The sequence below is a fragment of the Calidris pugnax genome, unplaced genomic scaffold (assembly GCF_001431845.1).
Source record: "Calidris pugnax isolate Ruff unplaced genomic scaffold, ASM143184v1 scaffold20, whole genome shotgun sequence".
Classification (NCBI taxonomy): domain Eukaryota; kingdom Metazoa; phylum Chordata; class Aves; order Charadriiformes; family Scolopacidae; genus Calidris; species Calidris pugnax.
In genome coordinates, this window is record NW_015094510.1 from 17,799,550 (window position 1) to 17,922,492 (window position 122,943).

The following is a 122,943-nucleotide window of genomic DNA, read 5'->3' on the forward strand; positions in this document are numbered from 1 at the left end:
AAAACATGGCTTAAAAAAAGCAGCTTGGCTGGCAGCCATCTTCTCCTCTGGGAGAAACGAGGGAGAAGGGAGGGGGAGCTTTTACAGTGAAATTTCAGTGTAATATTTGAATGGTTTTTAATAGCAATCTAATGTTTTTACCCCAGCTGTGGTCCTAAGGCGGTGAGTCTGCTGTGCAGGTGGCCCTACCCATACATGAGCCCAGTGCAAGTCCCCAGAAAGCTGTATTGCCTGCTGAGGTGACCCACGGGTGGAAAGTGGCCAGGGTTTGGAGAGGCAAAATGGTCTTTTCATCAGAAAATACCAGTACGTTAAACCTGACACTTTTTAGCAAAAAAATGTCAGTGAGAGGCAGAGGAGAAGCCAGTGGGGAGAATAACCCACCTCCCTGCCCAGGGGTGGTTGGAGACCTCACTTGGCCTCTTTCAGCATTTTCCAGGTTTCCTCTGTAAAAATAGAGAGTGATCATTTGGGTGGTGTGAGTGGGCCAAGCTGTATTATTCAAGTTCAATTTTAACGAGCTGGGCCCTTGCAGTCAATAACTCCACAGCCATCCTGTAATCAAGCGTGGTTATTTTAAAAGCCGAGAGCTCCGGTGGGGCAGAGGCGGCATCAATTCAGCCACTGTACCTTCCCCAGTCCCTGCTGAGCATCCCGAGGTGGGCCGGGGATGCACTAATTAAAAGAAAATACAGCAGCCTCCAAAACCAGGATGCTGCAAAAAAGGCATTAAAGAATCCACTGCATAACCATAAATGAGTAATTTAAAAGAACAAATTCAGAGTCCTAGGGTGGAGAGAGCCAAATGTTCCTTTTCCTGTCATCAAATGTTATTTACTCTAATGTGCAAACAATGAACAGAAGCTTTTTTTTTTCCCCCCCTCCCGAACTGTGTAAATTACTGTTTAAAAGTTTTCCAGTGCTGCTGATCAAGTCCACACACAGAGTTAAAATACAGCCCACAACACTGTGGCATTTATTCCTCTTAATACCTGGAGCACTTCTTCTTTGGAGTCCACAAACTAGATTTCTTCTCGTTACTTGTCAAAGAGAGGCTTTTGTCTTCTTAGCACGCACTATCAATCTGATCATTTAAAGATTACACGCACTAGTCAATCCACCACCCTGAAAGTCTATTCAGAAGAGTTTAGCAATAGCAGTAAATACAATGTTTTGCTCAAGCTGTTAATTATATCCTGGACGGGCTGGGAAATTCTTCACAATAATCGTGAATATTAAGTGCTTGAAAAATAGCTGCTCAGGATATACTCCTGCAATTAGCACCAATGTATGTGAATGAGAATCATGTATGCCAACAGCCACCCTATTACTTGACAAATCGAGACATTAAAAATCAGCTCAGTGGGATGCAATTTTTGCTTATCTGGCTCATACTTGAGATATTATGGTGAACAGCCTGGAAATAATAATAATGAAGAATACGATCTGTTGTGTTACCACTCTGAAGGTCACTTGAAGACAGTTATTTCATGCAACATTGCCAATAGAGTGTGTTTATATTCTGTTGCAGACTCAACAATATCAAGGCTACCGTGTTTTGGACGGTGTTTTAATGGCAGCAAAGAGGTTCTTGTTTTGTAGCAGAAGCACCTTAAAACTGTGACAAAAACTTGATGACCTCTGATTTTCTTCTTGAACGTGCTGCCCCTTATAAGGTTATGTGCTGATCTCCCTGAAGTTAACAGCAAAACTCTCTGAGTTTCACAGGAAACCTTCTTCCACTTTTTTAGGGTACTCTGGGGTACCCTGGGTGTTTGTACTACATGGTACTTCCCTGAAATAGGAATTACTTTGTTACATATCCAGTCTTACATCTGATTCTGTGCATTAAACTTGTGAAAAAAGTAGTGCCTGTCTGAAGAGGGAGTTATGATGAAGATGATGATGATGATGATGAAATAAGAGGTGTGGTGGTTGCTATTACATATTTGTGAAACTGGGGTGATGGCTCTGATTTTTTTTTTTTATATACTGCAGTTCTGGAGAATTTATTTGGCTGCAGTTTAGAGCATTTAGAAACTGGTCTCCCAATTGTCCTGCCTAGAAGAATTTACAGCGTGTCATTTAATTGCATACCAGCTCCTTCATCTTGGTTCCAAGCTTGCTATAGCTTTTTCTTGAGTTTGCTCAACTTACACCGTGTTCAGAACTGTCACTGCAGCAGTACTAAATTGCCATGGCAGAATTTGTGGTCTGGCTGCAGACACGTTGCTGGAGAGGCAGAAAGGGTAAGGAGTGGGAAGGTAAAAAACGGAGCAAGCCGGAGCAGACAATGAGTATGGTAAGAGAAGAGGGAAGGTTGAGGTTGAATGGGGTAACTGAAAGAGCTGCACAACACCTCCTGAGGCAAATAGGCAGCATGTTCCCAAGAAGGAAAGCCACATGGTAAAGAGCAGAAAATAATCTTTTTAAGTTGGATTGAGAGCTTCCTATGGAAAAATCCAAGGGGGAATTTAGTCTGCTTGCCAGGGGTACCAAACGTTGACACTACTGCCAGGGTTTTAGGCTATTGTCCAGCAAGTCAGGGCTGAGTTGGAAAGGGGTCAGTGCACTTTTCTACTTTAAGCACCTGAAGAGTTCGTGGGGAGAAGCGGGTACCTCTGGAGACTTGCAATAGAAATTGGCTCTGTCCTAGTGCTGTGCTAGAGTGCAATCTGCTCTGCCTGGCTGGGTGTCCACTTTTTCCTACAGAGACTAGAGGGACATAATACCAGATCTTGAGTGCATCCATTTTCTGGAGACTCCCTTTGCACCTAAAAATGTCTCAACCTGCATTTGCATGGTGGCCTTGTGATCAGCTCACTCAGTGTGGTCCAGAGGACTCTTTCTACCAGGAGATGCCCCATCTGTGAACGGTGGGTTTTCCTGAAAAGTGACCTGGATCTCAAGCTTACTTTTCTTCCCAACTGTAGTAAACTAAATGCTGCTTTGAAGAGCCACAGAGACAGAAATTTAATCCTAATCTGATGTTTTTTCTTATTGCTTGGGTGGATACCACCTGTCAGGCATGAATGGACAGACCTAGCCAGTCAGTTTCAGTGCTAGAAACTGTTTAGTATTTGCTGCTATGGCAATAACAAAGAAATAACCAGTTGTGGATGAAATACGCTAACAGAGACAAAGAAGTCAGGAAGCATTAATCGTTTTTGACATACCCTGATGTATGGAGTTATCTTCAGCCTTACCAGACCCCTCTTAGCATTTGGGGTGAATATAGTGGTATGTAAGCCCTCTCCCTTTATCTCCTAGGGCTGAGTACTTCCCACTTTTGGCATCTGGGAAGCTTGCATCAGGATTGACAGACTAAGGAAGAGTTCTCCACTCTCCCCATGAAATATAAAGCTGTTCATTAATGATGTGCTGGCTTAATCACAGGCAGGTACTTTGCCTAAAGCTTTGGCTATGAGCAGATTAGTTGCTTCCTTTTACTGAGGTCCCTGTGAGGCCAAGGACACGTGCCAGCTCTCTGTGTGAGGGCAGATCTCATGCCTCTACTCACCTGTGCATCAGGGACCTTGGGACTGTGCTTCCTCTCACGATGCCAGCCAGAGTTAGTGCGGGTTCAAAGGCTTCACAAACCATGCTATCATCTCACAGCCCTCGCGCCCAGCCAGCGACACTCCCATGGCACAGCAAAGCTCATTATTACCTCAGTCCAAAGCAAAGGGAAAGCAGAGCACCAGGGGTGGCGGAGGTTTTGATCTCTGGAGATAGTGAGAAAGGGAGGGGAGTGAGAAGCAACGAGGAGGGAGTTGTTTGGGCCCCATCTCTTTCTTGATGCACAAAGCAGTAGAGTCAGTGCAGTGCTGAAAACATTTTGCTTTTGCAGCCCAAGGGGAAGGTAGGGCTGCTGGAGGAGGGGGAGGTGGCAGCATGCTTGGATTTTCCCATGTCTCCTCTAACATTGGCCAGAGAGGCTCTTGCCAATGAGCTGACATTGGTCAAGACTCAACAGATGCTTGAGGTGGGCTCCCTTTCAGGTTCTGGAGGCACAAGTCCTGTCTTTGGACTTGCAGCAGGATTCTCTGCTTCTTGTACTGGGCCAAAAAATATATTAACTTGTCCCTTCTGGCCAAGGACACAACTCCAAAATAGGGTCATTTGGCTGTCTCAGCCTGAAACACAGCCCTGCATGGTATAGATGGAGGAAGCCCAAACCAGGATCTTCAGGCTGAAACAGGTTTGCTTGTGTAAAACCAGTTTGGTGGCTGCTCTAGCTGCATGTGTCATGTTTTGTATTTAGTAACAAAACAGTCTGTATAGGCAAGAGGAAGAGAATTCCTGTAGGTTAGAGCTAGCCAAAGCATGGAATTCCTCTTTTAAAAAAAATAGAATGAAAAAGTGAAGTTGTTTTTCAATGCCTGTTGAGTGTCCTTTACCAGGAGAGGACACAGCACTAAGAGAAGGGAAATTCCTGCTTGATGAATTGGACATGAAACCATACTAGAGATGTGGAATGTCTTTAGTTCATGCATCTTGTATAATAAAAATAGGTTGAGGAGATGGCTCTGAAGTGTAGCAGGCACCCAGTAAAGGGTAGAACTAGGAAAGGCTCCGATGAGGTGGAGGACAGATCTGGGATAACAGTGTTTTCTGTTAGTGCTCCTGTAACTCCTTGCAGTGTGAAGGTAAGAGGATGCTGAGTCTGCCCTTGCTGTGGGAAGGAAACACTGCAGGATTCATGGGCTTTGCAGCCATGACATTTGGAAATCCTTCCACTTCTTAGCCAGGAGAAGGGACAGTCTCGCCTGACCCTGCCTGGCTTGGTCACTGGCCAAAAGCTGGATCTCAGGAAGCTGCTGCTCCTCTGAAGCTCTTCATAAAGTTTGGATGTGTCTTTCTACTCCATCTGTCATCCACGACTGAACCCAGACATGCAAGCTTAAATCTTTGTGTGCAGAGGAGACGACAGATCCTCCCTCCTGTAAACACAACAGAAATGTTTTTTCATGGGACCTGTGCCAATCTGGGCATGTCCCTCACTGAAGCCCTCTCTTGGGCTTGGCAAGGTACTTGATCCAGACTGAAAACCATGTTTTGCTTTACAGCACTTGCCTTACAGTGCTTCCTCACTTCCACACAGAAATTTTGGGATGGTTCAGATAATGCACACCTTGCAGCCACCAGAGTCCTGTACCCCAGAACAATCTAGGCACTGGAGAAGCCTCCTTTGCAGGACCTGCTGAGAGTTACTGGTGCAATGGAGTGGGCTATGGAACAGAATAGCAAGGGTTTTCCCCTAAAATATCTGTAAAAGAGAGATGTGCACTTCAGAGGTAGCAGCACCCAATGCCTGTAGGAGCTTTCCGCAGAGCCAGAGGCAATCCAGGCATTTGTCTCAGGGCCCAGCTCCTTTCTTAGTGCAGACCAAAATGAAGTTTATGGACCCCAAGTCCTTTACTCGAGCCATTTACTTTTAACGACATTATAATGATGAAACAGGCTTAGGAAGAGGAGGAAGCTTCAAACTATGAAGGAAGATTTCCCCACAGGCTTAATTTCAGCTTGGTCTCCTTTGTTACAAACTTTTTGCTTGGTAATTTATCTTATTTGGATGATGATCTTCTATATAGCTTTCAAGTTAATTCATTCTCTCTGAGATTTGCTGAATAATCTACACCACTTAATAGTTTTTAAGATTTACAAACAGAATACCCTACTGAATTTCATTTGGCAGAAGATTTTATGCACGTGGAATGAATTCACATTTCTTTAAACTATTCCTGTAGCAAGACAGTAGTTGAGGAACTGTAGGAAAATAAGATTTAGTTCTTATCTACATGGGGGAAATGACCAACATATTGCACAATGCCATTATGGTTCCCCAGGTACACATTCTCTCCTGAAATAGAAGTGATTTTATCCTGGAAAAATTCCTCCACTCTGATTCTAAAATTTAGTAGAACAGGTCAAATACTCAAGGCTAGATGCTCTTTTTTGTTCTTATATTCCTTGCACCCTCTAAGGATTTGGATGGGGAAAATTTTTTCCTATTATAATTGTAAAGAATTAGCTTGTATAAATAGCAATTAATTGGTTAGAGCTCTGCAAGCCAAAGAAAGGTTAAGCTCTCTTTCATAAAAACCTCAGCAAGATACACAAGGAATGAATGTGCATCCTCTGGTGACTGCCTGCAGTTGGCTCGCTGCTTCCTAAATGTAGTCACATGGTTCCTTGCAAGATCCTCCCAGAATGTTTAGAAATATTTTGGTCAGGGGAATGGAAGGACAGAATATATTTCAGTGATTCCCACAGGAAACAGTGGGGTGGGCTGTGTGTGGCTACAGACTTTCCTGCTCCAGGATAAATTGGCCCAATGTGCACAAAACATTCTTATCTGATGAAGAATTTGAAACAGGATTGTTTTTTAAAATGTTGGAAAGACCGTTAGGTTTTAGCTTTGCTGTTCACTGGATATTTGAAGAAGGGTTTTCTGCTCTAGTTGCACTGATTTCCCCAAATTAGAAGACCCTCTGGCCCTATTTTAATATCTCACTTCAAGCTGGAGAAGGCATTGGGGGGCAGCTTTTATGGGATCTTGTGGAAGGGCAAGGCTTCATGTGAGGTATCCTGTCCTTACTCTGACACCAAGAGCAGGAACACATCAGCAGACAGTGGGTGCAAACAAGAGGGATGTCTGGATTTGGTCCTCTGAATCTTATCCCACTGCTTGTGACACAGGGGACACTGGCATAAGGATGGTGTTTTGCTCTTCTCCTGCTGTCTCGTGCTCTTCTTCACTATGTCTGCCCCTGTGAGTAATATTTGTTGTAAAATATAGCTGTAATAAAAGGCAGGGCAAAGTCCGTAGGTTGAGATACTATCTCTTATTAGGCAAACAAACATAGCTTGAAAAAGGAGACAAGCTTTCAGGTGGGCAAGACATTTTTTCAGGGCTGGAGTTGAAGCAGCCAATTTCAGAGCTAAACAGGCATTGTGAATGATTGCCCTGAGTGTAATCAGATATTTATCAGAGCACTGGAGAGGACATTGTTGGAATCCGTGGAGTAGACATAATTTCAGTAGGGAAAAAGATGCAATGTGTATCCTCATTTATAGCCTATGAGGCAGGGAGGCTTCAGTGGGGAGAGGAGGATTATGAAAGGTTGTGAGATCAGTATCTCCACCAAATCCATGGTATTCAATATCCAGTGGAGTTATGAATCTCTGTTCCCAGGCTTAGTGGGAAGTGGGGCTTGAGGTCTGTGTAAGTCTGTTGTGAATGCAGAACAGAGTCTAGAAACAATAGTGAGCACTACCAGAAGCTTGTGCAGAAAAGGAAACCAAAATTAAATTACTTTTAAATCAGTCTTGTCTGGAAGTTCCTTATGTTAGGGATATTTTTTAAAAGGGTTGTGTGGGAACCAATTTTTTTCCATTTCAAAGGAAAGTTGATGATTCAAGAATTTTTCCTTTTAGGAACGGAACTAAAAAAGATTTTTAGAAGAATAAATTACTTAGGAGACAAAATTGAAAAGATAAAAATAATACTTCTGGTTGAATAATTTTGGGGGGACAAAAATGAGAATACTATGTTTTTCCAGGAATTAGAACACTTGAAAAATTCTTAATACGAAATAGAAAAGTTGCTTTGAAATGGAAAATCAAACTTTGTCTCACAGGCTGAAGAGGAATGTTTTTGACTGATGGCTTTTGGCCAGTTTTTAGAAAATCACTTCCATTGAAGAAAACAAAATTTTCTGCAAAAAATCTTGCCTCCATAGAACCGACATTTTCCAGCTGAGAGACATTTCACTGCAGAAGCAGATTAACTCATGAATTTTAATTCACGGCGTCCTGACTGACAGTGGCTGGTTGGAGAGCAAGCACGAGGGTCCATGCTCAGGTCTATGCTGGTGCTCAGAAGTGCAGACAAGTGTGACCAAAGCTCCGTGGCCAAATTACATTATCTCTACCGTTGGTTCGGGGAAAAGCTGGATGCAGCGTGCGGGTAGGTTATATCCCAGCCATGGCCCCGGGCTGCTCACCAGGACACACAGTCCTGGGACAAAGACCACTCGTACCCAGAGGAGGCAGAGGTAAAACTGCAATGAAGGCCCCAGATGAGTGAGTTGGGATGACAGCGATGAACTACTCAGAGACCTTTGCTCGGGCTGTCACTGTGAAACAAAGCACTCGGTTTGCCGCTGTCATTTTTTGTAAGGGGCCTTTTCATATTCAGCCTTTTCAAATGTATCGGTTAATTAATGGCCAATAAAAACAAGCAACAGCTACCGCTGGGCTGAACAATTCAGCAGCTAAGTGGTTTTCAAGCTTCTCTCCACATATTTTTGCTAATTAGAGTAACCGAATCACCTGTTCTGGCTAAGTAGTTCAATCAGTATAAACCTCCAATCATTCCCTAATTTCTGGGAATTGGTTGATTATTTTTAAAGATTATGGGAACTTGTTTTCCTGTAGACTGCTGCTGCTCTGGACTTTTTAGATATACAATAGTTGCTCTTAATGAAGTGTAATCAGTCACTCAAGTCATGCAGTAATCGTCCTATCTCTTCTTTAGAGTCAGCACTCAACTAGAAAATATACGGATACGTGTTTGACAGAAAAAATATTTCTCTGAAATAGCAATGTTTGAAAAGGTAATCTTTTAAACTCTTGAAATTCACAAGCAGGAGCTGATTCTGACATTGCTAAGCCATAAAATATCGTGGTGCCGCACTGCAAACTTGTTTCCATTACCTTTCTTTTTCACTCTTCTCTCTGTGCTCCTGCTGCCATCTGAGGCCATGATCCTCAGTTCCTCATACACTGACTTGAACTTTTTTGTATTTGTGGTTTGAGATATGAGGGAAAAGGCAGCAGGGCATCACTAAACCAATTTTCACCAATTCACAGAACAAAAGTTCATGAAGGGCTAATAAGGACAGCTTCAGTTCCCTGAGCCATGGACAGCTGGAATTTGGGAGGGTGCAGCTGAGACAGTGCCTTTGCACTTTTCCCCTTCTGCTGAGGACTTGCAGATTGCACTAACAGACAAAGGGTGCTGAGATACAAGGAGCTTTGGTTGGGGCATGTTATGGTTGAAACCTGTCTTACATCTTACATTAGAATTGTGTAGAAAGGATCTTGTCAAATCCATAGGGAACAAAACCTTTCCAAGCTAGCTAGCGCTGGATGGCCAATTTCTCTGGTAAATTCAGTGCCAAAATGAAATGCTAAACTAGACCTTGAAATTTTGGAAAATCCCCCTAATTAAGGCAACTTCGCTGCTGGGTTTTGGTAAACGTAGGGTGTTGCCCGTTCTTACTTTTTCCATAATACACATTGAGGGGGAGAGGGATGTAAAATAAAAATGCATCAGATGCAGGTTTTCCTTGGTGACAACTGGAGTGGTACTGGACCCCCAGAAGAGGTGATGAGCACCAGGAGAATCTCTCAAGCTACCAGTACCCCAGTTTTTAGCCTTCCTGCTGTCTAGCATCTGCTGGTACTAATTTAGGAATAGGGAGGTGCATAAGTAAGCAGACCACCTCCAATTTTGAACTCGGGTTCTGTGGGCCATGAGTGCCATGAAAGTGCTTCCACATTCAGGAGTCGGTGATGCTATTTTTCAGAATAACCCTAGAGACCCTTTGTCGCTGCCTGTCCCAAGGCAGAAGGCTCCCAGCCCACAGCCCTCTGGGTCCCAGGCTGCCTTTGTGGTCAGACAGACGTGCTGCAGCCTGGTCAGCATTCTTACACACACTCATTGCACTGGTATTTTACACAGCTGATACAAAATATTTATACTCCGAAGACTTTTAGAGAAGGTCATATCCGGTCGCCTTGCTGGTCATGGTGAATCTTTCTTAACTCACTGGCAGCAGCTTGTAAAATTACATTTTAATAGCTCAGCTCCTTGACACTGGAGTAGTGGATTTAACCTTTTTAGCTTTTTTTCTTAGGATTATTATGGTGAAATAAGTGTCAGGGTAACATTCTGATTTAAAAAAAGAAAAAGAAGAAGAATAAGCACAGTGATACTGAAACTGATTAGCAGAATTCTGCAAAATATCTCACTAAATTTTTCACGTTTTTTTTTTATAAAATACAAAAAATAGCCTCGTTGTATTGAAGAAATATGTATTGAACGCATCTGCCATGACACTCAGCTAGTGCAATATCTGCTTTCCAACTGCACGGTTCCCAGGGTTAGCCTCAGATTTGGTCCTCGTCCCATGTTATCCATCTAATGCAATATCTGATCCTGTGTGGTCCTGAACTCTCTTAACACCCGAGACTGAGGCCCCCAGAGATCGGAGCGATAAGACGCAGCTGAGACGACGTGCCTTCAGAGAGCAAGGCGGAAAGAAATGCAAGCTCTCGTCCAAGCGGGCTTGCTTGTCCTCCTGCGCTGAGGGTGAAAAGCAAAAGGCAGGATTCAATCGCTCACTTGGACGGAGTTCAAGTATTTCTGCTGGGAAATAAACCCGCAGCACTGTTGAAAGGTGCAAAACTGCCCTGTTACCTCAACAGCTGGGCCAGGGCGGCTAAACTGGAAATCTTGCAGTACAGTGTAGTTAATGATCTGTCTGGCTGAATGCAATTTCACTGCTAATCTTTTTGACCTCAAATGTGTTGCCTTTCTTAATCCCACTTTAAAATACACCTTTCTACCAAGACCTGGAAGGCTGCTGAGTAGCTACTGAAAAATTTGCGTGCGTATTCAGCTATATGGAAACCAAGACGCAAGGGACGCTCTATAAGCTGTGGCTGCCAATGTACAGGACAAGCCAAGTTTATTTGTCGCAGGAAAATTTCCAGTACAATTTAGGAGAAGGTTCTTGTTTCCAAATCTTTGAGATACATCTCTATTGCCATCATATTGTCTTTGGCTGTTGGAGTGTGGAAAGGATTGTTTTTATTTCTCAGCAATTTTGGCCATGATCTACTTGCACTGAAAGGACCAAAGACGTAGATGACCCCTTCTGCCTTCTGGCTGTGGTGCAAGTCAAGTCTTTAGGCACCTGGGTCTTTGTTACTGAAGTCTTCAAGCTTGTTTTAGCGTCTTGCAGGGACTTTTGTGGCTTCTGGTATGAGGAGGCTGGAGCAGATGTCCTTGTGCTTGCTTCAGGTCCAAGTGGCTTACCACAGCTGCTGGCAGTCACACCAAGTGGCCACAGCTTTCCTCCCACCCCTCCATTTCTCAGTGATGTCTAGAAATGGAAAGAATGAATGGTCAAGTAATTTTTAGAAAACAGATGCTTGTAAAAAAAAAAAAAAAAGCCAGGCACTTCCTGGGCAAAGGAAGAGCAGGAGAAGGAATTTGGTGCAACAGTTCCTCTTCAGGAGGTTAAACCCCAATGTGAGAGGAGCTGTAGTGCCATGCCAGGAGTTGGGTTGTGTCTGGGGACAGCAGGGGATGAGAAATTAGGGTCTCACTTGCCTACTGCTTACTGCTGTCCAGCCGGCTCTCACAACACCTGCTTCTCCCAGCCCTGCACAGGGGTAAACTGTCTGGCCCAGGTTGTGCAAACCCTCATCATCATCATGCAGTCCTGGCGTGCACGGCACACAGACGCCCCCGAGGCTGTCCCAGGACCAGGTTGCTCAAGCAGCAGTGGCTCTGCTGTGCAGAGACCATCAGCCTGAGAGCGACATGGTCTAAACGAAATAAAGCACCTGGATGCTTTTCCCATCCCCAATTCCCTGCCCACTTTGCAGCAGAGGCTTAGGCCAGAGAAGGGGAGTGACAAATCCACCCCTCCCACCCAGGGTCTCCCTCAGCACTTGGCTCAGTTGGGAAAATCTAGTTTGCCACAGGATGCCATCATTTTGTTTGCTTGTTTGTTTTCTTCAAAGAAGAACATTCATGAAGGGGATTTTCACCTCTATACCTGATGCAAGATTTTTCCCTCCATTACCTATGGTTGCAGGAGTTCATATATAAGGTCAAAGAGAGGGAAAATAAAAAGAAAAAAAAAAAAGAAAAAGAAAGGACACAGACATACATGGAGACAAAATGAACACCAGTTTTAAAGTCTGACAAAGAGAGACATAGACAGACTTGGTCCTGAGAACCAAATGCAAAAGATGGACACAGGCAGATTTCCCAACCTGTCAGAGTACAAAAAGATCAGATTATTAGGTGTCAACACACCCTGTATTTCCCATGGCCTGTTGCTGTCAGATTGCTGGTGTCTCTGACCCTTGATAGGTACAGAGGCATGCTCTGGTCTTGGATGGTCTGCAGTTCTTCCTGCATTTTCTGCTCTCCCATCAGGTATGACGTGGGGGTGGCGGGGGGGAGGGGGCAGGGAGTCAGATGAGCCCATAGGCTTCCCTGAGAAGAAACAAATTCCTACCAGGGTGGAGGGCAGAGTGGGAGTAAGACTTGACATTGACAACACTGCACCTTTACTATGAGGAGAAGTGTGGTGCAAGGCTGAGGGACGAGGCTGTAAGGCACCTCATGTACACCCCATGTAGCTTTTGGGATCTGAGCTGCGTTGAGATGACATTTCAGTGCACCAGAGAGGTTTCCCAGGCCAGGCTCTGCTGCACAGGGTTGACATGCGGCCAGAGAGGCCTCAGTATGGAAAAAAAATCAAATTATCTGGTAGCAGTTTGGGTCCAAGTACCTGGCAGGTGCACAGTTTGGGTTGACACATGCGTAGTCTCACTGATGTGCACGGCAGCTACGAGCGATAGCCCACAGAGGGCAATTTCAGTGAGGTGTCTCTTGACAGCATAAGAGGGTTTGGCAGGATGATCCAAGTTCAGTGGTGAATCAGGGCGTCTGAACTTAAAGGTTGAAGAAGCTGTGCTGTCACCAGAGTGGGCAGGGGTGGGGAGATAGTGTCTAACCCAAAAACACGCTCCCTCCTCACGTGTGTCTGTCATCACCCGTAGGTAGGGTGCGTGGGTGCCATCGCCCTGTCATCTCAGCAGCTCTGCCACCCTCAAGTGCATCGAGGGGGGGATGGGTAAACGAGGGGGAGAGAAGAGAGGTGGGGAGACCCAGCCTGCATCACCAGCAGCCTGGTGCAGTCCAAGTCCAACGTTATTGTGTGCTGCATCCCCCATGCAGCCCCAGCAGGAGCTCATCCCCGGCGGGCTGTCTGCAGCGTGTGCTGGAATATGATCATTGCTGCTGATCTTCTGTTATGTGTGTTTTAATCTTCCTTTTAGTAATGTATTTACTCCTGGCACACTCATATTTGAACCATAACCACTCCACAAGCAGATCATATAACACTTTTTTTTGCAGCCCAGAAGCTGATTCCCTTTTGCTAAATGAACTGCTGTAACCTCAGTGTTACCCTGGAGAGAATTCCTCTGTATTTTGCCTTGCAAATAATTCACATGGGTTGACACAAAGTTCTAGTCTGTGAGTACAGTATGTAGCATTTGGTACAGTATGTGGCTCCTTGCAAAGCATTAATCCATGTACATGGCTGGGATCAATTATTTTCATTGAAACAAGAGAAGCCGCATGATGAGTAAACCCCTAAGTATGACATTTTATTCCCACACTTGGTGGATATATGCAACAAAATATACTGCAAAAGAACACTTTAAAAGCATCCTTTAATGCCAAGCATACTGAAGTCTTATTTAGACTCAGGAAAGGAACTATGGTAGATAATAATGCCTTTCCCTCAACCCACAATACTCAAACTTTAGAGGCAAAAAAGGTCTCCCTCCAGAACAAACCCCATTCCCAAAGAGTCACTTTGTCACTGTCATTTTTTTTACTTAATATTCCAGTCAAAGTGACAGGCTCCTGCTGGAGTGGGGCCTCCATCATGCCAATCAGTGTGAGTCCACACACTAGAAAATCATCCCTACCCCCAAATTTCCACCCTAAAATGGCCTGATTCTCTGGCACTATGTCTGTTCCAAGAGAAAGGGTGCCATCACTGAGGGGGACCATCCTGCTCCCCAGAGATGTGGGTCAGGGAGCTCCCCCCTGCCTCCTGGGCCTGAGGGGACCCTGCCAAGCCACTGAGGTTTTTCTTGGCTCCCCTTGGCTGGGTGTACAAGGCACAAGCCCTAGGTGCTGTCAATAGTCTCAGCCATTCCTCTCTTTCTGGCTTGTCAGGTTGACTGGTCCAGGGTGTATTTTTGAAGCATTAAGGCTATAAGAGTTTTAAAATTACAAGGTGTTAGGATAGGGTTTGTGTACATCTAAGCCTTTGAATAGGATCAAGCTGTGTGCAAGGTACCAGCAGCCTGCCCAGGCACGTGATCCTCTCTCTGCTGCCCTCATTATTGTAACCCTCTTCATGCTGATAGTGTTGTAGTAAGTGTAATATGAATAAATAGAAAGACATGTCACTGCACCAGGGAACAAGTCTTCATCTTTATTGTATCCATGGCATCTATTAACAACTGTATCCCAGACACTCACTGAGACACATGCATGTACACCAATGCACACTTTGTAGTGCTGACCCTGAGCTCCTCACAACAAATGTCAGTCTTTTCCATACAGTCCCCAAAATCTATTTTTCACAGTAAGGAAATGGAGATGCTATGGACCAACCCTTCAATAAGATATGACCAGCTAATCCACTGCCATGAACAAAATTAAGATATGAAAACCCACTCAGCAGCCTCTCTCTGGCTCTGGGTAGCTCTAGAGCTGGCCACATTTTGAAAACATTAAACAACAAGTCAAACAAAACCAAGCTGGGATCTACAAGCTCCTCTCCTCCCCCATCTTAATAGTGAGGAGCTGGCAGGTGACCTCAGAGCAAAGTACCAGACTGATCTTTCCACAGACTGAATGATGGGCAATTTTTTTCTGTTCTCTGCCTGACATAAGCTCAACATGTATCTCCTACTGCAGAATTCAACCACCTTCACCACTTTTTGGTAGTGCAGGTTAGTGATGGACTCTCCTCAGTTAAAGTTGTTCTGCTTTCCAGACACTTAGGAAGTTGGAGGACGTGTGAGGGTGGCTCCAAGCACATGGAAGAGGCCGTGTGCCTCCTAAAAGAAAGGTACACCTGTATTTCAGTCCCCTGATTTCAGTGAGTACTAAGACACTACACAAAATGTCCCTCAGGGAGATGACTTAATGGCAGAGTCTCACTGCTCCTCATCAGATCTTCTCATGAGGAACTTTTTTTTTTCTCCCCACATCTGAACTACTTGACCATATGTGAATGGTGTTGCGCTTTCCTTTTGCTGTGTTACACAGGGCTGTGAGATGCTCACCTGGCTCCGGAGCTGTGATCCTGTGTCTTTTTAGCTGTGATCCTGCGTTACCTTTACAAATAAAGATGCAATAAGATGCTTTCTTGGCTAAGTCAGGACTACTGTGTCTTGGATGAGAGACCCATGTAAACACAAATCCTAGTACAGTGGAGAAGCTAATGTAGAGACTTACAGGGTCAAGGAGAAACTGAGAAAGCTCCACAATCAGGTGGAGGAAAGAGGAAAAGTAGTTCCTCTTAATTTTATACCTAGGAAGAATACAGAAAAGCCACCAACGTGAGGTTCAAGTGCATTGATTTTGCACCTGTGTCAGCATCCTTTGCAAATAAGACTTAAGTCAGATATTTTCAGAGAAGCCTGAAGGAGCCTGGTACCCAGTTCCTCTTGGGTTTTGACACTTTTCTCAAAAAACCCAGATAAAGCTACTATGAGTGACATTCAGAAGGACGTCATACGTATGCTTTAAAGTAGCTTTAATAAGGCAAAGGCGACAGTAGCATCCACCGCATTCCTGCAAAATTAGATCAGGGCTGACCCAGTGGGCCCAGCTGCCCATGTTGATGCTGAGATAAGGATCGCACAGGAATTCTGAGGCACAGGTTGCAGCATGGTCCTATTGCATCATTGCTCCATGGTGTCCCTGCTCGTTTTGCAATCTCAGTAAAGCAAAAGTGCTGCTGTACACATGGGCGTTCTGGACAAGGGTGTCTGGCATATACCATGGGGGCACTGTACTGAAATGGGCAGTTGTATGGCAACAAATGCATGGTGACACTGAGGTACAGCCATTGTCTTCTGTGCCATTTCAAAGAGGGAACATGCATCTGAAAGGCTGTGCGACCTGGATCTTTTTAGTCTGGAGAAGAGGAGGCTGAGGGGGGATCTGATCAATGCCTATAAATACTTAATGGATGGGTGCCAAGAGGAAGGGGACAATCTTTTTTCAGTGGTGCCCAGGGACAGGACGAGAGGTAATGAGCACAAACTTGAACATAAGAAGTTCCATCTAAACATGAGGAGGAACTTCTTTACTTTGAGGTTGGCAGAGCACTGGAACAGGCTGCCCAGAGAGGTGGTGGAGTCTCCTTCTCTGGCGACATTCAAAACTCACCTGGGCATGTTCCTGTGCAACCTGCTCTGAGTGGACCTGCTTTGGCAGGGGGGTTGGACTAGATGATCTCCTGAGGTCCCTCCTAACCCCATATCATTCTACGATTCTGTGATCCATGGGAGAAAGAAAAATTGTTATTAAAATAAGCATCAGTCTACAGAAATGTTGACTCTCATGTTTAGCTTTAGGACCAAACAGGTTGGCAAGGTTAGAGAAAAGTGGGCCTGTTGCAATAAAATCCAGAGACCAAACACATCGTGTGCTTTCCAAATAGCAGATGTATTCACTTCCCTGCGTGAAACAAAGCCTGGTGGTGGGAGGTAAGAGGGTGGGAATTAACACAGGCTGGGCTAAAGAAAAGCTTCTCAAAATAAAACTTTTTTTCTTTTTTTTAATGGCCAATCAAAGAGGTTTTTGTTTGGGTTTTGGTTTTTGCTTTTTTTTTTTCAGTTCCAGGTAATTGCAAATATCTGTCTTTCACTCATGGGATTTCAGATCTTGGGGACAGATTTCTGTGGCCACTCCACAGACACCATGCACACTGCCATCACTGCAAGAAGAGTCCCAGACGTCCACAGCAAACACAATAAGGCACAACAAGGTGCTGTCATTTACAGAGGGGGTGTCTGCACTTCTAGGGGATTGGATTTGACTGAGGGTGGTCCTGACTCTGTTTGGGGGATCTCAGAGATGTAGCCCTACAAATGAATAAACAAATACCCTCCAAGGGGTTGGCAGCATGTAGTGAGGTGCAATAGTGTTGCTCTTCAACTCTATAAACCTGTGGCTGGGCCATTCATTCAAGGGATAAGAGATGCAGCTCAAGTCTTCACTGATTTACATTTGGATTCAAAACAAATTTCCCTCTCTTTTCAATTCACCTTACCCATCTCTCTTGCAAAAGCACTCAGAAGCATACCTCTCGCACTTAAATATTTCTCAATAAAGAATAATTATCCAATATTTAAACATGAACTGAGAGATGAGGACACAAAAGCCATAGGAACGGTACTCTGGCAGCTGGGCACCACGCTCTGCTCCATTGACTGCTGAAATATTGTATATTGAGTATAATTACTTCAGGAAGAGACACCAGGATCAGCCACGGAAAGCAGTCCCCAGCTGGTGGCTGGAACATTACTCAAGGAAACAGCTAATGCAGGTTCAGTTTTTCCATCTACACAGAGGTAGTAAACTTGGAAAATCCCAAGGTGTCCTGGAGTATGACCAGAAAAGGAAATGCCAGTTTCTTGTAACTAACAGAAATGTACTAATTGCTTCATTTTGCCAAAATGGTCCCAAACACAGCATGGCTCATGAACTGATTGAGTTGAATGGTTTGACCCGACCTTAGTCTGCTTTACCAGGTCAGACTCGGTGGCCTGCATCTGTGAAAAAGCATCAGCTTTTTCAGTGAATACTGGTTCACAGAAATCTGTGGTCCTGCTGTAATCACATCGCAGGCATATTTACAAGGAACTAATAAGTACATTTCTGGCCCCTGGGGTATGGGCTGGTGTGTGATGAGCTCTACGAAGGAGAGCTTCAGAGGAGAAGGCAGGCAGCACCACCACACTGCAGCCATAAATCACACATGTGCAGGGCTTGCTCCCAAGCCTCTTAAAATTGATGGAAAAGATTGTGCCCTTATTTACTTGGTGCAGAAAGGAAGTTTGAGGCAGAGCAGTGAAGTGATTGTATACCAAGGTAAGCTGAGGTGAAGATTGCAGGAAAGTAGCCAATTACTTGCTATCCTGTCGATATGAGGGATGATTAGACATTACATCTAGTTCACTAGTTGCACTGAGACTTCATTTAAGATAATTACTTTCTTATTATAAAGCGGGATTCAGATATTACAGAGAAAATCCTCCTCATCGAGCTCGCAGCAAGGGAATGAATTCCTAAGTCTTTCAGAGTAGCTCATGCCTGACCTCAGCCATTCACTGGGCCTTCACAAAGGAGAGCTGCAGGTCATGAGCAGTGCTTCTCAGCTTCAAGTACGCTTTCCTGCCAGGACATTAGACTTTCCCAGGCCCCGGGACTGCTCCACCAGTAGTGCCCAGTCAGTGGGGTGCAGGCAGGAGAAGCAGCACCCCGGGTTGCTTTGGTCCACTTGCATCCCTGTGCCTCCACAGCACACTGCAACCATCCCCCCGGGGATGAAGAAGTTCAGCAGACCTGTGCAAAATCATGGCCAAAGTTGTTGAACAATGATGATGAAAGCAGCTTTCACAGACTATGGGCATCTTATGTCACAGTGGACTTCTTGCCCCAGCTGGGGTTGCCTTTCACTGAGACAAGATTTCATCAGGTTAATTGCACAAAACCAGGTATCTGGTGGAAAGACCAGAATCTGAAGATGTTGCTGTGTGTGCAGGTCTCCCAGTGCAGCACCAGCACGGCAGGGCAAAGCAACACCTCACATACCATGCACAAACACACAGTCCTTCTCCAGGAGGTGGCCATCCTGCATTCATCCTGCACAAAGTTTGGAGGGAAATGAGTTCATATGAGGGGAGTGGATTTTTTCCTACATTTTCTCTGATGCTCTTACATTGAATGGCTGGGCAGAAGCTCGATGTGCACTTGACTGCTCCACTGAAGTGCAGGGAGATTTCGCCTTTGATTTCAATGACCTCATGAAGTGGGCAGCTATACTGTGTGTTTGTGCTCATCAGAGAGATGAGCAGGAGAATTTTTTCTCTTTTGTACGGGTGAAGATGCATAACAGGGATTCCTCTTAGCTAACAGCATACATGCTGGTAGGCTTTTCAGTAAGCACTTTGTAGAGCCTGGATAGTTGCTGTACCATCTCCTGCTCCAACAGATAAATTAACTTTGTTTCCTAAGGTTAATACATAATCTTAGGATTATGTGTCTGTTTTATCTCCATAACTTGTGAACCCAGTGGTTTAATTCCTCACTTTTGAGGTGTATAAGATTACAGAATTCCCATGAAGGGAGATCCTCCTCATGCACCAAGTCAGGCAATGTCTGATAAACCCATTATTATCTGGACATCAGAGAATCCACGCAGACAAGCGGTGCTAGAGAATAGGTTTCACACATGTCACTGTTCAGGGAGGTCTGTTTTAGCTTCTGCTGTCCCCAGTTAATGTCTTAATAATCCAGGTTATTTCTTCCCTCTCTCTAGGCAACACTTCTGAATTTGAGATCATTTAAAATTCATAGGTCTCAAAGGTATCTTAAGCCCTAGCTGGTTGTAGGGGGTTTTATTTGGTCTTTTTCTCTGTGTAAGAGGTTTCTGTGTAACCCCGTACTACTGATGGAAATGCATACTTGAACACTTAGCAATTTAGACATTCCCATTCAGCAACAGAAGTGTGTTGGCTTCAGACAGGGCCAAGTCCCAAATGCCTTAATTTCCCCCCATTCAGTTGTGAAACAAGAGCCTCAATCTCTTCCAAAGGTTGGCAAACAGCCCCCGTCCAAAGAGCACAGCATCACATATTTACCTATGTCACCCACCACAAGCGACAGAGAGCGGGGCCCAAGGGTCAGCCTCCTGAGGGACCCTGTGGCACGCCGATGCCCATGGGGGTGCCAGGCTGGGATGATTGTTTTCCTCAGGTCCTCTGTAAAAGGGAAAACTCATGCTGAGCTGTGGCTTTGGAGGCTCTCACTTTACGGCAATTCCGTTGTGCACCCTCTGAGCCCCACAAGGAACAGACAGACCGACTGTTGCCGACTTTGTGGCTGGGAAATGACAAAACAGGTCTACGCTAGAAGCTCTGTAGGACAAGTTATGTACGTTAGAACCTCATACTGCCTTGGAAATAAAGTGCAAGATGAAGCTTTGGACCAGGCTTATCAGCGGCATGGAAGATACTTCATCCTGTTGCTTAACTTCTGCTGCTTGGCTAAACAGTACACTTTCCAAATGTCAGCTCTGAAAGACAGAGAAGGGCACCCTGGAGTCTCATAACTCGCTGGGCTCCAGCAAATTCAGGATATTATCTGTTTACATCAGCTCGAGGGGAACAGATCATGAAAATATTGCTAATACCAAAAATCCAGAATATAGAAACTCTGCCCACCTGCCTTCTGTGATCTGAAGGCCAGGAAGGAATGGGGTTGTTTTCTCTACTTGCTCTCTGAATCAGGGCATTTGCTCCATTTTACTTTTCTGATCTCTTAAATGATCAGAATAGGCGCCCTTACAACCATAAAAAGCAAGTCCCCACTTTCCCATGCTGTTGTCATCTCTAGCATTTTGTTGCTATCTATTTATTAAGGTACATCCTCTTAATAAAAACATCCAAGAAATCAGCCTTTGTTTGATGATTATACATTCAGGTATTCCAGATTTACAGCACTCATTTACCATAATTGAAGCTTATGATGAGTACAAATTTTCTGCTAAAAGAAAAAGAGAAAATTGCAAAATGGTATGGGGCAGCGTTCATGTAGAGATAAAGCAATGATTGTGTCATTTGTTTTGGAGGGTAGGTTTGCTATTAAGCTGAAGTCTAAAGTAAGGTACATTGATTTACAGGAAATTGCTCACTTACACACACACATTAGACATTTACAAACCCTACTTCAGAAGCCCCTGAATACTGATAAGCCTTTGTGATTTCAGCCAAGTATGTCATCAATAACATCAGTGTCTGTTTATAAACATTTTTTTTTCCTGATTCAGGTAGTCAAAGTTCAGGAAAATATTTGTCTTTGGTCTCTGCAAATGAATGGCTTGAAATTCAGTGACATTGCCCTCTTCAAAGGGAACCGAAGGAACCAGATCCTATTTCCTAGAAGAGCCTCAGAGAAGCAGAAGAGCCAATGTGACTTTCCAGAGAAGTGGCACCCTTCTTTTTGTTTTTGCCATTTAATGGAAAAAATAATTGTTTCCTCTTATTGTCCCCTGGCATCTTGGGAGCTTTGAAAAATATTTTTTTGATCTCCTGGATTACTTGTGGAAGAGTTATACATATATATGCTTTGAAAGAATGCATTAATAAATAAAATACCTTTCTATAATTAAGACAGAAAATTTGGACTTGGCCAGCCCCCATCTAATAGCTGGCACCGGGACTGGTTTCCTGAAAGGCTTTGGTCCCATCTGAAGGTCCTGATTTAGCAAATCACTTAAGCACATGCCGCTGTAAAACGGATGTGCTTGAGAGTTGCTGAAGTGCACCCTACATTTCACTCATCCTGCCATGTGTAAAACTGCAGAAAACAATCTGTCTTTTGTCTGTCTTGTGCGCTGAGAGAGAAAGCTTCAGCAAGCAGGTGGTGTCCCCTATAACATTTCAACACAGAAAATACACGATAATAGAACTTGGCACCAAGGCAAAACGCAAGTAAATATCATGTGGTGCATCTATCTGTTACTCTAAAGCAAACATTAGGAAATGAATAATCTAAATAATTATGTACAAGAGGGCAGAGCATGGGCCACTGTGATACGGGCTTCCTCTGCTCAGAGGCAGCCGCCGGCGCTGCGGTGTTCCCTTCAGAGCTGGCCACCCTCCATCCCTCCCTCGGATGGGTGGTGACCCAGAAGTACACATTTTCTCCATAGGCTGTAAAAGCGGCATAGGGAGACTTTTCACAGAGGGAAGCAGGGTGTTAATTTATTTGCTTTGCTGAGTTTCCACACCTGATTCCCACCCTGCTGTTCTGTGCTTCCCTTCCAAACTCTGGTGGGGTAAAGCTGCTCTCCTCCTCACCCATCCCTCTTGTGCCACTCTCAACATATTTGGCTGACACCAGTACAAAACCCAGCAGAAACGGCAGCAACCAGTGACACTTCTGTTTTGCCTGGGGACAGGTCTTGTTCCAGTTAGTGCTCCAGAGAACGTGGCTGCTCCCTAGTGCTGTGATTATGTTGGGAGTGTCTTATGGCACTGGGATCTCACCCCTCTGCGGAGAAAAATGTCAGGCTGGGGTCAACGCAGGGCTTCAGGAGCACCTGAACCACAGGCTGAAAAAAACCCCTTAGCTGCTATGTTTGCCCAGCAGCACTGGCACTTCTGGGTGGCATTACTCTGGAGAAGTTACTCTGCTGGATTTTTCCCACTGGAGGCCCTGAGATGGATGCAGGCGGAGAGAAGGACTGCTTCCACCAAAAGGATAAAGATGCATGATAGTTTCTGGAGATGGCCAGGAAGGGAGCAAAGGGGTCTCCAGAGGTCTATCAGCAGTGTGTGGGACCCCTGTGGGGCACCTCCCCACACTGCCCTGGCATCAACATTTTGTCTCCTGCAGCAGTCGCTTCAGCTGCAAGTGAAGGAAACCAGGCAGCAGAGAACTCTGCATCCCACTGAGGATGTCTCTTCTGAATGCCCATGAGTTAGGAGCTGGGTTTCCCCCTGAAGCCTGAATGCCGATATGCCTAAGCCTCTTCTCTTATCCTGCATAATTATGCATGTTCTCATTACCCATATTGCTGCTTTATCCTCGTTGAGCGGCACAAGCTATTTACCTCTTACTGCCCAAAAGCTGGCAGCGGGGGGAAGGGAAGGTAGGGGAGGATTCACTGGCTCTTAGTTTACCCTCCTGTCAATCAATCAACAATAATCCCTTCCAGATAATAAGAGAGAAATGTGTCTGTGCAGATCAGGGACTGCTCATCAGCCTGTATGAGAACCTGCTGGGACCAAGCTTGAAATCAGTGTATTGAAATACAGCATGCTGCCTGAGCTAATGAGCTGTAAGAGCAAAGGAGAAAGGGAAAAGGAGAGGGAGAGGGGGGAGGGAGGGAGGGAGGGAAATGCTTTCTTTGTATTGTTCAGTCTGCACAGTGAATTTACATGAGAATTTTATCAGCATTCTTGGTGATATGCCCGCTCTGAATGAATTCCCCACAGATGCAAATTTTTTGGACTGGCTTCTTTATCTTTCTTCTTTTGAGATACTGGCTTAAAAGGATGGATCTGCCTTTTATGTCTAGAGAATGATGCCTTGAGACTTACTTGCCATATATTTCAGACAGTCTGTCCAGCTGTTGAAAGTAAAGAACAGTTCTGCAGACAACTTTGACTTGTACTGGGGGAGGGAGGGAGGGAGGGAAAGAAAAAGGGAGAGAAGTTGGAAGATCCAGTTCCTGCTCAAGCTCCACTGGGAGGTGGGCGCTCATCTGAGCAATACCTACAGCATCGCAGCTCCAGAGCCATAAACAGAGGGAAACAGTGACAGCAGCAGAGCAGCTTTGATAGAGTAAGCAATGCTGAGAAAGGAGGAAAAGCCTTTGCACTCTCTACTGTAGCCACAGCATGCCCTCTAAAGGAGATCTTGCCTTTCCCCACTGCCTTTCCAGACGTCTTCAGGTCATCACTTCGTTTCTCAGTGTCTCACCAAAGCTCCATGCCTAAGACCATTGTGGATACATATATATATATGTAGCTGGATGTATATACACATACACACACCCCTCGGATGAGTTTGAATGGGCAGTTGTGATGCAGCTGTGACCAGCAGCTTCACACTGTCGTCAGCAGATCATTCATGTACCATTAGATGTTTGCTAAATGCGCCAACTGGGTCCCAGCAGTGGTTGCCCCTTGCAAAATGATGACAGCTCCGTAGGAGACAGAGACATCACCTGGGTGTGAGCACTGCTGTCTGTGGCTCTCTTTTATATAAGGGGGACTAATTTTTGGAGATCATCTCCCCCCTTTTGCAGGCAGCACAGGAGGAACAGGGAGTTTGTTGCTTTCTCGGCTTCACAACAAAGCTATCCAGTTCTAAAATTATCAAAGTGAAATAGAGGCTTATGAAACATGTGTGTGGGTGTTAATGGAGACAGAACCGCTCTTATAACTGCTTTAAAAGCTATTTCATAAAATAGTTTCATTGTCAGGGACTTTAAACATACACGATTAATATCTTAACTGACTGCCTCGTTTTGCATTATCTCAAAGGACAAAGTTATAAGATGATACACACTATTTAGTCTTTATAATGCTTGCATCTGTAACTGGCATGCTTTGGGAAAGCTTTACCATCATTGCTAGTTACAGAAACATATTAACTTGCCATAAACAACTAGAAGTAAATTAATCACATTCACAAATGTGTTAAGGAGTTAGCTACTATATATAAACTGCCAAAAGTAACCTGAAATCTATATGAAATGAGGTAAATATTGCTTAGGGATATTAAACAACACATGTATAAATCAGCTTAATTTAAAGCATCTTCGAAACTACCAATGTTATTTTGACTTATAACATAAGGTTGTATATTTTATAGAAATGCTTTCACTAAAAATGCTTAGATTCAAAAAATGTTGCAAATATTTTATAGATTCCTATTTCTTGAAATTTCATTTTAAAATTTGGGATAGCTTATTAGAGCATCTATCCATTTTATTAGGTATGCTCAATGGGTTAAAAAGGAAAAATAAGAAATGTTGATTATAGGATGCCTAAAAAAAAGTACTGTTTAGAAAGGTTTTGTGCCTGGTAGTTGTCTCTGCGCTTCAGTGTACTCATAGGAATCCCTCTGCTTCTCCGAGCATAACACATTCTCACAGTGTGGGAAGCTCAGGGGAAAGGAGACCGTTTCTACGAGTGGACAGGTAAAGTTGTCAGCTTCCTTAGTCTCACAAATCATCAAAGACAGAAAGGAGGTATGTTTGTTCTCTTGAATATCTTAGAGTAAAATACCAAAAAAAGCTCTTTCATCTAGTGGTAAATATTGGCATGGAAATAAATGCGTGCATGTTAAGAAGACAAGAATTGACAGCCCAGAGATCCTGTTTCTGATGTAGTGATGCTTAGGGAAGAGTATAAAATTGTATACATTTTAAGATATCCCCAAGACCCCTCAGACATTTTGAAATATTAGAGGAATCATCAAGGATATCACAAAGCTCTGTGATTAAAGAGGGAATGTGATGCCCCAGTTTTCTGGGAAAGAGAAGGCAAGCCATTCCTGTCTTCAAAGATCACTCCAGCACCAGACACATCTCTCCTCTGCCTTTTCTTGACAGCAGTTCTCCAGAGCCTCAGAGAGTCTGAAAGATCTGGGCTGTTGTGCAGAAAGTGCATCGAGATTTCTGACATCAGGAGGAGAATAAAAAGGAAGGAAGGTGTGCTCCACAGTGGGATTGATGCACATTGTATTTCCATTAACTAGATGTCCCTAGCACCCTGTACAATGCCTGGTGACACTGGATTACCTTCTGAAGGCTCCCTCTGGTCTAGATCTAGACACTGATTCCATCCCACTAAGGAGGCAGGACACCAACTTATAGACTATTGCAATGTATATGCTCGACTACTGAAAGAAACAGTCTTTGGGTTTATGGATGAAACCAAACAATCTTGTTGTGGCAGATGGCATTCCTGTCACAAGTGTCCTCCGGAAGTAACTTGGATACATTTCTGGAAGGGCTGTATAAACCTTGAGAAGAAGCCCAGACAAGCTGTGATTGCCCCATCCCTGGAAGTGTTTAAGGCCAGGCTGGATGGGGCTTTGAGCAACCTGCTCTAGTGGGAGGTGTCCCTGCCCATGGCAGGGGGGTTGGAACTTGATCTTTAAGGTCCTTTCCAACCCAAACCATTCTATGATTCTATGGTTCTAATACTGGAGAGGAAATTACTAGAAAACACAGTAGCAGCAGAATGCATGCTCTTGCTGTGGACACATCCATGCCTTAGTATCCTTTCTTGCTTTGACTCATCCCTCTGTGGAGCTCAGTCTCCTATCCCACCATTGCTGCCTTCTGCCTTCTTGCAGAGCAATCTCCAAAAGAATTTGTCCTACTGAAGTTTAGACACCAAACAAGGTAGCTGATTCACAACTGTAGGTGTACAGTCTGAAAGGGAGACACACCTCTAGAAGGAGATTTGGATGGATTTTGGAGTCTCTTTCTTCTCTTCCTTGACTGTAGGGAAAATTTTAGAGCAATTACACCCCTAATTTACATGCTACTCATGGGGTATTAATTGCTACTAGGACGACTCATGCAGTGCAAGAAAAGTGCTATCAGCTATCAATGATCTGTCAGCCTGGTGACATCTTTTATAGCTAAAATGACTTCAGGATTTATGGTCAAGGCTGTCTTTGAGCTTGGCTTGCCAAAGGCCCACTTAGAGCTCGTGTTGCCACTCTCTTATCCCCTATCTTCACTTTCAGTAAGGGCTTACCTCCACTGAGCACATTATTTTGCCTGCCAGATCTCTTCTGGACCCTAGTCCCATCCCTGTGAATGAACACCACTGCATTGGCTGGAAATTGTTTCCAAGTGCAGAACCGTCGCACTGAAGTTGTGTCAGGTCTGAGATCTTTTTCTTTTTCATACCCCGATGGCTTATTTCATCAAAGTGCTTTCCAAAGTAGCTTTTAGGTGAAGTATCACAAGTCCTCATGCCCACAGCTTTCAACCATTTGAAGGCAGTGATGGACTTGAATACATGAAGTATAGCTAAAATATCTCCTTGTAATAGTCCACATTACCTGAATCATAAAAAAAAAAAAAGTATAGAAGAAGAAGGGTATTGTTGACCTAGTCATAGCTAAGCCTTCTAATTGACCTAGTCATAGCTAAGCCTTCTAAATGCCCTCCAAATTTTAGACTTTTTATCTCTGGGTTTGCACGTATTGGTGTTGCCTAAACCTTGCTTTGAACTCGACGGCTTTCTCTTAGAGACTTTTAGAGAAAGACTGCACTTTTGCTCCATTTTTCTTGCCAGGGAAAGTCTCCTGCTCATATACACAGCCTCAGAAATCCTAGCTGTTAGTGAAGACCAGGGCAAAGTTAAAAGGTAAGCAAGCAGTTGGCACATTAATGGATATTTGAGGTTAGACACTCTGATAGTAGCAATAACCACCACAGTCTAAAAATACCTTGTAAGATTACATTAAACCCAAGTAGCCCGTGTGAGAGCTATTTTCACGTGAAAACAAGGCAGCAATGTCTGTGACTTTCAAGGCAAACCTATTTGTTGTTTTGCGAAAACCTTCATCTGGAGAATTTTTCTATCTTCTCTTGTTGCGTCCTGCTCACAACCCCCATCATGTTTTTGTTCTTTCCACTGTTTAATGCTTATCTTCCTTTGCAAAAATAAAAGTCAGATGGGAAACTCTCTTTTCTGGGCATTCCCACAGCACCTATTTGCATTTTTGAGCCGTATCTCAATACCACGGTGTTCTCCAGATAATCTGGAATCACAGAGGCTATGCAGGTAGCAATCACACTACTATGCACAACACTAAGTGACTATGCCAAGCAAGAATCAACAGCCCAGAAAGAAAACAGACTGGCTGAAAATGCAAAGGTTAGGTGGCAATTTTACCCCAACTAATATATGCAGTCCTGGCTCCTATAAACTGCAGGTTAAAGGGCAATGACATCTTGGGGTGGTGATTTCTTTCCCTGTTGTCTTACCACAATGAATTTCAGGCTATGTTTTACAGTCCTGTGTGGACCAGCAGCAGAGAGTGACATTGGTTTCCAAAAAAGCCTTTAATCTGAAGATACTTCAAAAATTTCAGAAAACCTTGATCTAGTCTGACAAATTGCAGCACCTCCAGAGGATTCATTCAACTTGAAACATTTCTTTTTTTCCTTTTTTTTTTTTTTACCTCAGTCATGATGTGAGGAGGTGATAAAAGTGGCCCCCCCATTACTGAAGTGAAAGCTATCCAGTTTCTCCAGCACTGATGTTCTGACAGCTCAAATAGTAAGCAACAAGGTTTTTAGTTGTTTTTTGTTCGTTTATTGGGGTTTTTTTATCTCCTGCATGAGGACTCAAACTACACCACCAGCTTTAGACCATAGAAGAGCTACAGAGGGGTTCACTGGTGAAGGGACTAGTTGCTGGGACCAGCCTGGCTCTCAGTGGGTCTCAAGTAACACGGGGAGATGGAAGGTTTCTGTAGGAGAGAAAGATGCTAACACAAAATTCTGTGGTAAAACAGGAGTCAAGTGTCCTCATTTTACAGCCTCTGGCTTGAATTCAGACTTTAACCTTCCCATTCCCTCCCAGTTCAGCACGCAGTGTCCAGCAACGCTGGGTTCTGACTGAGCCTTGGATGGCTTTTTTGGACAACTTCGTACGGCACCACTGATGCCAGCAAAGATCTCTGCCTCAAGGTTTTCAACTGGAACCACTCTTTCCTGGTGTCTCTGTCTTGATAAATTAGAGCTAAGCAAACAGCTGCCAAAAGAGATTTAAAGAAGCACCAATATAAACAGGAACATTTTGCTGCTGTTTTCATTTGGCAGGACCAAACGCAGCTGCCTGCTGAACTGGGTAAATAGGGAACAGGGCAGTATTACACTTCACCTCTTTATCAGGGTTCAAGGCAAAACTTTTCCTCCTTTTTTCCTATTTTGTGCATATTTTGGAGTTGTTTTTAGAAGTTAATTTTATCTTTTTTTAAGTTTCAGTCTGGGTTTCTGGAAAATGAATGAGCTGAAATTGATTGTGAAATTATTCCCTAGCAAAAGGTAAATAGGAACCATGCAGAAATGCGGAAAATAGAAAGAGGTTTTCACCAAAACAAAAAAAAATCTTTGTTTTAAAAAGACTATTCTTTGGTTACCAATTTTATGCTTACATACTTTGGCGTCCTCAGTGTTATGAATAAGCAGAAGGTGCAAATCTACCATCCTGGACCAGACTTAAGGCTGAGCTGATTCCCCTCCTGCTTACATTGGTTAGGGAGAAGGGCTAAGTAGAAGATGTCATGATTTCATGTAAAGGAGTGGCAGGGAACTTACCTTCACTCAGGGCCCCCAGCCCCATAATGGGATGGAGATAATCTAACCGTGAAGTGTAATAAGTATTACACAACATTTGTTCACCATGACAGAACTGATATTCTTGTTCACCTTATACATGCCCAATGATACTTTAAAACTTGCCAAGATACTCAGGCCAACTCTCTGTTTCTGATTTCCATGGCTTAATTGCACACAATAAGAAAACACTTCTTTTCCTCTGTTACGACTTTCCCACCTTTTAACATCAATAGAAGTCTTTGCTGGATTCCCATACTCTTGCACTGCAGCACACCCATTCAAAGGAATAACCTTTACGATAGTTTTACATACCCAATTAAGATCATGTTTTTCAGGTATGAGATACAAAGAAATGGTCCATGGCTTTAACTGCTCACAGTTTGAGCAGACAAGGCTAAAGGCTAGGAAGAAACAGATATTATTTAACAAAGTCACAGCATGGATTCAGCCTCTCCTCCCATGCCAGCTGTCCCTTCGTTATCTCTGTGGTCCTGCCTTGGACTCACTCCAGTATGTTCATGTCTCTCCTGAACTGGAGAGACCACATCTGGACACACCCTAACTCCAGATGAGCAAAGGGGAGGATCATCTCCCTCATCCTGCTGGCAAAGCTCTTCCTAATGCAGCCCAGCATACCATCCACTGCCTTTGTCACAAGGGCACATTGCTGGCTCATGTTCAACTTGGAGTGCACCAGGACCCCTAGGTCCTTCCCTGCCGAGCTGCTTCCAGCTGGTCAGCCCTAAGCTTGAACTGGTGCAGGACTTTGAACTTGATGAAGTTCCTGCCAGCCCATTTCTCCAGTTCTCTGGATGGCTGCACAACCCTCTGGTGTATCAGCCACTCCTCCCAGTTTTGTATTGTCTGCACTCAATGGGCAGAGGTTTGACCTCAAAAGAGGTGAGCAGTCCTCCTCAGACCATATCGGAAGACTGGATAAAACCAGGAATTGGCTTCAATCACAAACAACTATCCCTTATTTTTAACACACAGCAACTCTATTTGTTAATGGCTTGGTTAGAAATATCATATCTGTTTCCTTTCTGGATTATTTTTATTATCTTCGCAACCCACAGTGAGTCATGATGGGGCAAAACTATAAATCACTTGTTCCTCTCTCAAAATTTTTATCTAGCAAGATAGCTCAGTGTGGAAGGGTACCCACTGGAGTAAGGCTCCAGACTCTGAGCATCAGGTCTTCCCCCTGTCTTCTACTGCTGAGGGTCCTGGGGTCTCAGTCTTGCCTAAACCTTCTGCAATTTTTCAAACTCCCAGTAGCTCTGCCAGCCTCTGAGCATTCATCAGCTCAAAGGGTCATGCTCCTGCTCTTATTTCTCCTCTCTGAACAGCGCGAGTCCTGTTGTTTAATGATCACCAGTAATAAGCAGGAAAAACAGGAGAGTGCAGTAAATGCCTTCCCAGGTCAGATCAGTGTCCATCTGTCCTGGTGCTCTGGAGAGAGCACACAAATCTTGTGGCAATCCAGGGTCCCATTGTCCCTGTGGTGGCCCGCACAGCAGTTGTAGGATTGTATAAGGTACATCCTGGCTTCTTTTTTTTTAGGATCTGTTTATGGACCTGTTGGTCATGAGGTCTTTCTCCAGTCCTTTTGCACCTGATGGTACTGTCTGTCTGTACAACCTCTGGTGGCAACAACTCCCCAGATTTGTCTATTTGCCATGTAAAAAAATGTCTTGCTACTATCTGTTATAAATTCATTCATGTTTCACTGAAGGCCCATATTTGTGTTGCGGGATGAGGTGAATAATATCTCTGCATTCACCTTACTGTTGTCTTCATGTTTTATAGGGCTCTGTCATATCCGTCCCCAGCCTTCACCTCTCCAATTTGAAGCAATCCAGCCTTTTCAGTCTCTCTTCATAAGCAGCTTGCACCATTCTCTTCATCATTTTAATTGCTGTTCTCTATAGCTTTTTAAATTTCACTATGTCCTTCTTCAGATGCAGAGAGCAGAGCTGCACACAATACTCAAGTTCTGTGGGTGCACCAAAGTTTTAGAGCATGACTAACTCCACCAGTATGACGTGTAGTGTATATCAATAAAATAAAACCAAACCAACGTAGAGGCTACAACCAGTACAGCAGGCTGAGAGCATAAAAAACGTGTGTAGGTAAAAGCAATAGTGAACAAGAACTGGGATGGGCACTGAAAAGTGGAGAAGTTACAACCCAGTGAGAACAGGAAGAACACGATGCTCAGAGTAATCAGAGATTTGCTATTGAGGCCTTAGAGAAGAAAAAGCTGTCCCACTTGGTAAAGGTGTGGTGCAGTGTGGTAAAGAAATCACAGGCAGCTCCTGTGGGCAAGGAGCTGGAGATCAAAGAGATGGAAACAGGAGAAAGGACTTGAGCAATCGTTGGGTACAGAAGAGGGAAAACAATTAAAAACTTTCTCTCCTAGGATTCATGGCTGCTAAAAAGAATTAAAGAGTTAAACAAAAAGTATTATCACCTGGTGTAGAGAATACAACTTAGTGATCTGCAAAGTAAAGAACTTGGAGGAAAATTCACCCGGAACCTAATTTTTCACAGTAAAAAGAAACTGATTGAAAGCAGTAACAACAAACAGCAGAGCTACTTAAATTCAGATTACCACAGGGTAAAACCCCAGTGCAAATGTCTATGATTTTATGAAAGCAATCTAATTAGTCACAAGTGACTAGGACTGTGGATTAAAATCAACCACTATGGGAGAAGGCTAAAAGATACGATCTCGTTTGCAACAGAAGACAGAGCTCCTGGAAAAGAGCACAAAGGCAATGAGGCTTTACAAGGGAAGTGAGATTTAAGAGGGAAACTGCATCGGCAATGAAAAAAAGGAGTTAAGCAAGAAGATAAAGAGAGCCAGGTAGTTCTGATATAGAAAAGATAAGGCCAGAAGAAGATAAGAAAAGAGGAAAAGGATGTTTTAATGTAGAACAAATATTCAGTCTTTGGGTAAAAGATCTTAAGGATTTATGAGGACAACAAAAGTGAGGGTAAATATCAGTGTAATATGTTTCATCTGTACTCTCCACAACCTGCTTAACAATGTCTTTGTAGGGCTGACCTGCAGTACGTGGGGCTGGAGAAAGGCAACTCTTCCTCTAATGGACAAGAAACAATTCTTTCAATGTTAGACACAGCTCTCAGTGAAAGCTTTCATCTGACTAGGTGGAAAACGAAGAAATAATCTCTTTCAATAAACATGAAAAGCAGCAAAAAAATAAGCAGTGCCTTAAAACTGCAGTCACCTCAGGTGGATGTCTAGGTAGGGCCAAAGCTATGCCTCTGTTGGTGATTTTAGCACTGGAGTTGTGGTCCACAAAAGATACGTATTCAGGTTTTAGATCTAAGCTACCTTCTGTATAATTTAGAGCTAGGCTGTGCTTTTTTTCTGGCTTTAGGACCTGATCTGGCATTTAAGTATACAGCTATCCTTACTGCCTTACTGTCTCACAGTCTTCGCTAAATGGCATTTCAGATGAGGGCAGTGATCTGGCATCCGTGTAGGGCACTGCTGGAAAGGCAGAGTAAGAGGGGCAGATAAGCAGATTTAATCTGCTGCTGCAAGCGGCTGCTGGGGGCTGCAGGAGGAGGGCTAAGCACAGCCTCCTCCTTGCCGTCCTTCTGCAGGCTGCGGCCAGATAAGGGCGCAAACGGAGTGGAAAGATTCAGATTAGGCCAACAGCGTCAGGGTAGTAAAATATCTGCTTATTCAGTGCTGCGGTTTTAGGTGGGAAAACACAGCAGAGAGGCCCTTTCCTCACACACGCGTGTGTGTGTGCAGCCTCCTCTCACCCCACCAGGGTGGGCAGCTATTCTGGGCTCCGGTTGAGCTATTCACGACACCCAGAGTGGGGAAACAAGCACAGAGATTAAGTGACTTCGCCACCAGTGGTGGTGACAACCAGGAAAGAAATTCAGATTTCCTGCTTCATCGTTTTGGGATTTAACCACAAACCTTTCCACCACAGGGTCTGCAAAACTCTCCTTTGCTTATCCCCCTGCTCCAAGCAAACTGCTCCGTATCATAGAATCATAGAATTGCCCAGGCCGGAAGGGACCTCCAAAGGTCATCTAGTCCGACCTCCCCGCAGTCAGCAGGGACACCCCCAACTAGACCAGGTTGCCCAGGGCCTTGTTGAGCCTCTCCTTGAATATCTCCAGGGAAGGGGCCTCAACCACCTCCCTGGGCAACCTGTTCCAGTGCTCCACCACCCTCACAGTGAAGAACTCTCTCCTAATCTTCAGTCTAAATCTGTTCCCCTCCAGCTTGAAGCCATTTCCCCTCGTCCTGTCACTGCAGGCCTTTCTAAACAGGCTCTCCCCAGCCTTCCTGTAGGCTCCCTTCAGGTACTGGAAGGCTGCTATTAGGTCTCCCCGGAGCCTCCTCTTCTTCAGGCTGAACAACCCCAGCTCCCTCAGCCTGTTCTCGTAGCAGAGGTGCTCCATCCCCCTGATCATCCTTGGTGGCCCTCCTCTGGACCCTCTCCATCAGGTCCATGTCCTTCTTATATTGAGGGCTCCAGACCTGCACACAATCATTAGCAACCAGCTGCTGCGGGCCCTCAGGCATGGCAGTTAGTCCACTTGCCCCTCTCACCTCCCTCTCCCTTCCCACAGAGCTCACTAACTTAAGGTACCAGTGCCCAAAGCAGAAAGGATCCCACTGGCGCAGTGCATCCCTCTCCCAAGCATTCTCTGAGGTTCTCTGGAGCCTTTCCACCTTCTGCACAGGGGCAGGGCACAGGCACAGACTCCATACGTCTCCATCACCTGCTGGCTTCATCATACGGCTCATTGCACTGAAGACCATACAAGCTGCCTGGTTTTGAGGCGTATGCAAAGGTGAGGTTAACTGGTGCGTTCTAAATGAAGGGGCTTTTTTTGTGTTTGTTTGTGCCTGGCAGGTAAACCCCTGTAGCACAGTGTATTGATGTTTCTGACTTCTGATACAGAATCACAGAATCACAGAATTGTAGTGGTTGGAAGGGACCTCAGAGATCATCGAGTCCAACCACAAAAAAAACAAAACAAAACAAAACAAAACAAAACAAAACAAAAAAAAAACCACACACCACCAACCAAACAAACAACACCAGCTCCCACCACCTAAACACACAACAACAACCTCCAACCAAAAAACCATCACCCACCCACACAGCACCCCACCACAAACCAGTAATCTTGGGCACTAGAGCATGCCCTGAAGAACCATGTCTACACGTTTCTTAAATACCTTCAGGGATGGTGACTCCACCACCTCCCTGGGCAGCCCATTCCAATGCTGGATAACCCTTTCAGTAAAGAAATGTTTCCTAATATCCAACCTGAACTTCCCGTGGCGCAACTTGAAGCCGTTACCCCTTGTCCTATCATCTGTAACTTGGGAGAAGAGACCGACCCCCGTCTCTCTACACCCTCCTTTCAGGTACTTGTACAGAGCGATACAGATGGGCCCGTCTGAAATGTCATTACCTGAAACCTGAAAAGCCTTTATTCTTGCATGCCAGGGTCTATTTTTAATGCACGGCATGATGATCCTTCACTCCGGAATGATTGCTATCTCCCCATTAATTTATCCTCTCCGTTTCGTTCCTCAGAAGGACTTGCTGAGCAGCCTCTGATCCTGCCGCTACTCTCCTCCCACCTCCCCCTGCCCCCAAGACCCCAGACCATGGTAGAAGCAGCCTCCCCCTATCTGCAGAACCAGAACCACCTTGCCATCCCACCCTGCGCCCTGGCAGCCCGGGCACACTCCCTGTCCCCATCGCCCGGGCTGCAACTGCCTCCTTTATCTGCCCTTACCAGCCCTTCCTCTGTCTTCTCGCTCTGCCATCAAGGTCTGGAGCAGCTTCCTGTAATATTTTCTGTGCCACTTGTATCTTGACTTCTGCCTCGAGTAATCTCTGCCTCTGGGGAGCATTTTCCACGTCACATCTTTCTGCAGACCGTCTATCTTTCTCCGCTCCTGTCCCTCACACTTCCTGCCATCCTACTGAATCTCTTTTTTACTGACTTGTGATTTTAGGGTTTCCTGTTCTCAGGGGCCAGGATCTCCAGGCAATATAATATAAACTGCCAAACCAATTTGCTTTTGATGTTCTGATTAAAGTTTATAAGCTAACTCTTGCTCTGCTACATTCAAAGTATACCTTTGCACAGGTTGGTTTCTTCTACCTTTTTTCCTTTTCATGTTTTCAGACAAAAACCTGCTTTCAATCATTGCTGCAGTCAAGACTTTCCACAAGGATTCAGTTACAAGCAATGCATTTAAACAGCTTGACATTAAATAACAATGTCTATATAGGAGAGTCTAAAAAAAGTTTATGTCTTGAAACTAAAAAGAATGGCCATCATATAAAAAATAGAGACTTAAATTCATAGCACTCTATGTTTTTCCTTTTGCTTAGGAGAAATCAGGACAATGAGTGAAGATTATGCTTTAAATGTACAGACCATTAAAAAAGTATGTTTTGGAAAGTAGATATATGGAAAAGAACCGTAACTGAGGATTTCCGTGTTCTGTGTTCCTTTGTTTAACAAGATGCAGCATCAATATCCAAATTAACACAGTGTATTATGAAATTCACTTCTTTTTCCTTTTAGGAGGGGATAAAAAAGAATCTAATTACCAGATTAGTTTTAACTGACTTTAATGAGAAATTCTTTAGAAGTATAAATACTGGCCAATATACATGTATAAAATGTTGCTCATATTTTTAGCACACCTAAATGCAGAAAGAATTATGTTTTTCCATATGTTTTGTTAAAAACTCGATCTGTCTGTGGTCTTCTTCATGGAGAGAGCTGGATAGGGAGTTTTCTTCTAAGCACATTTGTTAGATTCAGTCCTTGACCAGAAGAATGTTATTTCTCCATCTTCAGTTGCATCCAGAAATAACTCAGATGTGATGGGGCACTCTTAGAGGATATTCCAAGCCTGTACCTCTGCTGAGAGACCGACCTGCAAGTGAGCTGCAGCCTTACACGGCCCCGTGTGGTGGAGTTCACGAGAACATACACACAGAGACACCCCCTTCCTTTGAAATCACCTGCTTAATTTGAAAAATATAAGTGCAATAGGATTACTCCTGTGCTGAAATGTGCACGTAAGTTTCTAAAGCATCGGGAATTTACTGAAGAAATGAACTACTAAAAAATCAAGCACTCCCACCCTTCGCCCTCTTCCATCCCACCCAAGTCAGAGTCACCATGACAGGGCTCTGGCTTCCACTCGGTCAACACTTTTAGCAACTCTTCTAGACCGAGAACATCATGAGTCCAGGAAATGCATCCAGGGTAAGTGTACCCGGGAGGCTAAAAACTTCTGTTTCCATAACTTACGACCCAAACAACACATTTTAAACCCACTGCATTCCTGCATCCAGCAAACCAGTAAATTCAATCTCAGAAATGCTGAGGTTGGTCTCCATTACCATTTCCCAGCAACACGTACTTACCTGGTGGGAAAATATGACTTCAGGGGATGGGAGAAATGATACCTACTAAATCCTTGTCAAGCAATCTCTGTTCAGGACTTTGGGATTTGCACTGGCTGTCAAACTCTTCAGATGGAGATGACAGTGGTAATTAGAGTGTCTCAGCGTCATTTTTTGCTATACTTAAATTGCTGTGGCTGCCATCAGTGTAAGCACCAGAGCTTCTCACGGGGCACCCATTGAACGAGGAGCATGGGGGTGCTCATGAGCAGGGCTCCACGGCTGGGACTTGCAGAGCTCAGGTCCCATGACATCCCAGACATGCCAAGAAAGATGGTGCTGAAAAAGTTCTTGGAGAGGTCACAACCTACACTTTCTGCCCAGGAAAATGCAGACATGTATGTATCTGGCTGATTAAATGCCCGTTGAATTATTTTACATCTGTTGGGACTGTGGCGTTGAAGGGTATTTTAGACCATGCTGGGATCTTGAGTTACTTAAAGTTATGCCAACCCAAGCAAACTCAGTTTCCAGGTGGTTCGTGTGGAGCCTTTCCAGGTGGTTCCGTGTGGAGCCAAGTTGGCTCAGTTTGCTTTTCTGTGATTCTGCCTTTTCCTTACTTAACTGGGGGACCGAAGCGGGACCTTCGGGGCTCAGGGACTGGATGGACCCGGTGCAGATGGCTGTCTCCAAACGGGTCCCACTGTAAGGAGAAAGATAAGCACTTTTACAACACAGTTAGTCTCCTCTGAAGCAGCTTTCTCTACCTGATCAGAAAAACTTCATTCTGAGCACCCATTCCTGTGCTGCTGACATTGCTGGGAGCTGTGCCCTCAACAAGAGCTGTCTTTGGGTCTCAGGTACCTATTGGGCTTAAAGTTAAGTACGTGTGTGTGTTCCCATGAAGTCACCAATCATAAGCTGAAAAGATTTGCAGAGATAATGCCAGAGTTCAATCATGTAGTGGGTGGTTGGACAGGAAAGTGGTAACTGCAAAGACCTGCAATGGAGAATCAGAAAAAAATTAGTTGCTCTCCATGTAACACCCTTGTATCCTCCATATAACACTCTTATTGTATATTTTTGTCTCCCTACTTAACTTACAAATCTGCCTGATAGATGAAATTTTGATTTTCAGCTGCTTCACCTGTAATGTCCCTGGCTGTTTTCTCTTCTAAAGTTAGCCTAAGTAAATATTTGACTTTGTCCCCTCAGCCACTGCATACCGTTGTGTAACCTAATAAACCCTTTTATTTCATTAGCATCAGTTTATCCAATGTTCCGGACTAATTGAGAGTGGATTTCCAAGAAGAAAAAGGAAGAACATGTTCACAACCACAGACATCTCCTCACCTGTTTACGAAAGACAGCGCGGGTTCTGCAGGACAGAAAAAATACTGGCAAAAAATACCCCATCTCACCTTTCCACAATTTTCTCAGTCCGTATCAATTCCCTGAACTAAAAGCCACATCCTCCAGTTTTTAAATACAAATAAAAGCTAAAAAGTAAGGTCGCTGTTTTCCTCCTCCCAGCAGGGATTATGGAAGCAGATTCTGCTTCCATAATCTGCTTCTGTGTGGTGATCGCCTCCTTCCTCATGCTCTGCTGTGGAAATTGGGGAGGGGGCTGGACATGTGCAGGTGGGAAGTGGTGAGCACTGTCTTATTTATAGCCCCTTGCTTCAGCAGCGTGCCACCTTCGTAAGGAAAAGAGGAATCAGGCAAAACATCATGGCAGTGACCAGCTCCCAAGCCCGTGTCCTGCTGCAATCACCCTGACCCCTGACAGCCGGACAGTTGCTGCTCTCACTGTGCCCACTGTGGTCTTGCCTCCAGCCAGATGGGCTTTGTTGCTGCTGCTCTTTAGTCTCAGTTTAGTACTCAATAGGACCTTCTGGGATGCACCAGAAAACCTTGGGAATACAATGCCTTAGAAAGATACGGAAAAAGCACAACACAGGTCCTTTTCCAAGAAGCTTTGCATCTAGGTAAGGAAAAGACATAGAATCATGGAAAGGTTCGGGTTGGAAGGGACCGTAAAGATCATCGAGTTCCAACCCCCCTGCCATGGGCAGGGACACCTCCCACTAGAGCAGGTTGCTCAAAGCCCCATCCAGCCTCATCTTGAACACCTCCAGGGAAGAGGAATTCACAACTTCCCTGGGCAATCTGTTCCAGTGTCTCACCACCCTCAAAGTAAAGAATTTCTTCCTAATATCTAATCTATATCTACCCTATTCCAGTTTAAAACCATTACCTCTCATCCTATAACTTCAGTCCCTGATAAAGAGTCCCCCTCCACCTTTCCTGTAGCCCCCTTTAGGTACTGGAAGGCTGCTGTAAGGTCTCCCCGGAGCCTTCTCTTCTCCAGGCTGAACAAGCCCAACTTGCTCAGCCTGTCTTCATAGGAGAGGTGCTCCAGCCCTCCGATCATCTTCATAGCCCTCCTCTGGACCTGCTCCAATGGGTCTAGGTTCTTCTTATGTTGGGGGCTCCAGAGCTGGACGCAGTACTCCAGGTGGGGTCTCACAAGAGTGGAGTACCTCTGGAGGCATGAGAACAACCCGAGCCAGTACAAAATCTGCTATGGCAAAATAACCCCTCCAAAACCCTGTGATTTTTCTTGAACAAAATTTGGACTGGCAGCAGGAGCTTGTACCTTGTACAGAGTTTCTCTTGGTGCAGCGACAGTGGCTCTGCCATGGTATTGGCACTCAAAAAACAGATTTGCCATTTTGAGGACCCACAACGACACCCTTCAGAGGCCTCCAGGAGCCACCTGGATCTCTCTGTGGACTCGACAAGATGCCAGGATCCACTCTGTATTGGGTGTAATTCAGTGTTTTGAATTATCCCCTGAAACACAGCTTTATGTCCAGGTGTTGCCGTACCTGGGCTGTGTATCCAAAGCCAGGTGGTCTGAAAGTCACCTGACATGTCTTCCCACTAGAAGAACAAGGACTATCTGGTAGCACTTCTCATAGTGCTCATAGGGCCAGTCCAAATTCTCATAGGGCAGACTAATTCATACACTGTTTGTGAAACAGTTTTCAGTCCTTTTGTCATTCTGGATAGAAAAAACCCAAAGGACTCTCTGAACTGATCCAATTTAAGTAAATAGCTGACATTTTTATCACCGCTGTGATATTCCTGTGTGCTGCCAGGAGGGTCTGGGCAAGGGGATCCAAAGGAATCCATCTATTTTATAAACAAACCAAACAGTGCAAGTATGTGTTCAAGTACAATTTGTTACTGACACTGAAGAGAGGACTATGTTGCTACGACACACTCAGATTCAGAGCCCTTTCCAAGTCAAAGTGCTGGCAAGTTGATCTTCTCCTGGAATTTGCCTGGGTCACTGTCCTGGAAGTCCCTGGGGCACATGGGCTTCTCCTCACAGCGTTAACAGGGCAGCTGTAAGAAGTCTGCATCCTGGCCTGTATCAGGAACAGCGTGGCGAGAAGGGCCCGAGAGGTGATTGTCCCCCTGTACTCGGCACTGGTGAGGCCTCACTTTGAGTACTGTGTCCAGTTTTGGGCCCCCTACCATAAAAAAGACATTGAGGTGCTGGAGCGGGTCCAGAGAAGGGCAACGAAGCTGGTGAGGGGTCTGGAGAATAAGTCTTATGAAGAGAGGCTGAGGGAACTGGGGTTATTCAGCCTGGAGAAGAGGAGGCTGAGGGGAGACCTTATTGCTCTCTACAAGGGTGTAGAGAGGTGGGGGTCGGTCTCTTTTCTCAAGTCACAGGTGACAGGACAAGAGGAAATGGCCTCAAGTTGCGCCAGGGGAGGTTCAGGCTGGATATTAGGAAAAATTTTTTCACTGAAAGGGGTATCAGGCATTGGAATGGGCTGCCCAGGGAGGGGGTTGAGGCACCATCCCTGGAGGTGTTCAAAAGACGGGTTGATGTAGTGCTGGGAGGGATGGTTTAGTGATGATGCTCCTTGTTTGTCGTGTGGGTGTCTATTTTTGTCAGTTAGGTTGATGGTTGGACAAGATGATCTTTAAGGTCCCTTCCAACCTAGAAGATTCTGTGATTCTGTGATTCTGTCTCACAGTTCATTCTGCTGTTGTGGACTGGAGCACCAGACCCGATGTTCAGGTTTCTGCCCGAGCTACAAGTGGGGATGGATCCTCCCAGGGATCCCCATAGTATTTAGCTATGGAGCAGCTGGGCCACCTAAGCCAAAGGCAGAATGGTCAGCCATGCCACTGAAAGTTCTGACAGCAGTTGCTGAAGTGAAATCTATATTTTATCTACACAAACCAAGCAGCTTGGCTGGTAATTTGTCTGTTTTCTTTTCAGCCAAGAAGGGGACGATGGCCCTATCCCAAGCTGTGAGCCCACCACTCTGTGCTCCAGGCAGTGGTAACAGAGGCAGCAGAAGCACTGTCCTTCTTGAACAGGGACAAATCTCCTGCTGAAGTACACAGGTATCCTCAGAGCAAAGTAAGGAAGGGCTGGAGAAGGCAGATCTGCTCCATGATCTCTTCAGTGGGGCCATGAGAGCTGGAGCATGACCAAGGCTTCTCCTTACCTCTGTGTCCAGGAGATTTGAAAACCTGTGAAACTTCAGGAGGTAATAATTCAGGATTAAAAATGTTGTATCTGGACAGTTTGTACAACAGAGGGTATAAAGGGAACCAAGGAACTGGGATGATGATGCAGAACTGATACGGACAGTAGGGACAAGACCTTTCTTTAAAGATTTCCCCATAACTTGGCCTTTCTGAGAAACATTTGATGAGCTATTTCTAAGGGAGAAGGACCTTTAAGAGTTCAGCCAGTCTTTTAAGAGTCATCTTCAGAAAATCATTCATAAATTCCTATTAAAAGTTCATGAGGCTGCTAGGCTACAAACAAGGACACCAAAAAACACTAAGGAAAAAAAAAATTTATAATAAAATATGAATAAAATATGTGTCCTCTTCTGACTCTTGCCCATTTCTGTCTCTGATCTTTCAAGGTCAACTGCAGATCCAGAGAATGAGCTCATGTCCTGCTTCTGCAGGCTGGCACTGCTGCTGGGGCCTCCGGTGGAGCCAAGACCAGGCATAGCTTCAGCCCCATGCTCTGCCCCTGAGGAACCTGCCCCTCACTCAGTAAAAGGCGTGTGGCCGGCCAGGGACTGGCGCAGGACATGCCCCCATAGCTCTGTTTTCTTCCCTTTTCGCTTTCTCTGTGACTCCTGGAATGTGTTTGGTGGAAAAAATGCAAAGGACAGGGAGGAGCAGCCAGGATGGGCGCCCTCCCTTTGAGGGCCAGCAGGCACGGTGCCTCACGCCAGCATCGCGACCCGGGGACGTCGGAGGAGCCCCCGATGCCCAGAGCAGGTGAACTGCCCAGGGATGAGCTGCATTTTTGGGGTAATCCGTTTTGGAATTACAAAAAAAAAAAAAAAGGAAAATGCACCCTCTGCACAACCTCAGTCACGCTGGCTCACAGGGAAAGAGGTGAAACCTGTTTTGATCAGAAAACTGGCTCGCAAGGAGGATAAAATATTTCACAAACTTTCGAACCCGTCTTCTCCTCTCCGTTTTCATTAACGGGCATCTTTTATCCTGTCCTAAGCAACAGTAACAAGACTAATTAGTTTAACAAGTACAACAAATGGTTTTATTGACAAAAAGAACCCTTTGAAATATACATTACAGTCACAAAGGATTAAATTACACCCTATTATCCATTTTCCATAAAATAAAGATTACTTTGATAAATCACGACTAATGTTATCTTTGGCTGATAAGAACTCTGTGCTTATTTGCGTGGCTTCTATAAATAGTGTGTTCTGAATATTTTTTTTTTTCCTAAATATAGTCAATGATAGCGTCTGCCAGGCATTTTCCTGCAATTTGACAATGGCACATCTGTGAACTAGGCTGCAAATGAAAGCTTCATTGTCTGAATACGAAACATGCAACAGTCTTCTCCTTTTTTGTCAGCTGCTCTGCCGTAATCTATCAAACACCTTTCAGCCATATCTTGCTCGATCAAGGTTTCCTTACTGCTAAAGCAAGGTAGTCAAAATAAACTTTTTTTTTTTTTTTTTAATAATTATAAGAGAAAAGCCTTTGTGGTTCAACTTTTCATTGTATGCAAAGTCTATGGGACAATTTAGCCTGAGGGAGGTCATACCCTGATTTAGGCCTTAGTGTACATAAGATATGTACATTAAGGTACATAAGATAAGGGGTAAGTGTACATTTTTAGGTGTAAAGGGCTCCTTTGCACCTTGTCTTTCCATAGCTTGGCACCAGAGGATTCTGCAGATCACTGAAGATTCACCTGCATCATCTTTGAAGGGTTGAACAGATAGTGAAGACCAAGCCAGAAGTAATGCCTTGGGTTTTCTTCATTTCTCCTCCCACCACCTCTGTATGAAGTAGCTCTTTACTTGAGGATGTAGACAGATGGGGGAGTATCAGAAGACCACCTTCGTGTGACAAGAGATTCAGGTACCTGTTGAGCATTTGGTAACCACATCTACTGGGCTAGTGGGAACATCACTGCTGGACCACCAGCCCAGCAACCTAGCTGGGCAACAAACGTCTGGTTTAGTACAGCACAGGAGCACATGCTCACCTTTCAACAACCTTTTAAAAACTTTTGAAGAACTAGTTTGATTCTGAAAAACTGAAGTTGGTTCCCTACCATGCAGTGGACAGCTGGAGAGACCTTCCCTGCCATACAAGGGGCATTTTGCCTCTCCTACTCTTCAGGAGAAATACCCAAGTTCGAGTTAGATTCATTTCCCATGCTTTGGAATTCTTTCAAGAAAGAAATTGGCTCTGAGTTCAACCACTGCTTTGTACGTCACTGGGTGACTCAAAGCATCTCATTTTACTCTGAATTACCCAAGGGTTAGAACTGTTGCAGGGTTGTCTTGAAGTTTAGTTTGCAAAGTGCTTAAGAGCAGTGGGGAAAAGACTGTAGAGGTTCTGGAAACCGTTAACAAGGAAACCCAATACACGAGGAGTTCAGTTATATGACGTACCTTTTACTTCCACTGCCAGTTTCTTCTAATCTGCATTTTGAAAAGTCTTCAAACTTTTCAAACATAACGTCAATTTAACATCAATTTATAGCATGTAACCCTACCGTGGCTCTTTTGGATCGGTGCCCTTGTCATAAGCAAGTGGCTCTTTTTCTGCATTTTTTCCCTCAGAAGCAGGTGGCAGGAGATTTCAAACAAACCCACACCCATGTCTGTGCTGCTTCTGGAGGGTGTGTTTTTCTCATGGAAATATGTCTAACCCCTTCGTTTAATTTTTAAAATTTTATAAGCTTCCCACCCCCTGGGCTGCCTGCAAAGTGACTCAGCAAGGCAAGCAAAGGGATCAAAGAACAACCAGAGTTTTTTAAATGAATGGAAAAGTTTAGCGGTTCTGAAAGTATTTTCCTCCAACACATATTTCAAAAACTTTAATAAAAATAATTACAGCTGAGTCTATCAACAGACCAAATGCAGGGCTAGAGTCATAAATCTCAGAGAATAGGGAGGAGCACTCCGAAATGCTGCAAAACAAATGCATTATCACCTTTCCAAACCTCCTTAAGCTTCTTTTTTCCTAGAACAGAAAGCAAAAAAAACCCGCTGTGTCTGGGCTGCTGTGTGCTTGCTATAATTAAAACAACTTTTATATTTTATTTTCATAGTGGAGTGCATATTTGTAAGGAGGGGAGGAGAAAATGGTACACCCAGGATCAAACACAGAGGCTTTGTCACCAGTGCAGCTCAACAACCTCGGGTCTAACCCAAACTCAACTCTGTAACTTGCTGTTTGCTGGAAAATCTGTGGGGGATGAAGTCCTGGGATCCACATTCTGTTTCAGGGACTCATGTATTGGAGGTCAAAGATAAGGCCTAACAACTGGGGGAAGATCTGGGCCTTGGAGTCCTCAGGAGAGCCCTCATGGGGCCAAACTCCTCCATGCTTATTCCATCTCATGCCTCCCATATTTTGCATTGATTTATGCACAGCTGCTAAATTCAGCAGAGAAGAAACAGACTGCTCCTTCTCGTACTACCCAACAGCCAAGGGTTTGGCTGCTCTCCAGAAAGGCGGGAGATGTCGATTCCAAACTCCTTTGGCCCGGAACCCAGCTCTCCCACTTACCACAGAAATGCTCTTTCCATCAGAAAACGGTGCAAAACGCGGCCTTTTACGCATCTGTTCTCAGGAGTGGGTTGTCAGGGTGTCCAATGTCGAGATGGGCAGCATTCAAACATCTCTTACCCCGCTTTTCACAAGCACACTGCTGCCCAGCACAGGTAAGGGACCCGCTCTTGAAGGGCATGCCCCTCCATACACAAGTGTTGAAGGACCACCAGCAGAAGCCCAGGGGGGTGAGCATCTCCTCACACACCGTGATGCTCCAGTCAGTCCTGCAGTGACTGGTCTGGATACGGACCCCATACCGACCCCCAGGGTGATTCCATTTACTGCAACACTTCTGGGCCATCCCTCAAACTCGGCAATGAGGAGCTCCACGGTTCCTGGTGTGGAAAACATGGGAATTTGTCACATTAAAAAAAAACGGTCAGAAATGCCAAGCTAGAAAAGGCAGGTCAAAATCCAATCACCCTTTCCTTCCTCCTCTTCGGAAGTCAGGCAAGAGGAAATAACAACACGGAAGACAGAAGTCAGTAAATCAAATGCTTTTATTGACATTCTTCCTCATTTGTGACCCTTTGTCATTTACTTTAATTGCACAGACCAAAATTAGTGATTGACTGTAATTTTTGTAAGTTACATCTTTTACAGCTTTTGTATTTTTATTAAGAGAAGATAAAACCACGGATAAGTCTCTCCATGGACTCAAAGACAGGAAGTAACTTTTTACTAATCCTCATGCAAACTACTGACTGATTATTGGAGACTGAGGTTGAGTGCAATTTCAGGAAAAAGTTCATTCCTATGAGTATGTTAATCTAATAACAAGCTAATTTATAATCCTTTCATAACTGATGTCATTTTCATATATTAGATAATTATTATAGGCATATTAAGCAATATTAACATTATTAAACAACACAGAACAGCCTTCTGAATGTATACTACAGTAATACAAGATCTGAGTAATTTAAAGTGCCTTACCTAGTAGAAGGGCATAATTTTCCATTACAGCTTTTCTAAGCTTCTAGAATTTTTTGTCTTACAGGTCTGGAGTTTTTAAACAGAATAAATATTCACATTCACATTTACACAAGAATTTATGCCTGATCCAAGAACTGCAGGGACACTTAAGACCTTCAAATCATTTTCTATTATACCAACAAATTATGCCCATTTGGAAAAGGACCTATTGCTTTATTGTGGTATAACCGAGGAAGCTGATTTCTGAGTGCACTGGACGTATCTTGTGCAATGAGTTTTCTGAGAGACACTAGTAAATGTATTGCTGCTGCTCTTTATTTCTTAGTCTTTTGCAAGCACACACTAAACTGCAGACATGTCTGCCACTAAATATGTATTTTATATGGGGGGAATATTATTACTGATAAAAATAAAATATGTTAAGTTATTCAATATGAATGACTGCTCATCTCCCCCTTGATGTATATAAATAAGACACATCTAATGTGAGTGTAAACTCAGGCAACTGTAATAACATTGTGGCACCCATTCAACAACATAGAGTCAAAAAACAAAGCGAAATACTTCCAACGAAACAGTTATTTTAAATTATCCTTTAGGAAAAAAACAAACAAAACACCTAATCCCCAAACACCCTGAATTCTTTTTACTAACTTTTTGTTTCTTGAAGGTTCCTCTATAACAAGGCTTTCCTAAAGTAAGAATATGTTTAAGGAATTTGCAGAAAATTATCCTAAGACCCAACAGAGAACAAGTGTCCTACTTACCTATTTTCCTTTTTTTACTGGAGGAAAAGGTCACCTAAATCGCTACGTCTCTACCTAATTAGGGTTTCTACACAGAGCAGGTTCGGTTTTGCACTGAAGGAGGAAAGAAACTAAACCTTCACTCATGGCTTTCTACGCATCAGCCTGGAACAGCTACACACCCCAGGTCTCCCACAGAATTCCCAGGACAACCAGTGGCTGCCACAGTGAGCTCCACTATTATTTTTCAGGGGCATCACTGCAGACACGTAAACCACAAAAATCTCTTGCTGGATTACTGAACAAGTAAATGCTTTTACTAGAGCAGATGGACTTTTTCTGTACTTAAAAAAACCAAAAGGCAAAATAAACCCCACGTACATGTGAAGGAGGAATGGCCATACTGCAGTGCAAACCATTTTCTAACCTACACTGTTACTGGTCCCAGCCTTACGAGATCAGCAAGTTTCAACTGATATAAGGATTCCTACAGCATGACTGCACAGAAATAAATTCCTTCCAGTGAAAAAAAATTATAGAAATAACTTAAAGCATTAAGTTCCAGGTTATGTACATGCATGTAGTTCAAATATTTCTTTTTCTTACAGAAAATACCAGAACTACCAACAGTGATAACGGATTCCAAAAAAAGCACTTAAATTTTGCTTCAAAGATTTAATCAACAGGATTTGAAAATTAGCATCAAATATTCTGAAATGATTTATAAGCTGTAGAAGTGATGTGCTTGAGACAGTCAACGTGTATCAGTTGTATTAAAATTACATTTATCAGCGTTTACTGATGATAGGCTGAGAAAAAGAGTAAAAGAATATGGAAAGAGCAAATAAAAACATTGGTGAGGTCGTGAGACACTGGTTCAACCTCTAATTGAAAGGATCATGTACAGCAAGGAAAAAGCTTCTTTCTCCTTTTTCAAAGAGACTACATATTGTCAAGGTCCATTTCCATTAGAGGAATACATTAAAATAATTTTTAATCTATATTCTATTTTCTGCCCTATAGAAGGTATTCAAAGACACAGGAGACACTAGACTTCTGCCAAGCAGATGAAACAAAAACGCATTCCTACATATTTTAGCTATACAGTTACACATCAGAATTCAAAACAGAAAAATAACTCGATGCAAATGCTCGACAAATACAGAATTATGGATTCTGATAAATCTGGGAGAGGCAAGACTATGAAAGGAGTGCCTGAACTTGATGAGGAGATCTGTGTAGGATGGTTTCCGGATCCTTATATTCATTTGATGGATCCATCACAGCTGCATATAATTCACTGTAAGCTCTGCAGACCAGTTCTGTTGACTGTTTTATTATCTGCTCTCTAAAAAACAAAAACAAAAAAAACCAAAACAAAGGCATAATTGGCAAATTGTAGTGAATATAACTGTGCTACATACAAGGAATTAAAGATAGGGACTAAAAATACACATTGAAAATCAATTACATTAAAAAGCCCTTTTACTTCACCTGTGAAAACAGCTTAAAGTTTAGAAAAAAGCTTCTTCATCTCTTTGTATCGTACACAGATTAACTCACATATATGATCTTGATAACCAAGAAATTACCTTCCTTATTTCTGCAATCATGAAAATAATAGTAGAAGGATTTAATCTGCATACATTAGTTTTTCACCTGCACTCCCCTGTATCTAAGACTGATAATCTTAGTGATCTACCTTCTACCTCCCATGGCTTCTCGCCGTCCTTTGTAAATACACATACCTTTTTTTTTCTCCCATCTGCCAGCAAATACATTCTATTTGCTTTATCTTGATAGCAACTGATTCCATAATCAGTCAAAAGGGAAGAGCTGAAAGTGATAATGGTCAGAGATCTAAAACTTCCCACAGCTTTTCACCAACAATGCTATGAAGTCTGTGTCCTGTTATTTTTCTGGGTCTAAAGCACAGAGACTTGGACGCAAAATTTAACTGGAAAGTTTAATATTTTTGGAAGACAAAGGAATATTTTTATTTTACATTGCCCGCCAAATCAGTTTACTCTAATCACCATGGTGATGTGTTTACAGTTGCAGATGCATTTTCATCTATCAGGAACAGTAGCTACAACTGTTTTGCAGCCAAACCCATGCAAGTGGAACACCAGAAGCAGCTGAGGAAACCAAGGTAACCAAGAATCCAGATTCAGCCCTGCTGCAATACACAGAAAAGGAACAAAGACACCAAAACTGCATCCACTAACATCAGGGCAGTGCTGGATATCTGCAAGTTAAAGAAATCTTCACGACCAAGTGTGTATAACTTCATCTTTTCAGAAAATATTGAGAAATGGAAGCTATGAGAAAGAAGATTAAGAGACAAAACCTGCATTTCATTCTGATGCACAGTATCCAGTTTTTCAATATACGGGATCAACTGTCAATATTACCAGGTTATTAGGAAATCTAGAAACACTATTAGAAGGGAAATACATTTAAAGTGTTCAGGTAAAAGAACTGTCTCTGATCACAGTGCTACTGTAACATGACAATCCTTTAAGAGAGTACTGCACACAGAATTCATGTAAAACAAACTGTGTCGCATCAAATAATACTAAATTTTAAAAAAAGTTCATCACAATATTCCAGAGAACTGAACAGCATCAAATGAGTCTTTCCATCACATAATGTCAGTGTCATTAATCAGTACATTAGGATTTCAGTTGCCATAACAACATGATACATTTTATCACTAACACAAATGGCAGCACTTTCTAAAAATAGTAATTCCAGCATCCAGTTTCTGTGATCCAACAGAAATGAAAAGAGCTTTTCAAGACCAACAACCATATAAATAAATAGCTTAAAACTTTTTAAATGAGCAAACGAATTTGAAAGACAAGAGCATGCACTGGCAAATGTTGGAAGGAATATTCTTCATAATTGTAAAGATTAAATGATACTGCCAGTGAGTGTATCATACGCTGGTCCCTTACCAAAAACACGTGGTCTGATTTTGAAAGCCAAAGAACTCTTGGGTTCCAGCTCAACCATTGGAACAGTGGGTCACAACTATGTGATTTCCAGGAAGGTGTTTTCAAAATTGACATCAAACCTCTGCAAAACTAACTTGAAAATTTCAACTACTATAGCCAGAGATTAAAATTATAGTACCCATTAAATGTCTTGCATGAGTTTTGAGAAACTTCTGAATTCTATTATATAAAATATTGACTATTAAGACTGTGATTCCACAAGCATGCATTCTGTAAACAGGTATCTTAACTTCAAAAGACAAGATGAATTCAGATTAAACCATGCTAAGAGAGTTTAAAAAGCTTATCAATGGGATAAGGCTAAGAATGCATACATGACCAGCTTATCCTGGTTCACCTGACAGAAGAAATTATTAAGTCAAAGTAATTTCACTGTGCCTGACTCTTTATGGTAGCGTAAAGTCTACCTCTGAAAAATTGCTTCTGTGTTAGCAGTGAAAAATTGAGGCTTTCAAAATACTTTTACTGTTATTATGATTTTTAAATAGACCTACATTAAAAAAGAATACCAAGAGCTAAAATATAGGTTTAATAGCTTGACACCTAGAATGAGAAGCTGTAATGCCTCACTGACGTTACTGCACAAGTTTCCCTGTTTCACCTACACTGGAGCAGAACAGCTCCCACACAAGAGGGTGAGCTCTGTGGGCTGAGCCTGGGAAGGGTAACTCCGGCAGAGGGACCCAACAAACTCCTGAAAAGTCCCAGCATCCCCCGTGCCAAGCCATGCACCAGGTGTATGGCATGGAACTGGAAGCCTTTGGATGAGGAGAACCAGGGCAATACAGCTGGATTAGCTGATCGTTGTAGGTTCCCTTCAACTGAACTATTCTATTCAATTTTCAACAATCGATATTTTTCCCTTGACATACATCATTTTCTAATTGCAAGTTAAAGTAATATAATCCCGCTGAGGACAGGTACTAGTAATGACACTCCAAATATTGCTACTTTACATAAAATGTGATGTACTGGTCTCAATTTCTCATATATTTGTAATCTGCAGTGTGAAAAATACTGTCAAGAAAAGTGTTTGACCAATGCAGCATATAATTCTCTGTGTTTAAGTACTACAAAATTCTTCATATGGTTCACATTTAATTGGAAAGAAATTCATGGCACTTTCCCTAGCCTTAGGGTTCAGTTATATTCAAAAAATAAGAAATAAATAATAAAAGTTCTCCATTCCATGCTTCAAAGAAGAAATCGCTAAAAAAGAAAACATATTAGGTGAAGAGTAAAGTAATCTCAGCACAATATTCAAAGAGACAGAATGCCAATACTCTACAGGAGAAGACAGCAAACTTGAAAATTCTAGACCTGACGGAGCAGCAGGGATAAAAGAAATCTTGAGTGGAGAGTTATATGTTTCATCTGTCTTTGGAATGCTTACAAAAGAGTTCTAAAACGATTTACAACTAAGTTGACAAAAAACTGCTGACACAGTGAAACATGTTCAAAATAGATGAATGTAATTCATTTTGATGGTGTCCGTTAAATCAAGAGTAACTACTTCAGAATGTTACAGATTTACATATTCCTCGCTGCCTGCTCAAAAAGAGGAGAGTCAGAACAAAATGAATTGTGACCTGAAGGACAATGCAAATACAATCACAAGCTGATAACTTGAATTCTCATCATGAGCCACTAAAACCTAATCAAATTCATCTTTGTGATCGTTATGCAGGCATAATAGGAATTCAAAGGTAAGGTACTTACTTCACAGTGGCACTCAGAAGGAAATTCAGCTGGGACATGATCAGACTATCTGGAGCAGAGAGATAGCGATCAAACTGAGCCTAGGGGCGGGAGGGAGGAACAGAGAAGATGCAATCAACATAAGAAGTTGCCGTTATATGAAAATAGGTAAAGACATAGATCTCTGAAAAGTGATCACATTAAAATGGCCCCTTCTTATTTGATAAAATTTCCTCTTTTTATATTTTTAAGCTAGAGCCCAAAATAATATACAAATGTTTAAGGTAGAACTTAATAGTCCAAAACAAATGTCTCATGAAACTGGAAGCTTTACTCTAGGACTCCATCACTGGCATATTCAGCACCTCTTCCACCGAAACTTTTTTTGACTCTGAGGGGTATGAGTGGAGGGGCAAATAATGGGAATCCGGCAAATAATGGGAATCCAGCTCCCATAATTACCCATCTAAGTTTCCTATGCAGGTGGGGCACGTATACGTGCACCACCCAAAACTGGACCTACTCTAGTCAGTGCAGAGACAATACAGGAGCCATCAGATGGAAATCTAGTCTGCCTAAATTAGACAGGCTGCACATTTCATTTTACGTGTTTCTTTTTACTTTTTGGCAGGGAATCACTGCTTAATAATCTAATGAGCACTTACATTGTGAAAAACAAGTGCAAGGGACCCTGGAAGTGTTAGAAGCCAGGTTGGATGGGGCTTTGAGCAAGCTGATCTAGTGAAAGATGTCCCTGCCTATGGCAGGGGGGATTGGACTAGATCTTTAAAGGCCCCTTCCAACTCAAACCATTTTATGATCAAATGGGTGACTATAGAGAAGATGGGAGACAGGTCTTCTCACAGCTGAAAACATGAGGAATACTGGATGCATGTTATATTAAAGAAAATCCTGATTAGATAGTAAGAGAAAAAGTTCTCACCAGGGATGTCATCAAATACTGGTTACCCAGAAAAACGGTATAATCTCCATCCTTGGAATTACTCACTCAGGCAAGGCCCTAGGATACTTTATCTAATGATGGCAACCTTCCTGAACACTCCATGAATCTTAAGTTGGTAAACCCTAAAATCCACACCCATCCAATATTTTAATGTGCAAAAAAGTGGGCACAAATGACTAACGAAGTTACTTACAGTTCTCACAAATTAACTTTTGTGGGTTATATGACCTCGTTTGGAAAGCAAGGGAGCTTTAGCTGAGTGAAAGGTTTGGACTTTACTACAACAGCATTTGCAAACACATTTGAACAATTTAAAAGGCTGGGACCTGGAAATCTTTCCAGCTAAGTTGGGAGGTAGTGCATCTGCCTGCAAGTACTCCCTCCACGTGGTTTAAATCCTGGGAAGCCAACAGACTAGACTGATAGATGTGGGTTTGATTTCACCATAGTGGGTTCCATTCTGGTTAAAGTGTGTTCACACAAGCAGACATTAAACAAAGTAATGAAGAAAATAAAACAGTTGGACTCTTAATTATTCAAGTGAAATGACTATGTACTGCTACAGACAACAGAATTACCTATACGTGTTTTAAAGAGATGGTCCCCAAGCTACAGTCTTTAAATTCCTCATTGGTCTACAATACCATGATAAACAGAAAACATTTTAAATGCAAAATGTATAAATATTTATAAGACTGCATGCTGATCTAAGTAAATCACTGAGTGCTCTGTGCCAGAGCTGTGTTCATCCAACCGGCTTGGGAATCACTGGTTTAAAACTTGAACAGAGGAAAACAGCCTACACTGACACAATTAGGAGGGATTTAATATACAATTTAAGAGAAGAAAAAAATATTTTAAAAAAATTATTTTAAAAAGACCTTTTTTTTCGTGGGGATACACATGTACTGCTGGATGAGTGGGCCTCATTTACAGTTAAACTTTCACAATAAAGCTAAACTTGGCTAAGCAAGAAGAGAGACATTATATATTACTGCCTACTGAACTGTGATATTGCTATTTCCATGCAAAATAGCCTTCATACACTCTAAGAAAAAAATATCAGCTGATAATTTGTTTTAAAATATATTGTAGCTTTCAACTTAAAAAATATAACTGTGAAATAACCTAACTTCTGAGTTTAGCTGAACTATTTGCATAAAATCAAAGCCTTAGGACTAAAATTATAAATGATAGCAGAACCTATATTTCAAAGCATTAATTAGAGCTAAGTATTTGCTTTTAGCAATTTAAGATGACTCATGGGATAGCACTCTCGTAAGGAAAGTTCTGTTTCTTAAGGCTTAGAGACTAATATTCTATTACTACCTGCTCATAAATAATTTATGTATTTATTACTTCAAGTGGTCAAAATACTACAAATGAAGAAAGTATTTCTAGACACGTAATTTAGCTGTTCTTAAAGAGTATAACTGGTTAGATGAGTATCTACTACATCACATTATTAACAGTATTCTTTCCCATGCCACAGCATCACCACGATAACATGAAATTATGAAACGCTTACCATTGCAACCTTCAGAGACATGGAATCCATACTTGGCAAATTTGAAAGAGGACCCTAAGAATCAGTAGACAAAGGGAGGGGAGGAAAAAAAAAGTCATACTAGTGAACAGAAAAAGATAAGAAATACATTCTACCAACAGTTCAGTACTAAATTACTATTTGGTCCTACTAAAGGATCTTAAATATTTGGAAACTGAACCACCGTATCAATACTGAGACACTGTAACAGTTCACTTGTATTCCACTGCTCACTTAAATTAAAAATTCAGAATACTGCCTTCTTAATATGTCCTTTTGACTCCTTTTTCTTCCTTCTTCACCATTAAATGATAAACCCCCCAAAAAGCCTTCTATGCTATATAAAGGCCTAGGATAAAAACTGAACTGCAAACTGGCCACATGCCCTTGGTGTTCCACAATTACAGAGCACAACTTCCCTCCATTCATCTGCTCCGGGACCGTGCAGAATTCAAGCCTGCTTGAATCACAGTAAATCTACTGTGCTGGTATGGATTACAATGTACACATGCTGCCTAATCCCCCAGCAAATCCTGTGACAACACCACCTCGGAAATGAAAACTGCTCCATTCTATTAAACAATCTGCCCTGGTTGATTTGAAATTGGTTTTAGAACAGGAGAGAGGCTCATTAATTGGGAATCCAAGCCGAGTTATTAATTGGATTATTTATACATTTATTTATTCATCTTTATACATAAAAGTATGTTGAGCTTGGGCACTTTATGCAAAATTATTGGCTGAAGAAACAACATAAAGCTCTCCAACAGACTTCTGCTTTCTGCAGAAAACACTGTTCTTCACCTTCACAAAGGGACATGGTCACAGCTGACAGGAAGAGGGGCTGTACTAACCTAATCTAACTAACACCCCTCATATAACCACCATGGCTCATGAGGAAGAAAGAACGTGATCTCTGAATTCCACTATACAGCTCGTTCTAAGAAAGCTGAAGTTATCACTTCTCGAATCTCACTGTCTTGGTCCATTCTAGGACCAAGCTAGAGCAATGAGTAAGGACAAAATAAGAGATTATTTCAAATTAAACTCATCTGCCAATTTTTTACAGAAGAAAAACGCAGTAATTGTCTACTGCAGGCAGGGTATCCTCTCTGGGTAGGGTGTTACAGCACACAACGGAAGAAACCCGAATGTTGCCTGCACTCTAAAGCCAGTATGTTCTTGATGTCATGGAAGTGGTATATACAGTCAGCATTTGTGTTTTAGAGCCAGTCTGACCCTGAGACACTTTTTGTTCCATACTGAACTATCTATACAGTTATTCTGAGAACGTACAGGATGTCTGTGGTGTATGGAGCCTGTTGATGGTCCACAGGCAAGTGGCACAGAAGGACTGCTGCGCACCAAACCTGCCAGGCTTGCTGAACAGACAGCAGGGGAAGGGCAGGGGAATCTGTATGTAGTTGCAAGGTGCCTTTATCTAATAGTCCCAGTCTATCAATACTTATCACTGAGCTTTTGCTTTCAGAGGAAGCCTAATTTGCAAAAACACTGGTGCCAAAATGATTCTAGTTGGCAAGTAGGCAGTACTTCCTCAGCATGTACATGATAAAGGCTTACCTGTTCTGGTTTGTGTTGCTGCAGGGAGTTATAAATGTAACTTAGACCAGCTCTTGTCAACACGTAGGAAGCTTGTTCATTTATGAGTGTATCTAAATGAGCTTCAATCTGAAATTTTAAGCATAAGGTGTTTATAAAATGGGCGTGAGAATATTAAATAGAACACGCTCTGCGGTTAAAAGGTCTAGAAATGCAAATAAGAAGAAAACCCACAAATAATAACAAGTGATCAACAAACAAGGAAAAACCACAACTATATACAGCATAATTATTTTATCCATTTACATCTCACATATTGCAAGGAACCAATAATAAAAATATAGATAAATTCTTTCTTCCTAACAGAAGAACCTAACTTTTTTTTTGTATTTCTAAATTCAACAGCACCAAAAATTAAAAATACCAAAGCTCCAATCTTATAAATTGCTACGTAATTTTATTTTGCTATAGTTCTTTGAAAATATGTGATAAAAATAATCCAACTGTTATTTAAAATATTGACAATAGCATGGTAGTTTTACAATACAAAAGAGAAAGAGACAGTCTTTCACAAGGAAAATAAAACTGAAACTAAATCATAATCAGTAATGATTTTAAATTCAATACTAATAAACATCTATTTGAAAAAAGTTAACTGAATAAACAATAGACGAGGAAATTACAGCTATCAATTTTAATTATCTTCATCATGAAAAAAGTCGTAAGTGTATTTTCCATTCTTAGTATAATCTTCATTTTGCAGAGAAACCTAATCAATAAATCCAGTCACAGCAGCAGCAATCATTTTTTAGTTTGAGTAGTCTTGGAAAGATATTTAGATATATATCAATTTTTACTTAATTTTCACAGATAACTACCTCACATTTCATTTATTTTTCTTCCAAATCTAAAGAAAAGCAAAAATTGAAAATATATCAAACCCTAGTGAAATGTAAGAATTCCATGTCTGATATTTTAAGAGTTCACCTTTTTACTCCCTAAAATTGTTTAGAAAAATGCACTTTTTTTAAATCAGGAGGGAAATCTTAATATTTCAATTTGGAGATTTTAACTGTCTCAGAGACTTCTTTTTCTATGAAAAATGTTTCTCTTATTAAATATGCCATTCTAACTCCACTTTAATAACCTACTTATGTATAATCTTAAAGATATTTTTTCAGTCTGTTCCTGTATTTGTAAAACGTTTTAAGAAAGTAAATGGTATTAAATGCATAACCTTCAGTTCGGCTGCTTATTTGAAGAATAAATCAATTGCAACATTTACTGTGAAAAAGAAACTGATAATGGAAATGAGAAATGCCCCAGACAGTTTTCTGGGGTTGTCGGTTTGTTTGTTTCGGTGCTAAAAGGTGCTAGAAATTCTAATTAGGAGTACAAAGCGAAGAAATGGCTCGCAGCCAATCTTTACTGGCATCTTCAAATAAAATGTTGTAACTTTTTCCAAGCCCCCCAGCTCCAAAAGCTCTCCTGAGATATATTGCAGAGATATTCATGTAGCAAAACTATAAATGGGCAGTGTCTATGTTTCCAAGAGTCAAGGGTTTATAAAGTACAGTTTTGTTTCAAAATGGCACCAGATAGGAACTACTATGTGAAACCAAATGAATCGCTCACTACTAGGTGAAACCAAATAAATGAGAAAAGAAAGGCTGAAAGGAGGACTGAAGTAGTAACTTCAGCTATACTACATTTTAGTATAAACTAGATGATGATCTATTATTAACTTAATGATGGAATACTGTCAGCCATTTGACTGTTAGAGCTTTCAACATCCATTTGCTTCTTCTTCAAGTTTACAGATAAATATTAGATTAATTAGGACAATGAAAATGTATACTGATATCTGTTTATCTACAACCAAACCAAACCTTCTAATAATTTTTTTTTATCTGTTTAGAATAAAAGGTGCTGTGTACCATAAGCTCTGATACCTGCTATTTCCTCTGGTCCCTGATCCCACTTCCCTGATTTAGAATTGACCCAAAGCCAACATTACAAAAGATAAAATACGTCCACATCACAACTTATAGTTTGAAAAAAATCAGTATTAAGCTCACTTTCTTTTGGGGCTGTTAAAGCTTACCTGAAACTGTAACATTTCTAGACGTTTGTCAGTAAACTCAAAGAGAGCCAAAGTAGTCTTCATCATGTAAAGCGAATTTACCATGAAGGTTGCCATATCAGCTGTGCCCAAATTACTAGCAGACATAGTACACATTTGCAACAATGGATCTAGCACACAAGACAGAACCTAAAATAGAAAACACACAGAAAAGAGGGAGGGAAGGGAGGAAATCATGTCACACAAGGCTTCTAAGCTCATTCTGTCTCTATCACGTATTTATTCCCCAAAGCAGAATAAAGAGAAATCAGAGTTTCCAACTGTGAAAGCAGTTTTCTACTGGATTTGTCAGCAGGTGATCAGCTACCATAGTGATGGGAAAAGTATAAAAACCTGAGAAGAACAGATTCTAACCTAGCAGGAGGAAGAGTAACCCAGATTAGATAATTGGTAATTGTGCAATCTTGAGAGTGTATTTACTTAATGGAGTAGTAATTGGATAACAGAATTCAGATGCTGCGTTAAGAGTAGCACTCCATACTGTACTGTAATTATCCACTTTGTTAGTCACCCTCTTGTTCACATTACAAACTTGGGCTTGGTAGAAAGCTCCAAAATGGGACCAGACAAAAAAGACCAATGTTTCACCCATCTTTTGTGTACTAACATACACATACTTTTCTTTTTTTTTTTTTTCCTTCTCTTAAGAGCAGTCAAACATTTTTCTACCTGCACAAAGTCAGCTTGACGGGCATCCAGTGGAACGACGGATGAATCGTGAGACGCCAGAACCTCCCGGAGCAAGTTAAGTGTCTGATTTAGTGCAGAACTTGGGCCAAGATCAGGAGGTGGGAGTTCAACCTGAAGAACAAGAAGATTATGTGTTTGTGGGGGTTTTTCTAATTTCATTTACAGCAAACACCAGCCAATCTGTCAGCACAAATGCAACCAGCTATTAATGAAATTACATGTACCCATGCAGAGAAGAATTTTAATTTGACACAGGACAAATCTGGCATGTTTCAGACAATAACTGCCTGCAATTTTCAGCATGACCATCCAATTCAGCAAAGCTTAATTCCTCCTTTTGTTCAGATCATGCCTATTTTGTAATCTAGAGAAACACAAACACTACTGGTTTTGGTTGTGAAAGAAAAAAAAAAATACATTAGCTATCTTAGGTGCCAAAGAGTTCTCTTTGAGCAGGACCTTCTGTAAACCCTCCAGAATGTAGTGCAGGCAGAGCTTCCTTATTAAGGATATTAGGGCCATACTGCAGCAGTTTAATAAAGTCATTTTCTTGACCAGGCTGCACAGCCCCTGTCGTGCTGAGTATGAGAGCTGTGCTCATGGAAGCAACAGTCTTAATCCCTAACAAGTTTGTACCTTAGATTACCAGGACACAAATGAACTGTGCACAAGTGAACCCAACTACATCTCCGTAAACCGCAACGATACTGCAAGAGCTGGAACGCAGGCCTACCTCAAAGATGAGAAGTAGGAATCACAGATGTTTAAAAAACGGAAAGAATAAAAGTTTGTAAGTCTTAAGAGAAAAAACCCCCACACTTTCTGAGTCAACTTATGAAAAGTTGGAGCACTGAAACACATTGACGTTTTATGCCATTTTTAACACAGGTTCACAAACTTTAGCCCTTCTTCGTAACAGGCAAATACCCACTAAATGCTTCATAAAACATTTCTGTAAGATAAAACTCAGCACATCTCTCCCAACCCAAATTCCTCAGCCTCTACTCCAAAGATAGTTGCATCTTCTTGTCTTGAGTGTTGTCTCAAACTGGCTTCCTGCTGCCTCCAGAGCCTTACTACAACCCAGGCTGCTGGCCTCCTCTCCTTCTCCCCTCCTTCCTCTGCCTCCTGCCTACCCAAGGGCAAACACAAATCCAGCTGGATCACGTGTGAGTAAGGAAACCCCCAGCAATACAGAATAACCTAAAGCTTCAAGGCATAATCTCTTTCCAGAAGGATGTAGGGAGAACTCAGTTTGTCCAGGACTGGTGTTTGGGTGCAGCAGAGCAAGGCAGCATGTGCTTCTGCATTGATCTTCAGACTCCAGCTTGACAAGAAGAGGTGGCAGCTTTGGATGGAGCCCCAAGCCACAGGCAACAGGCTCCAGACCTTCCCAAGTGAGTACTACTGATTAATAGTGTAATAATGTACATGTCTGAGTCTCCAAGGAAGAAAAAAAATAAATATCAAAGTGGCATAGGCTGATAGCTAGAGAATCCAAGAAGGAGAATGCCAACAGGCATTTTCAGAGTAGAGCATTTCAGAGCCTCCTGAAAACGAACGTGTACCTAATGAACATGCCACCACAGAAAGAAGAAACAACTCTCTCTCTTTGGAGCCAGGCCTGGCTTTCACACTCTGTGTGTTTCGGAACATTTGAGATACTGTCCATGTCCCCACACTGCTACCAGGACAGATCAAACAAAAACTTTTTTGCATCCTTCTGAATACAAAGTGTTCCTCTATTCTTGCTTTCCAAGAGATAGTATGTTGAATTCGAGGAATTAATGGAAAACTAAATCTAACAGGTTCAGAGAACGGTTGCTGTTCAGCCTAAGCAGACTTGAAAGCATAAAACAAATATTCTAGCAATGAAGTAACAGTAATTCAGAAAGAGGCACTTATTCAGTGCTGATTAGTAGTAAAGCTTACTGAAATTTATAGCACTGAGTGACTTTCTTCTTGTTTATTCTTGTTATTATTAGGAGTATTGATTGCGCCCTGAACACACTGTTCTCAGACCCGAACTGGACCGTGTTCAGGGATATTTTGGCATTAATTTGAGACTAGAGTTTGACGGGGGTTTCACTTCCAACACACACACAGAGATCATGGCAATGATAATTTCAGGCTTCTTTGCACAGAATTTTTGTCTCCTGAAGTAGCTGATGGTCAGAAGCTTTTAAATTAGGTTCATCTTTCATTTCATCTGTTCTTTAAAAGTACACCGTCTTCTAGATGGGAGCAAGGAACAACATTACAGAAGAAGAAAACATGGCAAGAAAAAAAGACTAAGAACATTGGATTCTATTAGGGTTAGCATGAAATTCCTGACTACTGCAATGCAGGCAGAATTATCACTAAGTGGAAGGAAAATTAAAGCAGTGCTATATTCATTTTGAAAAATTCTAACTTTTTGCACATGAATGTAGATCGGTGGGATTTTTTTTCCAGAATTAAAAAGGAAACGAATTCTCCTAAAAATTACAGTGGATGATAAAAGTTGTACATAAGGTTTAGTATAAAAGGCTGTATCTTCATTTAAAGTTCTGTATACCAATCAGTGGGGAAATAATTACTAAGCCAGTAATCTTCCTCCAAATAAACAACCCAGGAAATGTTTCTCTGTCTATGGGAGCAAGTAGCTCAAAGGATGCCTTGAAGGATTTAACAAACAGCAAACGAAAATACAGGAAAAAAAAAATAAGACAGAATCAACAGTCAAGAAGAGAGCTGATGTATACATGTTATGTTAATTGTTTCCTTTCCTCATTTACAAAGAAAGTTAAATGGAAAAAAAAAAGTGCAACTTTTATTCCTATTAAATACAGTGAATTCTATTAAGAAGAGCAGCTTTGTTAGAAGCTCATATGTGCACTTGCAAATACTGAAAATACTGTACAGGTAAGCAATCAAAACTATTTATATAATATCCTGCTTTAACATTTTAACAGTCCAGAAAGAAATGGACATTGTGGAGTGAGTCGAGCAAAGGGCCACAAAGTTCACGAAGGGACTGGAATATCTCCTACACAACCAGAGGCTGTGTTCAGCCTGGAGAAGAGAAGGCTCAAGGGGGATGTTACCAATATGTATAAATACCTTTCTGGGAGGGATAAAGAGGGAGACAGACTCTTCTCAGTGGTGTCCAGTAACAGGTCAAGAGGCAATGGGCACAGACTGAAAGATGGGCAAACAATTTTTTACTGTGAGGTTGGTCAAACACTGGAGGCGGTTGCACAGTGAGGTTCTGGAGTCTCCATCTTTGAAGACATTAAAAACTCAACTGAAAGCAGTCCTGGGTAACCTCCTCTAGCTGAGACTCTTTGGGCAGGATGGTTGGACTAGATGACCTCTAGAGATCCTGTTGAATTCGTCCACTCTGTAATTCTGTGATACTAGTACTAAATAAAACAAGAAGGTAATTTTAAACACAGAACTCCTCAGAGAAAGCACTGCTTAGAGTGACAAACAAAAGCTTGATGGCTTTTTTAAGGCTCTGATCAGCTTTTAATACAGTCTTTTAAAAACCTCCCTGGTAGGGGGTGGAGACAAAGCACTACAAATGTGAAACCTTGCAAAAGGTATCTGGATGTTTCATCCTGTCAATTACAACTGGTAAGTATCAACTACACAAGTTCATTCTACAAATTGAGACAATATTCACCATAGTTAAGTAGCAGTCTGAGGAACTTGAGTGCACGTCTACCAGAGAAGCTTCAGAGAAGGTGTCCTAAGCTCTTTTGAGCCCTGTTAGGACCCTACAGAGTTCACAAAGCAGAATGCCTAATGTCTTGCTTTTCCTTTCAGCTACCAAGTTGGTCTTGGAAGAAAAGAGAATACAAAGGATCTTGCCAGCTTTGCTTCATTCACATGGAGCCATTCAAAACCACAACAGCATTCAGATCGCAACATCAACCAGTCTCATTTAATCTGCCCCACATCTGGTTTCCCTGAAACCTAATAGGTTTCATTCTGACAGGAATCAAATTATGATGGAGAAGTTTACAGTTATTCCCATGAAATGTTTTAATACCTCTCCCACTGATAGATAATGCAATCACAGCATTTAATTTGAATAAATCTTCTCTAAAAAGAACAGCATTAAGGAATAACAACCCCAAAACTTGATTTGGGGTACTTTACCAATAGTCTTCTAACAGCTCAGATATTATTCCAAACTAACCTGTCATCTGCTCTGTCTTTAGTACCCTTATAACTCTCATTCCATTTAATTCAATGTTTGCAATTATTCTTTCCTTTATTAATTGTTCTGGAGCACTACTGAAGCCAGAGTAAGGACAGGTGTACTTGAAAATTCCCACTCTCTAAATATATTAGCTGGTCCAATAAAACATGCTGGCACAGGTTAGTCTGACAGGCTTTTTAAAATGCCTCACCAGTGGACTCATGATTTTAAATGACAATCCTCTCAATACGAGAGAACTGAAAGAGCAGTCCATCCACTCCAGTGCATTAGGTGCTTTGAACTTTGCTTCCAGCTTCATTGGAACAGTTTCTGTTGTTCTGATAATTACTTTCATTATTTTCTCCTACATTTATCATCGTCTGTAAAATGGTAATCTGTATCAGGTTGTTCTTAGTTAGATCCAGACCATGAGTAACACAAGTAGAATCCCAAATCTCTAAACATCTGATTTTTTAGTGCAGGGTCCAAGGAAACATATAAAAGGATACATAAAGTTTGAACCTATAATTCCAATCTGCTTTACTAGCACAGCCTGCAGACCCATGGCTGGGTCCAAGAAATCTAAAAAGAAACAAATATGAAAACAATTTTTCAGCACAGGGACACTAACATTGGCCAAAAGACATTCCGGTTAAACCAGAATATAACCAGAACACAGAAGAGAAGGCTCAGGGGAGACCTTGTAACCGCCTTCCAGTACCTGAAGGGGGCCTACAGGAGAGATGGGGAGGGACTCTTCATCAGGGAGTGCAGAGATAGGACCAGGGGTAATGGTTTTAAACTGAAAGAGGGAAGATTTAGATTAGATACTAGGAAGAAATTCTTTACTGTGAGGGTGATGAGGCACCGGAACAGGTTGCCCAGAGAAGTTGTGGATGACCCATCCCTGGAAGTGTTCAAGGCCAGGCTGGATGGGGCTTTGAGCAACCTGGTCTGGTGGGAGGTGTCCCTGCCCATGGCAGGGGGGTTGGAACTCTGATCTTTAAGGTCCCTTCCAACTCTCACCATTCTATAATTCTAGGAGAACAAACAAATTGTTACTAGAGCCAAAAAGCACTGGCAAGACTGGCCAACACTGTCTCTGAAGGGTAAGATGCAAAGGAGAGACAGCATTTGTAGTAAAAGTTGATGCACTTTAGTTACACAGGAGAGAGGTGGTCATGCATGGCTTCTATACAATGTCAGTGTTGAGCTCTATAATGATCTGAGAATCTCAAAGCTGGTGAATGGCATTTTAAATCCTGAAAACAAAGTGGTTTTGCAGTGACTCAGCTACCAAGCTTCATGTTTCAAGGAGTATCAGAGCCAAAGACACTCCCGTGTGTATTGTCTTTCTTTCATAACAATAGGCTTCCTTCAGGCACTACGCTGAGTATTTCTGTTACATAGATTTCAGATCATAAAGAGCTACCTGAGAAGTCTGAACGAGAACACCACAGAAAGGGTTTCTCCTACTGAAGAGTCTGGACTTGTGTGAACTGCTGACTACCTTATTTTTAAATTACAACCAGGATGCTTGAGATTTTCTGATGCAATGAAAAACAAAAGTTCATAGGAAAGTGCTCCTGAGCAAGCCAGTAAGTACTCTGAAGTAACCAGGGATTTCCCTGTATCATTTACACTGATGGCTTGACAACCAAAAGGGAGAATCCTGATCTAAGACTGCCTTTGATTTTCCATATATCTCTGTGCTTGTGACACTCCTTATGTAACATGGGATTCTTCTGAAAAATAGGAGTGAAGAGAAAGCTATTTCCTTGTCCTAGAAAGAACAGCCTGAAGTCTCAGTTTCCCATTATTCTTCAGAAATTAAATCCCAGGCAGTTTGAAGGCAACACTCAACTCAGCATAATCCATAACCGAGGGAATTAAATTGTCTGTGGTGATGAGGACATCAGAGTCAAATTAACCATCCTGTCATTTGTCTGCATCCAAAGGAAGGGAACTTAAGGAGTTAGCATATTTAATGAAACCTGCTTTGTCAAAAGGAAAAAAAAAAAGTTCCCAACTAGCATACTTAAGAGAAAGATTTGCCTAAACACTACTCTGGTCTACCAACTACTAGATAGACTGCAGATGTGAAAAAAGCATAAGCATATCCCAGCAAGACACAGTAACACACCAGTGTTTCTAGACAGCTCTACCCATGCCACAGCACAAGAGAATCTGCGCAGGGCTAAAGAAACTCCTGTCAAGTTACAAACTCCCTGGTAATTATGACTACGTTTTCTGGAATTGTGTAGCTACAAGCAGCAATTATGAAAATAATTAAATTCTCTTTAAATGAAATAAAAATTGTAGAACTGATTTCCATTCAGAATTTCTTGCTTACAATTTTCAGATTATCAGCAGCAACTGATGAAACTGAGAGAATGCCATCATTAAAAAGGCCTAACTCCGACAGGCTATATTCACCACTTTCCAATGATCTAAACAAAAGAGGCACTTAAGTTTACAGAAATAAAAGCATTTTTTATTTAAGAACACCTTATTAGTATTTTAATCTATTTCCAAAGTTATTTAAATTGCTTTAAGAATCCTATTTTAATAAAAGTAATGGACAGCTGATATTCTTTGAAACAGGCTTATGAATGCCGTAAGATGCAAAATGTAAGTGGAAATAAGGAACCTTGATTTTCAGACCGTCCAAGGGAAAAGTAATTTACTGATATTACAAGTGAGTATTCTCTTTGCGCATAACAGGACCAGCAACAAAGCCTTTGCAATCACAAATGTAAGCACAAAGGATCTGTATTCCAATGCTTTAATCTTCTCTGAAAATAAAAAAAATAAAAATCTGGAAGCATACATAGTTAGCAAAAAGCTGGTAAAAAGGTTGGGATGTGAAGAGAATCCTACTAATACATATACACAATTCTGGTCCGAACACACATTAATAAAAAAGGATGGTAAAAAGCAACCTTGAGTTTCCTTAAACTGTAAAAGCATTGTGACATTCACTACTAAATTAACAAAGACGTATGAAAAGGCATAAAAGCTGGTTATCTCTATATTAACACATAATGAACTAAGTAACACGAGAATTAAATTTAAGATAAAATAGGGTCTTTATCTCATGGAAACTAATGTTTCTCTGAGTGTAAATCAGCCTATTAATTTTGTATTTTTTGTGAAGTAAAACTAATTTCAGTCATGAGGAGATAAGACAGCATTCTATCAATACAGTAGTCCACTCATAAAAGGGTAATAATATAAGGTGCTTCAAAGGACTGTCTAAATCTCTCAGTAACAAGAACTCCAGATCAGTACAGTAAGATTCCTTCTCAGCCATTGACTTATCTCATTGTTAACTCCCATAACACAGAGATTAATAAATAATTGTGGATGCCTTTATTACTCATATATCTAGTCCTCCTCTGAGTCTCTTTAAGCTTCTGACCTCAATTATACTCGGAGGAAAGATCTTCATAGGGCACACATGCAATGTAAAATTGTCAACGTTTTGGATTTAATTTGTAAAATGTGTTTATGAGAAAGAGCAATATTATGATCTTTTTACGTTACATGGTAGGCTCAGTACGCCATTCATTACTTGTAATAAAACACCACTGAAGGTGTCACTGCAATCATCGGCTTCATTTAACGTCAGTAAAATCAGATTCAATTTCTTTATAAAACAATGGCAGCATCTAGACCCAGTTACATCGAGGCTGGGGGTAGAGGGAAGGGGAACTAAGAGGGCAAAGAGGATCGCTCAACCTTCCCATAGTGACAATACAAAGAACACACACTGTAAACTGGGGGATCACAATTCCTTTATCACTCCTTCTTCTACTTCTGAATTCTATGCGTCTCCAAACTGAGACCAGCAAACCACCCAAAACAAAAGTACAAAGGTTGTGGGTTACGTGAGTAGAAAAATTATGCCGGATCCTGTTTGAGTACAGATGTAAGACCCAGCAGGATAAATACAACAGAGGTGGACACTGAGCCGTCTTACAGCTTCAAGCCAAGAAAATTACTTTCCTGAAGCATTACTGCTCTTTACTTACAAAGAATGTGCAAACAAAGTCACATATTTTTGCTAACGCTCATCACTGATTTCTCTTGATAAAAGGAACAACTACACAGATATTTTATTTTAGCTTATGTATTAGGAAGTAAAAGCATTTGAGAAATTCATGCAGAGATAGCATATGCCCACAGCAAGCTGTGCACTTAATTTTTTATTTATTTTTTTGTAAATTCATATTGTCCTCATCCATTATATGTTTTATGAATGCAAGCTTTAACTGATCCTTGAAAAAGCATTAGTAGCAGAGGAACCACTATTGCGATGACACCACGTTCAAACAGAAATACCCCATGACAACCAAAAAATGTATTAAGTGGACTTTAATGTATGGGCTATGGGTAGTAGCAACTACAGAGTAACCCAATAAATGGATGAAACCACTGAAAAGAGTCACTGGGATATACGGAAGGCAAGAAGAGAAGGAACAACTGTTCCTTTGAGAAAGCCATTCCTCAGCTCTTGCAAGAAGACAGGAAATTGGGACCAGACACAAGCTGCAAAGAATGAGAGCACTACCGGGAGACCACAGAATAACACTGACCAAACTCAGAAAATCCCACTGAAGGGTCAGTGAACTACAAAGCTTTGCAAGAAGAATAGCTTCTGTAAATCTATGTATTTTTTGCATTTTTCTTGGTTAAGTACAAATAACTTAGAAGTACATTCACAGAACTTCACTGGTTGTTTTCTACTTTCAAACGTTTTTCTTTTTTTTAACTGGAGAAAACAGTAATAGGACAGCCTTGTTGAACTCTGGGGTTATGCAAAAACTAGGAACCAAGAAAGGCATCTCTCATTGGTTTTAGGGCCTAGTCAACTCATCACATCTCAGGCAGGGATGCCGGATGAAGATCAGATGTGTAGCCTAACAATTTTCTTTGACTTTGCTTAGATTTTAGAAAGGTGAGATTTAATGGGCGGATCCACCAATAGTACCACAATACACACACAGCAGTAAGAAATTACAAAATAACTGTATTTGTTACTGAACAATGGGAAGTTCAAAGCTATAAGCAGGAGAGAAAAAGATACCAGGAAATAGATGCTGTCTTAGGTACAATTTTTTGGTATAACAAATGTATTCAGCTTTTAATGGCAGCAACGTTCTTGTGGTAAAACTTATTTCATAGAGACAGAACACACAAGTTTTGTTTTTACTTAGCTTGCCATCTTGGAATATATTTCGTAACTTCAAGAAAGGAATTATGCACATGAGTAATTAACTATTGATCTGATGATGCATGAATACAAATTACCTAGCTCAATCAGCTAACGGCTCTACCGCAGTTAAGGAAATTTCCTTTTAAAAATATATAAACTGCTCTGTAGACAAATACTGCTAACAACAGTATATTAGTCATATTTTCACAACAATATAACTATTAAAAGAATTAAAACATAAATAGGAAGGTTTTTTTATGTAGTTCCATAGCTAAAATGCAGGTTAGACTAGTTGGCCTTCAAAGGTTTTTCCCAACCCAAACTATTCTATGATTCTAAAACAGAGAAACTACAAAACCTCCGTTTCAGGAAAAGTTGACATATAAAACAGCTATTCAACTAATAGTCTTACTAGACAAAAAGGGAAATGAAAGTGTGTTTTGAAATACGAAAGTTGTATGATTTTGAAACCAACCTTGTCCATTAGTTTACTTGCATGAAGACTCAGGCTATTAAAGAATATTTTCTTGCTCAACAAATGCATTTCTTCAATTGTTGTCAACAGCGTGGCTGCACTGTTGCCTACGATACCACTGAAAACAAAATTAGGATTAATTAAATAACCTAGAGGGGAGGAACATGACAGGGTCGTATACTTTAGACAACATTTCAAACACAATTATTTTCAAAGTTGAAAATTTACAACAAATAATTGCAGAGCACAGTTCTCCATGTTAGCTAAGAGATACACTCATAAGATGACTGTGAGAACAAGCTTCATCAACTATGTCTATTAACTAAATATTAACTACAGGTTTTGCACAAACTTTTTAACAGTTCTAAAGTTTACTGGATTTTCATTTTGTTATTCTATAAATCTACTTCTGTTATAGAATACAGATTACAGAAACAAAAAGGGCTTATACCTATTCTGTCATACTGTCCTTTAGGGATAGTATAATCTCTCTTGTTTCTTCATTGCACTGTTAGGCATCTCAAAATATGTAAGGATCCATGCCTTGTTATTCAAGTGCCAAGGTACTACACTTAGCACGGACACCACGTAAACCTTAAGTGGCACTACATCACTATGTTCCTCTCACAGACATATCTGATGTCTAAAGTGAAAGAACTTTTAAACTACAAAAATGGCAGTAAAAATTCATTGCATCATAATAGGACTAATTTAAACTTGTAGCTTGATTTTCAGATTATAATCTTGTTGCATTCAATAGATCATTTCTCAAACTGCATTTTCCCTTTGTTAGTCAGGTGCACTTGCTCTACTCAGGGGAAATTATTCAGCTGGCAGAAGGTACTTCAGTGGTCTTTAAACAATGTATCATTAATGAGACAGAAAGCAACCCTAAGATTGCCCAAGACCTGCCATTTTAACACCACATTTTCAATTGCACCAAGTTTTGTAACCACTGCGAAACAGTAACTTTGGAGACAGAGAAATGACAGCAAAAATCTTTCAGGTTTTTCTGACAATAAAATTATGAATAGGTCTTATCTATGTTCTACCATAGACCTGTAGTGCCATCACAATTGAGGACTTTAAATACAGTGGGAGGCGCCCAAGAACCACATATCCCAAGATCTAAACGTCTTTTCAGAATAAGCTCAACTAGTAATATTAATGATTCAATTTCTCAACACTTCAGTCCAGGGCTGTGTAAAAGATTTTTCTTCCTGCTGTTTCTAACCAACATGAAATACTGCATATGCCACAATGTATAAAATCAACAGTTCTGGCTTTTCTCCAGCTTCTGTGCTCCTGCTGGCATTGGGAATGTTGGAAGGGGATTGGGGCACCTTCAACAGTGAGATATGGAATGAGGCAAGCATCTTCCCAACAGAAAAATGCAAGGGCATAAATAAGAAATATGCTATCAAAACATAGTTAAGGAAGAAGAGAAAAACTGAAGTGCTAGAGATAATTTCATTCTAACATTTTCTCAAAGGGGGCTTGACTTTGTCATCTTAAATGTTCCGTGTAGTTTTTTTCTATTGTTCCATGCAGATACAAATAATATAAAGAAACAGTTTCTGTGGCAAATTGATACTACCTTTCAAAGCAGATTTGATATGAACTGAAGAATGACAACAGGTAAGTGGCATCTTGCTTGATATCACATTTCTCCTTTATTCCTTAGCATAAAGCAAAAACTAAGGCACAAAAATACTCTTTTTACTACATTAATCATTATACATACAATTAAAAAAAAAAATCTTTAACACACTTTGTAATTTTGCGTACCTGATAGTATGGTGGTAGAACTTGAGAAGATTAGAAATCTTGTAGAGTAAAACTGCTCCTGGCTCAGCAACAATCACCTGCTCAATTCTAACCTGCAGAATAAATAAATACAAGCATCCTTCAGGTCATACAGTTCAAAAGCCAACTTCTGTGATTTTATATGCAATATGCCTTATTTTTGAAAAATAATTTTAACCAGAATCAGAGAATTACAGAATGATATGGGGTTGGAAGGGACCTCTGGAGATCATCTAGTCCAACCATCTCTCCAGATGAGGTCCACCTAGAGCAGGTTGCACAGGAACTTGTCCAGGCAGGTTTTGAACGCTTCCAGAGACAGAGACTCCACCACCTCTCTGGGCAGCCTGTTCCAGTGCTCTGCCACCCTCAAAGTAAAGAAGTTCCTCCTCATGTTTAGATGGAACTTCTTATGTTCAAGTTTGTGCTCGTTACCTCTTGTCCTGTCACTGGGCACCACTGAAAAAATGATGCACCCCAGGATGCCACTGGCCTTCATGGCCACAAGGGCACATTGCTGGCTCATGGTCATCCTGTTGTCCACCAAGACTCCCAGGTCTGACCAGAAATAAATTTAGAATGAGACTGTTCAGTTTACTATAACATTCTGCTTGAACCAAAGCGCTTCTTGGTTGCCAAGCCTCTGGGTAGAAGAGAAGCAGGTTTATGTATTCTATAAAAAAAAAAACAACCCCAAGAAACCTAAAAAACCCCTCATTTCCCTATAGATTTTTGTTGCAACTTGTTATTGAAAATTTCAAAATAATGAGATCATTTGACGGATTAATACCAGCGCACACTGGAATTCTCCCCAGCACTGAATAGCAAGAACAGCTGCAAAGCTGCAAGATTCCTAAACTACTACAGTTGATCATTAGCACCATGCAGCAATTCAGAACATCTGATGTATTATGCATTTTACCCAAAAGACAAAATTTCACCCGGATTAATCTCTCCTTCACTTAAAGGAGAGATTATATACCTCCTACCGGTATTTATATTTATTTATAACTAATGATCAGCTATGTTGACTGTTTATCTCAACCAGGAGATACTGGCTACGCAGACCAACACAGTGCTGACTCTCTTTAGAGCTGAACAGTTGATGTCTTGTCTCCGTGGCGCACACAGTCTCAGTCCACTCACAAAAGGCTGCCCCAGGGTCAGTTTTTGGGCACTTCTGAAGCGGCCAGACAGTGACTTATCACTGCAGCGTTGTCCCATGTGCCTGCCTCTGAAAGGGCTACACACAAATCACCAGCTGCCACCCGCTGCCCCCAGTTATTCGTCTGCTGCTCCAGGGAACACGATGTGCGGCACTGCCGCCTTCCCAGAGCCAGCTGCAGGGAGAACGAACTTGAGATCGTGCTTCCTCAACCCTCTCCCTTTGCATCTAAGTCAGAGACCAAAAACTAAGAGTAATTTTTTGACTCTCAGGCGCAGTGCTCAACGCACCAAGTTAATTTCAACTTGGCTCTTCAATGCAGGTGTATATACAACGCTATATATATACACAAATACTTGTCTCCAATGATGCATAAAATGTCATTTGGGCACAGATACTGAGTAGAGTCTAGGTGTACAGCAAAAGAGAGTAAGAAAGGCAAGGGAAAAAGAGGAAAATCATAATATTAACAACAAAAAAATAGCAGTAACTAAAAAAAAAAGAATTAAGAAGTAGAAAAAGGCAGAATAGGCAGAAGGAGATAAACAAACAATAAACAACACAGAAAGGACATGGACCGGCTGGAACAGGTGCAGCGGAGGGCCACGAAGATGATCAGAGGGATGGAGCACCTCCCCTATGAGGAAAGACTGAGGGAGCTGGGATTGTTCAGCCTGGAGAAGAGAAGGCTCCGGGGAGACCTTATAGCGGCCTTTCAATATCTGAAGGGTGCCTATAGAAGAGCTGGGGAGGGACTCTTTGCCAGGAAGGGTAATGATAGGACAAGGGGAAACAGTTTTAAATTGGAAGAAAAAAGATTCAGATTAGATCTCAGAAAGAAATTTTTTACTATGAGGGTGGTGAGACACTGGAACAGGTTGCCCAGGGAAGTTGTGGATGCCTCATCCCTGGAGGTGTTCAAGGCCAGGCTGGATGTGGCCTTGAGCAACATGCTCTAGTGGGAGGTGTCCCTGCCCATGGCAGGGGGGCTGGAACTAGATGATCTTTGAGGCCCCTTCCAACTGTAACCATTCTGTGATTCTATGATTCTAAATATTTTACAGTTAGGAAGAAAAAAAGATAACTCAAAAAACAAAGCAGGAAAAGAAGCATCGCTACTTCCCACGGAGAAGTCTTCACTGCAGAAGAGAACCAAAATTTGCAAGTGACTCAACCTAACCTGCTCAGGGAAGTTCTAGACTTAGAGCTCTTACTGCTTCTTAAGCCTATGTGTCCTGTAGTCAGTTGACCACAAAAGACTGAAGTCTACATAAGGCATCAAAAACAGTTTGTTTTGGTGTCATCTTATGTGCTATGGAAAAGATGAGGACTTTAATTTAAATGCTTTTTAGGGTCCTCCAATTTCCATCTAAAATGCGAATCCTGTGAGAACAACCACTAGAGAGTACTCAAGATTCACCTGGATAGCTAAAACCAAAACCAACTACCAGTAAGAAAAGTGGACAATTTATACTACATATAAGCATAATCCTGCTTCAAAAATAAAGGAAATAGCATCATACTGTACATTCGCATGGAAAGGCATAAAGCAGTAAGAAAATTCTACATAATTCTCTAAGTATTTAAAAGTGCTTGCGGAAATTCTATGACTAGGAATTTATCAGGCTATTTTATACTTCAGCATTGACTCAAATCAAAGTGACAGCTTTGCAAACATCAGCAGAAATCCGCTAGAAAAGCAGTATACTGTGGTGCAACACAACTACAACAAAGAGTGTTTTCCCCCAAATTAATGCAGTTATTTTTCTTTTTGTGGACAATCTTCAGAAAGAACAATGTATTGTAGAAAAGACTCCTCCAAACTAAGTCTATTTTTGTTTTTCCTCTCAACACCATGGCTTGCAATTTTCTAACTGCATTGTATAAAGGCTTTTCTACTTGGGGGTTTGGGTTTTTTTCTGCTTTATTGCTAGGGAAGATTTCCCCAGGGGAAACAATAACTACTACATATTTTACATTGGGAAGTCTAGACTAGAAGTGAACTAACATAAGTTGCATTCTATTAAAATACAGAATACAATGGGAAGTATTTAATAGTTCTTTTAGGTTTATTTTTCGTTTTTATTAGCACAGTAACTACCTACCTATATTGTTTTGGGGGATATTTCTACAGATAGCAGAAGCACACAAACGTAAACAGTTTGTCAATTAAAATGAAAGATATTTTTTTACCAAACTGTACAAATCACAAGTACTCAAAGCAAGACCAAAACTCCTTCTGACTTAACAACGGTTTGATTCCATCCCTAATTACTTTGTTGGAATGCACAGAAATACTGAACTCAAACATCAGCATTCAGTATTAACTAAAACATGCACGAACACAGAAAACTTGGAAAATATCTTCAAAAAAAAAAAAAAAACCAACCCTGGGCAATTAGCTTATTTGTGTAACATGGCAGGTGTTTTTCAACAGGCCAAAACCAAAAGTCTGTGAAGAATGATCGTAATTATATGGCAAGAGGCACAAAGAGAAACACAGGAGGTTCTCTCTGAACATCAGGAAACACTTTTTTGCTGTGAGGTTGACTGACCACTGGCATAAGTTGCCCATAGAGCCTGTGGAGTCTCCACCCTTGGAGGTATTCAAAAGCCATCTGGACACAGTCCTGGGCAACTGGCTCTACGTGGCCCGGCTTGAGCAGGGAGTTTGGACCAGATGACCTCCAGAAGTCCCTGCAAACCTCAGTCCTTCTGTGATTCTGTGACGTTCCAAATGGCACTTCCTTGATTTTTACCTCTCTTCAGACCTTATCTCTTTCTTATGGGGAACTTACATACAGTATTCAGAACCTACCTCTTAACATTTGAGACTTAAGTATTTGGCAACTTGACACAGTTGTTACAGCTACAGCTGCCTAAGATAAATTCATTATAATAGTATTTAGTACAGCAGATTTTTAAAACGCTTGGATTTATACACTGCACCACCAGGCACTTATTGGTATCGGCTCCATCACCTTGATTATTTTACTCTGAGCTTATGTGAAGCACATCCAATAAAAAAAGACACTCAATCACTTGATGGATCATTATTAATGATTTCTATCAAATGGGTCCCCTAAACTGACTAAGGCTGTAGCTAGAAAAAGAGAACTGTGGAGGGATATGACAAAAATACAGCAAATCAGGGCAGCATAAAGATGGTAAGTAGGAAAACAATTTTTCATGGTCTCTTTCAATACAAGAGCTGAAGTTACTAAACAAAAACAAACAAACCTAAAAGGAACGGGCTTTCCACACTGCATACAGTTAAACTGTGCACTTCCATCCTGCAGGATATGTTGTGAATAACAACATTTTATATCAATATGACATATTCATGCAAGAAAAATCTATTGAGGTCTATTAAATACAAAGACAGTAGCTATGGCTCAGTAAGTTCTCAGTACCTCCACAAACAGGCAAGGAAACTATTCTACAGAAGTATCATGACAGGACTGCATAACCTGCACGCTCTTGCCTAAGCATATACTAATGGTCACTGTGAAAAACGCTGGTCAATTAAATTGATTTTTCATTTGACCCACTACCACCATTCCTATATACTTATCCTAAAGCAAATTTTTTGTACATAAGCTCTCCTGAACTTAGGAAAAGTAAAAAAACAATAATAATCAAGATACAGATTTAGTATCCTAGTATCTCTCACTATATGACTACTTAGACCAGGTATCTATGAACTATGGAATCTTTAATTTTGAAGGGTTTCATGATTCTCAAAGTTGAGAATCTAACTCTTAATCAACGGCAATAAAAATACATTGCAAGATGGGGACATAGGTTCTGGAGAAACGTGACAGAACAATGTTCATATTTAGAATGCTAAAGAAAACAAAATACTTCACCTTCAGAGGCCTGCAGACACCTTCTGTGATGTGCCCAACTACTTCTTGAATATTTTCTTCCACACCTACAGTTAATGCAAACACATGCTAAGATTATGCAAATGTAATTCTCTTTTCTTCAAGACTATGAAATAAATAAACAAATGTAGGAGCTGCTACTCCATAATAAGCATTATGAACTGCATGTTCTTTTCTCCACAAAGACCAGTTTACACCTCCACTGAACTTCACATCTAGCCATTAAGAAATAGCTGCATGACAAAACAGAGTCCTGGAGAGTCATTACCTTATGCTATGTAACTGCTTCCTAGCACAACATAGTGCCTGGGGATTTGAGGGAGAAGTAGGAAGGGGAAGAATAAATGATCTAGCAAGAAACTGTCACAGTAAGGCTCAATATTAGCACTTCATGAAATTAAACAGGGAAAAAAAAAAAACCACAGGCCAGTGAGACGCTCAGCAACAGTAAATACCATTTTGAAAAGCCTGAACCGTAAATACACGTGTCTGTCAGTGCTTGGTACTGACACGCTCATGGCATCGTTACAAATTAAATCACATATGTACCTCCACACTGCTGTGTGCTGCAGCATTAGCAAACGCTTCCTCCCCAGCAGCAATTGAAACTCATCTTTCACAGAACTATATACAAAAGAGAATATTGCCCTATCTTACCATGGAACACAAATGAATTGTTGCATGGCAACCAGTACTGTCATAAATCAATCAAACTGAAAGCAACAGATCTTCAAGCTCTCACTTCAGTAACAACTCAGAATAGATTTATGGAGAAAGCAATACTTTCATTCTAATTTAAAACTTGTCAACAGGAGTTCAACTTCAGATGGGACCCATGCAATGAACAGTAAACAAACTGACTGTGACATGTGATAGAAATCAGGTGACCTGAAGCTATATTTTGCAGATCTTATTTCAAACTAAAAGAGATTACCTCTGAGAGTAAAAATTCTAAAAGATCAGAGATCTGTGCCAACGTCTCTTTACACCAAGATACGTGAAAAGCCACATAAGGAGACACAACCGAATTCAGTGTGGTGGCTGTAAGAATTTCAGCATACTAAATTGGTAAGGTAATAAAAATATGTTTATACATTTGAGTATTAATATCAAGGAAGAAAGCAAGATTACAAACCCCAAGGCGTATGGTCTGTTATGTAACGGCTAGCTCCCAGATACACCCTAAAAATTTACACATTTTTTAGAAGGAACAGTCACACTTTTACTGTTCATCAATATAACAAGTACCTAGCACATATTTGAAACAGTATATCTAGACCAGATTGACTAAACAACAAGTTGTTGGGTATGAAAGTTTAGCTGCAAAAATATACAAGTTCAATTATGAAATAAATACCAAAGGACATGAAATTACAATCTTGATGTATCTGTGACTTCACATATATTTTCTTTTCCAATTAGAATATTTTAGATTCAGCAGCACAATGGTTTATATAACTGTTGCAAGTATTAGTACCTCACACTGACATAATTATGGAATAAATAATTCTTAGAGACTGAAAATCACTTTTAAAAAACAGTTCATTACTGAAGATACGCTTCTGGCTGCCTGCTACACCACATCTCTTTTTTCTCTATGTATCCTTCTGTAAGGGAGAGATCTTTCTTGGACTTTGTTTGGCTTCTGCTCTCCAGCTGGAATCCTGTAACTCCATGAAAAATGGGTTTCTGCTGCATCTTATAAACATGAATGGCTGCAATTCTCCCTTCCCTTCAAATGCAAAGTATCTGTAAGGCTGGAAGGCTCCTGTTAGCAGAATACCTACACTTCAGAGAAGAGAACCAGATGCTCTATGCTTGTCCACTACAAAGCAAAATAGTTAAACTTTTCTCGATGTGCTTTCAGTGCTTAAAATTTTAATAGCATTTTTTGTGAGAGTAATTTTAAAGAGTTAACATTTGCAAGCTTAAAATTTTAAAACTTTTTAAAAGCTATTCTTGAATACTTGATTATGGGCTACATAGTTTGTTCTCTTTAAAGTAAAAACTGGGATCAGAACATTTCTCCAAAAATGTGGCATTCACACAATTTTTCTTCCACTGGGACCAAATCCATCTACCTCACCCATAGCTATATATGTCACTTTTTTTTTTTTTAAAGAAGAGAAGTTTTTGTTTAGCTGCAATTTACCACATTCTCCATAGTCCTGAAATTACACAGACCTTATTGAAGAATTAAACAGAAATCTGAACTCAGAAGAGAGACACCTGAATTAAAATAATAAAACCAGTTCCATCTGCAAAAAGCTACTCAAGTTGAAATTAAAGTTACAAGACTTGACTGACCTAACTTTAGATCCCCAGTTATGTGTCTTATCTATAGCAGTTGCTTGGGCTCCCTCTATAGGAAATGGAAAAAAACCCAAACAGTTATGATGAAAGTCTCCAGAAAGGCCTACGTTAAATTTAACATTTGTTGGGAAGATTTGCCCTCTGGAGATGCAAACCTCTGTCGTTATCTATAACTGCAAATAAACAAGATGCCCTCTTTTTAAGTGGCTAAATGAAATTAAGTCAACCTCTGCTGTAGCCCATGCACCTAAGACACCTGAAGACTGTAAGACAGCACAAGGAATTCAACTTAAATCTCTCAGTACCACAGACACTGATTAGCCACTGCCAACTCAGCATCTGTACTTATATAAAACATATAATCTCAAGGTACTTCATGAGGCTGCACTTCCCGTAAATGGTTCTTGTTAAACCCAGTGGTATCCCACCCAGTACTGTTTTGTCTTATGGATCATATCGCATATCGATCCTTGTCTTAAAAAAAATTTCCCAAAGATGCAGAGGAATAGTTAACGGACAGCACTTCCCAGGCTTTCCTGCTCCCAGTATGAAGCTAAGAAGCCCTCCTTACGTTTCTTGAAAACTGTGCAACAGTACTGGCAAACCCATTTCTGGAGCACTTAGGAAAACATATTTTTGCTTCAGACAGAAATACTGACTCTCATTTATACTAATCTCTTGGGAAAAAAAAATTTGGCCTGATGATTATTTTTTTTTTAAATTTTTCCCCAAAACATTTATATTCTCTGTATTCTCAAGCAGTTTACTCTGATCTATGGCTGAAATGCTCTAAATCTATCTAATTAGATCAATAGGTATCTCAGTATCTCAGCCTGACATCCTGCCAGAAAGGCCAAGGGATTAAATATTTAAATAAAGCACCGCACAAAGAGGTGGGAGAATTTCAGAACAAAATGCAGGTCTGGACAGCAGCAGTAGCCCAGTCTACAACGGGACCAGATACAGTAACATCCCCCACGTGGCCAGCTTTTCCTGAAGGACTCCCCAGTTACAGCAGAAGCATCAGATGATCATCTACAAAGAACTGCCATGTCTTTTTCTCTACCATAAAACCATTGTGAAGCCAGATTTCCTGCCTGAGATACTGTCAGTAAATTATATTAAATTCCGTTCCATAGTACACTGTACCTGCAGTTAAAAACCAGGAACATTCCTTCAGTCTGATTTAAAACAGTTCCTAAACAGCATCCTAGCTCATGTAGGAAAGCCAATTTCCTTCCAGCAGGAAGGAAAATGAGAACGCATATTCACTTTAAATCCCAAATGGGACTCAATTAAGACGTAGAGCCTGAAGAGCTCACCAGATACAGATCAAATATAATTTCTTACAAGGAGTTTTTTATAACTGAGTGCACATGCTTAATCTTTTAAACAAGTCTTTGGTTGAAGCTATAGAGGCAAATCATCCTACAGCTTCTACAGGATAAAGGCCTTTAAAGTATAGGTCCAGTGTACTTAGAACAATGGGGCTGAAGAATAAGCATGAGAATCTGTACTTCTGTTAATGAAGGAGAGCTTTGATATTAAAAAACTTCACCTATCTATGAGTAGCCTACTTTGATCTCTATAAGCCTATAATGGTATGTTACATGACAGAAGAAAATTCCATTGTTCTTGTAGCATAGAAGAAAAATAATTGTATGAAGAATGAATTACATTTTAAAAAATTACTAAACAAATGAGCAAGGCATAGAAGAAAACCTCAACAGATCAATAAGCAACCCTATGACAATGTTTTCACAGAGATATGTATTCATATACATTACAGATAATTTTTGAACTCTCAACTACCATCTAAAATGTTCCTTTGTAAATTTAGTGTACATCTATGATAAGCACCATAAAATTAAGAGTGCATTTTGAAATACTCTTCTTTGTTAAGGGCTTTCTTCTGGCAAGATGCAACCATCAGCTCTTCTGAAATTATTGCCAGGAAAATCTAAGCTCAGACTCTCATAACTGAAGCCCAGCCTAAGAAATTAATTACATGTTCTGATTTATCACAGACTTACATTCTATCACTTCCCAATTTATGTTTTAAAAACTAGTATTACCTTGAATAGTTACAAGCTTTAACATAGCTTCTAGGTGTTCTTTTTCAGAAGCCGTAGCTTGATGCAACCAGGCCAGCATGTCTCCTACGTACCTAAATAGACAGACATTTCTGTGTCAATCAGTGGTTCATGGTGTCAGGGGTTCAAAGTGCCAGTAGGCAAAAGAAGGGTTACTTCATATACGTTCTTGCTAGCACTGTACCTCAGAGGATCGTGGGAGTGCATTTCAATGGGGCGGGGAGTACCTCCCAGACCTCCTCTAGTAAGAGCATCTATAAAGCCACGGACTACTGCACTCCTCCTGGCTGTTCCAAACTCATCCAATGTGTACCTGTTATTGAAACATAAAAGTTGGTAAAACAAAACGGTTCACTTCATCATATTTTATTAGCTCAACTTTACAGTTAATATGAGTTAATACGATTTTTATAGCCCTAGAAATCTTGCATAAACCCTTGTACTATGAAGCATTCAAAACCATCTTGATTTTCTTGACTCCTCTGAACACACATAAAAGATAACTTTTCCTTGACCCTCCCATTCCCTTACCCCACACAAATAAATGACTAAATGAAAAGATCAGCTTTTCCATTTTTGTACATATAAACATGTATTGACAAGTCTAGGACTCCCGCTCACATGCGGTCCAGCTGACTGACAGAAGCAGCCACTTATTCCACTGCAGCACAAGGTTTTCTCCTTCTTCTAGCCTACCATAAGATTAGCAGCAAAAAAGTTATTTTCATTTGATAGTTGCTATCTGGTTTTAAACAAATGAGTCTTAGTTTGATATTTAAGTGCATAATCTCAAATGGTACCAAGAACATACACAGGGCTCATTTTTGGAACAGGCTACATTTCTGTCGCGGCTGAAGCGTGACAGCAAGTGAAGGATGGGGAATGAACACTGCTAACATCCCTGTTACATCTGCTTAGACACAGCATATTTGCAAGCCACACTTCTTTTTTTTTTTTTTTAATTAATTGAAGCATTTTGAACAAAACATATAAATTACAAAGGAGAAAAAAAATACACAACAATTTATTTTTCCAATATAGTTGAAGAAATACCAAAGAGTAACCATAGTGTCGCTTACCAGGGACACCCAGCAGCTGAACGGACACAAAAATAATAATAATAAAAATAAAAAGCATATTACTCACTGACTGAAGTATGTGTACTGCATTCACAATTAAACATATGTGGAGAACAAAATACAAAGGAAAATAATATGCTGTTTCAAATTAAGCTCAATTAAATTTCTATTATGCTGTAAAAGATCCAAGGGATACTTCAGTTTTGCTCTTTTCAACCTACATTACTATTTGAGAGGGGGGGAAAAAAGCACACTGAAGAATCCTGAAATTTCTGTTTAAATTTTTTTCTTTGTACAATGTACTTGTTAATGCAGATGGTAAATATCTGCAATTAAAAAAAATCTGATTAAAAAAGCCTTTAATAAATTATTATTTACGAGAAGTATACAATTAAAAGATTTGGGATCTGCTGCCTACCCACAGTCCAGGAGTAGCTGCATTGCAGTGAAAAAATCTCAACTATTTGTAGAAACCAGCTAAGCTTTTTTTTCCCCTGCAAAAAGCAGCTATATAATAGATCATTAAAAATACAGCAGTGAAACAGGTCTTGTGATCTTGTTGTTAGTTTTAAAAACAGCATTTAATAATGATAATTTTGTTTTAAGAAGAAAAAGAAAACTACTAATTTTCCTTTTACTCTCAGCAGAACAGGGTATAACTACGATAAAGTCCTGCATCTTAAAAAAATTCAGTAATAACTATTATTTACACTAGAAACACAGTACTTACTACTATGTTATTACACGTATTCATGTTAGGAGAAGAAAACAACATTTGGATTCTTTTCAGCCCAGCTTCAACTTTTCAAAAACCCAATAAAGCAACGATCACTGAGGGGAGAGGAAGGAGGTGGAGAAAAAGCTTTGAAAATCAGAGTGGAGGAGTGAAGAGGTACACTGTTTTGAGCTATGACTCCATGCACCTTCTACAAAAGAGTTTTCATTTTTTCTGTGAGAAACAGGAAGTGAAAACCAAACTGAAATGTTTATTTCAGACCCCTGCCGACTACAGTTCCCAAAAGTCCATCCATGGTGCAATCTTTCTGCCACCTTCAAGCTAGCAAGACAGAAGCCAACAATATAAGAAAACAAGGATTCATAGTAAACTCCTGCCCTTCTCCATCTTACTCATTTTCACCCAATCACAGCCCTTACAGATGCAAGACCAGTAATATGGAAAAAAAAAATGTTTAGTTCACACAGCAGTGCTTATATGCATAAAACCAACAATGTTACTTTCTTCTGTGACATAATTTTTGCATTTTAAACTGAGCAGTTTGTTATGTACTAAATGTACACAAAAATTTTTAGAAGGGAATAAACTAAATCTTGAGATTTAAAATCTAAAGCACCAGTCCTGCAATTTTGACAACGCTGCTGTAGCAAGGAGTTTAAGCATGATAATCAATGATGAGAGACACATGGATGCACCTTCTACAGGTAAAGTTTACTTTTGCCTCTTTGGCAGAAGAAAAGTCCTACCCACCAAGTTCTACCTTTGGTAGAACTACTAGCTCTACCTACTAGTACTGCTGTTTGTGAGATAAAGTCTCTTTTGCAGATTCATTTTAAACGGATCAGCTGTGGATTTATACAGAAGACGTTTGGGTTTTTCTTCCATAAATGCTTAGAAAGCAAAACAATGGTTTTATGAAGTTTGAAAGTCACATAATTTAACAACATATTTATTACAAAAAATATAAACTGTATCTAGAAAGAATCTTATAAAATGTTGTGAACACAGTTGTGAAAGAGGGCCTGGAGGAGAGAATGCAAGAAAGGACTCTGCAATCCCCAGCTATGGCCCGAGCTACAGCAATGCACCACATGCAATAGCTGGGGACATCAAGTGACATCATCTCCCACTCACATTAACTCTCAGAACTGATCGAGCACGTCGAGATGCACGATCTCTCTCATACTGTTTTTAAGGTTTTAAGAGTTTTTAAGGTCCACTAGCACTATGCATTTTCCCCACGAAGAGCTCCATGGAGATTTAGTGTCACATACCTACACCTTTGCACATTTGACTCTCTCCAAGACAAGGCGAGCCTTTGAAAGACTGCCTCCTACTCTGCTGTCCTGGATGCCTGTGGCTAAAAGTAATCTGCAGTAGTTGCAAAATGTGATGAATGCATTTAAAAAAACCCCAAAAACTAAAAAGCCAGGAAGAGGTACCTCTGCAGGTATGGTCACTCCAATAAAAACAGTTCTTACAGTGCCACCTCGTGGTTAAGTTGTCTCCACTAAGCACCATTTCATTGACGTAAAGTCCCTTCAGCAAATTCTGAACAAGAACTAACCAGCAGTATAGTGTTTATATATATATATATGTAAAAGTACCTCTGAGCTTTAGAGGCCCATATGTAGTAGATTGTTTTTAATACATTACAGTTCAACTCATAATGGAAGACATTCTTGCTACCAGATGTACTTCAGTAAAAGCTAATTAGCATTTATCAATTTTTTACTTTGGGGATTTAAATGAAAATCACATGCTTTGGACAGCATTTTTTTCTTCAGAAAAACCCTACAATGTGAGCAGCAGAAATTCACAATTCCATTTAGACTAAAATGAAAACAGTCTGACATTTTACTTTAATTCGAAACCAGTAAGTTGGAAAAAGTCCAATGACATTTACTGTACCACAACTATGTCAAAAGACTTCTGAAATTTAAGGAAGTTGAAATATGAGTTTTTATATTTTTATTTCTTTTAAATCTGACACAGGAATAAATTGCCACCATCCTTGGCACTGTAATTAACGTCCATCTTTAAATTTTATAGACTGGAGATACTAATTTCTGTTAGAGATAATCACAAACAAACACTTACTTATACAGGACAGGTCTATCTTGCAAGGCTTCCATGGCTTGAGCGAGAACTGGAGAAATGTCACATGATTCTTGTGTCAAAGTCCTGCATTCATCTATAAAATATCAACACAGATAAAAGTGCCTTTCTTTACACTGTAGTACCTCTAATAACAAGCAAAATATAATAAAAAACAAATGAGAAAATGAGTTAAAAACTCTTAAGTTTTTTTAATTGAAGCCTTCAAAATACAGATAATATATATATTATATAATATAATATATAATACCTGGCCTAGTTCGTATTAATGTAATTAAATTTCCCCATAAGCAGTACTTCACTGTAAAATGGACATCCATCACAAATTTCAACAACAATAAAAATTCAAGGAAGCTGTTTGCACCCACGTATAAATGTGAAATCATCCAACCATCGGAACTCTGCCAGGTTTCTTTGTAACTTTATCACATTCCAGGTAAACTATTAAGAAAAAAGGTACCAAGTATTTAAGCAAGCTGTGGGTCTGGTTGTTGTTTGGTTTGGTTTGTTTTTACTTTAATCACACTAACTACACAATCTTGTCTATTCCATGCACAGATGTGGAAATCATATAAACTAAATCAAATATCAGCATAAAAATTATGAATTCTCATCAGGGTGAAATCACAACCATTATTTGAGGTTTCAGCATCCACTGAAGAACAGCTAACAAATACACAGCATTGCACCAGCTTTTTTTTATTTACAAATTTTCCTGTTAATGTCTCAAGAGAAGAAAGAATTAATAAAAAAGCATTGATATTTTACACTATGAAGCTGTTACATCAAACACTGATGCCTGGATCCAGAGTACGTATGTAAAATTCCAACCGCCTACTATCATTCAAAAGAATATCCTGGTAAAATAAGGCTGGTTTTTTCTTTTCTTTTTTTAAAGGTAATAAGGCACTCCTCCCACTAGATCTTACTACCAAATTGTCAAAAACATCAACTTCCTTGTAACCTGGAAGAAAATGAAATGCAATACACTTAACAATTTGCTTAGACTACCGAACTGTAGTAGTTGTTATCTGTGGAAAACCATCTAAAAGTACAAATAAATAATACAATTTTGTACATAAATAGAAGATTGGCCTCAAGAAGGAGAGAATCTCTAATTAACTGTTTGGTTCACATCAAATCTTTCACCAAGAAGAAAACCCAAAGTCTTGTTAAGTGAATCTTGGAAAGGGTTTTTGCTGAGTTCAATCCATATCAAGAAATTAAAGGAATCATCATAATAATATTCATAAACATAAAAACATTCTTAGTCTTACTTTGAGTCCATCTGTAAAGTCGTTCATAAGATGTCTCTTGCAGTAAAGCCATCTGTTCCATAATTTCCAAGCTACAAGACAAAAAGATTTTATTTGCAAATACTATTTTAGGTAGTACTAGCAAAAGCTATACAAATCAAATAAAATGCACCATTATTAAAATTACGAAAATTTTAAAATACATTACTATTCTTTGTTTTTCTGTGAAATACTCTGCATAGTCATATGAAATAAAGAATGAGACCTTGCTGTAAGTTCTGCTTTTAACTAGTAAACGGTTGTCTTAGACTCAGTTAAACAGCACTCACCCTGCCCTTTGCTGATTTGTCCGGAGGAGAATCTTGACATCATCATGAATTTGCTTTACTCTTCCTAGAGCCTTGAAAAAATCCTAAATAAAATAAATAAAAAAAGAGCAGCATTTAAAAGCAGTAACTTCTCATTCAGATCTCTAGCACTCTATGCTCCCCATTTCAGTTCCATATTTATGTTCTTTGCAGGTTTATAAAAACCTAAATCGCTCTTCCTTCAGGAAAAAAAAAACAAACAGCGAAAAATTGCCAAAACAGAAGCCTGACTAAAAATGTTTTAAGCATACTGGTTGATTCTATCACTGGGGAAAAGCACACACAACATTTTACTGAAGTCTGCTGTTTCAGTAGCACAACTATGACTCTATCTCAGTTACTTCTGCACATTTTTTTAGACAGATCAAAGTATCAGAAGGACTAATCCTTCTTCTGCTGTGAACCAGCCACTGAATTAATGGCACAGCATCACTGTCATTGTTCCCTGCAACGTGTGTTTTAGAAACCTGAATGTTCTTTCACAGTAATAGTTGATACAATAGCATACAGCAATTACTCAAGTGCACAATCATTTAACACATTCCATTTATGCTTTCATTAGCAGTGTTTACGGTTATCTGTTCCACGTCTTTAATAATGCTTTAACTGCAAACAGGATGCCTGTGGAAACCAGATAGTATGTCTCAGCAGGTAGTCTACATTTAAGTGAAGGTTTCTATGCAGCTACAATAATAAAAATCTATTAAGTGTGCTCAATTCTCTCATTATTCCGCTTGCTTTTACTTCAGAACAATGTGCCTTTTTATTCAAACCATAAACATATTCAAAAACTTGTTTTGGAGGGTGGCTAAACGTGAATCAGCACATAATATCTTCATCAACCAAATAACAAGGGAAAGACTGAGCTTATATTGTTTCAAGTCACTGAATACCTATATACATGCATATGCAAAATGCAGGCACACATGCACGAGCCTAATACTACATATTGCTGAAGTGCTACAAATTTCTCATTTCCTTTGAGTGAGAAAATATCCTCATTGAAAATTCAGACTTCTTAAAGGTCTTTTTTAAATGCAGAACTACACGATAGCTCATTTGCCCCTTAAACTCATTACACAAACTAGAATTTAATGTTGATTTCCTTTCCTGTTACTTGGACCTTTCATCACACATTTCAAACTCATCAGAAATTCACCAGTCTGTTAAAAGGTACATTTCTCCATAAAAAATTAAATTACAAACTGATAATGAGATCTCATGTACAATTCAGCTAGGAAAGCCTACATTTAAGTTCAGGGCAAAGCTCTTAATGTTCATTGAGCTACCTCAGTAATTGGCTCATCTTTTGTGCCTCGAAGGAGGTTCATTTCATCTGGTGTCAGTTGGAATTTTGCTATAAACGCGTCTGCAACTTGTGCTTTCATTTCTAGTCTCTGGCTGCAATAAAACAAAGTGAAGAGGACATTACCTTTTTATGCTTATCTCAGATTTATTTTACACATTCATACATTTGGAAATATAATTAGCATTAGAAATAGGTGTTATTAAATTCTAATAATACATTCTTGCCATCAAAACACTTCAGTTGCATCTTCACATCAAATTTTCTACTGAGCTTACATCGGTTACTGAGTAAAGACAACATAAAGGTAAGTTCGCACGTTTGAAATCTGAGAAGTTCTTTAAAAAAATACTCCTTTAGCGTTTGTATCACAAATGATCTAATCCAGACAATTTGTGCTTGACAGTTGTAATGCCTGCAGTTATTTCCTTTCAAATGTATCAAGGAAAGAATGGGGTTTCAGCTTATATTTTCAGAAAGACACAATAAACTACAGCACCCAAAATGATCATTAGATTAATCTACTTTTCTTTAGAAGAGATCCATTTCTTTTTAACAACATACCGTTGGGATACAAATTTACTAATCTCACAAGCAATCGCAATGCAATGGCTAATTCTCTTGTTGATTATCCTTCTTGACATAAACACAGCAGATACATAATATGCCAACGCCATCTCGTGGCAGCCTCTTTTCGCACACGTTTTGTCACACGCAGCCACAGAAGGACCCAATTGAATATAGTTTTATTCCACAGGAAGGGACTGGAATTCCTGTAGCACCAGAAAAATTGCTCGAACTGTGGTTTGAGCACACAGCATTCCAGGAAATAAAGACTGCTTTTTCAGGGCATTAAGAAGACACTGCTTAGTTATTTGTAGAAGAACAAGGCTCAATTACTTTAAGACCATTTCAGCTTCCAAAGTAATTACTGCAAGATAAATACACTGTTATTTATAGAGTGGTAAGACGGGCGAGTACACTCCTAATACTGACTGCAATAATCAAATTTCCTTGCAAGATTAAAGCCTGAAAAGTAAGCTTTTACTTACTCCCATCCTGCAGTTCCACAAACTCATTTAGAGATCATTATATAAAGTTTCCCAGTTGTCAGTGCTCATACTGAACAGTGAGAAGGAAGGGAATATAAAATCTAACAGTATTTTAACAGTAAAATTTGTGAAAAACAAAGGGGAAAGCAACTCAGTACTTGTAAGTTATGCAGAAGACACCTATGCAGAAAGGAAAACCAAAAACTCCTATCAGTCTCTGTGAAACTGAATCTTTTTTAGAGAAGGAACAAGAGTGATGGATAATAATTGTGGCCAGCTGAACAGGCAATGACAGCAGATGCATCCATGAAAAATTACAGCACTTTCCAAGCAATCGGTGGTAGCTCACTGCCAGGGAGGAAAAACCGGGAAGTAGTCTAAAAATGGAGGGCTCAGTAGTCTAAAAATGGAGTGCGTACACAGCTTGGAAACAAGAAAATGCAGGTACAGGCAGAAAGGAAAGGTATTTGGAAGAGAGGAAAGAGATGGAGAAGCATCGTGATGGCTTGGCAAGGAGGTGGAGTCAGTTTTCTAGCACAAGGCATGGGGAGAGAGATTTAGAAGAGGCTAGAAAGTACCAAAAGACTCTGGGGGCAGAGAGGGGAGACATGTGAGGTGATGGGGCTGAAGGGGCTGAAGTTGCCCCATCTTAGATAAAGTTATTCAAAGAGAAATCTCCCATATCAGGGTAAGGACACACAAGACTATCCTGCCTAAACAGGCCTGGCCCTTTTTTCCAGTCCCACTAATATGCTTTTCTAACACAGAAAGTGTGGTAGACCTCAACACAGTGGAAGGAGAATGGAAGAACACCACCATGAACACATTCAGTAAACTTTCAGCAGGAAGATAAGGTGATAAAATCTGGAAAGAGAAAACCATGGCGTAACTTCAGCTGAGAGAGAGGAAACACCCAGAGAAGCTGTCTACAAAACATACTCACAGGAATTAACAGACAGGAGGATACCAACAACAAAAAAAGTGTTTTTAATTAAATATTAGGCTTGAGAGAGATTTTATGATGATAACTATGTCATTGTCACAACACAGATGAAAGATGGCTCAGGTCTGCTCTGCAGTAATATACTCCATCATTGCAATGATGCCTCAGCCATCCCTGCTCACCCTGCCCTGTACCACCCTTTACGCTGTGCCAGAATCAGTTTATACTGGCATGTACTGAATCACATCAGGGAACAAATCTGGCAGGAAAAAACTGAAGTTTTTATTTTGTTTATTTTCTGTGGGTGGAGGTTATATGTATTCCCTAATTCAGATTACCACAGGCCTGTGCTAAGGGACTGGGGGGTACCAGGTTCTGTACAGGCACCCCCCTGTACTAAGCCCAGCGAGCTGCCAGAGGCAAGGGGGCAGTGACAACTTACTTCACTGCTGCTATGAACCTGCTCAGGAAAACTACACTTCAGAACTCTGAAGTGTATAAATAAGGTCATTTCAATAGTTAGTTACAACAAATAATAATAATAAAAAAAAAGTATTAGGACCCTCCCCTTTCAATCCCCCCCAAAAAACCTAGAGGCATACAACATAGCAACTCAAATTGAAAAATCAGGCAAGGACACTTAGAATTTCCCCCAATGCCGGTGCCTTCAATAGCACATTCCTGTTCCAGGCCACTGCACTGAGGAGGTCTAATCCATCAATGTCGCCATCACTGGATTTGGTTGAAACAACAGACAATGTGATTTAGTAAATTAACTTTATTTAATAGTTGTTTTGAGTCTCTCCTCTTGTGATGGAAACCTCAATTTAATATAAAACCACAGAGCTGTGAAAAGACTTACATTGGATTAACCCTCCTGTTAGGGAGAAAAAGGAAGGTAGGAAAGAGACCGTAAAAAGCAAATGCAAGATCTTCTTTGGTTTCAATTGAAACAAGATCTCCCACAAACATTAAAGCAGGTAAGATGTTGAGAAACTTTTACATTCTTTGAACCTGTGTATCTCCTGAGTGCATAAACTTTTAAGTGCTCTTACAGAAAGTCTCCATTTACTATTAGCTCCTGTTCTTCAGTTTTTTGAATGGGCACTTTTATCAAATTGGGAGGCAGGGGGAAATCTGATTTTAAGAGGTGCAATATACCAGGCGTAACTGCTTTATTCAGTTTGCTTTGCAGATTTGTTGGAAGCAGGGTTGCAGACTCCCGAAGAACGAGGCCTGGAGTCAAGAACTGTACAAAGAGCATGCTCGTTAGTCCGTGCTGGAATTCTGTGCACTCTTCACTGCCATGGTTATAAAATGAACAATGGCAGAAGACCTCGCTACTCAACCTCTCTCCTCCTCTAAGCGCTCACTCCGTGCAGTCCTCCCTCCACTCCTTTTTGTGCTGGCTGAGAGAACAAGGCTCAGACAAATACCGTGCTGTAAAGCCATTCCCATCCCTGGCTGTACCTTTGGCTAACACCCGCTGTACCTGCTCGCTGACCCACTCTGCACACTCCCAACAATTAACTGGTACAAAACAGCCAGTCCATGTACTAAACTGTAACACACCTGCAAGTTGGAAGTTCCACAATGTAAGCACAAAATAACAGCCTCAAGGTGGCAGCAATGGTTCATCCATCTATCTTTCTAAAGATAGGGATTCGGAAGTGCTAAGAAACATCTACCCTAAACCTAAAAGCATGCATCTGAATTTTGATCAAGCTATTTCTTTTTGTCTCTAAGGACAAGGGATTTCAGCAAGCTACTCTGTTTCAAAACCCAGGTTAGCCACCTCTGCTTCTGCTGGCAATGAACGTTGCCTTGGTTATCAATCTGCATGCAAAAGAGATCCCGTATCCTAGATGATGGATCAGGACCAAAACCTCTAAGTGCTTTGTACCCTTAACTTCTATCTCGCAGCGTACAGTATTAATGAGACCAATACATTCACATAGGTATATATATTTTTTATATATATATACACACACACACATATTTCCTCAGACCTAAGCTAACAGATAATGTAACTAGGATTTAATCAATCTCATTAAAGCAGGGAAATAGATTAAAATACCAGTCAAGTTTGCTGCAGTTATTTCACAGTGACAAGTGCTGTGCAAAAAACACAATGCAGATAACAACAAAAGCTAGAAGAAGACCATCTTACATATAACCCACAGCAATTGGTACCTCTGCAGACACTTAGACATTTCAAGACTCGCTGGCCTTTCTGTAAACATAATCATTTCTAAATCTTGTTCTGAGCAAGTGCAGTACAGCAGAGGAAAGGCCACACTGTGCTGTTATCCCTAAAGCTGCTTTTTTTTTTTTTTCCCTTTCAGAAAAGTTATCCCTGCATAAAGGAACAAAACTAACAGATCATGGGAACACGGCAGCGATGCGAAGGGGGAAGTGCCAAGCGCTGGTGGACTTCGGGGCTTGGGCAGGGGACGGGACTCCAACAAAGAGCAATTTCCCCAGTTTTAATCGTTTCCACGGAGACTGAATTCTTTTGCAAGAGAACTCAAAAGGCTGGGAAAACTATGCACTTCATGCACTTTTTCCCTTGAACCAAATACAAATGTGCACTGTTTGTTAGGATTATCACCTAGACAGCTCAAAAAATGAGGTGGAGGAGAAACGAGCTTTTCCAAAGCTTAATTTTATCTTGCTACCAAGTACAGCATAAAAATCTGCTAGCTTCCTTTACCAAGGACGAGTCACAGCAGCGTGTTCTGAAATTACTTTCATCTTGAGGTACTGAGGAATCAACACATTTTTAAAGCCTCAAAAAGATGGATTATTTCTAACTCATAATGAAATAACAACCATCTTTAACAGACACATATAAATGCTTTTCAGCAGAAGCTGGAAAAATTATTGTTCTGTGATGTTTTTTGTAGAAGGCAAATATACAAGACTATATGACAAAATATCTGTGCACAACTAAGTATTAGGAAACCATTCTTAAGAGTAAGTACCAGGTGCAAAAACACATTTGTGAATACTGAGAACAAATGTTTTTATTCTATATTTTGCCTAACACATCTTTTATTAAAGAACTGAAATACTGTGAAAAGATATCCAGTGGCCAATTCCATCTTAGAATACAATGATGAAATTTTCTCCTTAATTAAAAAATAGGAAGGCACAGAAAATCATAGTGAACTGTCTAACGTTCCCGGGGCACAGGAAAATAGCAGTAATATTACAGAAGGCTTTAGTGAGACCTCATCTGGAAAACAGATCACAATCCTTGATCATTTGTGTTCAAGAACAATGGACTCCCATTAGAGCACAGCTAGCAGGATGATCAGGGGAATGGAGAATCTAATTTATGAGAGGAGATGAACGAAGCTCTTAAGGTAAAGGACAAGATGAGAAAACAGCCAACTGATATCCAAGAATTGGGTTGAAAATTAGGGAAAGGCTTTTACTGGAAAGAACAAGTTTTGAGGTAAGTGTTCCAAGAACAGCAACACGTACAAAATGCGAAAATAATTAACTAGTTTTATGTTGAATAATTGATCAGTTTATGAAAGTCATCATGCAAATGATAGCTGGCAGCGTGAGAGTGGACTTGAATTTAGGTCTCTCCCACCTCTAACCCCTATCTAAAGACAGCCAGCCTGCAATGCTGCAGCCCTGACATAGAATACATTCTGCTCTAAAAATAAGTAAAAATAAGTAAAAATCAAAACGTGTGTTCAGTGCAGAACACACTAACTGTTCTGAAATGATTTAAATCTTGCAAACAAATTACTCAACGCTACAGTAAGAAAGCTTACCTGCTGTAAATAAATTCATAGAATGCAGTAATATTCTACTTACACATTGATCATGCTTCCTATAAACATCACTACAGAACAGTCTGGATAAGCAATTTTCACATGCAAAACTTGACAGCAATCATATGATATATATACTTACTAAGAAAATCACTGTTTAGCAATGGTTAAAATACAAAATACGGTTTCTAACTTGTGAACAGAGATTAAGTTAAAAATTAGTGTATTTCCAGGAAATAGATTCTTTTCCATCTTGTAGAGGTTAGTTGATACTATCGTACCAGAGTGATATCTTCAGCTTATCTTTTATACAATCTGATATAAAAACATTTGCAAGGGGCCTGCTCAGTCTAACTTCAAATTTGCCATCAAATTCAAAAATGTTGCCGAAGGCATGAAAATACCACACTGTTCTCTGCATCCACCTGGAATAAGACCAGAACAAATGAGCCTAACCAACAGCAAAAGGAGAACTAAATCAGATTGTAGGAAAACAGTAAGATCCAAAATAAATTTCCAGGGAAGACCACGGGCTCTCTGTTCCTGGTCTTTTCTTCTAAGAGCAGATTAGATAAACATCAGTCCATCAGAAATAATCTCATGTAACAGATTCTGCATTTCTGATGAACATTTCTCAACCTGTAAGACTGTGCCTCACTTCATACTGATCAAGAGTACTGCCTGCCTCAATAGGGTACATGGTTGCCAGTTAGAAAAGCTGGCAGGAAACAAGGTTTTGCACTTTCTCTGCTGGTCATGGACAGACTGAGACAAATTAGGGTGTTTTTTTTTCATCAAACGCATTTTAGCTGATTTGATTCCTGTGTTATATCCCTTTACCTACGTTTTACTTTAGTACAAATCAGGAAAGAAAATCAGCCTCAGCGTGTCAAGCCTTCACCCTCCCCCACATCAAATTATAATTCAGTTTAGGCAATCACTGCTTTTTCTTATGAAGCATATTCACAGGAATAAATGTAATTACAAGTTTCAAAAGGTCAAGACACGAAACACATCTCATCAGTGCAAACCACCACATCACCACTTTTCTCAGCATATGCTGATGAAAGCAAACCTCTCTAACCTGCTACCCATACTGCTGAACTTCCTGCATCATTTCCAAATTGACTATGATGAAAAAGGTATTTCTTACAAAAGAAAAGGAAAAAAACACCACCGTGAGACAAGCATGAGAGATCTGTAGTGCAGCACTGCTGAAGCAAATGTTCACTAAGATGTTTTTCCTAAGACTTTTGACCTTGTATTGAGCTCAGAGGTGATAATCAAATCACTCACTGAACTCCAAGAACTGTGTTTGTTGAATTTAAATAAAGAACACGCCTGAATGTAATTAGATTAAAATAAATTAAAGCACATACTGCTGCATTCCAAAATATGTTTGGGAATCATATTTAACTTTATTTTTAAAAAGTGAAACAATCCTAGTGCTACAGAAACTGATTTTCCAGAATCAACAGAACTAATAAGGATTCTGACATCCAATTTTGCTCGGTGTAATAACACAACTAATAGAAGACAGGAAAACAAGACAATGTGTAAAGTTGTTCAAGTGCATAATCCTAAAGAAACCTCTGGAACTTTAGCCTGACTCAAAAATTATCTGTTCAAGCCATTTCCATTCCCATTCTTTCATACAGTTTTCAGAGTATGGTCCAGAAAACTACTTCTGACTCTCACCAATTTTCTGTTTCTGCAGGCTTATTTTTTGTGATCCCACACTCACATAATAACTCTTATTTAATTTTATAAGAATTAATATTCTAAATATTACCTTCTGGTCTCTTTCTTCAATTGTTAGATCCACAACTGTCATTTGTGGCTAACCTCAAAAACAATCTTGCATAATACCTTACCATTAAGTGGCTGGTAGAACTACTATGAAGCCAGGCTTCTGGAATTCTGCATACAGCATTTTGTAACTGAACTGGTATTTCTCTGGATTGGGAACTACCCCGAACTCTAAGAGGCTTGTTCCCAATACAAGGTGAAGTACTTTGGTATCACAAGTAGGTTTTTAACTTCACAGAAAGAAAACCAGAATTAAATTCACATACAGCAAGAGAACCGTCAAGTCACAGGAAGCTTTTCTTAAAATCTCACTTCAAGGAGAAAGATCCTTTTTCTGTCACCCTATTAGCAATGGCAATAAACAAACCCACATCTTTAAAAACGCAGCAGATGTTGTTTGAAAACAAACTAATCTCCTCATTACTATACATAAAAAGCCTAATGCAACCTGAAAGCAATATTAGTGTGCTCAAATAAATATACAGAAATCTAGTAAAGATACTGAAGTGGAAGTGGGTTTTTAGCAATACACAGAAACCGTCCAAATTAATTACCTCTGTTTTTCTTTATTATCAAAGTTTGTTACGAAATATAATAAAACAAACATTCTATTCAAGACTCTACATTACTGAACAGCAATAAATTAACCTTATGTTACAGAGAAATGAGCTGAATGGTTTGGACTACTTCATTTCACACTCCATGGTTCTGTTCAGCTGTGATAAGTCTCAATTTTAAGGAGAGAAGAGTGAAAAAAACCCACCCTAGTCCCTATGTTAAGCAAACTCCATAATTTAAATAATGCGAAACTGTTCTGCTTCTAACATACAGTAATTTTAACTAGTCTTTACATATAAAATGAATTCAGAACAAGCAAGCTAATTGACCAAAGAAATGCAGCAACTCTGACATTCACAAATATAAAAATGCAATTGTATTAATGGAAGATTATTTTTAAAATCTGTTATCAAGTAACATACTCTATTTAGCATTTATGCCAAATCAGGTCTAAAGCTCAGAAACTAAGTTAAAAGAAAAACAATACTGCAAAGCAACAACCTGAGAAAGCCGAAGTTTTAACTTAAATCTGCCACAAACATCTTATTTTCTATCCCAACTACTTAACAAAGTAGTATTTTACCAACACAGGAAGTCCCAAATTGCTTATCAGGATTACCTACAGATAATGCAGGTGGACCACTGTACCTTCAAATTAAAAATTTGAGAGACTAGGATGACCAACAGAGAGTTCAGGCAAGAAGCTTAGGAAACTGAAATTCATCTTGAACAACATCTAATTATATAGGTGATAATACAACGCAAAAACTACTTAGTATAAGAAGCCCAGTAGACACACAGAACCAGTGAGCAGCCAGTCCTTTGCAAGTGCTGCAGAAGAGATAAATTACATGCAAGGATGAAAGCATGAACACGAAGTCTTACTTAAAATGTTCATCGTCATATTCAATTTCCCAAGGCAGCTCTGCATCTTTGGGAGACTATTCTTCACTGCTGTCATGCAGTTCTTCATTAAAAAAAACTCACCAAAACCCAAAAACGCGAACACACTACACAGGTTCAAATGCCATATAGGGAAAAAATTCTGAAGAGATATTTACATTTGTAAGGTCAAAAAATGTTGCTATCTGAGAAAATAGTTCATTATTTCAATCTTCCCTTTATTTGCTTTGAATAGCTAGGGGAATAAAGTTACAACTCCAGTCAAAAAAACTTCGGCTATTGACTTTTTCTCTGGTTTTGAAGTGAACATTCTGTTAATTGCAGTTTGCCTTAAACTTGATACTAATTATAACATCTGTTGATGAAATTTGCTTTCCACAAGAACTGACTAGGCATAAAGAGGGTTTAACGAAGCCAAAGTTTCCACCTGTCATTTAGCAAAAACAGTCTTAAGACTATCACGGAAAGATAACTTGATATCTTGATCAAAGCGAGAGCTAATGTCCTCTTCGCAAATGCAGGCAAGTAAATAAAAAGCTGTGAAATACTCAGATATTTGTCTAAGTAACTTTCTATCTTCATTGTATTATTCAAGCGTAGACAGCAGCCTATTTTCTCTAAAATTTCAGTAAAATAAAAAATTAAATGTTTTTAAAAGCTTTAATCCCTAGTGATCATAAATGTATTAAATGCATCTGAGAGTTTACTCTCTTACTTCGGTTTAGAACACTGAATCAAATCATAATATTTTCCTTCTACAAAAAAATGGCTGGCTAAAGTAAATCAGATAAATTCTAAGTATAATAGAAGACCTTTTTTTGACCATTAGCTAGCACAGCAAATAATTTACTGCAAATGTAAAGAACTTCTGAAGTTATTTTTTAAAAACAGCTAAAAACCGTGAGAACCAAGACCTAATGTAGTAATCAGAGAGAAGGGGAGAATCAAAATCTTTCCTTAAGGACAGTGTAAACAACTGCTTCACCAAAATGACAGAATGTATTATCTCTGCTATTACAAAATATTCAGTAACTATCACTGTGAAAAAGAAGTACATAACTAATATTTTTCAGGGTAATGTTTAAAAACATACTATTCCTCAGCACTGATTTAAGAATTTTACTCACAAACACTTTGGTACATAAAACAGATTATTTTAAAAATATTTTTATGTAAAATTAAATAATTACATAGAAAATTCTACTGTATTGTGCTATTTGAATACAAATTCCCATTGTCCTAAACCTCAAGAAACTTCAACCAAACTCATGTTTTCTTGTGCAAAGCCTAGCCTAAAATAAACAGTTGGTAGAACCACAGACAGTAGAAACAGAAATTTGGGACTGATGAAATCTGGAGATGATGTCTATCTTTCATAATAAGAAGACAGACTTTTTTTTTTTTTTACAAGAACTCTAAAAAATTGTTTACGCTCAGCAATTACTGCCTTGTTCTATACTGAGTGCTCTTGCTTTACAGTCATTGTTTCAATTGCCTTCTTTTCAATGGGTCCAGCTTTCACCTCTGCATTTCAATTAGTGTTTTAGGACAAACCTCAGAAGAGACAGAAGCCATGTCCTCCCCATTTTGCCACTAGTCCTTTGTTGGATAAGAATTGTCACCTGGTAAGTTGAAGAAATCAGCAATTTAAGACGTGCATTTTGTCTGGCTGCTGGCAAGATTTCAGCTTTTCAAGAAACCCCTAACACCCAGCAGCAGAAGCCTCCTCATGTACCTGATGTAAACTGAAGTGATGAATCAGAAAAAACAGCCATTTAATGAGTCAAAAGAAAAGGTGACTCCAATGTCCGCCCCCCACCAAAAAAAAAAAAAAAAAAAAAAAAGGCTTAATTTTTTCATCAGTTTAGTCAGGAATAAAGTTAACTTTGATAATAAATGGCACTATGATATTCCATAAGCATCATATTGTAAGATCACAAATACTGTTTGGCTTCTGCTAGTGACTACTTCATGTATACTTAGAAAATAGCCTTTCAAAAGAAAACTTTTGCCTACATGTGCACTCTGAGGTCCTTAGAAGGACAGGCTTCTTCCTAAACCTTTTTTCCTCCTCACACCAGGGGGATGTTCTGTCTCTTAAAGGAATTAGCAGAAAGTCTTTTAAGTAAACTATTGTGTGACTAAGAACTATATTGTAGAAGTGCTGATAGTAGAAGTACAGTCTGCATAATCTCCTTTAATGGAATTTAAGGCCAATTAGACATACATAATTTGGGATTGGTCTTGGTATCTTCCATTCCACTTCAGAACAAGGAATCAAAGCAGCTTTCCTTTTCTTCAAACTGTGAAAAAGAAGACCACTTTCCTGTCCTACTACTTCACATACTCATATTTAAAATAACAGATTTTCTAAGACTTGACTTCTGCTCACTTAAACTGTGACTTTGCTAAATCCTTCATTTTATATCAACCAGTATTGTAGTTTATGCAGTTATTCTACATTCAACTTTAAAAATATGCACAGATTACACCCTAACCTCACATCCAGACTCTCACAGGACATAATCCACTTCCTACTGAAGTCCATAACACAAACCTACTGATTTTGAAAGTGCACCCAGAGCTATCCAAAGTCGTAATTTCTACCACAAATTTATCACTGGAAATAATTATTTCTAATCTCCAGTGAACTGTAAATAATTTTCAGAAGAAACCTTATAAAGCAAGGAGATTCATTCTTCTACACTGACAAAGGCTAAAGCTGTAAAACCAGATGCCCTAGACATAAAAATGATAAAGATTACTCGAATCTGTCATAGGCTATTATCCTTTTCCCATGAATAAAAATACTGAAAAGAGCAAAATACAAATCTTTTCTTCCACAAGAGGTTGGAGAACCAAGGGAAAAAGTGGTCTGTGATAGCCTTATTAAATAGCACCTAATGTATTTCACAGTTAGCTTTAAACATGGTAGGGTAAGTTACAAGCCAACTTTCTGTTCCTACGTACAGCCCCTGAGGAAGAGAGTGATTTCCACTGGATATGAAGCATTAAAAAGAAGCCTGTGAAACTGATGAGACACTGAGTAGGTCCGTATCTGTTACAAAACAATGTAACTTATATTATCAACTGACATTAGGTAAAGCACATCCATATGTACCACTATAACTGATTCTCTTCCCTAAAAGATCAATTTGTATGATAACAAGTGCTAACACATATTCTTACCTTTTTGCATCCTTTATTAATAAACTAAGACATCAGTATTTTTATTCCAATTAAGCTACAAACACAGACAGTGTTAAAAACAAAATACAAATACAAATGAGTCATTACTCAAAAATAAGAGTGGCAGAATCAGATCTAAAAGAAAATTCCATCAGTACTGTCATGTCTTCAAGAAATAAATAAGGTGGTATACATACTTTTCTGCCTGGAGTTTTGTGGTTTTTACTATCAAGTCCTGAGTTTGTTCCTTTGCTGCCTAGAATATAATTAGAATTGTTAAGCATGTGAAACATACAAACATATGAAATGTACTATACAGCCTTAAGAATGTATCATACTTTTGAAGCTTTCTGACTATAAGCAGTTTAAAGAGCATATTTTTTGAAGCAAAAGGCCTTCTTGAAATAAGTATTCATTAACTCTCCCTGTTTTCAGGCACAAAAAAAATAAATGAACATCCTTATTTGTATATATTTTCATCTTTACATACATTTACATTCACACACAGTTAATTTTTGATTTATATTTAATACAAAACCATTCTTATAAATATTAGAAATAGGTCTAATTATTTTGTTTGTCCATTGGCTGTAAATTGCTTGCTGTTACAAAATGAAAAATGAAACCATTTCCTTTGGATGCTAAACTCCCCAGTACCAGTGTCCATCCAGTCATTTCAGACAGCACGAATACAGCTCTGCTGGCCTTAGCGAGTCTAGCTCTACAGGCCAAGCAGCTCACAGGGCTGTAAGGACCAAGCGCAATGCACTTGAGAAGTTCATCACAGCCCTAAATATTCAGTGATGATGATGCAAGGGAATCCATGCAGAAACAATTCTGCCACAGGCAGCAGCTGCATGAGTGAAGGGATTGCTGCAACTGAAGTTCAAGAGTTCTGAAATTTATTACTCAGCAAGGAGATAAAAGACACCCAGAATTGTTGGTTTCCCCCTGGACACCACCACTGATCATTTAGGCAGAACCTGAAATCAAAATGCATTCAGTATGGAATAATATTGCAAGTGAAGAGCTGGAAACACCTATGAAGGTATTATGTGTGAATAATTTCAAGACTGTAATAGGCCTAAATCACGGTGTTTGCCAAAATGAAGATGCCAGTCTTGAAACCCATGAGAGGTCTTAATGCAAGCATATACACACACTGATTCACTTCAGCCTTTCTACCTGCCACGCTACATTAGGTGCAATGGAAAAGCAGACAAGGTGCAGGAAGGCTTTGAAAGGTGAAAGAAAGGCTGCAACCACTCAAGTACAATTTCAGTCACCAGAGAGGGCCTGAGCTACTCCATGAATACAGACAGTGGGCACTGCTGAGGTGCCCGTTGCTGATTTCTTTAAAGGAAACCATTATGGACTAGCATGCAGATTTAATAAAAGCTCAACAGAATTTACTGAACATTTAGTAGTTCCAAGATAATTTAAGATATCTTTAAGCTTTTCTTCTCTTATATAAATACTGATTTTTTTTAGGTATTTGTATTTTAAACTTATTTTAAAATAATATTGATTTTCAATGTTTCAGCCTAACAAAAAAAAAAGACTATTACAACAAAAGACTGGGCTTAAACTATTCAGTATGCAAATCTACTAATTCCAGACTTTTTTCCACCCACGTCCTTGCAGATTCTAATAAACCAAAAAGACAGAAGAAGAAATTTGGTTCCCTTCCAGGACTCTCTGGACAGAGGTACTAATTGCCAAAAAGAGCGCTAACAGAAGGACAGCAGAAAGGAAGGAAAAGCAGCTTTTCTGGATCTAGCTAGATACATCAAGAAGTCAGTTTTTATTTACATGGATTCAAATACATGCCAGATATTGTTATTATGGTATGTATGTAACGTAAGAGCTTACATCTAAGCAAAACAAGGTAACTGGCAGAAAAGAGTCAGACATGCCAGAAAAATCAGAAAGTTGATATTTGATGTTTCTTGCAGACCCAGAATAGAAAAGTCTTTATTTTCCTCCCTACCTCAGCATACTAATTAAAACTTTCATTATCCTTCAACCCTGCTGCTTTACTCCATTCCAGCACTTGTCTCCTTCCCTCCCTTTCAGCCATCGCATCTATCAAGTCACTGTCCTGAGATCAGATCTGGCAGTATCTGGTTATTTGGATTGGACAGTATTACAAAATAAAAAAGGTAAAAAGCTTTTTTGGCTTATCAGTATATAGTCCCTTATATATCTTGCACTTATTCTGCTTTTTTATTACACTGCTCTCTTAGCACACTCTTCTGCATTATATGCTATAAATCCTCCTCTTTTTATCTTGTATTTGCTCTACTCAGTTCATTTTTGCCTTATTATTCAGCTCGAGCACATGCTCACAAGTCTTCATGTCCTATTACAGATAAAATGCCACAATATTTGACAACTGTTCACGGGCTTATTAACTTACTTTACATTCATATAGACAAAGAAAACATGGGTAGAACTGAGACAAGTTTTAAGTTCTACAGGGCTCTAGAGGAAACCTCCTATGGAGGCCTTGAACAAAACTACCTTCTGACTTTAACAGAAAAAGAAATCACTGCAGGGTGGCTCTATGCTGGGGAAAAAAAAAGAAAAAAAAAAAAAAAAGAAAAGAAAATCACAGATGATAGTTACACTTCATGATCTAAAGCTAGAAAAGACCAAAAATCTGCATGGACACTTGACTCATTTCCACATCTAAGAGATAAATCAAACGGTTCCTGAACTGCACTAGGGAATACATCCGCATTAACAGTGTTCAAAGCGATCTGAGAGCTCTGAGGTGCATTACCCATTGCCTTCCAAAATTGAAAATTAAGTACTGCAGTGTGCTGCACTGTACTGCCACAGTTTTTAGAACAAGCTCATCAAACTACAATCATTCTTATGGGAATTACATACGGTGACTATGAAACCTATTCATCTACGTAGGGAGACATCTAAAGTCCCCCATTAGGAGGGGAAAAATAAATTGTTTTCACAGGATATTTATTTCACAAGATTTGTCAGTGAAGGGTTCTCATTCACATACTGAAACTTATATGCTATATTCAGAGCAGATTTGATTTGGCAAAGCATCTGCACTTCAGCCTCCATAACCTGTTAAACTCATCACTGTACTGAATATTGAACTTGAACACTAAACCCAAGCCAGATTCAGAAACACATCATAAAAAGCAACTTCCTTCCCCCCCCACCCCCGAACATTATGGATTCAGAATTAATATGAAGCAGAATTGGTTTTGTTGCACATCAGTATTTTGAGACAATGTTATGAAACAAAACCAGTAGAATGAAGATGGCACACTAGATTTGTCTCCCTCTTTGGATTAAAAGATACTTTCTTATAAATATACTTGACTTATTTATATGAACTGAAATGCTCTCCTCAAAACATTTTCTAAATAAGTAAAAAGAAATGTGTTAATATCCTGAAGTAACATAAAACACATACTATGGAAACATCTCAGTGTCATTATTAATCCTCCAAAATAATTATTTATCTTTTCAAAAGAAAGTAATCACACCTCAAAAGCAAAAATATACAAAGCACATCTATTTATACATTACCTTTAAACGACTGGACATATCTTCACAGCAGCTGCTCATTGCTTGCACATCTTCATTTATACTCTCAAGCTCCTAAAGATGTTCAAATAACAGTAACTGTGGTTTAAATCAGAAATGCCACGCCAAAGACCAGCTACACTCCACCAAAATGAGATGCCCAAGTTACAAAGAATATAGTTGCTCGAGGCTCCCTGGTTACCAACAGAGAGAACGCACCTCTAAAGATCAACATTCACTTGGGATTTTTGTCTGTTTGAAACACTTGTGCAGGATTTTCATCAAAGCAAACAAACGATAAAACAATTTTACTGTAAAATTATATTTGCCCTGGAAAATCACAATCTCTCTTAACCCTTTTTTCTCTTTCTTTTAACTTTAAATTACTGAATTTCACTGAATTTCACTGAATTTTTAGAGTTGGAAGGGACCATAGAGATCATCTAGTCCAACTCCCCTGCTGAAGCAGGATTGCTTAGAATTACATAGCAGTACTACTGCAAGACAGCTAGTCACACTGTAAAAACACTACCTCTTTAACTTGCTTGAATATGTGGACAAATTCTTCATTTATGGCTAAGCTTCGTCGTTCAATGTCTCCACGCAAGTTTCTTCGGGTGCGCAAACTGTTTTCGACAAAAAAGGTCGAGAGTGCCTTCAGCGCTTCCAGCATTTCCTAGAAATTAAAAAAAAAAAGACCGTAACTTTCCACACAGTTACAAAGAAGCAGGTTACATAGTCTGTAGCCATCCCAAATTCATGGTTTTAGAAAAAAAAAAAGAAAAAAAAACCAAACAACCACCTTGCCTTACTACATGGTTTTGGAGAAAAAAACATACCTAAACACACTCTAAAGCAGTTGTCAAATAACTAATATTGCTGAGTTTTTCTTCTTCTTGTATGTTGTAACACACAACTTTGACTATTATTTTACAATAGCTTTAATCAATGAGATCACATTTGGCTAAAGAATAACCTACGCATAGCTGGAAAACATATAAATCAGAAAAAGCTCGAGAAATGCCTCCCACCCTAAGGAATACAAACCTCCCTACGGCTGGCAGGGAAGGAGCAGGTGCGCGGCATGTCGCCGGAGAAGAGAAAACTTAATTTTATGTTCAATTAAACGCTGCAAACGTCAGGTTGCGGGTCCGCAGCGGAACTGAGGGTATGACAGGGCTCCCCCCCCAATTTGGGAGCCTATCGGGGCCCGCAGCCCCTGACGCCCCATCCGGCCGATTCCCCGCAGGGCACTCCCCGCCGGGCAGGCCCCGGCCCCCGCCGCGCCCCCTCGGCCGCCTCCCGCCCCACCTTATCGTTATCCAGGCGAGTCTCCAGGATCTTGTTGAGCTTGCGGGACAGCGGGTTGCTGCCCGGGGCAGCCGGGAGCCCCGGAGCGGGGGCAGCAGGCGGCGGCGGTGCGGCGGTGTCGGCCATGGCTGCGGCCTTCCCCCGCCGCCCGCCCCCAGCGCCGCGGGGTGACCGGCTCCGGCAGAAACGCGCTCCCGAGAGTTTGGTTCCGGCCCGGCCCGGGGCTGCGGGAGCCGGGCGTGTGATCAAATATGGTTTTCATAATGGTGACTGGAGCTGGGGTTGTTCAGCCTGGAGAAGAGGAGGCTGAGGGGAGACCTTATCGCTCTCTACAACTACCTGAAGGGAGGGTGTAGCCAGGTGGGGGTTGGTCTCTTCTCCCAGGTAAGAAGCGATGCCTGGAGAAGAGAAGGCTCCAGGGAGGCCTTATAGCGGCCTTTCAATATCTGAAGAGCTGGAGGAGGACACTTTGCCAGGAAAGGTAATGATAGGACAAGGGGAAACGGTTTTAAATTGGGAGAAAAAAGATTCAGATTAGATATCAGGAAGAGATTTTTTACTATGAGGGTGGTGAGGCACTGGAACAGGTTGCCCAGGGAAGTTGTGGATGCCCCATCCCTGGAAGTGTTCAAGGCCAGGCTGGATGGGGCTTTGAGCAACCTGCTCCAGTGGGAGGTGTCCCTGCCCATGGCAGGGGGGTTGGAACTCGATGATCTTTGAGGTCCCTTCCAACCCTAACCATTCTATGATTCTATGATTCTATGACAAGAGGAAATGGCCTCAAGTTGGCCCTCAGGGGAGGTTGAGATTGGAAAAATTTCTTCACAGAAAGGGTTGTCAAACACTGGACCAGGCTGCCCCATGAAGTGGTGGAGCCACCATCCCTGGAGGCATTTAAAAGAGGTGGTGCTGAAGGACATGGTTCCATGGTGGTTTTGACAGTGCTGGGTTAATGGTTGGACTTGATGATCTGAAAAGTTCTTTCCACCCAAGCCAATGCCGGGATTCTATCGCCATAATTATTTCATTAAATAGATGCTTTAGCTATGAGCATAGCTAAAATGGGAAAATAGATGGACTCTTTGTTGTCTAAGCTAATAGCAATGAGAGTAAAAGTGTGTCAAAACAAGGAGGATGTCTTGTTTTGGCCATGCATTTACTGACACAGGTTTTAACCCCTGAGGTCTCCTCACAGCTCCAGAACAGCAGAGTGGCCTCTCCACCGCAGAGCTGAGAAGACGTGACTGTGTGAGCTGGGGCTGTGCTGGGACCCATGTACCCCACCGTGGCAGCAGTGGGCTTCGCTTCCCCAGAGAGCCTGGCCTGGGACTGCTGCCGTCATGGTTTGGTGGTGGTGGGTCAAACATCTGCAGAAGCTCGGCTGCTGAAGTCCTGCAGCCAAGCGCTGAGGTGCGATGAAAGGATTTCTGTGAGCTTTTTCCAAAGGGCAAAAGGCAGATACGGAGATGAAGGTGAAAGAACATGACTATATACAACATATAGCTGTTGTTTAAGAAGACTATAGTATTAGCTTTGAAAACAAGAGCACTTTGCATATGCAGTTTGCCTGATGGCGTGCTGATCAAAAGGTAAAGACTCAAATAGCAGCTTAACTCTTCAGGAGTTTGGGGCCTTCGCATTGCTCTTCTGTTGGGTATTCCTGAAAAGAACTGCAAGTGAATCAAGTAGCCTTTGCCTTTATGCCCAAGGTGGACCACTGAACTTCTAAATGTTTTCATTCACTTGTTGGTTTTTTTTTCCTCTTTTAGTTTGAGTCATTTATCTCAATAAAAAATTGTGTGACCAAAGCTCCCCTCCTGAAATCTTAGCACGACAGGGACAGTGATAGGATATTTTTCTATTTAACTTTTATTTTTTGTTTGCTTCCTCACATGGATCCTCTACCTCAAAGGTCAGCTCTTCTGAACACCCTGTGTAGTGCCTTGTTTCTGCTCTTGTCTAATTAGCAAGTAGGTTTTCAAGTATTTTCAGGCATCTTTTTTTCCCTTTTTAGTTTCTGTTCCTCCACCCTATTACACTGATGTAATCTCTTCCTAGATGTCCTTTACTTATAACTAAGCTTCCAGGAGGCAGGATCTCCCTTCTCCCTGTCAGAAGAGATAAAACAGCTCACAGATGTGAGCAATTAATATTTAAGCATGTCAAGAAAATCCTATTATTAGAAAGAACCCCTCCCAAATATTAATTGGATGTTGTTAGCAGTTTGAACAACATTTAAAATGTTATTAACCTGTTGAGTGAGTTGACAGAGTGAAGGCACACCTTGAAGTCAGGAAGACTTGAACATCTGAACCACAAGTGTCAGTTGAATCAAGACCATTGCCAAGTCTTGTCCAGCAAGTTATGCCACAAACATACAAGGAGCCACAAAGATTTTCCTCTATCAGTTGGTACATGCATTTTCTTTTGAAGCACCCAGTTCTGCTTTTAGATGCTCCTTGATGGGTGTGCAGTTTTTCAAGAATGTGTTTCATGAGCCAGAATGCTTCTAGCTAACATAACACATTGGGCTGGCAGGATCTGATAGGATTTTGAAACAGCGTGTGTTTATCTGTGCATGTGTTTTCCTGGGCAAATGAGAAGAGATAATCAACGGAGCACTTTTTAGTCTCCCATGACTGAAAGTAGTTGTGTGAGGGCACCAGGGCTTATCTTTTGTTCCTCTTTTAGGAGTATTAGCTGTAACTGCAAAAAAAAAAAAAACAACAACTCTTTTTCTCCTATGAATACTATTTGCAGGCTACATTTTTCCCCAGAACAGATTTTTTTAAACAAAAATGCAAATATGATCGCGTAATGAGGTCACCGTCTAAAACTCAGGTGCTGTGCCATGGCTTGTATGTGTCACGAGGGTGGGTTTGACATGACATTCTTACCAGTTTGCTTGTCAACCAGCAAGCGTTGTCATGTTAAGTCAACTGGATGTACATTGTGGGATAAAACGATTGGGAGTTTGTGAACTGTGACTGCCAGAAGGGACTTTGATTCCAAATATCAGTTCCTGTGTATCAATGGAATACAGTTCGTGTAGCGTGTGTAATTTACTCAAGCATAAGTTCCCTTACCAAAGCTAGATATGGCAGCAAAACTACAGGTGTCAGCAAAGAAATGTCTAGTACATGGTGTTTTCTGTTGGTTTTCTTATCTTAGTCCCTTACTATGTTTTTTGTTTGTTTAGGTTTTGGGTGGGATTGTTTTGTTTTGTTTTGTTTTTTCCCTAAAAATAGACAGCAAAATAGCTGTTATCACTATGCATCTGGTGCAGTTGTTCACAAAACACACATGTGGTGCACTACAGACAGGACCACGGTTTAGCCTGCAGAACAGGGAGCATGTGGTCTGTGGAATTCCACCTGCCATCTAAGTAGCTCGAGCTAATAATGCCATCGTACTTTCAAGTGCTTGGACGTTCATGTACTTTTTGAAGGCAAAGACAAAAAGGTTTGTAGTAGTCACCTCAGTATGTTCCTCAAAAGCCTAGGTAAGAATAAACCTCCAGTGGATTAATAGGTTGTCTGGGCTCAAAGATGTGACTGAGCTGGTATTTCCCTACCCTGTGACAAAAGAGGAGTGACAGAGCAGGACACGGAGGGAATGCTTTCTTAAATACAGAGAAGGAGGAATAGCCGTTGCCATGGGTGTCATCACAGGCAAAGCAGGGTGAGACAGGAGGATTTTTGTGATGAGGGAAGAATAAAATATAAAAATACATTGAAAGAAGAAGAATGGGAGGAAAGGAGGAAGGAGGGAATGAAGGGAGGAAGGAAGGGAGGGAAGGAGGGAGGGAGAGAGAGAGGAAGGAAGGAAGGAAGGAAGGAAGGAAGGAAGGAAGGAAGGACGGACGGACTAATGCAGAGCTTACTTCAGTACGATGCACAGAGGACATGGGAACAGAAAAGATTATGAAGTCACGGAGGCGAAAGGTCATATAACAAATGCACATAATTAGTTATATTTTCTTATAGTGTAATAGATAAAAAGAACTTGGCAATGCTACTGTTGCATACAGTTTACAGCCTGCTGATGCTTTCAGATGCAGTGAAAAAGAGCACCTACAGAAAGGTGCCTGTAGAGTCTTGCTGCTCTGATACCACATCCCTGTGAAAATGAGAATAGCCCTTTATGCTGCAGCCCCTACAGAAGATCAGGTCAGCGGAACTCAGCTCCACCAGGCTCTCCACTGCACACAACGTACCGCAAAAAAAGTCCATCACTGCCTTATGTTTTTGACTAGTTCTCTGCTATCAAATTATTAATCAGCTTTCTGCAGCCTTCTGAAGCCATTTTGTGCTGTGCTTGGGCTAGAAAAGCCAGCTGATAGGTGGGAGCACAGGAAAACGTTCTGTGTCTTTAAGTCAATTGGGGTTGGATTTTTTGTCAGTTCATTTTCTGAGAGGTTAATATTGTAGATAGTTTTCAGCAGACCGAATCAGCCTGTTCCTTGAGCCAACAATTTTTCAAAAGCTCAGACAGAGTTGACCCCATTCTGCAAATTAAGGTTTGACTCCGTGAGTGATTTGGCCAAAGGTCACCCTGACAGCAACCTGTAGTCATGTAGTGAAACCTGTCTCTGTCCCTTGGAGCTCCAGAAGAATGTATGTCTCTGAAGTTTTCGGTTAGCTCATGCTACCTCTCTTGAGGATTTATTGTCATGCCTCACAGTCAGCAGTAGTGGCTATAATATATGTGATGCTGAATCAGCCACCTGGTTGAGGAGCTGTAAAACTTCTGTTTGTTATAACTCACTGAAAAGATAACACTAGCAGTACAGTGTGCACTTTAATGCATACCAAACCCATGAAGTCTTCCTGTTCATCTCCTGCTGAAAAAAAACCAACCCAAAAACATTGATTTCAAGGGAAGTACTGTGTCAGCAAAACTAATGGGGTTTGGTTGAAATATATTTGGCTCTAGAGCTCTACAGAATACAGGTCTTCTCTAAGGAAGTGGTCATCTAAACTATGTGGCCACATCCCTGGCAAGGTCAATAGCATTGGTCGTGGCACTGCCACCCACTGCAGCGAGGGCTGAAATTTCACGTAGAAAAAAAAAGAAACAAATGGCTTAGATGGTGGAGCCAGGAGAATTAATGTCTGCTTGTGGGTGACTAACTGCATGATCTTAGTGACACAATGTCTCTGTTGCTGAGGTATAAAGCTTGTCTTCCTTTGCATATGCTCATTAGTATGCCAATGAGATCTGTAATATAGGAGATCATTGTTATCATTACAATACTAGAGCAAAAAAGAGGAATATTTTTGCCAAAAAAAAGTAGAAGCAAGACATGACTAACACATGATATAATGCTAATGGTACATGCCAGACCTGCTATCCTTTCTCTTCAAGCAATGACCGCCTATGTCCTGCTGGCAAAAAGTCTCTGGAATGTGTTTTGTTTTACAGATGAAATAAAAGTAACCCAAACAACTGGACAAAAATTGCAACTATTCACCATCAGAAAAAGAAACAGTACCCCTCACTATGTCCTGATCTCAGGTCAGGTCAGTCTCTAGCAAAGAAAATGTTGAGAATGATACCAAAATTACTGGGCAGTCTCTTCACATCAGCTGATCGACACAAGGTCATCTATGGGATCATGTCATGGCCATGACACGGATCATGAGAAGCCAAATGTATATCTAATCAATCATGAGAATGATAGCATTAGGAAAAATTACTTTTGAGTGAGTACATCTGCAGCACAAGTTTTAACACAGACCACAACTGCTGCAAACTTGGCAGAGTTCCCTTTTTCAACAGCTCCTCCAACTGCTGTATTTTAATCCAGGCCTGTGGGTCAAATGCCCATTGCTTACAGAACTCAGTTGAATCTGTTAGGTTTTTTTTTCCTTGAATTTTCTGGCACGTTTCCTGTGAATAGACTGTTTGTTGCAATGCCTTAATGGAGACCCAGACCACTGCCTTAAGCCCCCCCAGCTAGTGATGAACCATAACTTTTCATCACTGAAATGCCTGCGTAGTTTAGGCAATTCTTGTTATCCCCAGAACCCAACCACTATGGTCATTTTGTGTTTGCAGTTCAAGGTGCTGAAGACATGTGATAAAAGCAGCATATATTGCTATCATTCAGGATTCGTACTGGATTTCAAAAGACTATTACTCTGCTTGGCAGGACAAGAGATACATAAATATAGACACAGTAATAAAATGTATAACAAAGTGCATTTTTGCAGCTTTCTTCATTTAATTTTCTCTATTGCATTGATTGGCTGCTCTCAGTTTTAAAGCCTATATGTCTTTTCCAAAGCTCCTTTTAAACTCCTGTTGTATGGGTTTTGCCCTCTTGCCCTTTTTGCACCTACCCACACACACGTTTCTGCTACACAGGCAAGGTAGAATTGCTTCTCTCAGCTCCAGCTGATTTCTTTACAGTAGTCGCTATTCAAAGTACAGTCCTTAGCATTAATAACTGCTATACTGCATCTGGTAGCTGTTCCTTGGGATGTACTTTCATAAGATGATAGATTTCTCACTTTGCTAACCCAGCAAATCCTGCACAAATGTTTGTATTGGCATAGGAGGGGCAAGAGTATATGGCCAGGGAAAACTGAGGGATAGGACCTCCCTTTTAAATGGCAGGTGACAGTTTTGTCAGGCAAAAGTGAATATGGAACCATGAGGGAACAAGGAACTCTTGAGGGGGCAAGCAATGGTGGTGTGGCATGGGGGCAAAAGTGGGGCAGCTTCACCTCTAAACCCATTGTCTTGTTAAACTGCACCTTAGAGATGTTGCTAGTGCAAGTCACATAAGAATATTGACAAGCACAGCAATTTTCGTAGCAGCATTACAGCATTAATCTAATTTTACAGGTATGGGTGTCATAAACAAGTTTCCTTAGTTCTCATAACAATTCTGTTTGGGTAAATTTAATGGATCTTTATTGCTAAGTAAAAATTTCCAAGAAGCCAGAAGAAGTCACGCTCTCTGACCTCTATCGGGAGGAAAGCAAAACAACATCTCAGCAACTCCAATGTGGAGCTACCTGGCATATTTGGATTTGATTCCCTCTGTAAAGAGTTGACTCAGAAGTGTCCTCCGGGCTTGCCTCAACTATTTATCTTCTTGTGTCAGCTCATGCAGCCCTTCCAAAGCCTTGGCGAGACGCCATCACCCTCAGAGATGCTGAAGAGCTGCAATGGATAAAAATAACTTATTACTTAACAGCTGACACTGGTCGCAGTCACTGCAGATGAGTTGCAAACAATTTCTCTGCAAAGTTCTGCTCACCTCCAGAAGAAATATGTTTAAGCCTACAGTTTCTTGCTAAAGTTATCTGCCATCCCTTTCTGGTGGTCAATCCAGCCTTCGTGTCGTTATCATCCTGACTGATGCACTGGAAGCCAATAATTATGTCCCTGAAGGAAGGCAAAGGTTGTAGGACACAACCTTGTTTCTAAACTCCAGCATCTCTGGTGCATATTTATCCGTGTGCAATCTGAAATAGCGAGGTGGGAATGAACCTGTGCAGCTCCACCAAGAACGGGCAGGGTGGTGGCGACTTGGCCTGTCCCAAGCCCCTCTGGGTGGCTGGGGGACAGCAGGCAGGAGTACTGTGATGGGCTGCTTGCTTTTGAAGCGTGGAGGGAAGACAGCTCAGCCTTGCCACGCTGGGTGGTGCGGCTGTCAGATGGCTGGGTACTTCTGGTGTCGCTCTGTGATTACATTGGAAGGAGAACGCGTTGCGCATTTTGCTGCTCAGATGAGGGTTTTGCCAAGGCAGGAGTTCTGTGTCAGCATCTTCTGCAGCCGAGTAGCTTGGTTCGGCTGGTGTACAGCACAGCCTCAACAGCTTTGTGAAGCACTCACATTCCCTGGCAGGAGCTCAAGGAGCATTTCCAGCAACCTCCAATTACAGTATTAATTACAGGAGACTATCGAGTTCCCCAGAATAGGCCCCGAGCTTCCTTTTGCATGCAAACTAGCAAGGACTTTCTTGTCCATGCAGGTAGAGCTCTCTTCAGAATCTCATCAGCCTCTTGATACATCACCCGTCACTGTCAACTTCCCTTCAACAATGACACCTTAAAACACTGTTGTGCATGCAGAGCACATGCCTCTCCAAATGCAAATGTCACGTTGAGTGAACTGCCAATCTGGAGGTTTTGACAGGATATTTTAATGTTAATTTGGATGGTCAGTGGTTCCCCTCTACTTCTGTCCCATACGTAGCTTTTTATATGATCAAGTCCTGAGCCCTAATAATACAGGCACAGTAACACCTTACAGAGAAGCATCAGGTGCCTTAGCCAGATTGCAGACTGCAGATTGCAGCACTAACTGGCAGAAATTAGCAGATTGTCTTCAAGCAATGTTTGTGCCTCACTGTGGAGAGCTGATGGCAAGAAATGCCCATGCTGGCATGGAGCTAGGCTTTCCTTTCACTGGTCAAAAAGCAGACTATTTTGCTGCTTTACTGGTGGTGTGATTGCTGATCCACTGCTGATACAGGGAGCTCTGAATATTGAGTGGCCTCAATCTCTTCTCACGCTCTTTAACTTGGATACCTGAAGACTTGAAAACAAAATGAAGTACTTATGGTGTGATGCATCTCACCAGTATTCTACCATCTAAAAGTCAGGGGTGAAGTCCACAGGTGTCCTCCCTATCAGAGGAGTGAAAGAAAACACTTTCAGGAGGAAATTCCCCCTCAGACTCCTACCTCATCTTCTCCACTGACTGCACAGCAAACTTGTTGATTAGACACTGATTTTTTTTTTGCCCCTGTTGGTCTGACTGTGGCTTTTGACTGGTCTGCAAATAATACTGAGAGTATATCCCAGCTTCAGTGCTGCAGAAATGAAATACAGGCTTTGAATCCTGGTGTAAGCCCACTCTCCTTGTACTCATGGAGGAGGGGGGTGGGAAAAAAAAAAAAAAAGTTTGATTTTACAATTAAATAAATAAAATGTCTCATTTTCACAGTAAAATGATACACTCAGTGCCTGTAGGTATGTGACATATCATCCAGACACATGTCATTTTGGGTGACATATCATGGACTTGCCAGTTGCAAAGGAAGAACTGCCCAAGGGCTAGCTTGATTTTTGCACCTGAATCAGAAAAAAACTTTTAGATTTTCGTTCATAAATCAGTGGTGCAGTCTAGTTCATACCTGCTTCTGTTTCCTCTTCTCCTGTGTCTCCTTTCTTCGTTCATTTTGTCATCTCCTCTCTATTGTCCCATGCCAATCCATCTCTCGAAGGTATGTGTTCCACTCCATCAGAGGTATGCCTACTTGGGATGCGTTACCCACTTTCTCAGATACCAATATGAATCCAATTTTCTTTTAACATGATGAGATTTTGACACAATTTCTGTTATCAGTAGTGTGGATATTATGCCAGCACACCACCACCAGGTATCTGCTTGTGTCTGAGTCATTGAAACGAGTAGTTGTTTCACTAGAGACTCGAGTGTGAGCAGGAATATATGTGCTGAGCTCCATTCTCCAAAGTGTCAGGCACCGGCTTGAATATGTGCTTAAGTGCTTGGTGATTCCTGTGTTTTACCAGACTGAGGCAAAATTCCTTTATTTTTCAGGCGCTGAAGTTAATGGAAGCATTCACGGATGCGTATTGCAGTACAGCTGAAGAAAACAAGATGGTTGCAAAGAAAGAGGAAAGACAATTCTCACTGCATCCATCAGAGAGGAAGGACGTATTGTCTTCATGAATTTGGAGGAAGAGAATGAGAATTAATTCCCCTCTCATCACTCCCTCAGCCCGTTTCTGCCTCATTTTCCTCCAGATGTTTAAAGGCCCGAGCAACGGGCAGCAGTATGCAAAGCTACCACAAAGTCCTCTTTTCAGATGTGAAAGTGGCTTTGCTAGTATCTGGCTTCTCTAAGGACAGCTTGTGGTGTGTATTTGAGTGAAAGATTCATTTTTAAAAAAAAAAAAGAGTCCCCAGTTTAATGGGTAATTTCCCTTGAAAATGGTAAACTGCAAATTAAATGGCAAAAAGCAATTAATTATTGAAATGATAATATCCTTGTAAAGGTTAAGAGGTAATATAAATGAAGTTCCTGTGAGCACATTAATGGAATTACTATCTTCCCCCTTATAAGTGGCAACTGTAACGACCTTGCTAATTAGCTTTTTCATGGGGAAAGGGAATATTGAAATATGTAGTTATATTGCAGAAGCACAATCTATGACTAGGTCATTTTGCTACAACAGAATATAGACAGAATGCTGTTATATGAAGTTAAGAGCTCTTCCCAGTGCACGCAGCTTTTGGTGGAAACGGGAAACGCTGTATTTGAATGATGTAGAAATAACAACTTGTAATTTGGAAGGAAAACACGGGCCAAAGCCAAAGATTAACACAGACACGTGGACAAGGATACAACTCCCTTCAGCTTGCTGCAGCTTCCTGGGGAGCACGAGGCATGGCCAGAACATGAGTCAACCCGCTGTGGCTGAGCTGGTGCCTGTCACTCCCATGCCCAGAGCAGGGCTGGGCTCTGCCCTCCAACCTGGCTCTCAGTACGCCCCGTGCAGTGCTTTTAACAGTGGAGGTATAGGTGTATACACATAAAACACATAAATGCATCCACATGTAGGCATGTGAACGCATGGGTGGAGATTGGCTGGAGAGCAGCCCTGAGGAGAAGGACTTGGGAGTGCTTATGGATGAGAAGCTCAACATGAGCCGGCAGTGCGCGCTGGCAGCCCAGAGAGCCAACCGTGTCCTGGGCTGCATCAGGAGAAGTGTGGCCAGCAGGTCTCGGGAGGTGATTCTGCCCTTCTACTCTGCACTCGTGAGACCCCACCTGGAGTGCTGTGTCCAGCTCTGGAGTCCTCAACACAGGAAGGACATGGACCAGCTGGAACAGGTCCAGCGGAGGGCCACGAAGATGATCAGAGGGATGGAGCACCTCTCCTATGAAGACAGGCTGAGGGAGCTGGGATTGTTCAGCCTGGAGAAGAGGAGGCTCCGGGGAGACCTGATAGCAGCCTTTCAATATCTGAAGGGTGCCTATAGAAGAGCTGGGGAGGGACTCTTTGCCAGGAGGTGTAATGATAGGACAAGGGGAAACGGTTTTAAATTGGAAGAAAAAAGATTCAGATTAGATCTCAGGAAGAAATTTTTTACTATGAGGGTGGTGAGACACTGGAACAGGTTGCCCAGAGAAGCTGTGGATGCCCCATCCCTGGAAGTGTTCAAGGCCAGGCTGGATGTGGCCTTGAGCAACCTGCTCTAGTGGGAGGTGTCCCTGCCCATGGTTGGAACTAGATGATCTTTGAGGTCCCTTCCAACCCTAACCATTCTATGATTCTATGATTATATCTACTCTATTTCCTATTGACAAGCCTTTTAGAGAGCTTCAAATAAATGATCTTGGTTCTTCCCCCATTATGTCTTGGATGTTGATACACTGGAAAGTGGGTACTGCTTGGTTTTCAGCTTTGGCATTCCAATTTTTCCGTGAATGAATCCATGCAAGGTTTCGGAGGTTCCAGCTTCGCAGAGTGCCTGAGATTTGTACGATCCTCGGGGTATGATGAGGGGGGGAAATGAGCTTCCATTTGTAAAAGCGTCCAGGCTGGATGGGGCTTTGAGCAACCTGCTCTGGTGGGAGGTGTCCCTGCCCATGGTTGGAACTAGATGATCTTTAAGGTCCCTTCCAAGTCTAACCATTCCATGAGTCTAAAATGAATTGGCCTTTGTCCCCAGCAAGAGGATTTTCAGCTTTCCTTTCTAAAAACCTCCAAAATCATTATTCTCATCCTTGGGAATGCGATCTAATATGGTGACCTAGATGCAAATGATGGCTAGAGCTGAGGGGGGGAGGTGGCTCAGCTCCTCTTCTGCGGCAAAAGGCTGGGGGGGGGAGAGGAACAGGGCGCTGCCTTCCATCCCGTTCGCAGACACACACCAGCTTATGCCAACTCTGCCCTAAAAGTCATGGTTGCATGTTCTGCAGGTGCACCTCGGGACCCTCAGGGCCGGTGGCGGAGGGCGGTTACGAATCACACACATTTTGTGGAGAAGGGGAAGAGGCTCAGCCTCTCTGCCCCACGCCTTTCTCCTCCCGCAGCCCCCCCCGCACACCCCGCCTCCCTCTGCAGCCGCCGCTCGCCCGGGGGGGACCCGAGGGCTCGACCCCTCGCCGTTTCCACCCCGGGAGGTGCGGAGCTTCCCGGCCCCGCTTCCCGAGGCCGCCGCCGTCCCGGGCTCCCGTTACCGGCCGCCCAGCGAGTGTCACTGTCGAGCAGCGCAGGGCTCGGCTCCCTCCTCCGCCGGCACGGCACGGTACGGCACGGTACGGTACGGTACAGCACACAGAATCACAGAATCTGCTAGGTTGGAAGGGACCTTAAAGATCATCTTGTCCAACCGTCAACCTAACTGACAAAAATAGACACCCGCACAACAAACAAGGAGCATCATCACTAACCCATACCTCCCAGCACTACATCAACCCGTCTTTTGAACACCTCCAGGGATGGTGCCTCAACCACCTCCCTGGGCAGCCCATTCCAATGGCTGATAACCCTTTCGGTGAAAAAATTTTTCCTAATATCCAGCCTGAACCTCCCCTGGTGCAACTTGAGGCCATTTCCTCTCGTCCTGTCGCCTGTGACTTGAGAAAAGTACGGTACGGCACGGCCCCGCCGCCCTCACAACCCGGGCACCGGCGCCCTGCTGGCCCTGAGCTCAAAATGGGACTCACGGTACGGCACGGCCCCGCCGCCCTCACAACCCGGGCACCGGCGCCCTGCTGGCCCTGAGCTCAAAATGGGACTCGCAACCATTAGGCCCATCCCTAAGCGAGGCTTTAAATTAAAAAGAGAAATCTTCTGACTGCCGCACGCCTCGTTAAGCAACCTCATTTCCACCCCCCCCCCCCCCCCAAAAAAAAAAGCGAGACCTGCTCTTCTGTATATTCCCTGCGTCTTTCTTTAGCAGCGCCAAGGGAAGACAGACAGATGTTCCGCTGGTAAATAAGGTGCCACCATTAAATTATTTGCATTGGGTCTACATGCACAGAAAACGGGCTGCCAGTAAATGAGCGTTTCTTACTGGGAAAGGGCTCTTTCGTCATCCAGATGTTCCTTATTTTTCGAAGTCATAGAATCATAGAATGGTTCGGGTTGGAAGGGACCTCAAAGATCATCTAGGTCCAACCCCCCTGCCATGGGCAGGGACACCTCCCACTAGACCAGGTTGCTCAAGGCCACATCCAGCCTGGCCTTGAACACTTCCAGGGATGGGGCATCCACAGCTTCCCTGGGCAACCTGTTCCAGTGTCTCACCACCCTCATAGTAAAAAATTTCTTCCTGATATCTAATCTGAATCTTTTTTCTTCCAATTTAAAACCGTTTCCCCTTGTCCTATCATTACACCTCCTGGCAAAGAGTCCCTCCCCAGTTCTTCTATAGGCACCCTTCAGGTATTGAAAGGCCGCTATAAGGTCTCCCCAGAGCCTTCTCTTCTCCAGGCTGAACAATCCCAGCTCCCTCAGCCTGTCTTCATAGGAGAGGTGCTCCATCCCTCCACTTGGGAACAGTGGAAATTTGGGACTAAAATCATCCACGTCTTTTTCTGTCCTCGCGAACACCACCAAGGCGACGGAGCTCCAGGATGACAGGTCCCAGACCCATTCTCCTTCAACAGGGGTCTGGAGAGTAAGTCTTATGAGGAGAGGCTGAGGGAGCTGGGGTTGTTCAGCCTTGGGAAGAGGAGGCGGAGGGGAGACCTTAGTGTGCTCTATAAGTACCTGAAGGGGGGTGTAGAGAAGTGGGGGTTGGTCTCGTCTCCCAAGTCACAGGAGATAGGACAAGGGGAAATGGCCTCAAGTTGTGCCAGGGGAGGTGTAGACTGGATATTAGAAAACATTCCTTCACGGAAAGGGTTATCCAGCATTGGAATAGGCTGCCCAGGGAAGTGGTTGAGGCACCATCCCTGGGGTTGTTCAAAAGAGGGGTTGACATGGTCCTCAGGAATATGGTTTAGTAGTTTGTGTGCTTTTTTTTTTTTTTTTTTATCTTATTTCTTATTTATTTTTTTGGTCATAGTTAGGTTGATGGTTGGACTAGATGACCTTTAAGGTCCCTTTCAACTTAGACAATTCTATGATTCTATGATTTTTCCTGAGTTTATGCAGGACTAAGCCAATTCCCTGTTGACGGAGAATGGGTCTGGGACCTGTCATCCCGGAGCTCCGTCACCTTGGTGGTGTTTGCGAGGACAGAGCAGGCATTCCTCCCTTCAGCCACAGGGCTGGTGCAGAATAAACCTCTCCGGCCTCTCCCGCAGCCAACGGGCTTGTCAGCAACAGGACACAAAAGAGATAATCAGTAGCTTGATTTGCTGTAGCTACTATTTTAGAGCCTTGCAAAACCCAGAGCACCGAGCTCCGTCACCTTGGTGGTGTTTGCGAGGACAGAGCAGGCATTCCTCCCTTCAGCCACAGGGCTGGTGCAGAATAAACCTCTCCGGCCTCTCCCGCAGCCAACGGGCTTGTCAGCAACAGGACACAAAAGAGATAATCAGTAGCTTGATTTGCTGTAGCTACTATTTTAGAGCCTTGCAAAACCCAGAGCACCTGGTGGCTTTTATATAATAGATGATAAGTAATAACTTTATAAAGGTGAAACAACATAAGGAGGTTTTATGGCAAATAATAAAGGATGCTTCCTCTTTTATTATAGTTTTCATTGACATGTTATTTGTATGTATATGTATTTCTATGCATCTGGAGATTAAAAGACAGATTAATGCTATTGTTAGCAACTATATATAAGGAGGTTTTATGGCAAATAATAAAGGATGCTTCCTCTTTTATTATAGTTTTCATTGACATGTTATTTGTATGTATATGTATTTCTATGCATCTGGAGATTAAAAGACAGATTAATGCTATTGTTAGCAACAACAGCATTGTATCGAGTAAGACAACCGTCCATCAGAAATCATAGAATCATAGAATGGTTAGAGTTGGAAGGGACCTTAAAGATCATTGAGTTCCAACCCCCCTGCTGTGGGCAGGGCCACCTCCACTAGAAGTGTGTTCCCTTCATGAACTGTCAGTAACAGGATTTGTCAAATCTACCACTATGAGAAACACCATAAAAATAAATACTAATCATAATACAGTGTTGGAATGGGACTGGAGAGAGACCGTTTTGTTTAGAGGTAAGTTTTCAGGCCAGGATTCCAATTCAGATGTGACAGTCTAAAAGCCTGGGAGTCTAGTTCCACCCACAGTAGAAAACATGCAGTGCATTTGACTTGGAAGAGACACCGTATGGATACATTAGAATGTAGTAACTTGAATTTATTTTCTTACCTTTCTCTGAGAAATTTGCAGGTGTTAGACTTGGGGTTTTCTTTTTTCTGCTTGTTTAGTTGATTATTTTTTTTCCTGGCTGCTGCAGATCAGACATTTTCTCAGGCAGATGTATTAATTATCAGATGATTTCCCTAACAGTACTTGTCTGTTTGGTTTTTGGTGACTGTATTTGAATAATTGGGTTGACTTTCTGTTGCTCCCAGTACATAGCCTCAAGTCTATTGTTGTGCCTACACCTCTCTTTTTCATTTAAAATCGAGTACAGACACGACCTGAGGATCCAGTTTTGTAAGATGCTCGGAACCATGTCGGCGTGATCACTCTCATGCAGACCACACAAGACAAAACCAGATGGTGGCCTGCAAGATAAAAACGTGTTGTTTCTTTTTCTTGTCAAAGAATGAAGATGGAGGTTCGCTAGCCGCTTCATTTTCCTTGGGGTTCGGGAACATATGTACTCCCCTACGGCATTTTATATGAAAGTGGATTGCCTTACAGGATACGCTGTCATGAAAACCAATTAGATGGGCTTGATTTAGGTACAGCAACAGGATTTTCTCTTTATTCTGCTGCACTGATTAGCTCCATCAAGTCTGTAGGGCCCCAGCTGTAACAACGGCTTAGTCAATGGATGAGGGAGAAGAGAAATGGTAAAATCCATAAGCATATTCTCACATCTTCCTGCCGGGGTAGTTTTCTGACAGTGTATTCGTGGGTGTTTGATCCAGACTGACTTCCAGTGGTTCCAGCAGCGGGCGATCCGTGGCTCAGGTTCCCTAGACCAACTCTGAAGCTTTCTCAAAAGTGAATTCTCTTAAATTTCAAAACAGCAGAACAAATTTTAAAACCAGCTGCTATTTCAGTACAGACAAGACCCTGGGGACCAGGACTTTTGTTATCACTCTGCTCTGAGGAGGTCTCTCTGCTTTTGTGGTTACAAGAGAGACTGCGGATCCTGAAGCACCATGTAGTAACTCCCTTTTTATTTCAGCCAGGTTAGATGTGGACTGAAATATTTCGGTTAACTTTCCCAGTAAAAATACTACTAAGCACAATGTTCCCTGGAAGGGGCAGCAAATGTTGATACAGTCGAAGCATGTCAAGCTGTAAACATTAGGAAGAAAATGGAATAAGAATTTGGATGTTAACTTAAACACACAATGTGTCTGATTTGTTTCTAATCAAAACAAAACTCCTTCTCTGACAGAAAATGGATTGTGAAATACAGCTTATTTCCCTACAAGTGACTAAGTCATGCAGCCAGCTTGCGGGGGCATTCAGAGACAGTTGGCAAGATAAGATGCTTCAGGAGAGATGCAGAATTCAGTGTGCAGTTTCCAGGAGGGAATGCAGAATGGCAGCAGCTCAGGGGGTGAACGTAAAGGCCATATAAGGGAAGTGAATGAACTGCTGTAGAGATGCCATTAGCAAAGCAAACACTGACTTGGGGACCTTGGCATATACCATGGAAGAGATAAATTGCATGAATAATGCACACTTGTTTGCTTCTCCCTAGCTTTACAAAGCCAGTTTAAACTGAGAAACTGTTTACATGTGTGAAAGTTTTTTCCACAGTCATTTTAATGCCAAGCCATTTCTACCCATGTCTAGTCCCAACGCGTGCCTAATTTAGACACATTTATCCTAGTTTCGTTAGAGCTGCGGCCCTTGGATAAGGAAAGAATGCCAGGCCAGGTCTTTAGACAACTGTGGATTTAATAACAGGACTTGATTCTTCTCTTTCTTTACATGAAGAGCACAGTTCAAATCTCACAATCTTAGCTGAGTGTCCCTGTCATTTCAGGTGTTGGTAAAATGAACAGCAGGAGGTAGAACACCTGACTGAGCCAAGGGAGGGCAGAAGAACGGTAAATGAAGAGTGTCTACGCTCATCAAGAGGTGCACAGCTCCTTGCAGAAGTAGAGGCTGGGGATCAGGTGCACTCTCTGGGGGGAGGCATGGCACCTGGCAAAAAGCTGATTTGAGGGCAGGTTGCTAGAATGGCACGCTGCAGAGCGGGCGCCAGCTCTCACTCTTGGGAAAGTCACCCCAGCTCCCTTTCGGTCAGCCACCCCTGTGGGCACATCCGCATTCATGTTTTGGTGTGGATCAAAGGCTTGCTTTTGGAGTGAATCCAGATCATCCTCACCTACCACATTTCGGTTTACCCAGCAGTGGCGAGTGCACAAAGTGGATGCAGATGGGATTAAAGCAGAAGACAAGGCGGCACAAGTGCACCTGATGCGACTTGAGTGCTCATGAGGCCCTCACTCCATAGAGCATCTGAAATAAAACCTATGGAAACACGTGAGCACCGTTCAGGTCCTCAGCACCGACTGAACTGATCCACAGTACTTCATAAAATAGATATATACTGGGTGGAGGTAGCCTAGAGGTAGCCAGGGGGCCATGGCTGTTTTGGGGGTATGCCTTCATTGGCTTCCTAGGGAAGCACATTATTGCATACGTTCTAACACTCAGCCTATATTTAACCTACTTCTTTGATTTGAAGCACTTTTCCTCAAAGAATACGCTTGAAATGCTAGGATGGAAAACTCAATCTTGCTAGATATTTTCCAATCCATTTTTTATCCCTTGAGAAAATACGCATTTTCAGTAGTGTGCTGATTTTAAGACTTTGCATTATGGGGGAAAAATGGAAAGTCTTATTTTTTAAAAAAAAAATCCAATAAAGTGGCTGTGTAATTTAATTCTGAACATGATTGTTGTTACTATTAAATAGTGTAAACACAGACTGAGTGCAATAAACTTCACTTCCATTTAGCATTAATAATATTAATGATCAGTACTTAAATCACATGCCGTGTTCCAGGACTGTAAAAGCAACATTAGCAAAGAGATTCTGCGTGTCTGGTGATGACATAATTTAAACCTGGCATAAAATTGTCTTCTGTCTGAAGGAATTTATTCAAGCTGCAGGGCGGAGAGGAAGAAGCAGAAGAGGAAATCTCTCTTTCTCCCAGAGGCTCTGGGTGCCCCATCCCTCCCCGAAACTTTTCCACTTAAAGACACTCTGCCAAAAGGACCGGAGCTCTCCGCTTGACCTGACCCAGCCGGGATGAGCTGCTCGGTGCTCTGCTCACATTTACTCTCCCTGTAGACCCAGCTCCCGAAATGTTGCCATCAAAATGCTGGATCAGCAGCTCGCGTGCAGACACGCGCGCACACACACACACACTTCTTATCACACGCACACCATCAGCAGATTAGCCCATATTTTCCCATGTAAGGGCTGTAGCCTCCCCCCCGCTTTCCCTCTAACATTCCTTCCCCTCCGGCTTTTTCCTCTTCTCCTCTCTCGCCCTTTTCTCCCCTCCGTCCCCGGCTCCACCGCCCCACGCACCCGGCGCCGCCGCCGCAGCGCTCCCCGCCGCCCCCGGACCCATCCGGACACACGGGTGGGCTTGGGGAGCCGGGACCCACCGCTCCGGTCCTCGGGAACCCAGACCCACCGGCCCAGTCCCGGGTGGGCTTGGGGAGCAGCGAACCACCTCTCCGGTTCCCGGGAACCCAGACCCACCGCCCCAGTCCCGGGTGGGCTTGGGGAGCCGGGACCCACTGCTCCGGTCCCCAGGAACCAAGACCCACCGCCCCAGTCTCGGGTGGGCTTGGGGAGCCGAAATCCAACGCTCCAGCCCTGGGCGGGCTTGGGGGGCAGCGAACCACCGCTCCGGTCCCCGGGAACCCAGACCCTCTGGCCCAGCCCCGGGTGGGCTTGGGGAGCAGCAAACCACCTCTCCGGTTCCCGGGAACCCAGACCCACCGCCCCAGTCCCGGGTGGGCTTGGGGAGCTGGGACCCACCGCTCCGGTCCCCGGGAACGCAGACCCACCGGCCCAGCCCCGGGTGGGCTCGGGAACCGGAATCCAACGCTCCAGCCCTGGGCGGGCTTGGGGGGCAGCGAACCACCGCTCCGGTCCCCAGGAACCCAGACCCTCTGGCCCAGTCCCGGGTGGGCTTGGGGAGCAGCGAACCACCTCTCCGGTTCCCGGGAACCCAGACCCACCGCCCCAGTCCCGGGTGGGCTTGGGGAGCCGGGACCCACCGCTTCGGTCCCCGGGAACCCAGACCCACTGGCCCAGTCCCGGGTGGGCTCGGGAACCGGAATCCAACACTCCAGCCCCGGGCCGGCTCGGGGAGCCGGGACCCACTGCTCCGGTCCCCAGGAACCGAGACCCACCGCCCCAGTCCCGGGTGGGCTCGGGGAGTCGAAATCCAACGCTCCAGCCCCGGGCGGGCTCGGGGAGCCTGGACCCACCGCTCCGGTCCCCAGGAACCGAGACCCACCGCCCCAGTCCCGGGTGGGCTCGGGGAGCCGAAATCCAACGCTCCAGCCCCGGGCGGGCTCGGGGAGCCTGGACCCACCGCTCCGGTCCCCAGGAACCGAGACCCACCGCCCCAGTCCCGGGTGGGCTCGGGGAGCCGAAATCCAACGCTCCAGCCCCGGGAGGGCTCGGGGAGCAGCGACCCACCCCCGCTGCAACCCCTCGGAGCCCAGGCCCCCCCCCCCGGGAAGGCGT

General features: G+C 41.5%; 1 protein-coding gene across 2 annotated transcripts; it reads right to left on the bottom strand.

The window, feature by feature from the left end:
• Positions 1 to 45,111: 45,111 nt before the first annotated feature.
• Positions 45,112 to 103,206, bottom strand: COG6 (component of oligomeric golgi complex 6). Of its 2 annotated transcripts, none has more exons than XM_014966023.1 (19): positions 103,059 to 103,206; positions 102,280 to 102,423; positions 101,751 to 101,822; positions 98,384 to 98,442; positions 85,925 to 86,036; positions 84,597 to 84,679; positions 84,289 to 84,359; positions 82,994 to 83,087; positions 79,263 to 79,391; positions 79,061 to 79,152; positions 74,655 to 74,719; positions 69,603 to 69,694; positions 67,815 to 67,932; positions 57,912 to 58,043; positions 57,204 to 57,371; positions 55,121 to 55,228; positions 53,522 to 53,575; positions 51,051 to 51,130; positions 45,112 to 47,659 (listed from the first exon to the last, which is right to left on the bottom strand). In XM_014966023.1, exons 1-19 carry the CDS (start codon positions 103,182 to 103,184, stop codon positions 47,512 to 47,514), a joined length of 1,947 nt encoding a protein of 648 aa, XP_014821509.1. In that variant the 5' UTR covers positions 103,185 to 103,206; the 3' UTR covers positions 45,112 to 47,511. The 2 variants fall into 2 exon arrangements, with proteins under 2 accessions (XP_014821509.1, XP_014821510.1); XM_014966024.1 differs by lacking the exon at positions 103,059 to 103,206 and adding an exon at positions 102,795 to 102,922 and having other exon boundaries at positions 47,108 to 47,659.
• Positions 103,207 to 122,943: the final 19,737 nt, after the last annotated feature.

Bases quoted from the DNA above. Each gene is read 5' to 3' on its own strand.
- COG6 (XM_014966023.1), bottom strand. From the start codon at position 103,184: ATGGCCGACACCGCCGCACCGCCGCCGCCTGCTGCCCCCGCTCCGGGG. The intron at 79,153-79,262 runs GTACAGTGCTAG...CTGTCTATTTAG, and splicing joins CACTCCCACGATCCTCTGAG to GTACGTAGGAGACATGCTGG. The intron at 47,660-51,050 runs GTAAGTACCTTA...TTTGTTTTTTAG, and splicing joins CTTCTGAGTGCCACTGTGAA to AGAGCAGATAATAAAACAGT.